This window comes from Rhinoraja longicauda, chromosome 26 (assembly GCF_053455715.1).
Source record: "Rhinoraja longicauda isolate Sanriku21f chromosome 26, sRhiLon1.1, whole genome shotgun sequence".
NCBI classification, from domain to species: domain Eukaryota; kingdom Metazoa; phylum Chordata; class Chondrichthyes; order Rajiformes; family Arhynchobatidae; genus Rhinoraja; species Rhinoraja longicauda.
Window position 1 is genome coordinate 33615848 of NC_135978.1, and position 144179 is coordinate 33760026.

Sequence of the window (144179 nt, forward strand, 5' to 3'; positions counted from 1 at the left end):
CTGGTTTAAACTGAAGATAGACACAAAAAGCTGGAGTAACACAGCGGGACAGGCAGCATCTCTGGAGAGAAGGAATGGGTGACGTTTCGGGTCGAGACCCTTCAGTCTGCAGAAGGGTCTCAACCTGAAACATCACCCATTCCTTCTCTCCAGAGATGCTGCCTGTCCTGCTGTGTTACTCCAGCTTTTAGTGTCTATCTAAGACTACACTACTTCATGGACAAGATCGAGCCACAGCTGGAAGTCCTGCTCAGCAGTTCCAGCAGTGTGATGCCATGTAGCCAATGATGCCAAAGGAGAGCAACACAACTGAAGCCACCAAGAGGAGTGGATCAGAGGTCACCAACATCATACAGCTTCACAATGAACTCAAAGATAAGTCAAAGATCTCACAATCGAGTGCAAGATAACCACAAGCCATTTATGGTCAGGGAGGAACACTCTCTCAAGGAACACTCATTCACATGAAACAGTTTTGAGGATGTCGTAGTTTAGGAAATGCAAGGCAAGATAATGTAAATTAAATTCCACATGCCACAATGGCAAAGGGAATGAAAGGGCCTGTCCTTAATTCACACTGTTTTTATATTTAAAGGCAATATTTGTACAAAATAGGACAGAGTGCAACATAATTGGACCCTCTCCCAGACCCTGAAGAGATCTTTATTGATTTATTTGGGAGGGAGCCTCTCAAAGGCCTTGGGATGCAGAGTTTGGAGGGGTACGTATCACATTACTTAAATACTTCATGATATCTTACATCAACATGTCCATATGCACTGTGTTGAGTGCATAAAACTGCATGAAGTCACAGTAGCCTAACTGCATAGCTGTGCTTATATACCATACCACGTCATCTGCTATCTTCATAGAGCCTGGAGATCAAGGTGGATTCATGCTTCTAATCATCTACACCTCCATTGAATGACAGCACAGACACTGGCCCACCCAAACAAGAGGCTGGTCAGAGGGGCACAGAATTGGAGGCAAACCATTGACTTGGATCGGGAATTAGTTGCTGATAGGCGGAGAGAACTGGGTATGTTCCATGCAGATGTACTAGTGGGAAGAATGGATCTTCCTGGAATCTCAGTCGGAGACAGAGCTTTTCATGGGAATTATCAAAAATTTAGATGAAGAAATCAAGAACTATCCCTCTGTGTTTGTGTCACTATCCTTGGCTGGCATTATACAATAGTTACATTTCATTACATTATGCAAGGAGGATATTTGGTCCATTGAATCCTGGCCAACTCCTGGGATTTGCATTGTCCCATTCTCTCTCATTTCATAGAGGCAGAGAGAGGGCAATGCAGCATCGAAACAAACACTAGGTGCTGACCATCAATCCCAATTTACACTAAACACACACTAATCCTGTTTTATTCTCCCTCGTTCTCATCCACTCCCCCAGAGCCTGCCACTCACCTACACACTACAGGCAACTTACAGCTGTTGATTAACCTACCAACTCGTACACCTTTTCAGATGTAGGAGGAAACTGGAGCACCCATGGACACCCATGCGGTCACAGGGAGAACGTGCAAACCCCACACAGACAGTACCGGAACTCAGGATCATACCCGGGTCCCCGGAGCACGCAGGCAGTGGCTTAGACTGCTCTATGACTGTGTTAACATATATAACATATAACATATAACAACTACAGCATGGAAACAGGCCTGTCCGGCCCTACCAGTCCACGCCGACCATTCTCCCTGACCTAGTCTCATCTACCTGCACTCAGACCATAACCCTCCAATCCCCTCCTATCCATATACCTATCCAATTTACTCTTAAATAATAAAATCGAGCCAGCCTCCACCACTTCCACCGGAAGCCCATTCCATACAGCCACAACCCTCTGAGTAAAGAAGTTCCCCCTCATGTTACCCCTAAACCTTTGTCCCTCAATTCTGAAGCTATGTCCCCTTGTTGGAATCTTCCCCACTCTCAAAGGGAAAAGCCTACCCACGTCAACTCTGTCCGTCCCTCTCAAAATTTTAAAAACCTCTATCAAGTCCCCCCTCAACCTTCTACGCTCCAAAGAATAAAGACCCAACCTATTCAACCTCTCTCTGTAGCCTAAGTGCTGAAACCCAGGCAACATTCTAGTAAATCTCCTCTGTACCCTCTCCATTTTGTCGACATCCTTCCTATAATTTGGCGACCAGAACTGCATACCATACTCCAGATTCGGCCTCACCAATGCCCTGTACAATTTCAACATGTTACTGATGGTTGAAAGTGTAAAACTGCGGTTAATGGAATTTGGAGGAAAATTGTCGTCCATTCTGAGGGCAAGAAAGACCAGAATATTTTTAAATGGTGCAGGAGCATAGTGATAGAAGGCAGAGGGTGATGGTAGAAGGTGGCTTCTGTGACTGGAGGCCGGTGTCCAGTGGGATGCCGCAGGGATCGGTGTTGGGTCCCTTACTGTTTGTAATCTACATTAATAATCTGGATGTCAACGTACAGGGCATGATCAGCAAGTTTGCAGATGACACAAAGTTAGGGGGGGTGGTGAATAGCGAGGAAGGGATCTGCAAGCTGCAGGAAGATATAGATAAAATGGTCAGATGGGCGGAGCAGTGGCAGATGGAATTTAATCCTGAAAAGTGCGAGGTGATGCACTTTGGCAGGAATAACTTGGAGAGGGAGTACACCATGAATGGAAGGACCCTAGGGAAGACAGGGGTACAGAGGGACCTTGGAGTACAGGTACACAAGTCCTTGAAGGCAGCAGGACAGGTCGACAGGGTGGTCAAAAAGGCATATGGGGTACTGGCCTTCATTAGCCGGGGCATCGAATATAAAAGTAGGGGGGTAATGATGGAATTGTACAGAACACTGGTGAGGCCACAGCTGGAGTATTGTGTACAGTTCTGGTCACCACATTATAGAAAGGATGTGATAGCTTTGGAGAGGGTGCAGAGGAGATTCACCAGGATGCTGCCAGGGATGAGGAGAGACTGAGCATACTGGGGTTGTTTTCCCTGGAGCAGAGAAGGCTGAGAGGGGACATGATCGAGGTGTACAAGATCATGAGGGGCATAGATAAGGTAGATGGCGGGGAACTTCTTCCACTGGTGGAAGGTTCAACAACGAGGGGACATAGATACAGGGTAAGGGGAGGGAGGTTTTGGGGGGATGTGAGAAAGAACTTTTTCACCCAGAGGGTGGTTGGAGTCTGGAACTCACTGCCTGGGGTGGTGGTGGAGGCGGGAACACTCACAACGTTTAAGAGGCATTTGGATGGGCACTTGAAATGCTACAACATTCAGGGCTACGGTCCAAATGCGGGAAAATGGGATTAAAATTAGACTGTGTTTGGTAACGGGCGGCACGGACACGATGGGCCGAATGGCCTTTTTCTGTGCTGTAGGACTCTATGACTCTATGACTAGGAGCAACAAGATTTAGAGGTTAAATACAACATCCATTAAAAACAGGTAGACAGTGGGTCAGGCAATATGTCAGAGTCAGAGATTCATTCTGTGGAAGGAAATGGACAGATGATGTTTTGAGTTGGGACCCTTCTTCAGACTGTTGAGTATAACCACTTTTAAAATGCAGATACAATGCTGGCCTTGCCCCCAGGCCAGTGTTGAACAAATAGGTGACAGAAGTCTTGAAGCACACACACTTGGTACAACAGCCCGTGAATGTAGATCGATACAAAATGCTGGAGTAACTCAGCGGAACGCAGCATCTCTGGAGAGAAGGAATGGGTGATGTTTTGGGTCGAGACCCATCTTCAGAAAGCTGTGGTGGTTTTGAAGGGGTGCAGAACAAGGTCTAGCTGAATAATAGTGCAGCCAAGCAAGCAGTGCTTCCACCACATATTCTGTGTGCATGTTCACCTTCACTGAATAACTTCAAAGATGTGTGCAAGTTCCTGAGCACCTGCTTAACTAGGGCTGCCTCACAGCGCAAGAGACCCAGGTTCAATCCTGATTACGGGTGCTGTCTGTACAGAGTTTGTACGTTCTCCCCGTGACTGTGTGGGATTCACTTGGGTGCTCCGGTTTCCTGCCACACTCCAAAGACGTACAGGTTTGTAGGTTAATTGGCTTCAGTAACAATTATAAATTGTCCTTCGTGTAGGATAATGCTGTGGGATTGTTGTTCGGAGCTGACTCGGTGGGCCGAAGGGCCTGTTTCCGCGCTGTGTCTCTAAACTAAACTGGTCATCCTGGCACCTCGTCACCTCCACACCTCCACAAAAGCCACTGATTTAAAGAAATGGAAGTATGTGGTACAGTACATGCCAACATGAGAGAGAGTAGAACTGGTCAGGATCATTGCTGATCTTCCTCAGTAATTTTGTATAGCGGTACAGCATAGAAACAGGCCCTTCAGCCCACCAAGTCCACACCGACTACGATCACCTGTACACTTGTTCTATTCAACACATTTGGGACGTTAAAGAAGCTTTAATTCAGATGCAGATAGATTGTTAGCTATTGAGGGAATCAACAGATATGTGGATTGTGCAGGTAAAGGATTGTGAGATAGAAGGTCAGCCAAGATGTTATTGAAAGATGGAGTGGGCAAGATGGTGTGACCGGTGGCCTCCTGCTTCTATTGCTAGTGCGCGCTGCAAGCTCTGGATATTACAAAGGCTTAGCAATAGAAGCAGAAACATTGATGTCCATGGCGTGGCACAGAGTCATACAGCGTGGAAACAGACCATTCAGCTCAATTTTCCCACAACGACCAACATGTCCCATCTACACTAGTCCCATTTGCCTGCATTTGGCCCATATATCCCAAAATCTGTCCTTCCATGTACCTGCCTAATTGTTTCTTAAACATTGCGATAGTTCCTGCCTCAACCACCTCCTCTGGCAGCTTGTTCCATACACCCACCACCCATTGTGTGAAAAAGTTACCCAGATTCTTTTTAAATATTTTCCCCTTCACCTTAAACCTATGTCCTCTGGTTCTCGATTTCCTTACTCTGGGCAAGAGACTGTGCATCTGCCCGATCTATTCCTCATACTATTTAATACACCTCTATAAGATCACCCCTTATCCTCCTGCGCTCCAAGGAATAAAGTCCTAGCCTGCTCAACCTCTCCCTATATCTCAGACCCTCGAGTCCTGGCAATATCCTTGTAAATTTCCTCTGTGCCCTTTCCAACTTAACAACATGTTTCCTATAACATGGTGCTCAGAATGGAACACAATACTCTAAATGCGGCCTCACCAATGTCATATATAACTGTAACATGACCTCCCAACTTCTTTCGTCAATACTCTGACTGATGAAGGCCAACGAGCCAAATGCTATTTTAACTACCCTATCTACTTGTGACCCACCTTGAAGGAACTATGTACCCTGCACTTCTGGATCCCTCTGCTCCACAACAATCCCAAGACCCCTACCATTCGTTGTGTAAGTCCTGTGCATGTTAGGTCCTGCGTAGGTCCTGGCCATGTTAGACTTTGCAAAATGCAACAACTTACATTTCTCTTTATTAAATTCCATCAACCATTCCTCAGCCCACCTGGCCAACCGATCAAGATCCTGTGCAGCTGCAGATGTTATCATGGCCTTTTATTCCAATTACACCAATGATTACAGGTCACAGTGGTCATTGGCAGAGACGGATAAAATAAGAGCAGAGATTGCCATCAGCAATCATTTCTTCAGAGTGATCAGCATCTGTGGTGATTTTCCAGGCTGGGATATCAGAGGGAGGAATGAGCTCAGCAGCATTTTGGAATAATTATAGATCATGGCAGAGTGGCACAGCAGTAGAGCTGCTGCCTTACAGTGCCAAAGACCCTGGTTCGATGCTGACTGGGTGCTGTCTGTATGGAGGTTGGATGTTCTCCCTGTGACTGCATGGGTTTTCTCCGGAGTGCTCCGGTTTCCTCCCACACTACACAGATGTGCGGGTATGTAGGTTAATTGGCTTTTGTAAATTGTCCGCTATATGTTGAATAGAACTAGTGTAGTGGGTCGCTGGTCGTCACGGGCTCAGTGGGCTGAAGGGCCTGTTTCCACAATGTATCTCTAAAAATAAAACTAAACAGGTATGTGGTTCCCTCATCCTTCCTTGCCTTCTTTGCAAAGAGATTGGACTGCAACATCACCACATTGACAAAAACATGAAGCATTTGGGGACCCAGAGAGCATCTGCAACCTTTCATTCTATTGTTATCTTTATTTTGAAAACCCCAGTACTCTTTATACAAGAAATGTGTCATCCATGTTTTTATCCTTTACAGAAATGAGTGCACCTTCACCCAGTGCCCCGACACAAGCCAACTCCAGGAGTGACGTCCTTCAGTCCCAACACTACTTTACCAGCGCGGTAGGTGGGAACCTTCAAGCCGTTGCCCAGGCTGAAGACCCATCAATGGCGCACAGGCTGGAGGCTGCGGTCACTGCCCACAACTCGGAGCGGCTACTGCAACCTCCGGCTGCAATCTCGCAGGACTACCATGATAGTGATGTGACAAGGAACCGAATACGAGCTGTGGAGAATCAGTATTCTTTTTACTAACACAAGGAATGCAATAAGGCAAACCTGGGAACAAACACGGGGACAGGTTCCCCTGCTTAGCAAGGTGGTGACATGTTGACGATCAGTCTCCCTCTTTGACTACTGGTATTGAAAGTAAACATTCTGCCCAGATCAAGTGTTTAATGTGAATTTCAAGGTGATTGATGCCATTTCTGGTTCAGGCCCAGGCGGCAAAGATTAACTTGATTAAATCCGTTCTTTCTATATATTGGTTTCAACATTTACTGTAAAGAAGCAGCTTTGATGGACTGTGTACACAATGGATAGGGTTGAAATGTTTTATATCATAATTTGTGTCTGATGTTGATCTTTCCTGTGAACCGATAAATTATTGCTAGTGCTGCAACTGGTGAAATCCTCCGTTTGCATATTGTTCCCTTTGTTTAACTTTAGTGGTGCTGCTGATGGTTTCTGAAGCCAGTGGTAATTCACAAATCGAGCAGTAATTTCAGCTTTTCGACCATGCCATTTGAGATTGAAAATTACTTGTTACGTATGAATAACTATTTTAATATTGATGTGCCTTGATACACTGAATTGCATGGTTATCTCTGTACTTGGATTTCTGGACTTCCTGCAGTCAGCCATGGATGGAAGCTGTGCAGCCCATCGCTCTGTAACACTGCGGCAGGCAGAGCAGGATGTTGGCTGGTTGGTATCACTCCCTGTGGAGGAGGCGATCGAAACATCGAGCTCAACGATCAGGGTGCAGTGACGAGAAAATGGCATTGAGAGAAGTGGTTACAAATCTGCACAGTCCAGCTTGGGATATGAGCTGCTTGTGGCATTGATTGAAAGAGAAACTAGAATCGAAAAGAGAAGTCAAACAGCAGGGGATGATTGATTGCGAGATGCATCATTAAATATTTCAAATATATTCATGTTACATAGAAACATAGAAAAATAGGTGCAAGAGTCGGCCATTCAGCCTATGATCATGGCTGATCATCTAAAATCAGTACCCCAATCCTGCTTTTAACCCATATCCCTGATTCCTTTAGCCCTAAGAGCTAAATCTAACTCTCTTGAAAATATCCAGTGAATCGGCCTCCACTGCCTTCTGTGGCAGAGAATTCCACTGATTCACAACTCTCTGGGTGGAGAAGTGTTTCCTCATCTCAGTCCGAAATGGCCTACCCCTTATTCTAAAACTGTGACCCCTGGTTCTGGACTCCCCCAACATCAGGAACATTTTTCCTGCATCTAACCTGTCCAATCCCTGAAGAATTCTATATGTTTCTATAAGATCCTTTCTCATCCTTCTAAATTCCAGAAAAATATAGAAACACAGAAAATAGATGCAGGTGTAGGCCATTCGGCTCTTCACGCCAGCACCGCCATTCAATATGATCATGGCTGATCATCCAAAATCAGTTCCCCATTCCTGCTTTTTCCCCATATCCCTTGATTCCGATATGTCGATCCCAGTTGATCCATTCTTTCATCATTTGTCAGTCCTGCCATCCCGGGAATTAACGTGGTGAACCTACGCTGCACTCCCTCAATATCAATAATGTCTTTCCTCGAATTAGGAGACCAAATTTGCACACAATACTCCTGGTGCAGTCTCACCAGGGCCCTGTACAACTGCAGTAGGACCTCCTTGCTCCTAAAATCGAATCCTCTCACAATGAAGGCCAACATGCCATTAACGTTCTTCACTGCCTGCTGTACATGCACGCTTACTTTCAGTGACTGATGTACAAACACACATAGGTCACGTTGCACCTTCCCTTTTCCTGATCCGACACCATTCAGATAATGGTAGTCACAAAATCCTGGAGGAACTCAGTGGGTCAGGCAGCATCTCTGGAGAGAAGGAAGGGTGATGTTTCAGGTCGAGACCCTTCTTCAGACTGATGTCAGAGGAGGGGGCGAAACAAAGATAGAATGTAGCCGGAGACAGACTAGTGGGAGAACTGGGAAGAGGAGGGGATGGAGAGAGGGAAAGCAAGGGCTATCTGAAGTTGGAGAAGTCAATGTTCATACAGCTGGAGTGTAAACTACCCAAGCAAAATATGAGGTGCTGTTCCTCCAATTTGTTGGGCCTCACTCTGACAATGGAGGAGGCCCAGGACAGAAAGGTCAGATTGGGAATGGGAGGGGGAGTTGAAGTGCTGAGGCACTGGGAGATCAGGTAGGTTAAGGATGACTGAGCGGAGGTGTTCAGCAAAACGATCGCTGAGCCTGCGCTTGGTCTCGCTGATGTAGAGAAGTTGACACCTGGAACAGCGGATACATAAAATGAGATTGGAGGAGGTGCAGGTGAGCCTCTGCCTCACCTGGAAAGACTTTGTGTCCTTGGATGGAGTCGAAGGGGGAGATAAAGGGACAGGTGTTGCATCTCCTGAGGTTGCAGGGGAAAGCACCTGGGGAGGGGGTGGTTTAGGTGGGAAGGGACGAGTTGACCAGAGAGTTGCAGAGGGAACGGTCTCTGCAGAAACCAGAAAGGGATGGAGATGGGAAGATGTGACCAGTAGTGGGATCCCGTTGGAGGTGGCGAAAATGTTGGAGGATTATATGCTGTATGCGATGGCTGATGGGGTGGAAGGTGAGAACAAGGGGAACTCTGTCCTTGTTGCGAATGGGGGAAGGGGGAACAAGTTCCAGGTGTCAACTTCTTCTCTACATCGGCGAGACCAAGTGCAGGCTCGGCGATCGGCTTGCTGAACACCTCCGCTCAGTCCATCTTAACATACCTGATCTCCCAGTGGCTCAGCACTTCAACTCCCCCTCCCATTCCTAATCTGACCTTTCTGTCCTGGGCTTCCTCCATTGTCAGAGTGAGGTCCAGCACAAATTGGAGGAACAGCACCTCGCATTTTGCTTGGGTAGTTTACACCCCAATGGTATGAACATTGACTTCTCTAACTTCAGATAGCCCCTTGCTTTCCCTCTCTATCCCCTCCCCCTTCCCAGTTCTCCCACTAGTCTTACTGTCTCCGACTACATTCTATCTTTGTCCCGCCTCCTCCCCTGACATCAGTCAGAAGAAGGGTCTCGACCTGAAACGTCACCCATTCCTTCTCTCCAGAGATGCTGCCTGACTCGCTGAGTTACAACAGCATTTTGTGTCTACCTTCTCTCCAGAGATGCTGCCTGACTCGCTGAGTTACTCCAGCATTTTGTGTCTACCTTCTCTCCAGAGATGCTGCCTGACTCGCTGAGTTACTCCAGCATTTTGTGTCTACCTTCTCTCCAGAGATGCTGCCTGACTCGCTGAGTTACTCCAGCATTTTGTGTCGACCTTCGATTTAAACCAGTATCTGCAGTTTTTTCCTAACCATTCAGATAATAATCTGCCTTCCAGTTCTCGCCTCCAAAGTGAATCACCTCACATTTATCCACATTATACTGCATCTGCCCATTCACCCAACCTATCCAAGTCACCCTGCAGCCTCATAGCATCTTCATCGCAGCTCACACTGCCACCCAGCTTGGTGTCATCCACAAACTTGGATTTGTCACATTAACTCCCTTGTCTAAATTGTTAATATATATTGTAAATAACAGGGGTCCCAGCACAAAGCCTTGCAGCACCCCATGAGTCACTGCCGACGGGCACAACACACAAGGTACACAAAAACTTAAAATTAAAAGTGAAAACAAAAAGAAATAGACAAGCGACTGTTGGCTGGCTGCCGTGTGCACAGCGCCTTCACCGAGCATAGAAACATACAGAGAAACATAGAAAATAGGTGCAGGAGGAGGCCATTCGGCCCTTCGAGCCAGCACCGCCATTCATTGTGATCATGGCTGATCGTCCACAATCAATAACCCGTGCCTGCCTTCTCCCCATATCCCTTGATTCCACTAGCCCCTAGAGCTCTATCCATCCAGTGATTTGGCCTCCACTGCCCTCTGTGGCAGGGAATTCCACAAATTCACAACTCTGGGTGAAAAAGTTTCTTCTCACCTCAGTTTTAAATAGCCTCCCCTTTATTCTAAGACAGTGGCCTCTGGTTCTGGACTCCCCCAACATTGGGAACATTTTTCCTGCATCTAGCTTGTCCAGTCCTTTTATAATAATATATGTTTCTATAAGATCCCCTCTCATCCTTCTAAACTCCAGCGAATACAAGCCTAGTCTTTTCAATCTTTCCTTATATGACAGTCCCGCCATCCCAGGGATCTCGTGAACCTACGCTGCACTGCCTCAATTACAAGGATGTCCGTCCTCAAATTAGGAGACCAAAATTGTACACAATACTCCAGATGTGGTCTTACCAGGGCACTATACAACTGCAGAAGAACCTCTTTACTCCTATACTGAAATCCTCTTGTTATGAAGGCCAACATGCTATTAGCTTTCTTCACTGCCTGCTGTACCTGCACGCCAACTTTCAGTGACTGGTGTACAAGGACACCCAGGCCTCCCCCTTACCTAACCTAACTCCATTGAGATAATAATCAGCCTCCTTGTTTCTGCCGCCAAAGTGGATAACCTCCCATTTATCTATATTATACTGCATCTGCCACGCACGTGCCCACTCACTCAACCTGTCCAGGTCACCCTGCAACCTCCTAACATCCTCTTCACAGTTCACACTGCCACCCAGCTTTGTGTCATCTGCAAACTTGCTAGTGTTGCTTCTAATTCCTTCCTCCAAATCATTAATATATATGGTAAACAGTTGCAGCCCCAACACCGAGCCTTGCGGCACTCCATTCGCCACTGCCTGCCATTCTGAAAAGGACCCGTTTACTCCTACTCTTTGCTTCCTGTCTGCCAATCAATTCCCTATCCATGTCAACACCCTACCCCCAATACCATGTGCTCTAAATTTACTCACCAATCTCCCGTGTGGGACCTTATCAAAGGCTTTCTGAAAGTCTAGATACACTACATCCATTGGCTCCCTTTCTTCCATTTTACTTGTCACATCCTCATATAATTCCAGAAGATTAGTCAAGCAGGATTTCCCTTTCATAAATCCATGCTGACAAACGAACAAACAGAGACTTATCCCCTGGGCAGAGGATTGTAAACTAGAGTGCCCCCCCTCCCCCACACAGGGTCTCTTTTTTCTCCCACCGTCCCTCACAGCCGTCCCCCCCACGCCGGGACCTCCATTGTTCTTCACGGCGGTCCCCACACGCCATTGTCTTCCCCTCCCCCTTCATGCTCATCGCCACCGAGCCTCCCGCTGCTGCCGTTGAGGCTACCATCACCATCACCGCTACTTCGTACCTGACAGGGCTCGCCGCCCGGCAGTCCCCCTGGAAGTGCGGTCCTGCCTTCGGTCGTCATTCTGGTCGGCGGATGGTTGTTCGGCGGGTGGATCGGTCCCGCGTGGCTCCCCAGGACACCATGTCAATACCCTACCCTCAATATCATGTGCTCTAATTTTGCACACTAATCTCCTGTGTGGGATCTTGTCAAAGGCGTTTTGATAGTCCAGATACACCACATCCACTGGCTCTCCCTTATCCATTCTATTTGCTATATCCTCAAAAAATTCCAGTAGATGAGTCCAGCATGATTTCCCCTGCTGACTTAAATCCATGCTGACTTTGACCGATCCTGTCACTGCTTTCCAAATGCGCTGCAATAACATCTTGAGACAATAGGTGCAGGAGTAGGCCATTCGGCTCTTCAAGCCAGCACCACCATTCATAGAAACATAGAAAGCAGGTGCAGGAGGAGGGCATTCGGCCCTTCGAGCTTGCACCGCCATTCAATATGATCATGGCTGATCATCCAACTCAGTATCCTGTACCTGCCTTCTCTCCATATCCCCTGATCCCTTTAGCCACAAGGGCCACATCTAAATCCCTCTTAAATATAGCCAATGAACTGGCCTCAACTACCTTCTGCGGCAGAGAATTCCACAGATTCAACACACTCTGTGTGAAAAAAAACTTTCTCATCTCGGTCCTAAAATATTTCCCCCTTATCCTTAAACTGTGACCCCTTGTTCTGGACTCCCCCAACATCGGGAACTATCTTCCAGCATCTAGCCTGTCCAAACCCTTAAGAATTTTGTAAGTTTCTATAAGATCCCCCCTCAATCTTCTAAATTCCAACGAGTACAAGCCAAATCTATCCAGTCTTTCTTATGAAAGTCCTGCCATCCCAGGAATCAATCTGGTGAACCTTCTCTGTACTCCCTCTATGGCAAGAATGTCTTTCCTCAGATTAGGAGACCAAAACTGTACGCAATACTCCAGGTGTGGTCTCACCAATGCCCAGTACAACTGCAGTAGAACCTCCCTGCTCCTATACTCAAATCCTGTACGTCTTTTGAGTGTGGGGGGAAACTAGAGCACCGGAGAAAATCCACGCAGGTCACGGGGAGAACATAGAAACTCCATACAGACAGCACCCATAGTCAGGGTGGAACCCGACTCTGGTGCTGTAAGGCAGCAGCTCTACTGCCTCTCAGTTTTAGATTGGTTTATTATTGTCACGAGCACCAAGGTACAGCAAAGCTTTTTGTTGCATGTGCTCCAATCAAAGAAGACTAAGCATGATTATCATCAGGCCGTCCAGAGTCCGCAGATCTGCTGTAGAAATATAGATTTATAAGAGTGGAGCAACTGTAATGTATGGAAGCAGATCCTCTTCTGGGACCAGCACGCAGTCACCTGACGCCATCTTGCTCACTGAGAGAAAGATCTAAATGGGGCCGGAGGGGCAACCTTTTCACATAAAAGGTGGTGGATTTATGGAACGGGCTGCCAGAGAAAATAGTTGAGGCAGGCCACCATTTAAAAAACATTGGGTCATGTACATGGATGAGATGGAGCTTTGGAGGGAATGAACCAGGTGAGGGTGTGGGACTGGTTTAGATGGATCAAGTTGAGTGGTGTGGCTGAGTTGGACTGAAGAGACTGTTTCGTGCAGAATATCTCTGTGGTACAGGTTTAAGATTAAAGGGGGAATGATTAAAGGAGTCTATCCCCTAAAGTCCTCCATCTACGACGCATCTGCGCCCAAGATGAGGTGTTCCATACCAGGACATCCGAGATGTCCTCATTCTTTAGGGAACGGGGGTTCCCCTCCCCCTTCATAGATGAGGCCCTCACTCGTGTTTCCTTGGTACCCCACAGCTCTGCCCTTGCTCCCCCTCCCCCTAGTCGCATCAGGGACACAGTTCCCCTAGTACTTACCTTTCAACCCATCAGCCGTCGCACACAACACCTAATCCTCCAAAGTTTTCACCACCTCCAACGGGATCCCAACATTAGTCACATCTATAATCATCTTCACTCCTGTAGACATGAAGTGCTTTGAAAGGCTGGTTCACACATCAAATCCAGCATCCCTGACTCACTGGACCCACATCAATTTGCATACAGGGCAAATAGATCCACAGAGGACGCCATCTCTCTGGCTCTTTACACTGTCCTGACTCACCTGGAGAGACAGGGCACGTACGTGAGGATGCTATTCATTGACTATAGCTCTGCCTTCAACACGGTCATCCCCACCAAGCTCAGGTGTGGTGCCGCGGAGCTCTGTTTCAATCACTCGAACAAGTGAGTTCTAAACATTTTTTGGAATTCGGAGGAGGTACAGCGGTACTCTAAACATCTTTGGGTATCGCTGCGATGCTACAGAAATCTTTTTAAAAGGTTTCTGTGTGTTTTGGGGCTGCAAGCGGTGTTATCAACTGACTGCTCAGCTCCCACTACTGAGGCTGGCAATCTGCCAGGAAACTGTGGCGCACAAAAAGGGGGAGAAAAACCTGTCTGGACTGTTACACCTGTGTCCAGAACAACCCCCCCCCCCCCCCCCCACTGCCTCGTCGCTACTGACCGGACCGGTCTGGTTTTCGTGCGGTGTGGGAGTTTTCTACACCCTCGACCTTCTTCTGCGGCCTTGAGACCTGGAGCTGAAGGAGCCTCCTCTCTATCAGAGATAGGCTTCCAACAATAACAGACTGCAGGTGAATCCCTTTCGTTGCTGCAGGAGCAGCGAAGACCAGCGGGGATTGCTTGAGAAAGTCTGCAGCTCGCCAGGGAACGCAGGAGAGCCGAGATACCCGGGCCAAGAGGCCGTGACGCAGCAGTTTCTAGTGGGAGCCGCCATTATTGAGGCAACACCACTCGCCTCCCTTCCTTGAACTGTTCTACACTTGTTTTCGTGTTTGGACTTGGCCCCGTGCCTTTTGGATTGTCTTTGTCTTTTTGTATCAGTGTTTTGTTTCACTGTAGTGCCTGATATCATGCAGGGTCAGCGTTCTGGGGGATCGGGGCCTTCGGGGAGTTATGCTAAGGCGGCTGCTTCAGCTGCTTCGGCTGCTCCTCTGGGGGCCCGGTTCCCCATGAGGAACCTACCCTTTGAACATGGGGTCAGGTGCTACATGCCCCCCCAAATGAACCTGGAGGACTGCGCGGCTGCTGTGGCAGTGGCAGCCAAGCCTGTAGGCATTGTGTATGTGGGTAAAATGTTCGGGAAGGGCGTGTTCTTTCTGGAGTCCGTTGAAGGGGTGAACGCGACTGTAAGTAAAGGGGTCACAGTGGGTGGACTTTTCTTACAGGTCGAGCCCCTGGGGTCCACCGCACAGCGGGTGGTCCTATCCAACGTCCCGCCCTGCATCAAGAACGAGGCCCTCCTTCCCCACCTTCATACCCTGGGGAAGATCCTCACCGACATCACCCCAATACCCATGGGGTTCCGCAGGAAGGACTTGCAGCACGTTCTCTCCCTCCGGCGCCAACTGACAATGTTGCTGGACCGGGAGGAGGTGGTCGACGGGCGCTTCTGTGTCCAGCAGGATGGGCGAGACTTCACCATCTTCTGGACATCGGAGCGCCCGAGGTGCCACGCCTGCAAGGAAGTGGGGCATATTCGGAGGAATTGCCCCAAATCCCGGGCGGAGGGCTCCGCCTCCGGTGCCACTAACCCCCCTCCCCCCTCCACTCCCACTCCCCCTGTAGTTGAGTCAGAGAACCCTGGGGATGGGGAGGGTCAAAAGAGGGTTGCCAAGGTGGCGAAGAAGATAAAGCACCTGGGGAACAAACCCCCCGGGGATAAGACTTTGCCACCTATCCCGTCACCTCCCGTTAGGGGGTCCGCAAGCCCCATAATCCAGCCAGGGGCGGAGGGGATCGGGCAGGAGGAGGGGGAGTGGCAGACTAGGGTTCCTCAGGTGACCCCAGAGTCTGTGAGCTCCCCTTCGAAAAAAAGAAGGAGGAATCTCTCCAGGGAGGAGCAGAAGGGGGACATAGGGGAATCTTCCAGTGGGGCGGGGAGTGCTGTGGTGGAGGATGACTCCTGCCCTCTGGTTCAGGCCCCGGTTCCATGCTCTGAAGGGGTTTCTGGGGAGGGTGGTGATGGGGACCACTCGGGTGTAATGGAGCAGGGAGAGATTCCTGTTGGGGAGGGAATCCCGATTCATGCACCCGAGGAAGCCCAGGAGCAACCCACCCAGGACGAGGTGCAGAACACACCTGTGGAGTTAGGGACAGTAGGCGGGGAGGGGGAAGGGGAAACCAGCCCTTCTATCCCGCAGGACCTGGCTCCAGAGGGACTCCCTGAGTCTGGGGTACCAGAGTCCACTCTGGGCCCAACTGGTGGAGGGATAGACCCCACTGTCAATGGTCTTGACTCCCCAGGTACACCCGAGGAAGGCCCCTCTGCCACTGGCCCCGCGGTGGGGACTGAGGTGGAGGTGAGACCAGAGGGTGGGGAAGAGGCAACCGCTGCGCAGGGTGGGGCGGGAGTCTCAAGCACAGAAGGTGTGTCCAAGGATGGGAATGGTGACTCCATCCGCAGTGGGCGGGTGGAAGGGGACTCCTCGGACAATGAGTCAATGGATGTTCTCACTCCCCCCGACGCCACTCCTCTCATTCCAGTGGAGGAGATCCGCGAGTTCATCGCGGCCACCGAAGGAGCCCAACATCGACCCAAACTGGCCTCCCTCCGGTGGCCGAACTTACAAGGGGTCACCAGCTCCTTGAACCTCATCCTCAGAAGGAGGGGGAGGGGAAAGGGAGGGACGGGGGTGAAGGGGATTGACCGGCGTCAGCTCAGGTCCTTCTTGGACGACCTGGAAAAGGACTCCGAGGCCCAGAGCAGCGTCGTTCCTGCTGAGGGTCGAGGGATCAGTAGAGCACTGCCAATCCATCTAGGGTCCGTAGCGGCAAAGGCGACTCTGCTGTCAGTGACCAGGGGACTGGTGAGGGGATCTAGTGTACTCCTGACATGGCCATCACCATAGCCAGTTATAACATAAATGGCAGCAGGGGGCCTCTCCGCAGGTTTAACCATCTCTCAACCCTGAGGGATGGGAAATATGCGGTGAGCTTCCTGCAGGAAACCCACACCATCCCAGAAGACGAGTCCACCTGGCTCCTGGAGTGGGGTGGTGATGTCTTCATGAGCCACCTCAGCTCCATTTCCAGTGGGGTGGCCATTTTGTAGGCCCCGAATTTCCGGCCAGAAATCCTAAAGGGGGCACGCGGCCCTCCATCAGATTTTATGGGGCAAATCCCCTGGTCTGGACGGCCTGACAGCATAGTTCCTCCGCACTTTCTGGGGGACCCTGGGGGAGGACTACACCATGGTCCTGAGGGAGAGCCTGGCGACCGGGGAGATGCCCCTGTCTTGGCAGAGGGCTGTCGTGGTCCTTCTGCCCAAGAAGGGTGATCTCCGCCTACTAAAGAACTGGCACCCGGTCTCCCTCCTCTGTACCAACTACAAGGTCTTTGCTAAGGCAATGGCCAACCGTCTGGGCCCAGTGCTGGCCCAAGTGATCCACCCTGACCAGTCTTACACGGTCCCGGGCCGGTCCATCCAGGACAACATCCATCTGGACCGGGACCTGGTCTACCTGGCTCAGGAGACCGGTGTACCCACTGCCTTTCTCTCCCTTGACCAGGAGAAGGCTTTCGACAGGGTGGACCACGAGTATCTGCTGAGGACTCTGCGGGCGTTTGGGTTCGGACCGCACTTTCTGGCCCGGATCCGACTTCTATACGGCACTGCGGAGTACCTCGTCAAGGTCACCGGATCCTTGCCGGCCCCCATTCCCTTCCGCAGAGGAGTACGTCAGGGCTGCCCCATGTCAGGCCAACTGTGCGCCATCTGCGTGGAGCCATTCCTTAGTCTGCTTCGGAGGAGGTTGACGGGCTTGGTTCTACGCGAGCCAGATATGGATGTGGTCTATGCTGATGATGTGCTCCTCGTGGTCACTGACCCCGCCGATCTGCAGAGGATGCGCGAGTGCCAACGAGTCTACTCGGCCGTCTCCTCTGCAAGGATCAATTGGGGGAAATGTTCTGGACTCTTGGTGGGTCCCTGGCAGGTGGACTAGGAGATGTGGTTTTACTTGGGAGTCTACCTGAGTCCTGTCGCGGAGACCTGGCTGGCCAACTGGCAGGAGCTGGAGTTGAAAGTCGTCGCCCGGCTGGGGCGCTGGTCGGGTCTCCTCAGCGTGCTTTCCTACCGGGGCAGGGTGTTGGTCATTAACCAACTCGTGGCCTCCCTGCTCTGGTACAGATTGACCACATTGGTCCCATTGGCCACCTTTGCTGGGATCATCCAGAAGAAGTTGGTGGACTTCTTCTGGGGCAACGGAAAGCACTGGGTGTCTGCAGCGGTCCTGAGTCTCCCGATTGAGGAGGGCGGGCAGTCGCTGGTGTGCATCTGCACCCAGTTGGCGGCTCTCCGCCTCAGGACTCTGCAGAGATACCTGTACTCGGAGCGTCCTCCCAGGTGGCACGTGCTGGTGACGCACTTTTTCCAACGGGGCCGCTGCCTTCATGCAGGTACGCGGATCCCGATGGTGGGCGTCAGCCGTGCTGTCCTGCTGGGGATGCCCGGCTTCTACCGGGACTTGCTGAGAGTCTGGAACCTGGTTGCTGTCGACCGGGCCCCCCCTCCGCTGACGGAGGGCGACGGCCCAGGCGTGAGAGCAGCCGGCCCTTGCCCCGCCCCGCCGGGTGTCGGAGGGGCTCAAACGTGTGGAGTACTTGCAGCTGAGCAAACCCCCGCTCAACCGGAAGTACTCGTAATCCTTCCCGGGAGCTGGTCCCACATAACATGAGCCGCATTTCCTCAACACCCTTCATCTCCCTCCGAGACGCAGGGAGGCGTGTCCTGTACGGGCTCCTCCTCCACCCCACCTGTGGTGGGGGTCCCTCTATGCAGGGATTCTGCCCCTCTCCATCGGGGACCTGGGGTGGAAGATATTGCACCGAGGAGTCCCCTGCAACCTGTTCCTCGCGCGGTTCACAGACTCACCAGCCGCCTGCCACTGCTGCGGGCTGGAAGAGTCTGTGTACCACGTGCACATGGAGTGTGTGAGGTTGCAGCCCCTGTTCCAATATCTAAAGGGGCTGCTCCTTGCTTTTTGGCTGCATTTTTCACCCACCATCCTCATCTTTGGACACCCTGTGCGTAGGGGAGAGGGTAGGGTCGAAGATGTCCTTGTTGGGTTGCTCCTGGGCCTGGCCAAGCTGGCCATCTGCGACTCACGGTGCCAGGCAGAAGAAGGCTCTGCCGAGCCAGCTGCCTACCCCTTTTCCGGGGTTACATCCGCGCCCGGGTGGTGTTGGAGAGGGACTACGCGCTGTCCACGGGCACCCTGGAGGATTTCCGGGACCGCTGGGCACCGCGGAGGATTGGATGTATCCTGGATGGGGATTGTAATATAATTGTATAATAGTTTCAATTGGTATATTTGTTTGTATAGTATTCTGGTGGTGGGTTCTGTTTTGGTTTTATTGTATTGTATACATTATTTTAATATTTGAATAAATATTTTTGATTAAAAAAAAAAGAAAAGCTCATCACCAAACTCCATGAGCTAGGCCTCAGCTCGTCGTTATGCGACTGGATCCTGGACTTCCTGCTGGAACGACTGCAGGCAGTGAGAATGGGCCCGCACCTGTCCTCCACTATCACCCTGAGTACCGGCACACCACAGGGCTGTGTTCTGAGCCCCATGCTCTACTCCCTTTTCACACACGACTGTGTTCCTGCATTCGACACCAACACCATTGTCAAGTTTGCAGACGACACAACGGTGATTGGGCTGATCACCAACGGTGATGAAACAAAATACAGAGCGGAGGTGCAGAACCTGGCGGACTGGTGCTCTGATAACAACCTGTCCCTAAATACCACCAAGACCAAGAAGCTGATCATCAACCTCCGTAGGTCACACAACGGGGAATACGTCCCGGTCTTTATCAATGGGGACAGTGTGGAGAGAGTGTCCAGCTTCAAGTTTCTGGGCACTCACATTTCGGAGGACCTAATGTGGTCCAATAACACTGCTGCGCTGGTCAAGAAGGCACAGCAATGACCATTCTACCTAAGAACACTGAAGAAGTCTGGTCTACCCCAACAGCTGCTGACGACATTCTACCTCTGCACCATAGAGAGCATTCTAACACATGGCATCCCTGTGTGGTATCTCAGCTGCACGGAGGCAGAGAGGAAAGCTCTTCAGCAGGTAGTCCATAGAGCTCAGAGGACCATCGGAACACAGCTACCAGCCTTGGAGGGCATCTACAACACACGATGCCTCAGAAAAGCCACCAGCATCCACAAAGACTCTTCATACCCCTGCAACAGTCTGTTCGAACTTCTACCATCGGGCAGACGATACAAGGCCTTCTACGCCCGCACCTCCAGACTCAGGAACAGCTTCATCCCCAGGGCCATAGCGGCTGAGCCGGATGGTCACATCGCACAGTGAACCGGCACAGATCTACTTGCACTTTATTCTGTTTTAAAACTGTTCCAATTTGTTTCATTGGGTTGTTTAAATTAATACTGACTAGCTAATTAATTTATTGCATCGTATGGGAGGCGCATTCCCAATCTCGTTGTACCCCTGTACAATGACAATAAAGATATATTGTATTGTATTGTATTGTATCTTGGAAATTTGGGTAGAGTGTTGGCAGATACAATTAATCCTGACAAGTGCAAGATGATGCATTTTGCGAAGTTATTTCGGGGTAGGACATTCAATGGTTGTTTATTATCATGTGTACCAAGATAAAGTGAAATTCTTTTTTTGCATACAGATCAATAGGATTAATGGCAGACATAAGTACACTCCCCGATTGAATACACAATGCACAGAAACAGCCCACTGAGTTCATGTGCGTTGCTAGTTTTGGCACCAGTTTCAAAGTCCCAACTACAGCTGGCCATAAAGGCCTGTTCCAGCCATCGCCTCCATCCGGATCATCCCGTAAACTGCCTTCAGCCTTTATGCCCTGGGGCCACCTCCTACAACAGACCTTGAGGGCATGGAAGGTAAGACCCCCAGTTCTCCTTACCGGCCCTTTGTCCAGCGTTTGCTGCCGTTGTTGACTCCTCCACACTTCTCTCTGGTTCATGGGCATGGGCTCAAGCAAGGGAAGAGCCTCGGACAAGTCTCCCACTCCAGGCAGGTTCCTGGTTCCACGGCGGACAAGCCAGGCCTGATGCCGAGGTATGGCAGCGGCCTTCGGGAGATTCTGCCGAAGTGTGAAGAAAGTGACCCGAAACGTCACCTCTCCAAGTTCTCCACGGATGCTGCCTGACCTGCTGCATTAGTCCAGCACTTTGTGTCTTTCATACATGTCCAGTAAATGTAGGGTACGAAGAAATGTTAATAATCGAAGAGACCTTGTCACTGTCACTGAAAGTGATAACAACTGGGTGAAGACGGCAAATGACATGCTTGCCTTAATAAGTCAGGTTATCAAATGAATGAGGAGGGATCTCATGAAAACGGAACGTTCGTTGGTGGGAGCTGCTCCAGTACAATGAGCACATGGGCCCACCGGACATTGGAAATGGCGCCAAAACATGGCAGCGCCTTCATGTGTTGTATTTGCAAAAAGAATTTCACAGTGCCGTCTCCAACTGCCGGCGTGACATTAACCGCCTCAAATTCTCCACTTCCCTGACTAACTCTAATCTCTCCCCTCCTGAACGTGCAGCCCTCCACTCACTCTGCAACAACCCGGACTTAATAATCAAACCCGCTGACAAGGGAGGTGCTGTGGTTGTCTGGCGTGCTGACCTCTACCGGACCGAGGCCAGGCGACAACTCTCAGACACCTCTTCCTACTTATCCCTGGACCATGACCCCACCGACAAACACCAGACCTTTATCATCACGGACCTCACCATTTCTGGCGATCTACCCTCCAATGCCTCCAAACTTATAGTTCCCCAGCCCCGCACGGCCCGATTCTACCTCCTACCTAAAATCCATAAACAGAACTGTCCCGGCAGACCCATTGTCTCTGCCTGCTCATGTCCCACTGAACTTATTTCCACCTACCTCGACTCCATCCTATCCCCCCGGTTAAATCCCTCCCCACCAATGTCCAAGACACCTCACACGCTCTCCATCTATTCAACAAACTTCCGGTTCCCAGGCCCCCACTCCCTCATCTTCACCATGGGTGTCCAGTCACTTTACACTTCCATCCCCCACAAGGATGGTCTCGAAGCCCTCCGTTTCTTCCTCGACCGTAGAACCAGCCAATCCCCATCGACCAACACTCTCCTCCGCCTAGCAGAGCTGGTTCTTAGCCTCAACAACTTCTCTCTTTGACTCCTCCCACTTCCTCCAAACCAGAGGCGTAGCTATGGGCACTCACATGGGCCCTAGCTACGCCTGCCTCTTTGTCGGGTATGTCGAACAATCCCTGTCCCGGGGCGTACATCGGCCCCATCCCCGAACTCTGTCTCCGCTATATCAATGACTGCATTGGTGCTACCTCTTGTACCCATGCAGAACTCACTGACTTCATACACTTCACTTCCAATTTCCATCCTGCCCTTAAATATACCTGGACTATCTCAGACATCTCCCTCCCGTTTCTGGACCTCACCATCTCCATCACAAGAGACAGACTAGTGACTGACATCTACTATAAACCCATTGACTCGCACAGCTATCTGGACTACACTTCTCGCCACCCGGTCTCCTGCAAAAAGTCTATCCCCTACTCCCAATTCCTTCGTCTACGCCGCATCTGCGCCCGGGATGAGGTGTTTCACACTAGGGCATCAGAGATGTCCTCATTCTTCAGGAAACGGGGCTTCCCCTCTTCCATTATAGATGAGGCTCTCACTAGGGTATCTTCTACATCCCGCAGCTCCGCTCTTGCTCCCCCTCCCCCCACTCGTAACAAGGACAGAATTCCCCTTGTTCTCACCTTCCACCCCACCAGCCACCGTATCCAACAAATCATCCGCCAACATTTCCGTCACCTACAACGGGACCCCACCACTGGCCATATCTTCCCATCCCCTCTCCTTTCTGAGTTCCGCAGAGACCGTTCCCTCCGTAATTCCCTGGTCCACTCGTCCCTTCCTACCCAAACCACCCCATCCCCGGGCACTTTCCCCTGCAACCGCACGAGATGCAACACCTGTCCCTTTACCTCCCCCCTCAACTCCATCCAAGGACCCAAACAGTCTTTCCAACCTCATCTAACCGCACCTCCTCCAACCTCATCTATTGCATCCGCTGCTCCAGATGTCAGCTACATCGGCGAGACCAAACGCAAGCTCGGCGATCGCTTCGCTCAACACCTGCGCTCGGTCCGCATTTTATTATTTTTTAATATCAAAAAATACTTTATTCAAGTAATAAATAATTGCTTACAAAACATCTTCTTTTTTAACAAACCCATCCGACATTTCCGGAGGTTACACATTCGATACAGGCATTCACTTCCAAATTTACAGACATTTACTTACATTTACAGACATTAACCCAGTATCCCTTATTTGGAGGGGCGTCTCTCTCCACCACACCCTGCCCCCCATGTCCAGCAGCGGAAGAACCCTAGACTGTGGTCGTCCCCCACAGGGCCTTGGCGTTGGCTGCACCAAGCTTCAGTGCGTCCCTCAGCACGTACTCCTGAAGTCTGCAGCCGCCCAGTCGGCAACATTCCCCGACGGACATGTCGCTCCGCTGGGAGGCCAACAAGGCTCGGGCAGACCAAAGAGCGTCTTCTTTTTTTAATTTTTTTTATATCAAAAAATACTTTATTCAAGTAATAAATATCATTTACAAAACATCTTTTTTAAACAAGCCCATCCGACATTTCCGGAGGTTACACATTCAATACAGGCATTTACTTCCAAATTTACATACATTTACTTACATTTACAGACATTAACCCAGTATCCCTTATTTGGAGGGGCGTCTCTCTCCACCACACCCTGCCCCCCATGTCCAGCAGCGGAAGGACCCTAGACTGTGGTCCTCCCCCACAGAGCCTTGGCGTTGGCTGCACCAAGCTTCAGTGCGTCCTTCAGCACGTAGTCCTGCAGTCTGCAGCGGGCCAGTCGGCAACATTCCTTGATGGACATCTCGCTCTGCCGGGAGGCCAACAAGGCTCGGGCAGACCAAAGAGCGTCTTTCACCGAGTTGATGACCTTCCAGCAGCACTCGATATCAGTCTCCGAATGCGTCCCTGGGAACAGTCCGTAGATCACAGAGTCCTCTGTGACGGAGCTGCTCGGAATGAATCGTGACAGGGACCCCTGCAGACCTCTCCAGACTCTCTCACCAAAGAGCGTCTTCGCACTTCAACACCCCCTCCCACTCCCAGTCTGACCTTTCTGTCATGGGCCTCCTCCAGTGCCATAGTGAGGCCCACCGGAAATTGGAGGAACAGCACCTCATATTTCGCCTGGGCAGTTTGCAGCCCAGTGGTATGAACATTGACTTCTCCAACTTTAGATAGTTCCTCTGTCCCTCCCTTCCCCTCCCCCTTCCCAGATCTCCCTCTATCTTCCTGTCTCCACCTATACCCTTCCTTTGTCCCTCCCCCCCCCCCCCCCCCCCCGACATCAGTCTGAAGAAGGGTCTCGATCTGAAACGTCACCCATTCCTTCTGTCCCGAGATGCTGCCTGACCTGCTGAGTTACTCCAGCATTTTGTGAATAAAACACCATTGAACCATTTGTGTGGGAAGGAACTGCAGATGCTGGTTTACACCGAAGGTAGACACAATATGCTGGAGTAACTCAGCGGGACAGGCAGCATCTCTGGGGAAAAGGAATAGGTGACGTTTTGGGTCGAGACCCTTCATTAGACTGAGGATCAGTGGAGAGGGAAACGAGAAATGTAGAAGGTACAGAGAACAAATGAATGAAAGATATGCAAAAGGCAACGAAGAAGGCGACATGACATTGCTCCCCTAATGCTCCCTGGTCAGGACGCATTTGGAGTGTTGTGGGCGGCCCCCGGAGAGGCTGGGCCCAGGGTGGGCGGCCCCCGGAGAGGCTGGGCCCAGGGTGGGCGGCCCCCGGAGAGGCTGGGCCCAGGGTGGGCGGCCCCCGGAGAGGCTGGGCCCAGGGTGGGCGGCCCCCGGAGAGGCTGGGCCCAGGGTGGGCGGTGACGGACAGGGAGCGAGGCCGCGGGGATGCGCGTACCTGAGGGCCGCCTCCGTCCAGCCTCCACCGCCGTGCACGCTCCCGCCTCCGTCCAGCCTCCACCGCCGTGCGCGCTCCCCCGCAGCGCCACGACGTCACCCTGTGACGCAGCCGTAGCCGACCCCTGACGTCACTGTCCGGGCAGCAAGATGGCGGAGCGGGGCTCGCGGTCCGGCCGCGGGGCGCAGCCGCTCGTCATCCCCCGCAACGCGGCCGAGGAGCAGCGGCTGAAGCTGGAGCGCCTGATGAGGAACCCGGTGAGGGCCCGCTCCCCGCGGGGCAGGAAAGGGAACTGCCTTCCCCGAGACAACCGTGCTTCACAACCCCTTCCCCGGAAAAGCGGGGGTCGATCCTCGCCCCCTCCCCGTCTGAGGGAGAGAGGATCAACACTCCCCTCACCTCCATGTCTGAGGGAGAGGGAGTCTGCACCCCTCACCTCCATGTCTGAGGGAGAGGGAGTCTGCACCCCTCACCTCCATGTCTGAGGGAGAGGGAGTCTGCACCCCTCACCTCCATGTCTGGGAGAGGGAGTCTGCACCCCTCACCTCCATGTCTGAGGGAGAGGGAGTCTGCACCCCTCACCTCCATGTCTGGGAGAGGGAGTCTGCACCCCTCACCTCCATGTCTGAGGGAGAGGGAGTCTGCACCCCTCACCTCCATGTCTGAGGGAGAGGGAGTCTGCACCCCTCACCTCCATGTCTGAGGGAGAGGGAGTCTGCACCCCTCACCTCCATGTCTGAGGGAGAGGGAGTCTGCACCCCTCACCTCCATGTCTGAGGGAGAGGGAGTCTGCACCCCTCACCTCCATGTCTGAGGGAGAGGGAGTCGGCACCCCTCACCCTCATGTCTGAGGGAGAGAGGGTCCACACTCCCCTCACCTCCATGTCTGAGGGAGAGAGGGTCCACACTCCCCTCACCTCCATGTCTGAGGGAGAGGGAGTCTGCACCCCTCATGTCTGAGGGAGAGAGTCCACACTCCCCTCACCATGTCTGAGGGAGAGAGGGTCCATACTCCCCTCACCATGTCTGAGGGAGGGGGGTTCAACTCTTCCTGCGGCCAGTGTCACAGAGAGTTGGTGGACCCACTACCTCCTGCCCCCCATGTTAGTGAGGTCAACCCACCTCTGGGGGAAGGGGGGAGGAGGAAACCATCACCCCAAGCCAAGGGGTGAGACTGGGTTTGGGGAGGAGGGGGTGGGGGGGCCTTACTAGTGTTAAGGCCAGACCTAGCTGGTGCTAGGCAGACGCAGGCCAGCTGTGAGGTTACTATGGGTTAAGATATATTCAGCTTAAGTTTTGCTTATTTGTTGTAGGAAAAACAAGTATCCATCGCTGAAAAACCCAAGGAGTGGGCTCCACGGCCACCCCCAGAATTTGTTCGAGATGTTATGGGTAGGTAGTGTTTTTACTTTAAAAACTCTGCTTTGGTATTGGGTAATGAAGAATGGTCCTGCTGTTAACTGTATACTTTTTCTGTTGCATTTGACAAACCCAAGCAACACTTCACACTTGTCTGGGTTAAACTCCATTTGCCATATCCAACTGGGCCAAGTCCTGCTGAATCCATTGACAATCACTTCCTCAATCTAAAAGTTATATTTTAGTTTAGTTTTAGTCTAGAGATACAACGCGGAAACAGGCTCTTCGGCCCACTGAGTCCGCACCCGCACATTAGTAATATCCAAGGTATCACAAAATGCTGGAGTAACTCAGCAGGTCAGGCAGCATCTAGGAGAGAGGGAATGGGTGACGTTTCGGGTCGAGACCCTTCTTCAGTCTGAAGAAGGGTCTCGACCCGAAACGTCACCCATTCCCTCTCTCCTAGATGCTGTCTGACCTGCTAAGTTACTCCAGCATTTTGTGATACCATCCATTTGTACCAACATCTGCAGTTATTTTCTGACACTTCTTAGCAATATCCTACACACACGAGGGACAATTTACACAGAAACCAATTTTAACCTACATTGCTGTATGTCTTGGAGTATGGGAGGAAACTGAGGAAAGAAAACCTCGGCAAACACCCACACAGTCACTTGGGGAACGTACAAACTCTGTGAGCTATGAACTTGGACTCCAAGATCCCCCTGCGCAAGCTGTTCAGGGTCTTGGCAATAGCTGTATACCAGACAACAGCACCCGTAGTCGGGATCAAACCCGCGTCTCTGGCACTGTAAGGCAGCAACTCTACCCAAGTGCCACTGATAGTTTGATAGTTCCGGTTAATGCACCCCACAAAAAGCCAGCTGGACTTTTTATTTTTACTTTTAACTTTTCTTTTACTTTTTCTATAGTCTGAAGAAGGGTCTCGAACCGAAATGTCACCCTTTCCTTCTCTCCAGAGATGCTCCCGCTGAATTTCTCCAGCTTTTTGTGTCTATCTTTGGACTTTTTCATTTTTTGTGCTTGGGAACAATGATTCCTAAACTGTTAGTTTCCCACTGTTAGTCTTCCCACCCCCAATGATTCCCGCCTGTGGTTCTGTGTAGCTCACTTCCGCAACTTCCCATTGGGAGGATTGTCTGAGGTAAGTTTGTACTTATTTGAGAAAGCAATGACAAATTCTGTCCTTTCTTTCCCATTGGGTGCAAATGATGACAGACTTCCTTCATGGTGCAGGAAGCCTGACAGCAGAACTTCTGCAGTTTACAAATGAGCAGATAGAACAGTACAGTACAGCTTCAGGCCCCAGTGCTTGTGCCGCTCATGATGCCAAGTTAAACTGATTTCACGTGGCTGCTGATCTCATCTGCCTGTACATGATCCATATCCTTCTTTTCCCGCACTTCCATGTGTCTATCCAAAGTCTCTTAAAACACCTTTATTGTATCTGTGTCCACCACCACCCTTGGCAGTGCATTCCAGGCCCCACCACCCTCTGTAAAAAATCTTGCCACACACATTTAAATGTTCCCCCTCTCATCTTATTGCAATGTCCTCTAGTGTTGGACATTTCCACCCTGGGGAAAAAAGGTTCTGCCAGTCTACCCTATCCATGCCTCTCATAATTTTATATACTTCTATCAAGTCTCCCCTCAACCTCTGATGTTCCGGAGAAAACAATCTAAGTCTATCTAACGTCTCCCTGTAGCTGAAATCCTCTAATCTAGTCAGCATTCTGGTAAACCTCTTCTGCACCCAAGCCTCCACCTTATTTTCTGGGGCAACCAGAACAGAACATAGTTCTTCAAATGCGGCCTAACCAAAGTCCTGTAGAGCTTCTTGACTCTTATATTCGATGCCACTAGCACACCGTACGTTTTCTTTACCACCTTATCTATTTTTGCTGCCACCTTTAGTGAGCTATGGACTTGGAGAAGTGCTGCCTTTTCTCATATGCTGAGTACTATCTGTTCTTCTCTTGACTGTACAAACCCCATGTCCTGCCAAATTGTGTGTGACATTTGTGCCATGGTTGCAGGATCAAGTGCCGGTGCAGGGAGTGGAGAGTTCCATGTCTACAGACACCTACGCCGCAGGGAGTACATGAGGGAGGAGTTCATGGAGAAGCAAGCAATCCAGGTAAAGGAAAAATGAGAAACAGGCGTGGGTCACCTGGCATTTAGTTGGAAAAGTGGGACCCAGTGATTGTGGTGTATTTCAGAAGTCAGGTTAGTTAACATGCCAAAATATAGCATTTGGGATTGGGGGCAATATACTGGCAATGACTGAGAATTGGTTGTGAGACAGGAAACAGCAGGAAGAGGGGGATTGCACAGCAGGCGAGGTAATAACCCCTGACCCGTACTGTTGCCAAGCAACCCCTACTGGGGGGTATGCCGTGTACTGCAGGCAATCACAGTGCAGCCTTAGTCTTTTTCTTGTTTGGAACGACTTCTGTTGTGGAACAATTCGCCAATCCTAATGAGAGGGTGTTGCAGTTGAATGTTGCGGCTGTACTTTGCTGCAGCTCGGCTTTCCCCGTCTTTTCCCATCGGCGCGTCTTCGGCTCCTTCCCGGCGCTCCGAGTGTCCCGACACCTCTCCCCGGTCCTGTGCTCCTCACTCCTCCAGGCTCGGCCCCCCTGCTCCACGCATCGCTTCCTGTGGCTCTTCGGCCCCTCGCTGTTCCTGTTGGCCCTTCAGCCCCTTCTCCCCACTCGCTATCTCCATCAGCCAGGGTCCGCTTCCACTTGACCTGCACTCAGCACCTCGAGGCTGGGGCCGCCGAGCAGAGCCGTGGCCTGGTCCAGCTCTCGCTGGTGCTTGGCCTCCGCTGCCGATTGGCCTCTCCCCGGTCCGCTTCCTCCTCCTCTTCGGGCTCGACACTCCGCTCCTCTTCCTCCGCCTCCAATACATCGAGCCCTTCCTCTTTGGGCCCTTCGCCCTCAGGCTGGTCGCCGACCTCCAGCGCCTGCTGCTTCTGCCCCTGCAGGCCTCCAGGCCCCACAGCTCGGGTTCTTCCCGCTGCTCCTCTCCCAGCTCGCTCAACCCCGTCCTTTCCTTCTCCTTCTCCCCCCGGTCGGCGGCCCTCTGCTTCTCGGCCTTGCTCTCCTGCCTCCCTTCCCAGCCGCGTTTCCCCTTCCACAGCCGGCTGGCCAGACGTCTTCCCAGCTGCTTCTTGCGTCCGTGGGCTTGGCAGCGCTTCTCCTGGTTCCTCTTCCTCCGCTGGATCCTCCAGCTTCTCATTTTTCACAGCACAAAAATTGACCATTTTGGCGGTTTTTTTCAAGGTAAGAATGTACCTGTTGCATATATTGGTAGTATATGCCAGAAGCTGTGATGTCCTCCAGGCGGCTTGAGCGACTTCGTGCATCACGCACTTTGACCGTACGACCTTACGTGCAATCCCCTTATAGACAGGTTATTTTTTTTTAGTAATAGTCAGAGTGGCATTGATAGGGTAAACAGTCAGACTCTTTTCCCAGTGCGGAAGTGTCCAACACTAGAGGGCATAGCTATAAGGTGAGTGAGGAAAGTTTAATGGAGATGTGTGGGACAAGTTTTTAAACAGGCAGTGACTCCTGTGCGGGGCAAGTATTTTACAGGCAATGACTCCTGTGATACTGCAGGGAGGCAACAGGGCCCAGCCTGCCACTGTTCGCTAGATTTGGATGACAGGAACTAAATGTAACAACTGCAGGTTTGCAGATGATGCAAATTTTAGGGTATTGTCAAGAGGATGCAAAGAGGTTCCCACGTGATTTAGACAAGTTGGTTGTGTTGGCAAATGCATGGCAGATGTCATTTAATGTGGACAACGTGAGGTATGGTTCTAAATTCAGAAAGAGATTATATTTGGAATGGTGATTTGAGAAAATGGGACATTGAACAAGAGCTGGATGTGCTTTACACTCTTTGTTAAAAGCAAGCTTTAGTTGCAGCAAACATTTAGACGTTCAGGCAATGGTCAGGTGGCCTTCATTGCAAGAGGCTTTGAGTACAGGTGCATGCGCACCTTGCTGTAGCTGTACGAGGGTTTTGGGAGATCTTGCCTCGAGAGTTGTGTGCAGTTTTGGAGGTGTTGCAGACAGTGAGGAAGGCTGTCAGAAGATACAGCAGGATATACATCAGCTGTGGGAATGGGCGGAGAAATGGCAGATGGAGTTTAACCATGTGGTTAAATGGTGTGAAGTGTTGCACTTTGGGAGGTTAACTGTGAAGGGAAACTATACAGTTAATGCCAAGACCCTTAACACCATTGATGTGCAGAGGGATCTTGGAGTCTGAGTTCATAGCTCACTGAAGGTGGTAGCACAAATCGATAGTGTGGTAGAGAAGGTGTATGGTATGCTTGCCTTCATTGCTTGGGCCATTGAGTATTAGGACGTTTCTATAGGATTTTGGTTAGGCCGCATTTGGAGTATTGCGTGCAGTTCTTGTCGCCCGATTACAGGAAAAATATGGAGGCTTTAGAGAGGGTGCAGAGGAGGTTTACCAGAATGCTGTCTGGATTAGAGAGTTTCAACTACATAGAAAGGTTGGATAGATTTGGGATTGTTTTCTCCACAGCATCGGAGGTTGAGGAGAGACGTGATAGGTATATATATTATGAGAGGCGTAGATAAGGTACAAGTCAGAACCTTTCTCCCAGGGTGGCAGTGTCCAGCACTAGAGGGCATAACTATGATGTGAAAAGGAGAAAGTTCAATGGAGATGTGTGGGGCAGGTGTGGTCTGGAACGCATTGCCAAGGCTGGTGTGGAAGCAAATATGAAAGTGGTGAAGAGGCTTTTGGATCAGCACATTGGAGTGCGGGGAATAGAGGACTATGGTCCATGTACAGACAGGTGAGATCAGTTTAATGGCATCATGTTCAGCATAAACAATGTGGGCCAAACAGTGTTCCTGTGCTGTACTATTCTATATTATATGTAAATAAATGCAGAGTAATTTCCCTTGGGCATATTGCTGTACATTTTGTTGAGTAAAAATCTAGTCATCTTTGTTTGCAGCAAGCATTGATATTTTGAAGTTTACACAATAAGATTTAATAGTAAACTGAGGAACAATGTTCACACAGAAGGTGGTGTGTACATGGAAAGAGCTGCCAGGGCAGATATTTAGAGTGGGTAGCATGATGGCATTTAAAAGACATTTGTACAGATTCATGGTTAGGAAAGGTTTAGAGGGCAAATGGTACTAGCATAGATGGGCCATTTTTGTGGGTATGAACAAATTGGGCCAAAGAGTATGTTTCCGTGCTGTCTGACTATGGAACGAGCTGCGAGAGGAGGTAGTTGAGGCAGGTACTGTAACAGCATTTAAAAGACACTTGGGTAGGATGCATGGGTAGGAAAAATTTGGAGCGATATGGGCCAAAAGTAGAGGAATGGGACTAACTTAGATGAGATGTGTTGGTTAGCATGAATGAGTTGGGCTGAAAGGTCTTTTTCCATGGAATAGACAATAGGTGCAGGAGTAGGCCATTCGGCCCTTCGAGCCAGCACCGCCATTCAATGTGATCATGGCTGATCATTCTCAATCAGTACCCTGTTCCTGCTTTCTCCCCATACCCCTTGACTCCGCTATCCTTAAGAGCTCTATCTAGCTCTCTCTTGAATGTATTCAGAGAATTGGCCTCCACTGCCCTCTGAGACAGAGAATTCCACAGATTCACAACTCTCTGACTAAAAAAGTTTTTCCTCATCTCTGTTCTAAATGGCCTACACCTTATTCTTAAACTGTGGCCCCTGGTTCTGGACTCCCCCAACATTGGGAACATGTTTCCTGCCTCTAACATGTCCAACCCCTTAATAATCTTATACGTTTCGATAAGATCCCCTCTCATCCTTCTAAATTCCAGTGTATACAAACCTAGTCGCTCCAGTCTTTCAACATATGACAGTCCCGCCATTCCAGGAATTAACCTAGTAAACCTACGCTGTACGCCCTCAATAGCAAAAATATCCTTCCTCAAATCTGTCTATGAAGTGACTGCTGGTTTAATTCTGATTCAGTGATAACCCTCTGCTGGAAGGGCTGCCGGGGAGGGTGAGCAGTGCAGCGGGAAAGTTGCTGCCTTACAATACAATACAATATATCTTTATTGTCATTGTACCCAGGGGTACAACGAGATTGGGGATGCGCCTCCCATACGATGCAGTACCAAAGCCCCAGGTCCGATCCTAACTACGGGTGCTGTCTGTACGGAGTTCGTACATTCTTCCTGTGACCGGATGTGTTTTCTCCGGGTGCTCCGGTTTCCTCCCACACTCCAAAGACGTGCAGGTTTGTAGGTTAATTGGCTTTGGTAAAATTGTAAATTGTTCCTCATGTGTCGAATGGTGTTGGTGTACAGGGTGATCACTATTCGGCGCAAACTCAGTGGGCCGAAGGGCCTGTTTCTGCGCTGTATCTGTAAAGCCCAAAGCCTGGTACCCAGAATCAGAAAGATGGTAAATACTGGCACTGCGTGATTCTGGTGATTGTATAGGTGCCTTGAGCATGGTACTGTCCACTGTGGGGCCATCTGTAATGCACTGCTATGGTAATGGACAGTTGCTAACCATTGTTACCTGCTGTAAATCTGCCTATTATTCAGTGTGTATTTGATGTTGTCCCGTGTCATTTCACTTCATGGTCAGATCTTTTACTTCGTAGCATCGTCTGGACGAAGAATTCCGGAGGAAAATAGACCAGAACAAGAGAGCGGCTGAAGAGAGGACAGATAAACGCAGGAAGAAACGGTAAGTTCAAGGAGACATTGCTAGTGATTAGACATGACAGTTAGTGACATGTTGTCATTTTTTCCCCACAATAAAAGGACACCACAAATTACTGCACACCGATATCCCTTAAATTATGAACATTTAGAGTACAGATTTTTGTGAAAATGCAATTTTAGGCACCTGTAATCCATTTTAAATGCTGTTGATCTGCCAAATGTAAGTAACTATTTGCAATGGAAATCCCAGGCATTACATGTATATCACATAGTCTTTTCCACCTAATGACAGCAACTGTGCAACATAATGATTTTACACAGACACTGAAATGATATGCTGATGGAATTAAAGCTAGTAGTTGTAATAGAATGTGGCCTCTGGAGAGGATATCACGTATTACATGGAGCAATTGAGATAATGGAAAATGGTTAACCATGTGGTTAGTCAGAGAGGAATCAACAGTGAAACATGTCCTTCGGACCACTGAGTCTGTGCCAGTCATCAAGCAGCCATTTTAACACTATTCCTGCCCTAGCTCATTGTATTTCCAATCATCTATAACTCCAGTACTCAAGGGGCAACTTATGATGCCCTGTTAACTCACCATTCCTCGCATTTTTGGGATGTGGGGGATGAAAGGGAACACTCACAGAAAATCGCGTGTGTGCAGGCAGCAGCTGAAGTCAGGATTGAACCTAGGTTGCTGATGTGAGGCAGCAGTCCTGTCAACTGAGCCACCCTGTTGGAAGATCAGGATCAACAACTCGCCTGATTTTGATGATCCAGGAAAAATTAAAATCATTACATTAAGGAATGTGGTGAGGACAATGGGTCTTCTGACAGTGCCGAGGCATTCAAGACCATTTTGGGCCACTGCGACCTAACTTGCATTTTTTCCAGCATTTTCTGAAGTTTCAGAGCATTTGTATTTATTTTTATTTTTCACTTTAATGTGGCTGTTATGGAAGAGAATACTCTCACTTCTTAATGAATGAGGAAACTGCCCCAAGTAATAAGTCATCCAAAGATTGTGCTTCTTAGAGGTCATGCCGAGGGTGATTGTGACCCAAAGTTTCTCTTGGTCTCTCACTCAGAACCTGAGGGTGGAAGCCTTGATCTTTCATTCATACCTGTGGTTGTGAATCACAGGAGATGGCTAGTCATACATCATGGAAACGAGTCCTTCAGCCCAACTTGCCCACACCGACCTTGACAACATGTCCCATCTACACTAGTCCCACCTGCCTGCATTTGGCCCATATCCCTCTAAACCTGTCCGATCCATGTACCTGTCTAATTGTTTCTTAAACTTTGCAATAGTACCTGCCTCAACTACCTCCTCTGGCAGCTTGTTCCATAAACCCACCACCCTTTGTGTGAAAAGGTTACCTCTCAGATTCTTATTGAATCTACCATCACCTTAAACGTATGTCTTCTGGTTCTCAATCCTCTGAGCAAGAGAAAGAAAAATGTCTGAAGAAGAATCCCGTCCCTAAACATTGTCAGTCCATTCCCTCTGTGAAAATGGTCTGACACACTGAGTTCTATGTGTATGTCTGGAGACGAAGAAGGGTGAGTTAGGTACAATTACATCATTCATAAAACATTTGAACAGGTTCATGGATGGGAAAGGTTTAGAGGAATATGGGCACTTTATCCAGCCTGGATAAGTTGGCCTGTTATTGTGCAGCATATCTTCATGACTCTATCATTCCTTCGATTTAAGTTTATTGTAGTCATGTGTACCAAGGTACCGTGAAAAGCTTTGTTTTGCATGTTATCCAATTATATCAGATTATACTGTACATAAATACAATCAAATCAAACTGATTTCCACTGATAGGTGGAACAAAGGGGAAGATAGAGAGTGCAGAATATGGTTCTCAACATTGTAGCACGCCAGTTCCATACAAAAAGTATAATGCTTGCAATGGGATTGATACATTGAATCAAAATGAATTCCTTTCTGGGGGTTAATTAACAGTGAAAGGAGTTTTGGAAAGGCTCAAGATTTGTTCATCTTATGAAGTGCAGTTCTTTTGGATCGCAATGGCTGGGATTCGCTAGCCACCTAGGGAAGGTTCAAGAGTGTAACATCTGATTACACATTACTTTGTGTTAAAACTACAGATATTTCTGTTGGTACAGATTTACAACAGATCATATTCAGCAAAATGTTTCAGTAAGCAGACATTCTATCAATAAAAAATAAAAAATCCCATTAGTTGCAACATTAAAGTTTTTGTGGAGTTCCAGTGCTCAAGAATGTTAGTCATAAACATCAAACAGGCAAAAATCCATCAAGACAATCTGAGTAAAATGATTGCTTTATTAACAATTGAATCCAATACCAGGATCCAGAGGGATTGGCTGGGTAGGGACATACTATTCGGAAACTTATGACATAATTTTACACAGAGAATTTAGAATAAGCGGTCACTGTCTCAGGAATAGGATTCACTTATCTTTCAGACATCTGAGGGGAATTCTTTTTCTTGACATGTGTTTCTTCCTCAAAGTGCACAGGAAACAAAATGTAAAGGCAAATCTATGTGCCAGGCTCAGGCAAATGGGACTAGCTTTGATGGACATCTTGGTTGGCATGGACGAGTTGGGCCAAAGGGCCTATTTTATGCTGCATGACTATTACCCTAAATTGTAGATAAGCCAGCTAGTGAAATGTTATCATGAGAAACGGGAACATGAACAGGCAATGGGCAGGGGTCTGTTTAGTTTTGTTTACTGTCACGTGTACAGAGGTACAATGAAAAGCAGTCAATGGAAAGGCTATACATAATTATAATTGAGCCTTCCACAGTGTATAGATTAAAGGAAATGACGTTTAGTGCAAGATATTTGTCATTGACGTGGTGGAAGAAGAGGTGGGACATGAGAGTGGTATCTATTACCAGAAGGGTCAGTAAGATGAATGGTCAGAGGTTGAGAGAGTATTTAAGGACATTTTTTACCCAGGGGACGGATTAAATCTTGAAAGCGCTGTCTGCTGGGAAAAGGCCTCCTTACAATATTAGTAAGCGTTTAGATGAGCTTTGAATTACCTGGCATAAAAAGTTACAGCTGAGTTCTGAAATAGGAAGTCTAGATTTAGATATTTTAGCATGGAAACAGGCCCATCAAGTCCGCACTGACCAGCGATCCCTGTACACTAGCACTATCCTACACACTATAGTATAGACTATTTACAAATCTATTACCAAAAACAATTAACTTGCAAACCTATACGTCTTTGGAGTGTGGGAGGAAACCGGAGCACCCAGAGAAAACCCGCGTTGTCACAGGGAGAACATACAATCTCCGCAAAGACAACACCCCTAGTAAGGATCGAACCAGGGTCTCTGGCGCTGTAAGGCAGCAGCTCTACTGCTACGCCACCGTGCCGCCCATAAATAGGTAGTTGATGGTTAATGTGGACATGGTTCTAAGCCAACATGTAGAGGAACCAAAGTTTTCTAAGCCAACATATAGAGGAACCAACGAGAGAGCAGGCTATTCTAGACTGGGTATTGAATAATGAGGAAGGGTTAGTTAGCAGTCTTGATGTGCGTGACCCCTTGGGCAAGAGTGACCATAATATGGTTGAGTTCTTCATTAGGATGGAGAGTGACTTAGAAACAATGGTTCTGAACTTAAGGAAAGGTAACTTTGAGGGCATGAGACGTGAATTGGCCAAGATAGACTGGCAATTGATTCTTAAAGGGTTGACGGTGGATATGCAATGGAAGGCATTTAAAGACCGCATGGATGAACTACAACAATTGTTCATCCCAGTTTGGCAAAAGAATAAATCAGGGAAGGTAGTGCATCCGTGGCTAACAAGGGAGATTAGGGATAGTATCAAAACAAAAGATGAAGCGTTCAAATTAGCAAGAAAAAGCAGCCTACCAGAGGACTGGGAGAAATTCAGAGTCCAGCAGAGGAGGACAAAGGGCTTAATTAGGAAAGGGAAAATAGATTATGAAAGAAAACTGGCAGGGAACATAAAAACTGACTGCAAAAGCTTTTATAGATATGTGAAGAGAAAAAGATTAGTTAAAACAAATGTAGGTCCCTTGCAGTCAGAAACAGGTGAATTGATCATGGGGAACAAGGACATGGCAGACCAATTGAATAACTACTTTGGTTCTGTCTTCACTAAGGAAGACATAAATAATCTGCCGGAAATAGCAGGGGACCGGGGGTCAAATGAGAGGGAGGAACTGAGTGAAATCCAGGTTAGTCGGAGAGTGGTGTTAGGTAAATTGAATGGATTAAAGGCCGATAAATCCCCAGGGCCAGATAGGCTGCATCCCAGAGTGCTTAAGGAGGTAGCCCCAGAAATAGTGGATGCATTAGTGATAATTTTTCAAAATTCTTTAGATTCTGGAGTAGTTCCTGAGGATTGGAGGGTAGCTAATGTAACCCCACTTTTCAAAAAGGGAGGGAGAGAGAAAACGGGGAATTACAGACCAGTTAGTCTAACATCGGTAATGGGGAAAATGCTAGAGTCAGTTATTAAAGATGGGATAGCAGCACATTTGGAAAGTGGTGAAATCATTGGACAAAGTCAGCATGGATTTATTAAAGGTAAATCATGTCTGACGAATCTTATAGAGTTTTTCGAGGATGTAACTAGTAGAATGGATAAGGGAGAACCAGTGGATGTGTTATATCTGGACTTCCTGAAGGCTTTCGACAAGGTCCCACATAAGAGATCAGTATGCAAACTTAAAGCACACAGTATTGTGGGTTCAGTATTGATGTGGATAGAGAACTGGCTGGCAGACAGGAAGCAAAGAGTAGGAATAAACGGGTCCTTTTCAGAATGGCAGGCAATGACTAGTGGGGTACCGCAAGGCTCAGTGCTGGGACCCCAGCTATTTACAATATATATTAATGATTTGGACGAGGGAATTGAATGCAACATCTCCAAGTTTGCGGATGACACGAAGCTGGGGGGCAGTGTTAGCTGTGAGGAGGATGCTAGGAGGCTGCAACGTGACTTGGATAGGTTAGGTGAGTGGGCAAAGACATGGCAGATGCAGTATAATGTGGATAAATGTGAGGTTATCCACTTTGGTGGCAAGAACAGGAAAGCAGACTATTACCTGAATGGTGGCCGATTAGGAGAAGGGGAGATGCAACGAGACCTGGGTGTCGTGGTACATCAGTCATTGAAAGTAGGCATGCAGGTGCAGCAGGCAGTGAAGAAAGCGAATGGTATGTTAGCATTCATGGCGAGGGGATTTGAGTATAGGAGCAGGGAGGTTCTGCTGCAGTTGTACAGGGCATTGGTGAGACCACACCTGGAGTATTGTGTACAGTTTTGGTCTCCTAATCTGAGGAAAGACATTCTTGCCATAGAGGAAGCACAGAGAAGGTTCACCAGATTGATTCCTGGGATGGCAGGACTTTCATATGACGAAAGACTGGATAGACTCGGTTTGTACTCGCTGGAATTTAGAAGATTGAGGGGGGATCTTATAGAAACTTACAAAATTCTTAAGGGGTTGGACAGGCTAGAGGCAGGAAGATAGTTCCCGATGTTGGGGAAGTCCAGAACAAGGGGTCACAGTTTAAGGATAAGGGGGAAGTCTTTTAGGACCGAGATGAGAAAGTTTTTTTTCATACAGAGAGTGGTGAATCTGTGGAATTCTCTGCCACAGAAGGTAGTTGAGGCCAGTTCATTGGCTATATTTAAGAGGGAGTTAGATGTGGCTCTTGTGGCTAAAGGGATCAGGGGGTATGGAGAGAAGGCAGGTACGGGATACCGAGTTGGATGATCAGCCTTGATCATATTGAATGGCGGTGCAGGCTCGAAAGGCCGAATGGCCTACTCCTGCACCTATTTTCTATGTTTCTATGTCTATGTTTCTATGGTGAACCTGTTTCTCTGCTGTATAACACTGGCTAGGCAGACCGGATACAGGGAAGGTGTTTCCAATCGCAGGAGAGTCCAGGGCCAGCTTTATGTTACTGTATCATGCCTCAGAATACAGGGTGAGCCATTCACAATTGAGATCAGGAGGAATTTCTGCATCCAGAGGATAGTGCTCCTGTGGAATTCTCCACCACAGAAGTCAATGGGGTTGCGGGCCACTAAATAGGTTTTACGATATATATATATTGCATAATGCGATACTGAATATGGTTGTGGGGGAAAATGGAAATTGGGTATCTCAATCTGTCTCTCCTTGTTGCTAAAACTCTTCACCCCAGACAACATTCTGATGAATATTCTCTGCAACCTCACCAGGATAATCACACCCTTGTGAGAGTGTAGCAACCAGTGTTCCAACTGTGGCCCCTCTAATGTTTTATAAAGCTCTACCATGATCTCCCTGCCCTTATATTTTAAGCCCTCTTGAGCCTTAGGATACAAGCATTTCGAGTGACTTCTTAACCACATTATCCACCTGCCCGATAGCCTTGAGAGACCTTGGACACTTAAACCAAGGTCCATCATTTCCTCAGTACTTCCAAGGGTCCAACCATTGTTTGTGTAAATCCTGGTCTTTCAGACTGCAACCGCTCACCATTTTTTCTGTCATTGCTCCAGCAGTCCAGAAGACGGGTCACGACCGAACACATCTACTGTCCGTTTCCCTCTGCAGATGCTGCCTGACACGCTGAGTTTCTCCATCAATTTATTTATTGCCCCAGATTCCAGCATCTGCAGTCTCTTGCATCACCATCCTCAAATGTTACTTGGAGGTTCGGTGAATTGTTGATAATGACCAAGACTGTTATCCAAGTAATTTCTCACACAACACTTTGCGACAGAAGAGAGAAATGAAATGATAAAAACTAGGAAGATTGGTCTGCAACCAATATTTTTCTTTCTCTTGCCCAGAGTAATTGAGAACCAGAAGACATACGTTTAAGGTGACGGTAGATTCAATAAGAATCTGAGAGGTAACCTTTTCACACAAAGGGTGGTGGGTTTATGGAACGAGCTGCCATAGGAGGTAGTTGAGGCAGATACTATTGCAAAGTTTAAGAAACAGGTACATGGATCGGACAGGTTTAGAGGGATAACGGCCAAACGCAGGCAGGTGGGACTAGTGACAATCTAATTTAATAATTTAATAATATGTAACAATCTAATTTAATTTGCCCCTTGGTCTCCTTCCTGATTGCAGTGATTACCTGATGTGTTTGAGTCAACTGTGAGTGGTTGAATTTCAGGATGTTTTTTCTCATTGCAGTCAGAAGTTAAAAGAAAAGAAAATATTGGCAAAGAAAGCTAAGGAGGAGCAAATGAAAGAAATTGATGGTGAGCTATGAATTCGTATCAACCTTGCCACTGCTTTAACAATGTCAAACTGACACCCAATCCTGCGTGAGTAGAAATTTCCTTCCATTCAGTATTGGGAAGATGGAGTCTTTAGTTTCCATCACAGATTTGGTTTCTTAGTGCTGAATTCACCTTTGTCATTGTTTGAAACGGGATCAAACAGTTTGTAATCTAGGCTTTATTTGAACTTGTGATGAACTTGGACCACATATCAACACCACCACTAATTTGAGAGAAAAAAAATAAATGCTAGAGGCACTTGGAAAGGTCAGGCAGCATGTGTGGGAAGTTTGGAATACTTCAGCTCTTTGGACCATATTAGGACCAAGACTGAAGATGAGAACTGAACTGATAAAGATGGCACAGGGCGCAGCGGTGCAGTTGTTGCCTCACTGCGCCAGATACTCTGGTTCGATCCTGACTATGGGTGCTGTCTGTACGGAGTTTGTACGTTCTCCCTGTGACCACGTGGATTTTGTTCCGGGTGCTCCAGCTTCCTCTCACACTCCAATGGCCTACAGGCTTGTAGGTTAATTGACTTCCGTAAAATTGTAAATTGTCCCTAGTGTAGGGTAGTACTTGTGTATGGGCTGATCGCTGGTCGGTGCGGACTTGGTGGGCTGAAGGATCGAATCTGGGTCTGCAAGGCAGCAACTCTACTGCTGCACCATTGTGCTGTAAATATGTGATATTTAACTGTATATTTCAATGTGCCATGGTGCTAATATTTATTGGTGGATAAGGAAAACGGACTTATTTTGCATGAAAGAAAATGCAAAATTATTCAAGGAACTTTGTACTTTAATTGCAAGTAAGAAAATAATTGAAGGCAGGATCAGAGTGAAATATTTTCCAATCTGTGCATTAGGGTCTGAAACCTCAAGCAGTTGTGAAGAGGTGGAGGTGGAAGCTCCAGAGGAGAAGGCAGATGATTCTGAAGCACCGAGTTTTATTATGGGTGGTCGGTAACCTGATTCCTGATGGACGTTGGGGTCTGTGTGCTGGAACTCCATTGTCAATTGATGAGTGATAATGGTGATTGCTCATCAGGGGCTTTGCACGAAGGTGCCTTTTCTATGCACAGGACAAGCAAACCCTCTGACGTTCACTTCATCATGTAATTATTTGCTACATTTGATATTCAAATACGAGATGCTTTGCTATGCTCTGACTGTTGTACAATTTATTGAACATAGAAAGTTAGTAAACATTTTATACAACGTTTTTTTGTTTTAAGTGTGTATATTGAGCTTGGTAAAATAACTCAAACTCAACATTGCTGTAGTAAATTGGATGTCTGAGATTTAAAAAAACAGAAGGAAAGTTTTGTTTGTACTGCTCCCTCTCCTATTAGACCATAAGACAGAGGAACAGAATTAGACCATTCAGCCCATCGAGTCTGCTCCGCCATTTGATCACCGCTGAACTATTTTTCCCTCTCAACTCCATTCCCCTGTCTTCTCCCCCTAACCTTGATGCACCTTTCTTGCCATTCTCCCTCTTTAAGTATTGCCATTTTGCATCAATCGATCTGGATCCGGCTCCTGTTCCACTTCGTGTTGGAAAGAACTGCAGATGCTGGTTTAAATCGAAGGAAGACACAAAATGCTGGAGTAATTCAGCAGGTCAGGCAGCATCTCTGGAGAGAAGGAATGGGTGACATTTCGGGTCGAGACCCTTCTGAGGACCACTTCCCTGGTTATGGAGGGGAGGGAAGGGCAGGTCCCAAGCGAAGAGTAGGTCATAAGGTCATAAGTGATTGGAGCAGAATTAGGCAATTTGACCCATCAAGTCTAGAGGATAGAAAGGTCAGTATGGGAAGGGGAATTAAAGTGTTTAGCAACTAGGAGATCAGGTAGGCCCAGGCGGACTGAGCGAAGATGTTCAGCGAAACGATCGTCCAGTCTACGTTTGGTCTTGTCAATGTATAATTGTCTAGGCTTGTGGATTTCGTACCTGAAGAGAATTAAGGTGGATTTACTCTCATTTTAAGATATTACTCATTGACCTTGTTATTCCCTTTGTTACCTTATATTGTCTTGTTCGCTAGGAAAGTTACTCTTAATGCAAGGGTGTGAAGAGGTGGAATGAGAGAGGAAATAAAGGATCCGAGGCTTTGTACATTGAGAGAGAAAGAAGGGGAAATACTTTTATGTTGTGTTCTTTAGGATGTTGCAAGGATATACTTTTGAGTTGTGCTCGCTGCTGTAATGTAGGAAGCAATTTCTAATCATCAGGAAAAGTGTAGTAAATGTTTATGGTTTCATTATCTCACTAGGTGTCAGTCTGGCGAATGGTACTGGGCCTGTTCCAATGGCAACACATCCTTTCTGAGAAGAATAACCCACGTCCGAATTCTGCATTCAATTGTCTTTGATCGGCTTCCTGTAACCACAGTCATGTTTTTGACTTTCATTTTCAACCATTAACCAATGTCCAATTCCAAGTTACCCTATTTTAAATTGCATTTTGGCAACCATGAGCTATCTTTAAATGACCTACAGTTGAATTGTTAATTCATCATCCCTTCAGCCTCGTTCCTCCATTTACATTGTGTTCCCATTCCCGTGCTCATCATATATCACATTCAGCATATGTTTTATCTATGTATTACCCAGGTTCACTTATCAAAGTTCCAGGCCTAATCTGAATTTTCTGCAGCTTCTGGAGATTGGATATCCAGCCTGGATAATGACCACTGCCCGTTGATGCACAAACGATCCTTTCTCTCATTTTTGACTCTTGTCTCCCACCCAACTGTTCTCCTGAATGTTGACCGGATGAAGCAGTTTTAGCAATGGGCTTGGTTCTCTTTATTAAGCAAAATTAGTTGAAGGTCGGGCAGGCTAAGACGTTACTCCTTGGAATCCAAAAGGCTGTGAGGTGATTTTATAGATGTATACAAAATCATGTGGGGAATAGATGTGGGCGAGGAGAGGAAGGTGGATTCGCGGGTCGATCCGGTCGAGGGCGTGGAGGAAGGCCCTGCAGGAGCCTGGGGCTTACCCAGATCAGGAACTGCTCCAGTAGATCCAGTGTGCGGGTAAACTGGACTTTGGGAATGGCATCAAAACATCGCATGCCTACTTGTGTAAATTTGCAAAAATGATTGCACTGCAGTTGCACGTGTGATAAATAAAGAGCCATTGATAGAGTAAATGCAGAGTGGTTTTCCCAGGACAGGGGAATCAAAACCAGAGGGCTGCATTTTAGATGAGTGGGGAATGGCTTAATAAGAAACTGAGGGGCAACTTTTTCATAGAGAGGATGTGCTGGGTGTATGGAACGAGCTGCCAGAGGAAGTAGTTGAGACAGGAACAATAACATTTATCATATCATATCATATCATATATATACAGCCGGAAACAGGCCTTTTCGACCCTCCAAGTCCGTGCCGCCCAGTGATCCCCGTACATTAACACTATCCTACACCCACTAGGGACAATTTTTTTTACATTTACCCAGCCAATTAACCTACATACCTGTACGTCTTTGGAGTGTGGGAGGAAACCGAAGATCTCGGAGAAAACCCACGCAGGTCACGGGGAGAACGTACAAACTCCTTACAGTGCAGCACCCGTAGTCAGGATCGAACCTGAGTCTCCGGCGCTGCATTCGCTGTAAAGCAGCAACTCTACCGCTGCGCTACCGTTTAAAAGTCATTTGGACAGGTACATGGATAGGAAAGGTTTAGAGGAATATATATTGGCCAAATGGAGCAGATGGGACTGACTCGGTTAAACATCTGGCTGGCATGGACAAATTGGACTGAAGGGCCTATTTGTGTGTTGTATGAACCACCTGGCAGACCCTGGGAAAGTGGGGCATAGAGTAACTTGACACAACGTGCATCCAGTTTGCGTGGGGAAGCAGCTGTGATCTCTTACCCTTGTCTATGAGCAAACTCATATTTTGTTTGGGTAGCTTATAACCCAACAGTACATATATTGACCTCCAATTTCAAGTAATAATGCTTCTCTACCCTTGCCTCACTTTCCCATGCCTCCCTGCCCAACCCCAGTGCGGATACATAAACTAAACGGAAACTAAACATCTCCTGTCCCCTGTTTTACTTCTGTATGAAACCCTTACAAAAACTTATCTTCCTCATTTCATTTCACTCCTCTTCTTACCTGACACCCTTTTGTTATAGACAATAGGTGCAGGAGTAGGCCATTTGGCCATTCGAGCCAGCACCGCCATTCAATGTGATCATGGCTGATCATTCACAATCAGTACCCCATTCCTGCCTTCTCCCCATACCCCCTGACATCGCTATCTTTAGGAGCTCTATCTAGCTCTCTCTTGAAAGCATTCAGAGAATTGTCCTCCACTGCCTTCTGAGGCAGAGAATACCAGATTTACAACTCTGACTGAAAATGTTTTTCCTCATCTCCGTTCTAAATGGCCCACCCCTTATTCCTAAACTGTGGCCCCTGGTTCTGGACTCCCCCAACATTGGGAACATGTCTCCTGCCTCTAATGTGTCCAATCTCTTAATAATCTTTTATGTTTCAATAAGTTTCCCTCTCTTCTTCACTTCTAGCCTTTGTCACTTCATCAACCTCCCCCACCCCCTCCCTCCTGCTTCTATCCACCTATCATTTGCCAGGCTTTGTCCTCCAGCTTTCTCCCCATGCCAGACTGAAGAAGGGTCCCAACCCAAACGTCTGTCTATTCTCTCCACATATGGTACCTGACCCGCTGTGTTCCAGCACGTTGTGCCTTGTTTGCACATAGGAAAAAGGATACAGTTAGAGTCGTGGAATCTTACAGTATGGGTACAGGCCCTTCGGCCCAACTAGTCCACACTGGCCATCTGGCTGTTTGATGTTAATCATCTCAGTCCCAAGAAATAACTGCAGGAGATCTTTTGAAAGTATTCAAGGCACAATCAGCTAATGCAGTTTCATCAGTAACCTTCGTGTCATAGGTGCACGATTGTTATTCAGTGTCTGCTGATTGTTATTCAGTGTTCAATTCCTTTTGAAACTCGGCAAATGAAGCAGCACCTGGGACCGGTAGCCTTAAGTTGTACGGAGAGACTGGGTATGTTGGCTATGCCAATGAATTTCTGTCTACCCAGATTGATTAAGAGGTGTCATTGGTTTGCATGGGGCGTCATCCTGGCAGGAGGAAGCCGAGGACTGACTGGAATGGGGAGGGATTGGCATGGTAAGCAGCTGGGAGCTCCAGATGGCCATGGCGGATAGAGGGCAGGTCCTTGGCAAAGCAGCTGCATAGGCTGTGCTGATGTAGACAAGGCCACATCGAGGGTACATAATACTATAGCAGAGATAGACGTTGCACGTGAATCTTTAGTGGATCCTTGACTTCCTCATCAACAATCCACAATCTGCACACTGGCAACAACACTTCCTCCTTGATAACTATCAGCATGGGAGCACCTCAAGGCTGCATGCTCAGTCCCCTGCTCTACTCACTTTGTACTCACATCTGTGTAGCTGGACACAGTTCCAACTCCATTATCAAGTTTGCCGATGACATGACTGTTGTTAGACGAACTACACTTGATAATGAGTCAGAGTATAGGAGGGAGATCGATCGGCTAAACAAATGGTGTCACAACAAGAACCTTGCTCTCAATGTTAGTAAGACCAAGGAAATGATTGTGGATTTTGCAAAGAGGAAGGACGATGATCGACAAACCTGCCTTCATCGACAAGACGATGATGGAGAGAGTCAAAAGCTTCAAATTCTTCGGCATGCATATCTCTGAAGCTGCTGGACCTAGCACAATGATGTAATCATAAAGAATGCCCATTAATGCCTCTATTTCTTTAGAAGATTGAGGAGATTTGGTATGTCATTGAATACTCTCAAACTTTGACGGGTGTACAGTAGAGAGCATATTAACTGGTTGCATCATGGTCTGATTCGGCAATTCGAATGCCCAGGAGCAAAGATGATTGCAAAAAGTGGTGAACATTGCCCAGTCCATCATGTATACAGACCTTCCCACCATCGAAGGGATCAACAAGTGTAATTGCCTCAAAAAGGCAGCCAACATCATCAGAGACCCACACCACTCTGACTGCACTAATTTTACTCCTGCCATTGTGAAAAAAGGTATAGCAGCCTGATAACTAACGTCCAGGTTCAGGAATAGCTTATTTCCTACAACCACCAGGCTATTAAACACTACCCCTCCAAATATGATCCGAACTAAATAGACTGGGGGGCATTTTTTTAAAACTTTGCACTATCATTGTTTAAGAAGGAACTGCAGAAGCTGGTTTACACTGGTTAGACACAAAATGCTGGAGTAACTCAGCGGGATAGGCAGCATCTCTGGAGAAGGAATAGGTGACGTTTCGGGTGGAGACCCGAGACAATAGACAATAGGTGCAGTAGGCCATTTGGCCCTTCAAGCCAGCACCACCATTCAATGTGGTCATGACTGATCATTCACAATCAGTACCCTGTTCCTCCCTTCTCCCCATACCCCCTGACTCCGCTTTCTTTAAGAGCTCTATCTAGCTCTCTCTTGAAAGCATCCAGAGAATTGGCCTCCACTGCCCTCTGAGGTAGAGAATTCCACAGATTTACAACTCTCTGACTGAAAACGTTTTTCCTCATCTCCATTCGAAATGACCTACCCCTTATTCTTGGGGTAGAATAAGGTTAGCCCCTTGTTCTGGACAAAGTGGTCCCTGGTTCACCACAGCACAGAGTCTGCCTTATTGAAGGTACACAACGACCTGCTTCTCGCCATCGACACCGGCGACTGTGCAATCCTGCTCCTTCTCGACCTCAGCGCAGCGTTCGATACAGTGGACCACACCATCCTTATTGACCGTCTCCGGTACGCGGTTGGCATTGATGGCACTGCCCTGAGCTGGTTCGTTTCCTACCTCAAAGATAATAGTTTCGTCATCAACATAGGCAGTTATTCCTCTTCTCCAGCTAGCCTCTCTGCGGACTTCCACAAGGCTCCATCATAGGCCCCATTCTCTTCTCTCTATACATGCTCCCCCTTGGCCAAATCATTCAAAGGCACGACATTTCTTTCCACAGCTATGCCGATGACACACAGCTTTACCTCCCCCTGAAACCCAACAACCGGTCAAATTTAAACAGCCTCTTACACTGCCTTGAGGACATAAAATGTTGGATGGCACAGAACTTCCTCCAATTAAACGAGAGCATGTCTGAGGTCATCCTATTCGGCCCCCCCGACTCCATCAAATCGATAACAGGCAGTCTTGGAAGCCTATCCTGCCTAGTCAAACCGCATGTCAAAAACCTCGGCGTGATATTTGACTGCATTAAAGTTTGACAAGCAAGTCAACGCTGTGGTAAAAGCCAGCTTCTTCCAACTTCGTACCATAGCTAAAATCAAACCTTTCCTCCAATTCGACGACACTGAAAAAATCATTCACGCTTTCATTTCCTCCCGCCTAGACTACTGCAACTCCCTATACACTGGGATCAGCCAATCATCCCTGTCCCGCCTGCAAGTGGTCCAAAACGCCGCAGCGAGACTCCTGACGGGTACCCGTAAAAGGGACCACATCACGCCGATTCTGGCCTCTCTCCACTGGCTCCCTGTACGGTACAGAATCAACTTCAAGCTCCTCCTATTCACATATAAAGCCCTAAATGGACATTCCCCCCCCACATCAAAAATCTTCTAACCACCTCTCTAACTCCAGGTCCCTCAGGTCGGCCGATTTGGGGCTACTCACTATCCCGCGGTCTAGGCTTATTCTCATGGGTGACCGCACTTTTGCGGTTGCAGCTCCTAGACTGTGGAACAGCATCCCTCTCCGCATCAGAACTGCCCCCTCCATCGACTCCTTTAAGTCCAGGCTCAAAACCTATTGCTACTCCCTAGCGTTTGATGCCCATTGAGGAGGCGCTGTGAACTGTTTTGTATGTGCTGTTATGTTTGTGTGCTACTGTATGTTTCATTTTTTCCTTAGTACCTAAACAGATGTACAGCACTTTGGTCAACGTGGGTTGTTTTTAAATGTGCTATACAAATAAAATTGACTTGACTTGGTTCTGGACTCCCCCAACATTGGGAACATGTTTCCTGCCTCGAACGTGTCCTATCCCTTAATCAGGGGAAGTCAGGGCAAAGGAAAAAGAGAGAAATGAAAAGGTACATAGAACCAAAGAATGAAAGGTGCATGAATCAATGCGAAGAGGAGTTTGAGTGCTTGTCACACCGGGGGCTGGCACCTTTTCTGAATCCGCTCAGGTGCTGCCGCTCTTACCTCCTGGCAGCAGGCGACGCTGTGGATGCAGGAGGCGGAACAACGACCCCTTTACTGATTGGCTGCGACCACAGACTCCGCCCCGCATGACACGTTGTGTCAATCACTGGGGGGGGGGGGGCGGGGAGAGCCGGTGCTGAGTGGTTGCGCGTCCCGTCGGTCATGTGGGGGCGGGATAACGGCGGGGCGGCGACGCATATGCTGAGTGGCTGCGGGACCCGTCAGTCATGTGGGGCGGGATAACGGCGGGGTGGCGACGCGGATGCTGAGTGGCTGCGGGCCGTGTCGGTCAGCGGCGGGGCGGGGCGGGGCGGTGCCGGCCGGCCGGTGTGAGAGCGGCTCCGGGGCCCCGCCAGAGCGGAGTGGACGATGCAGTCGGTGCTGGCCTACGGCCGCCTGCTCGCCCGCGCCTTGCTGGGCAGCAGCCTCCGGCGCTCCGAACGCCGCGAGTACCGGCTCATCACCGCGGGCTGCGGCTTCGGCAAGGACCGCGGCAAGGGACCGGGCTACGGCGACGACGCCTGCTTCGTGGCCGCTCACAGGCTGGCCGACGTGATCGGTAAGGACCGGGCTTCGATGAGGGGCCGGGGTCTGGTGTACGTCCCCCAGATGTCACCCCTCACCCCCCCTCTTCACTCCTCACCCCCCCTCTTCACGCCTCACCCCCCTTCACTCCTCACTCCCCTCACTCCTCACCCCCCTTCACTCCTCACCCCCCCTTCACTCCTCACCCCCCCTTCACTCCTCACCCCCCCTTCACTCCTCACCCCCTTCACTCCTCACCCCTCTTCACTCCTCACCCCCCCCCTCTTCACTCCTCACCCCTCCTTCACTCCTCACCCCCACTCAATCCTCACCTCCCTTCACTCCTCACCCCTCTTCACTCCTCATCCCCCCTTCACTCCTCACCCCTCCTTCACTCCTCACCCCCCTTCACTCCTCACCCCTTCACTCCTCACCCCTCTTCACTCCTCATCCCCCTCTTCACTCCTCACCCCCCTTCACTCCTCACCCCCCCTTCAATCCTCACCCCCCTTCACTCCTCACCCCTCTTCACTCCTCACCCCCCATCACTCCTCACCCCCCCTTCACTCCTCACCCCCCCTTCAATCCTCACCCCCCCCTCACTCCTCACCCTTCTTCACTCCTCACCCCACCCCCTTCGTCCCTCACCACCAGTCAGCACCCTAACCCCACTGTGTCCTGGCGTCAGTCCCTCATCACACTCACCAGTCCATTAACCACTTGTCACCCACCCCCTCCCTGAGTGATGGTCTGTACCCTACCCCTCACCCGACACCTAACGTCCCTTCACGCCCCCTGCCCTTGAGTCCATCCCACACCTGTCAACCACCTGCCCAGTCACCCAACCCCTCCACGATGGTGTGTTCCCCACCCGGCACCCCACCCCCCAGACCCATGTCACTCCCCACCCGAGTCACTGCTGCATGTCTGACCCCCACCCCCCCTCAGGTCCGTCCCTCCCCGGTCCGTCTCCCACATGTCAGCTTTCCCCCCCCCCCAAACCTCACCAGTCGCACCCCTCCCCCCCCCCAACCTCACCAGTCGCACCCCTCCCCCCCCCGACCCTCACCAGTCGCACCCCTCCCCCCCCCCCCGACCCTCACCAGTCGCACCCCTCCCCCCCGACCCTCATCAGTCGCACCCCTCCCCCCCACCCTCATCAGTCGCACCCCTCCCCCCCTCATCAGTCACACCCCTCTGTCCTCCACCTTTCGCTCACCCCCGCCTGCCCCCAGCTTTCGCCCCTGGTCCGTCCATCTGGCGCCCTGTCTCCCCAGTATCCAAGCCCCACTGGTCACCCCCTCTTTGCCTGGAAATTACCCTGCTCTCCACTTCCCCTCCCCATTATCTCTCACTCCCGTGATCAAAACCAAAACATTCTGACTGTTGCCTGTGACCTTCAGTCAGTCACCTTGAGTGAAGCCAAGGGGAAAGAGGAAGCTCAGGGGTAATTAAGAACTGACAATTTAAGCACTTTTCTACTTTTCACTTTTATGAAATAAATTATAATACTCTTTCTTTTATTCTGTAAATCTAATAAACGACTGTAAAGGAGAATCAGGAAATGATAGTGGGAGAACTTATTTGTTTCTTAATTCATTGTAAAAGGCAAAAACAAAACCCAGAGTGTTGAATGAGAAAATAAAAGAAATTAGTATTTGTTTTTGAACAGTACTCGAAAGGCCGATAAATCTTAAGAATTCGAGGTCCTTGAAAGAAATTGCTGTGAAAATAGTGGATGATTTAGCTTTTTTCCCAAAGCAGAGTAGATCCTGGGAGTTAGAGAGTTGCAAACATGACCCCACTATTTAAGAAAAGAGGGAGTGACAAAATTGAACTACTGACCTGTGAGCCTGTGCCAATGGCAGGGAAAATGCTGGAATCTATAATAAAGGATGTAATGTTAAACTCAGAAAATGATAATGTGATTGAGGAAAGTCACTATGGATTATGAATGTAATATCATGTTTGACTAATCACTGCGGATCTTCAGAAATCTTATTATAACTAGAATCCTATGCTCCCACCTGTGTTTTAATCTTTCAAAGACTGCTTCCATCTCCTTTGCAGTCAGGAGTTCTAAAAAACAATCAATCCTCAGAGAACATCCTCAGACTTAATTGGATAACCCCTTGTCGACTGTCCCCAGGTTAAAGCAGGGTTCTGTTGATGAGAAATGTTCATAACCCAAACTGTTTGCAAGTCGACAATGAACAGAATCATTGTGAGGGAGAGGATCACAGATGCAGCAGTGGCGGGGGAGCGAGCAGGGGCGGGGAGACTGGCTGCCAGTCAGCCTCACTGACAATAAGTTAGTCTGCTCAGCTATCCCAGCTCTGCTTAACGCTACTTGCAACCTTGCAACAGACGGATAAGCTGGTAGAGAAGTTGTGTGGCATTAGGGGGCAGAAGAGTGGTGCCCGGAGACCCAGGCTCGATCCTGACTACGGGTAATGTCGGTACAGAGTTTGTACGTTCTCCCTGTGACTCCGTGGGTTTTCACTGGGTACTTCGGTTTCCTCCCACATTCCAAAGATGTGCAGGTTTGTAGGTTAATTCGCTTGCTGAAATCACACATAGAAACATAGAAAATAGGTGCAGGAGAAGGCCAATTGGCCCTTCGAGCCAGCACTGCCATTCATTGTGATCATGGCTGATCATCTGTAATCAGTAACCTGTGCCTGCCGTCTCCCCATATCCCCTGATTCCACTAGCCCCTAGAGCTCTATCTAACTCTTTTAAATTCATCCAGTGAATTGGCCTCCACTGCCTTCTATGGCAGAGAATTCCACAAATTCACAACTCACTGGGTAAAAAAGTTTCTTCTCATAGTCTTAAATGGCCTCCCCTTTATTCTTAGACTGTGTTCCCTGGTTCTGGACTCCCCCAACGTTGGGACCATTTATCCTGCATCTAGCTTATCCAGTCCTTTTATAATTTTATACGTCTCTATAAGATAATAATAATAATGCATTACATTTATATAGCGCTTTTCTAACACTCAAAGACGCTTTACAGGGTTTACTAAAACATAAAAGAAAATAAATAGATAAATGAGTAAACGAAGAGAAAAGGAAAAAGAAGGTGAGGTAACGGTCAGTGATTGAAGGCAGTGCTGAACAGATGAGACTTCAGTGATGTTTTGAATGTGGTGAGTGAGGAGGAGTCTCTGACGGTCTGGGGTAGTGAGTTCCAGAGTGTGGGAGCAGCGATGGAGAAAGCCCTGTCCCCCCAGGATCTGAGTTTGGTCCGGATGGGGGGGACAGGAGGTTAGCAGCAGCAGAGCGGAGGGTACGGGTGGGAGTGTGTCTGTGGAGGAGGTCAGTCAGGTAGGATGGGGCCACGTTATGGAGGGCTTTGTATGTCATGAGGAGGATTTTGTACTGGATTTTTGTACTGGATCCCCTCTCATCCCTCTAAACTCCAGTAAAATCAAGCCTAGTCTTTCAAATCTTTTCTCATATGACAGTCTACACATGGCAGATTGTGTAGAGCTTTGGTGTCCATAAGTCATAGAGCATTATCGCTTGGAATTTTCGTCATTTTGTCCATGCGGACTAAGATGGCATTCTGGGCTAGTACAGGTGCACGACCGATTTTCCGGCACCCTTGGTTCCTGAGTCTTTCTGGATTATCTGTTTTGCTGGAATAACAGATTACGGCCTTGGAGAGGAGTCCAATGGAACCGGAATGGTCCGCCTCGACAGCAGAGGGGCCGAGATACCCGTAAAGTCGACATTGGAAGTCGCCTATGGGAACTTAGGAGTTCCAGAGCCTCGGACGTAGGGAGCAAATTCGTAAACCGTCCTTGTACTTGTCCATAATGTTTCCTTCCCTCTGCAGATAGCGAGATGGAATCCCTTGGTATTGATTCTCACCGCATCCTTTCATGGGATGTGGAGTGGTTTCAGACCAGCACCCCACCTCCAAAAAATGGTCACCACAGAGAAACGTCTGCAAGGATTTCCCTACATAAAAGGTTAATATTGAATAACTCTTTCCTATTAGTACCATTACTCCCTTTTTGAATAACATCTGATTCTTTCATATCCTTTTAACGAACAATACTTCCTTAACTGTTTGTGATTGTGGATGATCAGCCATGATCATGGTGAATGGCGGTGCTGGCTCGTAGGGCCGAATGGCCTACTCCTGCACCTATTATCTATAACACCAATATGCTAATTCCTGTAATGTAGAGTCATATAGTGCAGATATAGGCCTTCAGCCCACACTGACCAACGTGTCCCATTTACACTACTGCCACCTGCCTGCATTTGGCTTACATCCCTCTAAACCTATCCTATCCATGTATCTAAATGATTTTTAAATGTTGCAGTAGTACCTGCCTCAACTACCTCATCTGGCAGCTCGTTCCAGACACCCTTTGAGTAAAAAATGTTATTTCTCAAGTTCATATTAAATTTGCATGGGGTGTTTGTTTTAAGCATTTATTATAAAACCATTTCAGAAGGGCTGGAAACCTGCTTGCATTTATCATGTTGGTGTCCTCTATGTTTTGCCAAATAATCAGAATCTATAAGATCAATCATGCTAGTAATGTGTAGGAAGGAACTGCAGATGCTGGTTTAAATGGAAGATAGACACAAAAAGCTGGAGTAACTCAGCGGGACAGGCAGCATCTCTGGAGAGAAGGAATGGGTGACGTTTCGGGTCGAGACTTTCTTCAGGGTAAATGGTTAAACTCTCTTGATGGAGATGGTTGTTGCTTGTCATTTTTATGTTGCAACCTACCTTTTTACCTTGTTATCTACCTACCTTTCTGCTCATGCCTCCGTGTTGTCTAGGTCTTGCTGCATGTAGGCATGAGCTGCTTTGTTTTCTGAGATATTGCAAATGGCATTTATTGTTGCAATCATCAGCAAAGATCCTCATTTGTAACCTCACAATTGAAAGAGAGGTCTTTGATGAAGCAGTTCAAAATGGCAGTGACAAGGTCTGTTAGGATAGGAAAGGGTGAGAAAGATATGGGCAAATGCTGGCAAGTGGGACTAGTGTAAGTTCATAGGTTCTATGAGCAGAATTAGGCCATTTAGCCAATCAAGTCTGCACCGCTATTCAATAATGGCTGGTCTATCTTTCTTTTTCAACCCCATTCTCCTGCCTTTGACAATAACCCCTGACAATCTTCCTAATCAAGAATGTCCATCTCCGCCTTAAAAATATCCATTGACTTGGCATCCACAGCCCTCCCTGGCAACGAAGTGCACAGTTTCACAACCCTCTGACCAAAGAAATTCCTCCTCATCTCCTTTCTAAAGGTACACCCTTTTATTCTGAGGCTATAGCCTCTGGCCTGAGATTCTCCCACTTGTGGAAACATCATCTCCACATTCATTCTGCGGCACGGTGGCGCAGCGGTAGAGTTGCTGCCTTACAGCGAATGCAGCGCCTGAGACTCAGGTTCGATCCTGACTACCGGCGCCATCTGTACAGAGTTTGTACGTTCTCCCCGTGACCTGCGTGGGTTTTCTCCGAGATCTTCGGTTTCCTCCCACACTCCAAAGACGTACAGGTATGTAGGTTAATTGGCTGGGCAAATGTAAAAATTGTCCCTAGTGTGTGTAGGATAGTGTTAATGTGCGAGGATCGCTGGGCGGCGCGGACCCGGTGGGCCAAAAGGCCTGTTTCCGCACTGTATCTCTAAATCTAAATCTATCCAGGCCTTTCACTATTCGGTAAGTTTCAATGACGTCCCCTTCTAAACTCCAGCGAATACTATGGTTGCCAACTGTCCCGTATTAGCTGGGACATCCTGTATTTTGGGTTATTTGCTTTGTCCGATAAGGGACCGCCATTGTCCCGTATTAGGCCCGGACGTAGCTGTATGCCCGGAGGGCCGGGCACTGCCTAACAGAGGTTACGTAGCAACCCACCTCCCGGCCCGGGCGGCCGCCATTGGTGGAGCGGGAGCACGTGGCCGCTGGCTGGGTGAGGTCACGTGGGTGAAGTCGCCCCTTGTCCCTTATTTGGGAGTGAGGAAGTTGGCAGCCCTAGTGAGTACAGGCCCAGTGCCGTGTAGATGAGACATCTTGGGTAAGTTGGGCCGAAGGGTCTGCGTCCATTCTGTATGACTCAATGATTCTAACTCCTGTGGAAATATCGTGTGGGAGGGGTGATTGAAGTCCACCAATCGCATTTCTTGATTCCAAAAAGGGTGCTTTCAATGGTTCAATGGTGCTTTATGTACAATGAAATTATGTTTGCATATCTACACATGCAGGCACCGGCCATGTTTTGGCACCATTTCCAAAGTCTGGTCTGCTTGCACGCTCGTTCTACTGGAGCGATTCCCTATCCAAGTAAGCCCCAGTCTCCTGCAGGGAGCATATCTGTGTCCTGGGGGGCACCTTCTGCAGCTGACTTTGAAAAAGCTGGAGGCATTACCCCAGTTCACCCTCCGACCGGCCCTTGCTCCTTGCATCCAGTGGATTCTTTCTCATCGATGTTAAGGGCAGTCATTCACTTCTCGCCTCTGGTTCATATTTAAACGAAGGTTGTGATGAGGTCTGGATCCATTTGGTTCTGGTTCAACACAAACTGCGCATTGGTGTGTAGTTTACTGGTGAGTAAGTGTCACTTGATAGCCCTGTCTCCGACACCAGCTCTTTGTTGATGTTTGAGAATAGACTGGCTGGTAATTAAGCCACATTTTATTTGTCTGGCTTTCATGAATCGGGTACATCTTGGCAACTTTCCTTCTTGGATGTATGCCAATGCTCTCAATGTAGTAGTGCAGTGTTCTAGATGCACATCAGGCCTGTCTCACAGGTTTTCAATACTATAGCAAGAAAGTTGTTTATTCCCATTGACTTTGCTGTATTTAGTTGTGTCAGCTATTTCTTGATTCCTCATGGAGTGAATGGAATTGGCTGCAGTCTGTTTTATGATTAAGTGGATGTCAGGAGGCAGACAGATGAATGCACTTACTGAGCAACTTGTCTTTAGCACTCGCCATGTTGTGCAAGATGGAAATGGTGTTGAGAGTCACAGTCATACAGCATGGAAACACGCCTAACCTGCCCACGCCGACCAACATGCCCATCTTCACCAGTCCCACATCCCCGCGTTTGGCCCATAACCTTCTAAACCTATCCTATCCATGTAACTATCCAAATGTCTCTTAAACGTTATGACAGTACCTTCCTCAACTACCTCCTTCGGCAGCTCGTTCCATATACCCACCACTCTTTGTGTGAAAAAATCGTTACCCCTCAGGTTCTTATTAAATCTTTCTCCCCTCACCTGATATCTATGTCCTCTTCTTCTCAATTCACCTAAATAAGGACAAAGGGCTGCAATTTACCTGATATATTCTTCTCATTAGAGATACAGCGTGGAAACAGTCCCTTTGGACTACAAGTCCACGCTACCCATCAATCATCCATTCATATACTAGTTTTACTCACTCCTTGCTCACTAGTTATTGATTGTTCACCACAAATCACGGCTAGATGTGTCAGGGCAGCAAAGCTTTGATTTAATCCATCGGCTGTGAAATCATTCAGCTCTGTCTGGTGCTGTGGTGCTGCTGGAACTTCACCAGATTGACCCTGCCTTTTGTACTGACTGAACAAAAGCTTGATAATTATAAGGGATATGCTGATCATTGATGTCACAAATGTGGCTGTGTACATTTGTGCTGTTGCTGATGGTCCACAGCACATCGTGTTGCCATGTTTAGAGTTGCTAATTTTGTTCTGAATCAATACGATTCAGTCCATTTTAGAGGATAGGAGTAATTCAGCGGGTCAGGCAGCATTTCTGGAGGAAAAGGATCGGTGATGTGGGGGGTGGAACCGGAAGCAAGAAATTTGGCAGTTGGGATGGGATAAAAGAAGTTGGATAATGTTTGACTTTTGATTTGTCTCCAGTTTCTAAAATGTTGATGAATGATAAGCCATATTTGTAAAAGTACATTTCCAGTGCCAACAGGATATTTGGCAGCCTATCATACTATTAAGTATCCACTTAATTGATACACAGATGGTTTTAGATGTGTTTACTGGTTAATTAGTAAATGTAGCAAGATTCTGCTAAGATAAAAGCTGTCAAAGAGCAGAGAAGTTGGACACCGGATTGCTAATTTGTGAATGTAACCCAGTGCAGCAGATGCTGCAGTTGCTGTACAATTTGCTCCATCATAATGAACTCCAAGGGTCTCCATTATATTTAACACAATCTGAGCGTATGTTATAACATATAACATATAACATATAACAACTACAGCATGGAAACAGGCCTGTCCGGCCCTACCAGTCCACGCCGACCATTCTCCCTGACCTAGTCTCATCTACCTGCACTCAGACCATAACCCTCCAATCCCCTCCTATCCATATACCTATCCAATTTACTCTTAAATAATAAAATCGAGCCAGCCTCCACCACTTCCACCGGAAGCCCATTCCATACAGCCACAACCCTCTGAGTAAATAAGTTCCCCCTCATGTTACCCCTAAACCTTTGTCCCTCAATTCTGAAGCTATGTCCCCTTGTTGGAATCTTCCCCACTCTCAAAGGGAAAAGCCTACCCACGTCAACTCTGTCCGTCCCTCTCAAAATTTTAAAAACCTCTATCAAGTCCCCCCTCAACCTTCTACGCTCCAAAGAATAAAGACCCAACCTATTCAACCTCTCTCTGTAGCCTAAGTGCTGAAACCCAGGCAACATTCTAGTAAATCTCCTCTGTACCCTCTCCATTTTGTCGACATCCTTCCTATAATTTGGCGACCAGAACTGCACACCATACTCCAGATTCGGCCTCACCAATGCCCTGTACAATTTCAACATTACATCCCAACTTCTATACTCGATGCTCTGATTTATAAAGGCAAGCATACCAAACGCCTTCTTCACCACCCTATCCACATGAGATTCCACCTTCAGGGAACAATGCACAGTTATTCCCAGATCCCTCTGTTCCACTGCATTCCTCAATTCCCTACCATTTACCCTGTACGTCCTATTTTGATTTGTCCTACCAAAATGCAGCACCTCACACTTATCAGCATTAAACTCCATCTGCCATCTTTCAGCCCACCCTTCCAAAAGGCCCAAGTCTCTCTGTAGACTTTGAAAATCTACCTCACTATCAACTACTCCACCTATCTTAGTATCATCTGCATATTTACTAATCCAATTTGCCACACCATCATCCAGATCATTAATGTAAATGACAAACAACAGTGGACCCAGCACAGATCCTTGGGGCACTCCACTAGACACTGGCCTCCAACCTGACATACAATTGTCAACCATTACCCTCTGGTATCTCCCATTCAGCCATTGTTGAATCCATCTTGCAACCTCACTATTAATACCCAACGATTTAACCTTCTTAATCAACCTTCCATGTGGAACCTTGTCAAATGCCTTACTGAAGTCCATATAGACAACATCCACAGCCTTGCCCTTATCAATTTCCCTGGTAACCTCTTCAAAAAATTCAAGAAGATTAGTCAAACATGACCTTCCAGGCACAAATCCATGTTGACTGTTTCTAATCAGGCCTTGATTATCCAAATAATTATATATATTGTCCCTAAGTATCTTTTCCATTAATTTTCCCACCACAGACGTCAAACTAATAGGTCTATAATTGCTAGGTTTACTTTTAGAACCTTTTTTAAACAAAGGCACAACATGCGCAATGCGCCAATCTTCCGGCACCATCCCTGTTTTTAATGACGTTTGAAATATTTCCGTCATAGCCCCTGCTATTTCTGCACTAACTTCCCTCAATGTCCTAGGGAATATCCTATCAGGACCTGGAGACTTATCCACTTTTATATTCTTCAAAAGTGTCCGTACCTCCTCTTCTTTAATCCTCCTAATTTCCATCACTACTCTACTTGTTTCGCTTACCTCACATAATTCAATATCCTTCTCCTCGGTAAATACCGAAGAAAAGAAATTGTTTAATATCTCCCCCATTTCTTCCGGCTCAGCACATAGCTGTCCACTCTGACTCTCTAATGGACCAATTTTATCCCTCACTATCCTTTTGCTATTGACATATCTGTAGAACCCCTTGGGGTTTACTTTTACATTATAACAAGCTTTGGGAAAACTGAAGAGTGTTAAAGCACTATCTGAATGCAAATCTACCTTTCCACAAAGTATCTGTTTTTGTGCAGTTCTATTTGTTCATATTTTTGTTCCTGATATGCTATTACTGGTTTTGTTGAAGTTTTGGAGCTGAGGTCCTATTAACTATAGTCAGAGTCAGACAGCGTTGAAACATGCCCTTCGGCCCAACTTGCCCACACTGACCAACATGTTCCATCTACACTAGTCCCACCTGCCTACATTTGGCCCAGATCCCTCTAAACCTGTCTTATCCATGTACCTGTCTAAATGTTTCTTAAACGTTGCGATAGTCCTTGCCTGAACTACCTCCTCTGGCAGTTTATTCTGTACACCCACCACCCTTTGTCTGGAAAAGGTTATCTCTCGGATTCTTATTGAATCTTCCCCCCTTCACCTTAAACCTATGTTCTTTATTCCTTTACTTTGGGCAAGAAAAAATATATATTTGTAGCAGACCAATCTTCCCGGTTTTTAATCATATAATTTCTCTCTTTCATAAAGTGTTTTGTGAGAAATCACTTGGATTGCAATGAACCTGCCTGCCAGGATATTGGGTAGGAAGGAACTGCAGATGCTGGTTTAAATCGAAGATAGACACAAAATGCTGGAGTAACTCAGAAGGCCAGGCAGCATCTCTGGAGAGAAGGAATGGGTAATGTTTCGGGCCGAGACTCTCTTCAGAGTGATTGATGTAGGTCTTCAGGTCCTGAGGTCATCCAGCTGCTGCTCCACTTCCCTAACATGGTCTTTAAGGAGCTGCACCTGGATATAATTCCTCCAGGTGAATTCATCAGGGGCACCAGCAGTATAAGAAAATAACTGCAGATGCTGGTACAAATCGATTTATTCACAAAATGCTGGAATAACTCAGCAGGTCAGGCAGCATCTCGTGAGAGAAGGAATGGGTGACTTTTCAGGTCGAGACCCTTCTTCACCAGCAGTTTCCCTGACTTCCCACATCCTGCATGAGGAGCATTGTACCAATTTACCTGCCATCACCACTTGCAACTAAAGCAATTATTAAATAACAAGACTCGTATGAAAGAGCTGATTGAACTTTATCCTCCAATCTGACTCTGATAGCCTCCTTGCCTCTGTCTACTTGCCGAAGACTTGAGCCAAAGACTCACACCTGACTTCTCCACAGTATTTCACCTCAACACAGTCGCTCCACAGCACCTTGCCTTATTTTAATTTACTACTCAATTAACCATTTTGATATTGCCACCTGTCTAATGGTTTCCTTTAAATTACTTTTGTTACCTTAAAGTACCGTTAAATTATCTTGCCTTTTATCTTCAATGCCTTCTGCTTATTTGGCCAATTGCACGCTCTTCAAAATTCTCCCGCTCTTTTCAAACTGAAAGGAGAAAGACTCATACTTCTTCCCTTTGAAGCACTTCTGTTTAAATGTGGCTTTGTACCTTCATTGGCTTCTGCTGACTGGGCCAATTGCCTGTAGCTATCTGCAGGTACTTACTGTGTGCTAAACATTCTAAAAATATATTTTGTTGAGTTTAATCTTGTCGCTGCAAATTGTTGCTGAAAAAGACATTTGCATGGTTATATTAAATTCTGCATGCAATAATGTAGAACAATGAGTGTCACAACAGTATAATGCCAAATATTTCATGCTTTCCGACCCATCCATGATGGTTGGCGTGGACTCGGTAGGCCGACGGGCCTGTTTCCATAGATAGACACTAAAAGCTGGAATAACAGTGGGATAGGCAGCATCTCAGGAGAGAAGGAATTGGTGACGTTTCGGGTCAAGACCCTTCTTCATGGGTTGCGCCCATGCAGTATTTCCAAAACTAAAAGTCAGAATAGGCAATAAGCACTAAATGATAGGTGTTAGAGCACATTGTGGCACATATGCTATTACCAGCGAGTAGAGAAAGGGTAACGGTGGTAACTTGCAGGAAGAACTGGCACAATTCGCAGCATGAAAGGGAATGTTGTTTTCAGATAAATTACCTTTCTTCATGTAACCTTCAATTTCTGCATCAAGATGGTCATTTATGTTGTCTCTATTATAGAAGATTTCTAAGTTCAGTTTTAGCACAAATTTGTTCCTGAGTCAGGGAACAGAACAAGTCCCATTTGGCTCATCCAAAAGTGAATGCAATGAGAGTGGGGTGAGGGGTAGGGGTGGAGAACGCTGATTCTGTGCTGTGATGTAACTGCCTATTTGTGCCTGAGTGATATAGTTTCCCAGGGTAAGTACAGGAGATCTGTAATTGAAATATAGTAATTCTGCAGGAATTATTACTGTTATTAGAAGCAGCCAATGTACCTTTAGTCACCTGTTCTCACAAGATATTCCTCCAAGGAGGGGAGAACTGTGACGGTAAATTGTGAATTCCTGAGAATGAAATATAAAAATTGCTAAAGCAGTCAGGCAGCATCTATGGAGAGACATTCTTTCTCTGTTACAGAAGAGGTTTTCACCTGGGTGCTGTGGTTTCTCCCTCATGCAGCACAGAAACAGGGCCATCAGCCCAATTTGTTCATGCTGACCAAGATGCCCCATCTAGGCTAGTCCTATTTCACTTTTGTTGGAGTTACATCATGGAAACGGGTTCTTCTGTCCACTGGGTCCACGCTGCCTATTGATCACCCATTCACACTAGTTCTACGATATCCAAATTTCTCATCCACTCCTAGGAGCAATTTAGACCCTAGCATGGGCAATTAACACAAACCCGCTGTCTGGGTTATGGAGAGATATGGCGGCACTTGGAGGAAATCCACATGGTCTCAGGGAGAACGTGAAAACTCCATACAGATAGCAACCAAGGTCAGGATCAAACTCGGGCCTTTGATACCGAGAGGCAGCAGCCAAGTTGGTTGGCATTCACAAGTTAGGCCTGTCTTTATGCTGAATGACTCCAAGACAGGTTGGGAGGGACATGGACCAAGCGCAGGCAAGTGGGAATAGTGTAGCTGGGACATTGTTGGCTGGTGTGGGCAAGTTGGGCAGAAGGGCCTGTTTCCACATTGTATCACTCTATGACTCTCACAGTTCCAGCAACCATGATCTCCAGAGCATTCTGTGTGAAGTTTGCACAATTTCACAGTCTCCCACGCTCACGCAATTTTCTCCCACATCCCAAAGAGATGGAATGGGAGGTTGCAGAAAACTAATTGCTGGAGGAACTCAATGGATCGAGCAGCGTCCATGGATGGGAAAGGGGTTGTCAATGTTTTGGGTTGGCATCTTGCATCAGGACTTGCCATCTCTTGTTGGTGAGTTTCTCCAACGGTTTGTACCGGATTCCATGCCATATGAATGCCCTTAGGGAGGCGCAGCGGTAGAGCTGCTGCCTTACAGCGCCAGAGACCCTGGTTCGATCCTGACTACGGGTGCTGTCTGTATGGAGTTTATATGTTCTCCCTGTGACCACGTGGGTTTTCTCCGGGTACTCCGGATTCCCCCCACATTCCAAACACATATAGGTCCACAGTACGTGTAGGATAGTGCTAGTGTAAGAGTGATCGCCGGTTGGCGCAGATTCGGTGGGCTAAAGGACCTGTTTCTAAGCTGTATCTTTAAAGTCTAAAAGTCTAAAGAATCTATGGCAGTTTGTGACAATGCCTTAAAGGGGAATCCATTATGTTGACATTTTCCAATGAAGCAAAGCAGACTGCTGCAAAAGGTTGAGACTTATAGACAGTTAAATTACAAGGAGATCAAAAAATATTGCAGAGAAATGAAGCATAAAAGTGCTGTTGAGGCAATAGACAATAGACAATAGGTGCAGGAGTAGGCCATTCGGCCCTTCGAGCCAGCACCGCCATTCAATGTGATCATGGCTGATCATTCTCAATCAGTACCCCGTTCCTGCTTTCTCCCCATACCCCCTGACTCCGCTATCCTTAAGAGCTCTATCTAGCTCTCTCTTGAATGTATTCAGAGAATTGGCCTCCACTGCCCTCGGAGGCAGAGAATTCCACAGATTCACAACTCTCTGACTAAAAAAGTTTTTCCTCATCACTGTTCTAAATGGCCTACCCCTTATTCTTAAATCTCATCTCCCTGTTCGCTACTCCCGCGACATAAATTCATTGACTGCCAGTAAATTCTCCGAGGCTCTCACAGCTGCCCCCAACATCTGCACTATTGAGGCCTCTCCCCCCCATCTCAGCACTGAGGATCTCGCCTCTTTATTTAATATCACTTGCTCTTCCATCCTGGATTCTATCGCTCCCCTTAAAATGAAAAAGCCTAAGCCCAAAGGTCGGCCGTGGCTCAATGACACCACCAAAGCCCTAAGAAGGGAGTGCAGAAAATCAGAAAGGAGAGATGGAAATGTGACAAGCTTCAAATTTCCTTCGAAATTCTGAGAAACAATCTTCTCAAATACCAGGAAGCAGTAAAGTCTGCTAGAGCACAATACTTCTCCGACCTTATTTCGAAAAACTCTCATAACTCCAAGGTCCTATTTAGAACAATTACCTCTGTCATATGTCCCGCCCCCAGTACCAGCTTAGTTGGGTCCCCTGCTAAGTGCGAAGAATTCGCTAAATTTTTCACCAACAAAGTTGAGAATATTAGAATGAACATTTCCCCTCCCACCCGTGACCTAGCTGTCTCACTAGTCTGTTCATCTAAATTGGACTGCTTCCAACCCGTCACTCTATCCTCCCTTGCAAAGCTTGTCTCCACTATGAAACCTGCAACCTGCCCCCTTGATCCTGCCCCCACTGCCCTTCTGAAGGATGTCATTGCAATAGCTGGTCCCAGCATCCTCTCTATTATCAACAGTTCTCTGGCCACTGGCACTGTTCCAACCAGTTTCAAGCACGCGGTGGTCCAGCCCCTACTGAAAAAACCTAACCTAGACCCCACCTTGCCTAGCAACTACAGACCCATTTCCAAACTGCCATTCCTGTCAAAAGTCCTTGAAAAGGCAATCCTTAACCAATTAGTGCCCTACCTGCACCAAAACACCATCCTGGAAAGTTTCCAGTCAGGTTTCAGAGCCCACCACAGCACAGAGTCTGCCTTGTTGAAGGTACACAACGACCTGCTTCTCGCCATCGACACCGGCGACTGTGCAATCCTGCTCCTTCTCGACCTCAGCGCAGCATTCGATACAGTGGACCACACCATCCTTATTGACCGTCTCCGGTACGCGGTTGGCATTGATGGCACTGCCCTGAGCTGGTTCGCTTCGTACCTCAAAGATAGGAGTTTCGCCATCAACATAGGCAGTTATTCCTCTGCTCCAGCTAGCCTCTCCTGCGGAGTTCCACAAGGCTCCATCCTAGGCCCCATTCTCTTCTCTCTATACATGCTCCCCCTTGGCCAAATCATTCAAAGGCACGGCATTTCTTTCCACTGCTATGCCGATGACACTCAGCTTTACCTCCCCCTGAAACCCAACAACCAGTCAAATTTAAACAGCCTCTCACACTGCCTTGAGGACATAAAATGTTGGATGGCACAGAACTTCCTCCAATTAAATGAGAGCAAGTCTGAGGTCATCCTATTCGGCCCCCCCGACTCCATCAAATTGATAACAGGCAGTCTTGGAAGCCTATCCTGCCTAGTCAAACCGCATGTCAAAAACCTCGGCATGATATTTGACTCTGCATTAAAATTTGATAAGCAAGTCAACGCTGTGGTAAAAGCCAGCTTCTTCCAACTTCGAACCATAGCTAAAATCAAACCTTTCCTCAAATTCGACGACACAGAAAAAATCATTCACGCTTTCATTTCCTCCCGCCTAGACTACTGCAACTCCCTATACACTGGGATCAGCCAATCTTCCCTGTCCCGCCTGCAACTGGTCCAAAACGCCGCAGCGAGACTCCTGACGGGTACCCGTAAAAGGGACCACATCACCCCGATTCTGGCCTCTCTCCACTGGCTCCCTGTACGGTACAGAATCAACTTCAAGCTCCTCCTATTCACGTATAAAGCCCTAAATGGACACTCCCCCCCCTACATCAAAAATCTTCTAACCCCCCCTCTCTAACTCCAGGTCCCTCAGATCGGCCGACTTGGGGCTATTCACTATCCCGCGGTCTAGGCTTAAACTCAGGGGTGACCGCGCTTTTGCGGTTGCAGCTCCTAGACTGTGGAACAGCATCCCTCTCCCGATCAGAACTGCCCCCTCCATCGACTCCTTTAAGTCCAGGCTCAAAACATATTTCTACTCCCTAGCGTTTGAGGCTCATTGAGGAGGCGCTGTGAACTGTTTGCGTGCTACTGTATGTTTTCATTTTTTTTTCTATTGGAACCTAATCAAATGTACAGCACTTTGGTCAACGTGGGTTGTTTTTAAATGTGCTATACAAATAAAATTGACTTGACTTGACTTGACTTGACTTAAACTGTGGCCCCTGGTTCTGGACTCCCCCAACATTGGGAACATGTTTCCTGCCTCTAACATGTCCAACCCCTTAATAATCTTATACGTTTCGATAAGATCCCCTCTCATCCTTCTAAATTCCAGTATATACAAACTTAGTCGCTCCAGTCTTTCAACATAGGACAGTCCCGCCATTCCGGGAATTAACCTAGTAAACCTACGCTGCACGCCCTCAATAGCAAGAATATCCTTCCTCAAATTTGGAGACCAAAACTGCACACAGTACTCCAGGTGCGGTCTCACTAGGGCCCTGTACAACTGCAGAAGGACCTCTTTGCTCCTATACTCAACTCCTCTTGTTATGAATGCCAACATTCCATTGGCTTTCTTCACTGCCTGCTGTGCCTGCATGCTTCCTTTCAGTGACTGATGCACTAAGACACCCAGATCATGTTGTACGTCCCCTTTTCCTAACTTGACACCATTCAAATAATAATCTGCCTTCCTATTCTTACCACCAAAGTGGATAACCTCACACTTATCCACATTAAACTGCATCTGCCCACTCACACAACCTGTCCAAGTCACCCTGCAACCTCATAGCATCTTCCTCACAGTTCACACTGCCACCTAGCTTTGTATCATCAGCAAATTTGCTAATGGTACTTTTAATCCCTTCATCCAAGTCATTGATGTATATTGTAAATAGCTGCGGTCCCAACACCGAGCCTTGCGGTACCCCACTAGTCACTGCCTGCCATTCTGAAAGGGACCCATTTATCCCCACTCTTTGCTTTCTGTCTGTAAACCAACTTTCTATCCATGTCAGTACCCTACCTCCAATACCATGTGCTCTAATTTTGCCCACCAATCTCCTATGTGGGACCTTGTCGAAGGCTTTCTGAAAGTCGAGGTACACCACATCCACCGGCTCTCCCCTGTCAATTTTCCTAGTTACATCCTCAAAAAGTTGGATTCACCCTTATTGGCCAGCAGGCTCAAAAGGTCAACTGGCCTGTTCTCCTGAAGTTAGACACAAAGTGCTGGAGTCAGGCAGCATCTCTGGAGAAAATGATAGGTGATGTTTTGGGTGAGGACCCTTCTTCAGACTGCTGATCTGTCTGTTCTGTTCTGGTCTGTTCTCCATCCTGCCTATGCTTCTGGCATGACAAAACAAAATCATTATTGTCAGGCCTCAACATGGGGACCCCTAGGTTTCCCACTTAATTGTAGGGCCTGTGCTATTCTGTGCACACTTGTAATGTCCCGATTAAGGTTTACTTACTCTAAACAGGATCTACAGAAGTTTTTACACCTGCACACTGAAGAGAATATTATTCCTGAAATATTTATACTCCAGTTTGCATTTGACTTTTTCCTACCTTCTGTTTTCTTTCTCGCTTTTCCTATCATGCTGGTGGTGTATTCGGATGTTTAGAAGGAGGTTGTTGAGCGAGATTAAAGCACGTGGAATTGCTGATAAGAACATTGAACATGCACAGTACAGGAACGGGGTCCTTTGGCCCTCAATGTTTGTGCCAAACACAAAGCCAAGTTAAACCGATCTCATCTGCCTGTATATGATCTATATCCCGCTGTTTCCTGCACATCCATGTGCCTCTAAAAGACTCTTAAACGCCACTATCGTAACTGCTTCCACCACCATCCCTGGCAATGAGTTCCAGGCTCCCACCACTCACTGTGTAAAAATAACTTGCCCTGCACATCTCCATTAAATGTTCCCTCTCTCACCTTATCACTATGCCCTCTAGTTTCAGAGGCCATGCTGCAAGTTTCTTGACTTGACTTGACTTGACTTTTGGACTGTCTACCTCTCATACTGTATGTTACGACAGAATGCCTCATAATGTTATATACTTTAATCAAGTCTCCCCTCGACCTCTGTTCCAGAGAAAACAATCCAAGTCTATCCAACCTCTCCCTATAACTGAAACCCTCTAATCCAGGCAGCATCTGGTAAACCTCCTCTGCACCCTCTCCAAAGCCACCACATCTCTTCTGTAATAGGGTGACAAGAACAATACTCCAAATTCAGTCTGACCGAAGTCCTATAGAGATGCAGAAACTAGGTGAACAGGTTGAACGTTATGTTTAGTTTAGAGATTCAGCACGAAACAGGCCCTTCACTCTAGTTCTACGTTATCCCACTTTTGCATCTACTCCCTTCACCCAAAGGGCCAATTAGTTTAGTTTATTGTCACATGTACCAAGGTACAGTGAAAAGCATTGTTCCTGAACTACAGCCAAAACGGTACATGACTCATCATCGTCCCTTTGGTGCTAATGGAAGAAGTTTCATTGAAATCGGTGTTATATATTTTAAGTTATTTACATTTTAAAGTTTAAATCTATCTCCTAAGGGGAGGGGGGGGGGAGGAAATAGGAGGGAGGGGCGTGGAGGAGTGAATGGGATGGGGAGGGAGGGGGAGGGGGGAGTGGGGGAGGAGAGGGTGCTGCACCAATGCAGGAGAGGTTTAGGCCCAACGGGTCCACTTGGTCTAGTACTTTCTAATTCTGGCAGCATTCTAGTGAGCCTCTTCTGCACCTCTGCATGGCCTTGACTTCCTTCCTTTAATGGACCCCTACATCCATCTGCACATCAATACGTTAAGGATCTTGCCATTAACTGTACACTTTCCCCTTTGACCTCTGAAAATACAACTTACACTGACTTGGATCAAACTCCATCTACCATTTCAAGATGTGTGGGTTGCTAGGATAATTGACCATTCTAATAATCATCCCTAGTTTGTCAGTGAAATGGTAGAATCTGGGGGGAGTAGTTGAGAATGTGGAGTAGTAAAAAAATGATGAATGCAGGATTTGTGTGATTGATGTTCCATGCAGCCTTGTTGGGCTACAGGGCCTGTTTCCATGCTGTATCTGTCCATGACATCTGTGCATTTTGATGCCTTTACTCAATATTAAAAATACTCTGCCCCTTCCTCCACCTCAAGTCTTTCTTCCCATTATCCTTTCGAAACCTCCTTGTAGCTGATATATTTGGCCAAGCTTTTGGTCTACCTGATTTCATATCTTTTGTGGCCAATCTTCTGATAGCGTAATTCTATGTAAGTCCAATAGAGATTTCCAGTTTTATTTGCACGCCCTTCCTCTGTTTGAGTTGCATTTAGTTTTGTAGAATACCAGAGAGTTATGAATTTGTGGAATTCTCTGCCACAGAGGGCAGTGGAGGCCAAATCACTTGATGAATTTAAGAGAGAATTAGATAGAGCTCTGGGTGCTAGTGGAATCAAGGGATGTGGGGAGAAGTTGGGCACAGGTTACTGATTGTGGATGATCAGCCATGATCACAATGAATGGCGGTGCTGGCCCGAAGGGCCAAGTGGCCTCCTCCTGCACCTATTTTCCACCTACCTAGTTTCTATGTAATAAAGGCTTATGAAAGGCCTATAGTTTGACCAGTAATTGATTTTGAAGCTATTGCATTGTCCTGAGTGGATTCCAATCCATCAGATTGCAGTTCTGTGTACAATGTGTTCTTTCCCAAAGACATTGATCATGTCACACTACTAAGTGAATCAGAATTTGACAACGTTCCACTGTTTGTTTTGTTGCAGGGGTTGCAGATGGCGTTGGAGGATGGTGGGATTATGGCGTGGATCCATCTCAATTTTCCACGACTTTGATGCAAACTTGTGAACGGCTGGTTCACGAAGGACTGTTTGTTCCCAGTAACCCAGTGGGCATCCTGATGGCCAGTTACAAAGAGATGCTTCAGAATAAGGTTCCTTTGTTGGGTTAGTGGAAGATTTGTTTCTTGTTAGAGTGAAGGAAACCTCGCAGACTAAATTCCCAAATTACTACATGAATTTGCACAATAACAACAGGAGGGTTTAACTTGGACACATTTAGTCGTACAAATCAGCTCCACTGTGTTCTGCTTCTACAATATATGAAAATTAGGATATAGTTTAGTTTTGAGATACAATGTGAAAACAGGCCCTTTGGCCCACCGAGTCCGCACAGACCAGCGATCCCCGCACACTAACACTATCCACACATTAGGGAAAAATTTACATTAATACCAAGCCAATAAACCTGTACGTCTTTGGAATGTGGGAGGAAACCGAAGATCAAAAACCCTCGCAGGTCACGGCGTGAATGTACAATCTCTGTACAGATAAGACAATAGACAATAAGCACCCATAGTCAGGATCAAACCCGGGTCTCTGGCGCTGTAAGGCAGCAGTTCTACCGCTGCACCACTGTGCTGCCCGTTGTTGAGTTTTTGGCAGTTTTGCTGAGTTTTGGCAGTTGATCTTTTTTTAGAATTGAAAGTTTGGTAATTATTATTTACTTCATATAGTTTATTTAACATCATTAAACATTTAAGAAGGCTCCTTGTATATTGATGTTACACAGTTGGCTGGTGAACTAGAATTGTTTACCAGGTAAATACAATTAGCAGTAGCTCACTTGGGTCATTGGTATGAACACAGTAGGGTTTTACAAATGCTTGAATCCAGTAAGTTCTACAACTTCAGCTGTGTGCTAAACTTGGGATCTTTGTTGTGTACATTTGCAGCATTAAGGAGCGTTGGTATGGCAGACAACATTGTACGCAGGATGGCCCTTTGGCCCACCATTTCTGTGTCCACCAGGATGCCAATTTAAACTAATCCAGGTCTAATATGGTTCACCTCAGTGCTGCAAATGTGTTACTCCTGTATATCTGCTCATTTATGACAAGTGTAAAAGCATAAAGACACTGAAGGTGATAGATATAATTTGCCCAAATAATAACTAAATAATAGCCAGAATAAAAGATGCAGAAAGCACAAAATTCATAAACTTCATTCAGGAAACGTTTTCAACAAGTCAGTGATTCTGTATTTAGCGCCAGGGAATGAACCTGGGCAGTTTGAAGACACATTTTGGTGACACATGGAGCTGTAACTGTTGAAATCATGAGCAAAGCATAAGGTGCTGGAGTAACTCAGCGGGTCATGCAGCATCTGTGGAGGAACTGGATATGGAACGTTTCTGGTACGCATCCTGCTTCAGACTGATTTGAGCAGGGAGCACAAAGCTGGAAATGAGTGGGGGTGGGACAAAGCCTGACAAGTGATAGGTGGATACAGGCGAGGGGGGGATTAATTGGCAGATGGGTGAAGTAAGTCTAGAGATGAAAAGGAGTCAAAATGAAAGACACAAATGCTGGAGTAATAAAGCTTTGTCTTTGCTCCCACCCCTGCCATCTGTCTGAAGACGGGCCCAGACCCGAAACATCACCTATCCATGTTCTCCAGGGACGCTGCCTGACCTATCGAATTACTCCTGCATTTTGTGTCTTTCCTTGGTAAACTAGTATCTGCAATTCTTTGTTTCAACAGGAGACTAAAAGGTGTCAAATAAGGAGAGTAGAGGTGTGAAATGTAAAGCTAGAGGGAAGGATATAGGTGGAAAGGGATGGTGAGGTGGGGTGGGATAGTAGGAGAGATGGGTGCACACTGGGGTGGAGGTGGGGTTGGCACAGGAAAGAAAGGAGAAGGGAGGTGTTGCTTAAAATTGGAGAATTCAGTGTTTGTACCCTTGGGTTGTAAACTAGCCAAGTGCTAATCCTCCGGTTTGCACATGGCCTCACTATGGAAATGGTCTTCTTTTCAATAGAGCATTTTGGTGTAATGATCGTAACTCAGTTATGTTTGAGATAGCTAAAGTTTCTAAGTTTACATGTCAGTAAATCACTAGATTGAAAAGCGATTTTGGAAAAATGGGCAAGAAGCTGCAACATGAAGGTAAATCAGTCAGAATAATGGGAGGTTTTTCTGGGGATTGAAGAGATTCAAGATGGGGCTGCACAGTGGCGCAGCGTTAGAGTTGCTGTCTCAGCTCCAGAGACCTGGGTTTGATCTTGAATCTTGTGACTGCGTGGGTTTCCTCCCACATTCCAAGGATGTGCAGGTTTGTAGGTTAATTGGCTTCTGTAAATGACCTCTCGTGTGTCGGATAGAACTAGTTACAGGTAATCATTGGTCAGCGCAGACTCAGTGGGCCGAAGGACCTGCTTCCACACTGTATCTCCAGACTAAACTAAACCAAATAAACATTATTCCATGAAGTGCTAAATCTGCCCCTACCCCTTCCCTGAAAAATAACCTGAATAGACATAAAAGCAAAATGTAAGTGCCATTGAAAGACTAAAAGTATAGAAAACAATGGAGTAAAAGGAAAATAAGAAAGCATAGAGAAAATATGAAAAATCCTGTCAAGTAGAATCAAAGAAAATCCCAGTACAGTTCATTAATTCTAAAGATGTAGCTATTCAGGACCACACAATAAAACACGTATATCCACAGAGAATGTGGGCAAACCTTAATTTTCAACTGAAAGAATAAGGGGTGTTGATCTTGTAGTAAAGAAGAATGAAATGTTGGATAAGATAAACACAGTGAAGAAAAGTCCAAAAGAGTTCAGATTTATTAAAAGTGGTTACATTTCTAAGGCAAAGATTCGCAGGTTCTTGGTTAGTAAGGGTGTCAAAGGTTATGGGGAGAAGGCAGGAGAATGGGGTTGAGAGGGATAGATAGATTAGCCATAATTGAATGATGGAGTAGACTCAATGGGCCGAATGGCCTAATTCTGCTCCTTTGACTTATGAATGTGAAATTGCCAGCCATGTATGTAGGTTAATTGGCTGGGTAAATGTTTTTTTTTTAAATTGTCCCTAGTGGGTGTAGGATAGTGTTAATGTATGGGGATTACTGGGCGGCATGGACTTGGAGGGCCGAAAAGGCCTATTTCCGGCTGTATATATATGATATGATATGATATGATGAGCTGTTTCCAGGACTGTTTCAATCTTCCGTTGGAAAAGGAGTAGCACGATGATAGAAGAGAACCGCATGCAAAACTCCAAACGTGGCCTAGCCATCATCCTATAAAGCTGCATTGTGACTTAATGACCCATACACTCAGTGCCTCAACCAATGAAGACAGGCATATGGTTTAGTTTAGTTTATTTTTGTCACGTTTACCAAGGTAGCGTGAAAAGCTTTTTTTGTGTGCTATCCAGTCAAAGTAAAGATTATACATGATTACAATCAAGCCATCCACAGTGTGCAGATAAAGAACAAAGGGCGGCACGGTAGCGCAGTGGTAGAGTTGCTGCTTTACAGCGAATGCAGCGCCGGAGACTCAGGTTCGATCCTGACTACGGGTGCTGCACTGTAAGGAGTTTGTACGTTCTCCCCGTGACCTGCGTGGGTTTTCTCCGAGATCTTCGGTTTCCTCCCACACTCCAAAGACGTGCAGGTATGTAGGTTAATTGGCTGGGTAAATGTAAAAATTGTCCCTAGTGGGTGTAGGATAGTGTTAGTGTACGGGGATCGCTGGGTGGCACGGACTTGGTGGGCCGAAAAGGCCTGTTTCCGGCTGTATATATATGATAACAAAGGGTATAACATTTAGTGTGAGGTGAAGTCCAATTTAAGATAGTTCAAAGGTCTCTTGTGAGGTAGATGGGAGGTCAGGCCAGTGAAAGGACTGTTTAGTTGCCTGGTAACAGTTGGGAAGAAACTGTCCCTGAATCTGGAGGTATGCATTTTCAAACTTCTGTACTTTTTGCCTGATGGGAGAGGGGAGAAGAGGGGGTGACACTCATCCTTGATTAAGCTGGTGGCCTTGCTGAGGCAGCTTGAAGTGCAGATGGAGTCAATGGAAGAGAGGTTGGTTTTGTGAGATGGTCTGGGCCAGGTCCACAACTCTGCAATTTCTTGCAGTCTTGATTGGAGTTGGTCAAACCTTATGCTTCCCAAAATGAACAGTTTGCAACATCATTAAGAAGAAAAAGAGCACTGGTGAGCTTACTAATCGCAAAGGGACTGGCAGGCCAAGGAAGACCTCCTCAGCTGATGACAGAAGAATTCTCTCTATAATAAAGCAAAATCCCCAAATACCTGTCCGACAGATCAGAAACACTCTTCAGGAGTCAGGTGTGGATTTGTCAATGACCACTGTCCGCAGAAATACAGAGGCTACACTGCAAGATGCAAACCACTGGTTAGCTGCAAAAATAAGATGGCCAGGTTACAGTTTGCCAAGAAGTACTTAAAAGAGAAACCACAGTTCTGGAAAAAGGTCTTGTGGACAGATGAGACGAAGATTAACTTATATCAGTGTGATGGCAAGAGCAAAGTATGGAGGAGAGAAGGAACTGCCCAAGATCCAAAGCATACCACCTCATCTGTGAAACACAGTGTTGGGGGTGTTATGGCCTGGGCATGTATGGCTGCTGAAGGTACTGGCTCACTTATCTTCATTGATGATACAACTGCTGATGGTAGCAGCATAATAAATTCTGAAGTCTATAGACACAGGATATATCTGCTCAAGTTCAAATGCCTCAAACCTCATTGGCCGGCAGTTCATTCTACAGCAAGAAAATAATCCCAAACATACTGCTAAAGCAACAAAGGAGTTTTTCAAAGCTAAAAAAATGGTCAATTCTTGACTGGCCAAGTCAATCACCCGATCTGCACCCAATTGAGCATGCCTTTTATATGCTGAAGAGAAAACTGAAGGGGGCTAGCCCCCAAAACAAGCATATGCTAAAGATGGCTGCAATACAGGCCTGGCAGAGCATCATCAGAGAGGACACCCAGCAACTAGTGATGTCCATGAATCTGCAAGGATATGCAACAAAATACTAAACATGACTACTTTCATTTACATGACCCAATGTCTGTGTCCCAAACATTATGGTGCCCTGAAATGGGGGGACTATGTATGAACACTGTTGTAATTTCTAAATTGTGAAACCAAAATGTAAAAAATGGCCTTTATTAAAATCTAACAATGTGTACTTTAACCACATGTGATTTTTTTCTATTACAAATCTCAAATTGTGGAGTACAGAGGCAAATAAATAAATGATGGGTCTTTGTCCCAAACATTATGGAGGGCACTGCACGTTCTCCCTGTGACCTGCGTGGGTTTTCTCCAGGTGCTTCTGTTTCCTCCCACACTCCAAAGACATAGGAGTAAAGAAGTTCTTCTGCAGTTGTATAGGGCCCTGGTAAGACCACATCTGGATTATTGTGTACAGTTTTGGTCTCCTAATTTGAGGAAGAACATCCTTGTAATTGAGGCAGTGCAGCGTAGGTTCACGAGATTGATCCTTGGGATGGCGGGACTGTCATATGAGGAAAGATTGAAAAGACTAGGCTTGTATTCACTGGAGTTTAGAAGGATGAGAGGGGATCGTATACAGACATATAAAATTATAAAAGGACTGGACAAGCTAGATGCAGGAAAAATGTTCCCAATGTTGGGGGAGTCCAGAACCAGGGGCCACAGTCTTAGAATAAAGGGGAGGCCATTTAAAACTGAGGTGAGAAGGAACATTTTCACCCTGAGAGTTTTAATTTTTTTGGAATTCTCTGCCACAGAGGGCAGTGGAGGTCAAATCACTGGATGAATTTAAAAGAGAGTTAGATAGAGCTCTGGGGGCTAGTGGAATCAAGGGATATGGGGAGAAGTTAGGCACAGGTTACTGATTGTGGATGATTAGCCATGATCACAATGAATAGCTGGCTCGAAGGGTTGATAGGCCTCCTGAACCTATTTTCTATGTTTCTATACAGGTTTGTAGGCTACTTGGCTTGGTATAATTGTAAATTATCCCCAGTGTGCGTAGGATAATGTTAGTGTGCAGAAATCGCTGGTTGGTGTGGATTTGGTGGGCCGAATGTATTTCCGCACAGTATAACTAAACTAATACTTCTTATTGTATAAAGCATTTTCCATTGTTGATTTGTAACGTTAATTTTTTCAAACATGGATTTCATGTCGGTCTGGTTTATTTTAACATCGAATTAGATGTGATGTGCCTAATAGCTGAGATTGCCTTGTGCCAAGCTCACAAAATTCCTCTTAATTTTTACACAGGAAGCAGTACTGCTTGCCTTGTAATTCTGGACAGAGAGAAGCATTGTTTATACACAGCTAACTTGGGAGACTCAGGCTTTCTCATCGTACGCGATGGGAGGATCATTCATCGATCGGATGAGCAGCAGCATTACTTCAACACTCCTTTCCAGCTGGCAATCGCACCCCCCGAAGCTCAAGGTTCTGTTCTCAATGACAGGTATGAAGCACAAGTCTGTGAGCAGCGCAGGACTCGTAGAATGTTTCATCATTGGTATTGTGTGATCAGGTGCTCAGATTGATTAAGCATGCTGCGTTTCCCTAGATGATATCTGTTCCCAGTTTTGGACACATCCTTAATTACCTGTACCACTGCTACTTGATATGGCTCACATGGTTATTTATAGTAAGGTGGCACTTGGCATGAAGAGAAATATTGTCTTCATCCTCTAATCCAGAAGGGGGGGTTGGGGGTGGTTGTGGCTCTTGTCTCACAGTACAGTTTCTTAGCAAAAGCATGTTATTTGTAAAATGTCTTTGCATAAAGCTGCATATTTCCCCAGCTGTATTTGTCATGCATTTACAAAAACAAGCCCTTCGGCATAACTTGTCTATGCTGACCAGATAATACAGTCCCATTTGCCTGCACTTAACAGAGTTCCAGTTCCAAACTATTATAAACCCTTGCATATACTGAATACTCAACATCAGGTCATTACATTTAATTTCCATTACTCAGCTCAGATATTACCTGCACAACTGAGGGGTTTTCCTGAAACAGTACCACGAGAATTACACTTGCTTGGTCATGGGTCTTCTGATTGGTCAATTTTAGAAGTGCATGTCAGGAGCAGTAGGCCATTTGGCCCATTGAGTTTTCTCTGGCATTTAATCATTGGGGTTTCAATTTTTCCCCTCTCAACCCATTCTCCTGCGTTCTCCCCATAACCCTTAACACCCTTACTAATCAAGAATTTGTCAATGACCACCTTAAAAATAGCCAATGACAGATTTACCACCCTCTGGCTAGAGAAATTCCTCCTCATCTCCTTTCTAAAGGTACATCCTTTTATTCTCAGGATGCGCCCTCATGTTCTAGACTCTCCCACTAGTGGAAACATATTCCAATCTATCCAGGCCTTTCACTATTCGGTAAGTTTCGATGAGGTCCCCCCTCATCCTTCTAAACTCCAGCGAGTACAGGCCCAGAGCCATCAAATGCTCATCATATATAGAATAGAATAGAATAGAATAGCCTTTATTGTCATCCAAAACATGTTTTTGGACGAAATTCCGTTACCCACAGTCAACAATAAGAAGCAATAAAAATAAAGCAATAAAACACACAATCACAAAACCAACCTAAAACAAAAAAACATCCATCACAGTGAGTCTCCTCCAGTCACCTCCCCACTGTGATGGAAGGCCAGAATGTCTTTCTCTTCCCTGCCGTCTTCTCCCGCGGTCAGGCTGTTGAAATTGCCACGTCGGGGCGGTTGGGGCTCCCGACATTGAAGCTCCCGCCAGGCGGAGAAAACCACGCGGCCTATTCCAGGCCGTGCTGGACGGTGAAGGCCCGCAGCGGGCTGACCCAAGCTCCGCGATTCGGAGCGGGCAAAGACGCTGCCGCTGCCAGAGCTCCCGAGATTGGCTCCCACCCAGGGACCTGCGAGCTTCCGACGTCCACGCTGCCGAGGCCTCCGAAGGCGAGTCACAGCCGCGCTCGCAACGCCACCACAGTCTCCGAAAGCAGCCAGCTCCGCAGATGGTGAGTACAGTCCGGTCCGCGGGCTCTGCGAACCAGAACCCCAGGTGGTCCCAGCTGGAGGCCACCAGCTCCAGGTATTAAGCCGATGGTAGGCCGCAGCGTGAACCCAGAAAAAAGGTCTTGTCTCCGTTCGGAAGAGACTCCGTACGGAATTTTTAATAGATACCCCCCCCCCACATAGCACACAACCACAAAAAACACTACAATTAAGACAAAAACCCCAAAAAAACACAAAAGACAAACGGACTGCAGGTGAGCCACAGCTGCTGCGCAGCGCCACCACTTCCTGAGGACATTTCCAAAGGACATTTACTGACCTTTGATTTCTTTGATCTTTCGTTCAACCAGTTCCATAAATTATTTTCTTCTGTCTAGCCCTGTTACTGAAGTTCTTCAATGATTTTACATTTCTTCTTCTGGCACCAGTCCACTGATAATGCTATTGATCAGACAGACACTATCTCCTTTACATGGAAAACTACAGGAGAAATGCTTGAGATTCCTGAGGGTTTAGTTTACTGTATTGTCACATGTACCGAGGTACAGCAAAAAGTTTTTGTGTTGCGTGCTATGTAGTCAGTGGAAAGACTATACATGAGTACAATCAAGCAGTCCACCATATATGGATACAGAATAAAGGGAATATGTGGATTACGGAAATGACCGAGACCTTGCATTTGGAAAAAGTAAGGTTTGCCTTAATTGACAAACCAGATCTATTTTTTAAAAAAGTAAATGGGTTTGTCACAAAACTAAAATTTAAAACTAAAGTTAAAACTTGAGTTTAGGGTTGGATGTACAACTATACTCACTAACTCCCGGATCTATCCCCATAATCTTTATGTTTGTAATTCTCTTTTTTCTTTGCTTTCTCTCTATTAGTTTATAGTCTTTTTTTTCAGTCTTTTTTCATCTTTATTTTAATTTTTTTAATTTAAAATTTAAGCTATGTAAGAACTCTATAAACCAGTTTGTCGTTTATTATTATTTGTACATATGCTTTAAATTTAAAATAAATAAATAAATAAATAAATAAAGGGAATAACGTATAGTGCAAGGAAAAATCCGATTGAAGAAAGTCTGAGGGTCTCCAATGAGATAGATGGTGGGCCATGACTGCTCTCTAGTTGGTGATAGGATGGTTGTTGTCTGATAACAGTTGGGGAGAAACTGTCCCTGAATCTGGAGGTGTACATTTTCACACTTCTGTACCTCATGCCTGATGGGAGAGGGGAAAAGAGAAGAGGAAGTGACTGGGTGAGTCTGGTCCTTGATTGTGCTGGTGGCCTTGCCGAGGCAGTGTGAGGTGTAGATGGAATGATTTAATGATTGCATATTCTCTCCATTTTCCAAGTCCTTGATCCTAAGCCAGAACATCTAATCAGCCAGCTCTTTGGGGGAAAAAAAAGCTCTGTTCCCGAGCCTGATGGAATACTTGACCTCTCGTCTTTGGCCACATTATCAGGTCACTCCTCAACTTCCATGGTTGAAGGGAAGCAAGGTCAGCCTAGCAATTTGCTCCCTGTAACATCAGCACTCCAATTCAGGCAACACCCTTGTCAATCTCCCCTGCACCCTCTGAGGAGAAATTTCTTTAGCCAGAGGGTGGTGAATCTGTGGAATTAATTACAACAGACGGCTGTGAAGGACAATTCATTGGGTATTTTTAAAGTGGAGATTTATAGGTTCTTGATTAGGAAGGATGCCAAAGGTTAGGGAGAGATGGCAGGAAAATGGGGTTGAGAAAAAAAAAAAGATCAGCCATGATCGAATGGCGGAGTAGACTCAATGGACCCGATTGGCCTAATTCTGCTCCTTTGTCATCGTTTTATGGTCTCCTTTAGTAGATCATTACATATATCCACCAATATCAGTGTGAAAAAGGTGCCTCTTGGGATTTCCGAAGAAATATTTCCCCTCTCACCTTAAACCTATGTCCTCTGGTTCTTGAATGAGGTGAGAGGGAAAAAGAGATCAGCCATGATCGAATGACAGACCAGACTCAATGGGTTGAATGGCCTAATTCTGCTCTTGTCTCTTATGGTCTCTAGCACAGCCGCACCATCCGGGAGTGTGGTGACTGGAACTGTACATGCTCCACATGCAGTGTAACCGATGTTTTGTGGACCTGCAACGTAATGTCCCAACTCTTGTGTTCTATGCGCTGACCTATGAATTCAAGCATGCTCTTTGCATTCTTCAGCACTCTGCACTTGAACGCTTTGGTTCCTCCGATTATCAACATTCCTCTTGCCCTATCAGTTACTGTCTATGTCCTCCCTGATTTGACTTCCGTAAGTACATCACCATCTGGAATCAAAGAAAGTCACTGAGTTAATCAGCCACAAGTGAGCTCTTGAGAATAAAGTAAAATGAAAGTTCAGAGAAAGAGCATATAGTATTTTGATGGATTAACTGCTTTTCATCTGAGGGAAGAAGTGGCCCTGAGACTGTATTCCAATCTGTTCTTTCACTTTTATTTAATGTGACAATCTTTCTGCTTCAACTCTGGTATTAAATAACGTGAAAGAGACACTTTCAACTAAATAACTACTGTAATGCATCAACATGGAGCCAGCTGGTTTCTGCTGACTGTGTCCTGAGGCCTGGCTGTGTGAATTATAATGGCCGTTCTGGAGAGATGCTCATGGCCAGCAACAACTCTGTGCCTTCATTCTCAGTCTGTGACACCCTGGATCATATCTAACCTTTCACCCACTTGGCTCACTGCTAGTAGTGAGCGCCACTACTAGGAAAGATAATCCATGTGCAGTGTGTTTTCAGTTTTGAACTGTAAATTCTGGAGTTCAATGTGAATCCCATTAATCATTAATAGAATGACTGGCTAGATCTGCTAAGAGGTCCCTCAACAAATAAACATGGTCGTGATGTTGAATCTCAGTGGTAATAGTCAATTTTAGAAAAATAAAATTACCTTGCATCTGGTGGCCTAACAAAAATCATAGTGAATACTCTTGTATTCATTGTAGAATAAGCAGGCAGTGCTCAGTGGTTTATTTATTTTTTAATAATTATGGAATTATGCATCACAAGAGTATTGTATAGAAAGGAACTGAAAAGAAAGGAATACCAATGAAGACAAAGTGTTAGAGTAATAGTGGGTCAGGCAGCATCTCTGGAGAAAAAGGATGGGGGACGTGACGAATCGGGATCCTTCTTCAGAAGGACTATTGTTCATTTGTACCATATCTCTGATAAGTTTGCCTAATGAAAATGTACATTCACCTTTTCATCTTTCTTCATGCTTTCTCTTAAGTGGCCTGGTCCAATTTTACTTTCCATACATTTATAATCCTCCCATGGATTCCATTTTTAAATGTTTGGTAACTATATTTGGATAACTCAAGGATGTTGTCCATCATTAGTTTTCGAATAAGACCACACCATCTAATCTTTCGAGCTGTAATATGTGGCAAGGTGGCCGATTAGACCAATCTGAGTTTGAAAGTTCCTTCCCCATAGGTGATTGAGGTGTAGAGGTGCTGTAGAATTAGTCATTCTTGATTTTTGAGATTCTTTTTTTCCTTGTTTCCTCCATTTAAGTTTCCTCATATGAACAAGCACCAAACATGGCTGCGCAGTCGTGGGTGTACAAGGAGTGAAGAAAGGGGTTGAAAACGCATCCTTGCAAAGCACCTGTGTTGAGGATTATCATAGAGGATGATTTGTCCTTGGGACAAATGTGAATCCCACTGATCATTAATAGAATGGCTGGCTGGATCTGCTTAGAGGTCCCTCAACAAATAAACATGGTTGTGGTGTTGAATGTTTTCTCAGTGTTAGGGAGTGCAGAGTGCAGGGATACTCTGTTAAACAATATAGCATATGGCATTCAGTATTTTTAGCTTACAGTAACAAAAATAAAAATATTTATGAAAATCCTGCCGCAAGGAAAAGTGACTTTTATTGGTCTGAAACACTTTAGTCCCTTTCCCCCATTCCCCCGTTATCTTGAAAACCCTGCTGCAGGGAAATCCTGCTCAGCTGTCGGGATTTCCATGCCTGAATGGGAGCAAGTTAAAAAGGCTAGCTTCATGGTTGGTGTCGGGATTTTGCTGCAATTGAAAAAGGCAATAATGGCTAATAACAGCTGCAAATAAAAGGAAGGTAAGATCAGGTGAAGCGGCCATAGTGGAGTGGACATAGTACGAGTGGGACATTGAGGCTTAGGCTCGAGGCTTCAGTGAGAGGATGCTCAGGTGAGGGTAATTTCAGGGTATGGTTTAGTCTGTGACTTTCTGTTTGTTTCGGAGTGCAACTTAGTCTTGGTACAGTTGCGATGGAAGGAGAATGAACCTGGCCTACTGCGCCCTCAAGGTCGTCTGCGGGAAGCGCCCCCAGGGCACCAAGGTAGATGGGTGAGGAGAAGGACATCGGTTCGCTGGTCGATCCGCACATCCAAGGAAGGTTTAGTTTAGTTTAGTTTAGAGATACAACTCAGAACCAGGCCCACTGAATCCGCACTGACCAGCAGCACACTGGAGACAATTTACACTTACACCAAGCAAATTAACCTGCAAAACTGTACGTCTTTGGAATGTGTGAAGATCTTGGAGAAAACCCACGCGGTCACGGGGAGAACGTACAAACTGCATACAGGCAGTACCCATAGTCGGGATCGAACGCGAGTGTCCGGCGCAGCAAGTGCTGTAAAGCAGCAACTCTACCGTTGCACCACCCTACCACCCCCAAATCCACCAAGGTGATGGCTGGCGGACCGCAGCAGTCGAGGGCTTGCCTGGACCGGGAACATTCATTACACCTACAGCGCAGACTGAACTTTGAAAATGGCACCAAATCCTGGCGCCTCTTGCTTGCGACTCAGTAGACTATTTCTGTACACTTTGCTAATTAGGGATGTGCTTAAGCACAACAATACTGGACTGTATGTAAGAAAATAATTTTACTGTGCATTTGCACGTAACAATAAATGCTCCTTTGAACTGTTGAAATTATGAGAGGCATAGATAGGGTAGACAGTTAGAACCGTTTTCCCAGAGTGCAAATTTCCAAGACCAGAGGACATAGCTATGTGAGAAGGGGAAATTTCAATGGCGATATGCAGAGTAAGTTTTATTTTACACAGTGGTGGGTGCCTGGAACGTATTGCCGGGAGTGGTGGTGGAGGCAGATAGGATCGCCTGTTCAGGAAGCTTTTAGATAGTCAGATGGAAGTGCAGGGAATAGATGGATATGGATCATATAAGGCAGATGGGATCATTTTAATTAGGCATCTTATTTGGTACAAACATTCTGAGCCGAATGGCCCATTCCTGTGCTGCACTGTTACTCGATCTATGTTCTATTTTTTTATACCATGATTTTTATAACAGTTATATAAGGAATGTAACTGTTGTGTTATAGAACTGCCTCTAATGAGCCTGTGATCTCTCAAGTACTCAGCACCACACGTGGCCTTGATCCAAAAAATGTTGGTACGATTTGGTTGACGAACGATAGTATTGACTTTGATCAGGTCATGCCTGTTGCAACAGGCCTTTACTGCTGTCCCTTTCATCACAGTTTTTGCCAACTCTTGAATTGAAGTTTCCAAGAATGATAACCATATAACCATATAACAATTACAGCACGGAAACAGGCCCGTTCGGCCCTACCAGTCCACGCCGACCACTTTCTCTGACCTAGTCTCATCTACCTGCTCTCAGACCATAACCCTCCAAATCCCCTCCTATCCATATACCTATCCAATTTACTCTTAAATAATAAAATCGAGCCTGCCTCCACCACTTCCACCGGAAGCTCATTCCACACAGCCACCACCCTCTGAGTAAAGAAGTTACCCCTCATGTTACCCCTAAACTTTTGTCCCTTAATTCTGAAGTTATGTCCCCTTGTTGGAATCTTCCCCACTCTCAAAGGGAAAAGCCTACCCACGTCAACTCTGTCCGTCCCTCTTAAAATTTTAAAAACCTCTAGCAAGTCCCCCCTTAACCTTCTACGCTCCAAAGAATAAAGACCCAACCTGTTCAACCTCTCTCTGTAGCTTAAGTGCTGAAACCCAGGCAACATTCTAGTAAATCTCCTCTGTACCCTCTCCATTTTGTCGACATCCTTCCTATAATTTGGCGACCAGAACTGCACACCATACTCCAGATTCGGCCTCACCAATGCCCTGTACAATTTCAACATTACATCCCAACTTCTATATTCGATGCTCTGATTTATAAAGGCAAGCATACCAAACGCCTTCTTCACCACCCTATCCACATGAGATTCCACCTTCAGGGAACAATGCACAGTTATTCCCAGATCCCTCTGTTCCAATGCATTCCTCAATTCCCTACCATTTAACCTGTATGTCCTATTTTGATTTGTCCTACCAAAATGCAGCACCTCACACTTATCAGCATTAAACTCCATCTGCCATCTTTCAGCCCACCCTTCCAAAAGGCCCAAGTCTCTCTGTAGACTTTGAAAATCTACTTCATTATTAACTACACCACCTATCTTAGTATCATCTGCATACTTACTAATCTAATTTGCCACACCATCATCCAAATCATTAATGTAAATGACAAACAACAGTGGACCCAACACAGATCTTTAGGGTACTCCACTAGACACTGGCCTCCAACCTTACAGTTATCAACCATTACCCTCTGGTATCTCCCATTCAGCCATTGTTGAATCCATCTTGCAACGTCACTGTTAATACCTAACGATTTAACCTTAATCAACCTTCCATGTGGAATCTTGTCAAATGCCTTACTGAAGTCCATATAGACAACATCCACAGCCTTGCCCTTATCAATTTCCCTGGTAACCTCTTCAAAAAATTCAAGAAGATTAGTCAAACATGACCTTCCAGGCACAAATCCATGTTGACTGTTTCTAATCAGGCCTTGTTTATCCATGTGATTATATATATTGTCCCTAAGTATCTTTTCCATTAATTTTCCCACCACAGACGTCAAACTAACAGGTCTATAATTGCTAGGTTTACTTTTAGAACCTTTTTTAAACAAAGGCACAACATGCTAAATGCGCCAATCTTCTGGCACCATCCCCGTTTCTAATGACGTTTGAAATATTTCCGTCATAGCCCCTGCTATTTCTGCACTAACTTCCCTCAATGCCCTAGGGAATATCCTATCAGGACCTGGAGACTTATCCACTTTTATATTTTTCAAAAGTGTCCGTACCTCCTCTTCTTTGATCCTCATAATTTCCATCACTACTCTACTTGTTTCGCTTACCTCACATAATTCAATATCCTTCTCCTCGGTGAATACCGAAGAAAATAAATTGTTTAATATCTCCCCCATTTCTTTCGGCTCAGCACATAGCTGTCCACTCTGACTCTCTAATGGACCAATTTTATCCCTCGCTATCCTTTTGCTATTGACATATCTGTAGAACCCCTTGGGGTTTACTTTTACATTACTTGCCAAAGCAACCTCATATCTCTTTTTCGCTTTTCTAATTTCCTTCTTAAGATTCCTTTTACATTCTTTATATTCCTCAAGAACCTCATTTACTCCCTGCCACTTATATTTATTGTATATCTCCCTCTTTTTCTGAACCCAGTGTCCAATTTTCCTGGAAAACCACGGCTCTTTCAAATTATTATTCTTTCCTTTCCACCGAACAGGGACATAAAGACCATGTACTCTCAAAATTTCACCTTTAAATATCCTCCATTTCTCTATTATATCCTTTTCATAAAACAAAATGTCCCATTTCACTCCTTTTAAATCCTTTCTCATCTCCTCAAAATTAGCCTTTCTCCAATCCAAAATCTCAACCCTTGGTCCAGATTTGACCTTCTCCATAATTATATTGAAACTAATGGCATTGTGATCACTAGACCCAAAGTGCTCCTCAACACATACCTCCGTCACCTAACAGGAGGTCCAACACTGCCCCTTCTCTGGTAGGTACCTCTACGTATTGCTGCTAAAAACTATCCTGCACACATTTTACAAACTCCAAACCATCCAGCCCTTTAACAGAATGTGATTCCCAGTCTATGTACGGAAAATTGAAATCACCCACAATCACTACTCTGTGCTTACTACTAATATCTGCTATCTCCTTACATATTTGCTCTTCCAATTATCGTTCCCTATTTGGCGGTCTATAATACACCCCTATAAGTGTTGCTAAGCCTTTCTCATTTCTGAGTTCCACCCAAACAGCCTCCCTAATCGAGCCTTCTAGTCTGTCCTGCCAAAGCACTGCTGTGATATCCTCCCTAACAAGCAATGCAACACCCCCTCCTCTTGCCCCTCCGATTCTATCACATCTAAAACAATGAAATCCTGGAATATTTAATTGCCAATCGCAACCCTCCTGCAACCATGTTTCACTGATCGCCACAACATCATACTTCCAGATGTCAATCCAGGCTCTAAGCTCATCCACCTTTCTTACAATGCTCCTAGCATTAAAATATACACATTTAAGGGACCCATCATTTCTTATTCTCAGTTTATTTCTTTTCCCTTCTTTCTCTCCTACATATTGGGTCTGAGTGTTTCTCTTTTCTGCCTCCTGCCTCACACACTGCCTATTAGCTATCTGTGTTTGAGTCCCTACCCCCAACCGTACTGATGAGTTTGTTTTAGTTTAATATATTGTCATGTGTACCATGATAACGTGTAAACTAGCGAGATGTTTAGTCTTGGCGACAAAGCCAATATTTGCCTCTCCGCGCTCTTCATCACCAGGACCACTCCAGAAGCATGTCCACCCATAACCATTCTGTTGCCCCTCGTTTGCCAGGCAAGTGTCACTCAGTGCAGTATTGTCGGTGTTATATCAAGCTAGCTCCCTTCCGACCAAACCTCTTTACTTTATACTTCAGAGATACAGTGCGGAAACAGGCCCTTCAGCGTACCGAGTCCACGCCGACCGACCTGTGATTATCCCATACACTAGCACTATCCTACACAGTAGGGACAATTTACAATTATCCCATACACTAGCACTATCCTACACAGTAGGGACAATTTACAATTATTTTTTACCGATGCCAATTAACCTACATACCTGTACGTCTTTGGAATCTGGAAGAAACCGGAGCACTCGGAGAAAACCCACATGGTTCACAGGGAGAACATACAAAGGTACAGATAACACCCACAGTCGGCGTTGAACCTGGGTTTCTGGCGCTATAAGGCAGCCACTCTACCACTGCACCACTGTGCTGCCCTTCTCTCTGGTTTATCAGCATCAGAGTTGCCCGTCGAGGTACGCACATTTCATGCGCCAACAGTAAGAAGTCACTCGCTTTTTCTTTGCTCTGTCCAAGCATTGGTATGGGGAACCCCCAGGTGCAGTAAGCTGGGCAGATTTTGGGGTTATCTTTTCTCGCTCCCCCCTCCTCATTCCATGGAAGTGAGCAGTCAGAGAGGGCTGCCAAATTTCTCAAATGCTGCTGCCGGGTATTTTCATTAGAGAAGAGGGAGGGGTCGAGAGAACCGAGGCAATGTCTGGGCTAGGGTGGAAACTGAGGGACCGAATGACACAAAAGTTGGTAGTACAGGCTAAGAGTGCGGTGAAGAGTTTGCCGTTGTTGAGAGTTGATGCACCGGTGAACTCTGTAATTAGATGTACGGCTGGAGGTATTTACGATCGTGGGGAAACATTTCCTCCAGTACTGTAATGGTGAAAATAATTGCTGAATGAGCTTCATAATTTTTGTACTTGTCCAGTTTAAAAAAATTAATTATTGCATCTCTCTGCTCCTTGACAATTAATTTGGGGTTATGTTTTGTATTCTCCAGCCCTGAAACAGCAGAAGGCTTCACATTCAATATGGAGGTGGGCGATATAATTCTTACAGCAACCGATGGGCTCTTTGACAACATGACTGACTACATGATCTTGCAACAGTTAAGGCAGCTGAAGGTATTGCTTGTGACTGAGTATGCGTCAAGTCAATGGTTTGTGTGTCAATCTGTTCTGCTTAAGATGGCAGATTAGGTGCCCTGGATATCTTAAACTTTATTACATTAGGAATAAGGTTCTCAAGATGAATCTTAGTGAACTAGTTAAATTATTGGATTATAATGTGGAACCATATTCAAATCTCACAATGATACTGTGAATGGTTCAATGGTACTTTATTGTACTCGAAGGGCTGAATGGCCTACTCCTGCACCTATTGTCTATTGTCTATTGTCACATGTACAATTAATTTGGGGTTATGTTTTATATTCTCCAGCCCTGAAACAGCAGAAGGCTTTACAGTGATTTTGTTTTGTTCAGTGTCAATCCAAATTTACATTAGGCACAATCATTATACTTAGTATAAGAGTGTAAGATAGTGGACCACACTCGGTCAGTTTGCAAGAGTTGCCACATTCTAGATGCCAACTTGTACCTTCAAAGTATGATTTTTTTTTTTAAGTGCGAGTCTTAACTTGGCCACGATGGCCTGTTGACCTGGTAGCAGCACTGGGTTGGAGTTGCAGGGGTCGGCCTGGCCAGATGATGTGTCAATGTCACCGCTGATCTAAGGCTTAGTGCTGCTGCAGGACATGCCCGTTCCACTCGCCCAGCCACTTGGAACAGCGATCAATCTAATCAAGCCCCCGGCTGATTCAGGGCCTGTAGAGACCCATTCCGCTGACTCGCCAACTCGACCGCTCTGAAGCCTCTTCAACATCGGCCTTTTGCCTTCAATGGCCTTCACTCAGCCTGCGTGTCCTGGGGACCCTCCTGCAACCGGCCTAGAGCATCTTCAAGTGCCTCTGCATAGAAGCTGGCAAGAGCTGTTGGGGACATGCTGAATTTCCTTAGTTTTCTGAGAAAATAGAGGTGCTGGTTCAGAGGAAGGAATCTTAAGCTCATAAGCATTTCCACTTCGGCACCATTGGCGCTGATTGGGGCATGTACTCCATCGTCCTTTCTGCAGTCGATAACTATCTCTTGAGTCTTGTTGATATTGAGGGAGAAGTTATTGTCCTGACACAATGTTGCTAAGCCCTCTATTTTCTTCCTGTCTTCCATTGTTGAAGTTCTGGCTCACTATAGTGGTGTCATCTGCAAACTGGTAGATGGAATTTGAGCAGAATATGCCGCAGAGGCTGAGACACATCCTTGCAAACCATTGATGTAGAGAGTTATTGTGGGGGATGTTTTGCGGGGGATGTTGTGGTCAGAGGATCCAATGACAGGAGGTGTTGACTCCAGGAGTTTGGAGAATGGGGTAATGCGGTGGAAAGTGGAGCTATAAATACGAGTATGACTTTGATGTTCCAGAGATGAGTGGAGGTTTAGGTTTATTATTATTGTGACGTATACTGAAGTACATTGAAAAGCTTTGTTTGCATGCAATCAATCAGACAATACTATGCATGAATACAATCAAGCTAATTTCAACTACTAATAGGTAGAGTGATGGGAGGGATGGAGTGTAGAACATATTTCTCAGCATTATAACGTAACAGTTCCAGAGACAAAGTCCAAAGTCCGCAATGTACCTTAATCAGGCCATTCAGAAGCCTGGTAACAGAGGGGAAGATGCCATTCCAGAGCCTGGTGGAGTGCACTTTCTGTATCGTCTCCCCCACGGGAGTAGGAAAAGAGAGGAAGGAACAGATAAGGGAGTATATTTGGGGGCTGACAATACGTCCGTGCAGGGCACCGGTGTTGAGAATTATCGTGGAGGAGGTGTTGTCACCTATTGATGGGTATTGTTGGCACTTTAAGTGTGTGGGAAAGAACTGCAGATGCAGGTTTAAATCTAAGGTAGACTCAAAATGCTGGAGTACCTCAGCGGGACAGGCAGCATATCTGGAGAGAAGGAGTGGGTGATATTTCGGGTCGAGACCCTTCTTCAGACTGGTCTGGAATTCCCTATTGGTAGCCAGGATGGCTTTGTGGAAGTCGTAAATAGATTCCTCGTATGGCTTGGGATTGTTTAACTTGAACGCAACAGACTTGGAGTGGACCTCACTCTTCGTCGGTGGTTTTCAGTTGTGAAATGCGTATGTTGTTTCTTTTGTATGCATTCCCTGACACGCCTACTGATGAAATATGTGACATATTCATTCATGTTTGCCGCAGAGTCTTTGAAGACCAGTCCACCGATTCAATGGTGCTTTATTGTCACTTGTGCAAAATCACAGTGAAATTATTTTCTTACAAAAGGTCCAGTAGAGTATTGCGATACCTGAGCACATCCTGATTAGTAAAGTTTACAGAAGTAGTTTAGGGCAGCACGGTGGTGCAACGCTAGAGTTTTCACACTGTATGACTCTACGATCTGAGGATCTGCCAAGTTTGCCGCACTGTCCAAAGAAATACTCCAGGCTTAATGCCGACATAAAATAAGTCTATTAACTTGGTCTTTGGGTTAAATTAGATTCCATTTTAGTATCCAGATTGCTGGGCGAAAACCAAATCTCGAATCTCGAATCTCAAAAGTGTTTCATTGCCATCTGTCATTAAGTCATCAGGTCATAAGTGACAGGAGTAGAATTAGGCCATTTGGCCCATCAAGTTTACTTTGCCATTCGATCATGGCTGATCTATCTCTCCCTCCTAACCCCATTCTCCTGCCTTCTCATAACCCCTGACACCTGTACTAATCGAGAATCTATCTATCTATCTATGCCTTCAAAATATCCATTGACTTGCCTCCACAGCCTTCTGTGGCAAAGAATTCCACAGATTCACCAGCCTCTGACTAAAGAAAGAAGGGTCTCGACCCGAAACGTCACCCATTCCTTCTCTCCAGAGATACTGCCTGTCCTGCTGAGTTACTCCAGCATTTTGTGTCTATCTAAATAAATTCCTACTCATCTCCTTCTTAAAGGAACGTCCTTTAATTCTGAGGCTCTGACCTCTAGTCCTAGACTCTCCCACCAGTGGAAACGTGCACTATCCAAGTCTTTCACTATTTGGTAAGTAGTGGAACAATGAAATTCTTTCTTGCATCAGCATAACAGATATGTAAACATAGTTCTCAGTGGACATCATAATAAACAACAATAAGAAGTAATCAATATTTTAAAACAAACAATATAGTGCAAAGGCAAAAACACTGCCTCTGAGTCCCTTGTGCAATCAAGGCAGTTTGTGGTTTAGAGTTCAGTTGGAGTTCACAATATTCAACAGCCTGATGGTTGTTGGGTAGAAGCTGCTCCTGAACCTGGATGTTACATTTTTCGGGCTCCTGTACCACCTTCTCGATGGAGTGAACTGAGAACGTGACCAGGGTGGTGTGGGTCCCTGGTGATGCTGGCTGCCTTTTTGAGGCAGAGAATCCTGTAGGTTTCTTCTCATCCCTTTGATGCTGAGGAGAACAGTGCCCGCGATGGACTTGGCCGTGTTCACCACTTTTTGTAATCTTCTTTTCTGGGCTTTCGAGTTGCTGCGCCAGGCCGTGATGCAACCAGTCAATATGCTCTCTACCGTACACCTGTCGAAGTTCAAAAAAGTATTTGACGGCATACTGAATCTCCTCATTCTTCTATGAAAGCAGAGGTGCTGATGGGCTTTCTTTATGATTGCATCAATGTGCTGGGTCTAGGATAGATCTTCAGAGATATGCACACTCAGGAATTTTATGTTTTTGACTCTTTCCACCACCGACCCTTCGATGAAGACCGAATTGTGCATCCTCAGCTTTCCTTTTTTAAAGTCAACAATCAGTTTCTCAGTTTTGCTTACGGTAAGATGGTTGTTCTGGCACCATTCAATCGGACAACTGATCTCCCTTCTATACTCTGACTTATCATCAGTGGTAATTCGTCCAACAAAGGTGGCGTGGTCGGCAAATTTGCTGGGTTGTTATGCTGAGGCTTTATAAGACACTGGTCAGGCCGCATTTGGAGTATTGTGAGCAGCTTTGGTCCCGTATCTGAGGAGGAATGTGCCGGCTTTGTCAAAGGTCCAGAGGAGTTTTATGAGAATGATCCCGTGGATGATTGTTTTTATCTCTCCACTCTTTCCCACTCTCATGATGCCTTCCAACCATATTGCTCCCTCTGAATTTACATTTCACTTCTCTTATCCCCTTTTCTGGCACCCTTTTGTCTTAGAGTCATACAGCATGGAAACAGGCCCTTTGGCCCAACCTGCCCATCTACCCTAGTCTCATTTGCCTGTGCTTGGCCTATATCGCTCTATACCTATCCTATCCGTGTACTTATCGAAATGTTTAGGAAACATTTAGACAGTAGCTGCCTCAACTACCACCTCCAGCAGCTTATTCCATACACCCACCAGCCTTTGTGTAACAAAGTTACCCCTCAGGTTCCTATTAAATCTTTCCCCCCTCACTTTAAACCCAAATTTAAACCCAAAGTCTGTAGTCTCTTTTTGCTCTGGTTTATTTCACTCACACGTTTAAACCGTAATGTTGTATTCTTAATGTTTTAATGTTTTTAATGCCTTATTCTTAATTGTTATGTTTGTAATGTTACTTACGAGTGGAGCACCAAGGCACATTCCTTTTGTGTGTACATACTTGGCCAATAAACTTATTAATTCATTCATTCGTTCCCTGGTTCTCGATTCCCCTACTCTGGGCAAGACACTTTGTATGTTTACCTGATCCAGTCACCTCATAATTTTGTACACCTCTATAAGATCACACATCATCCTCCTGTGCTCCAACCAATAGAGTCCTAACATAGAAACATAGAACATAGAAAATAGGTGCAGGAGGAGGCCATTCGGCCCTTCGAGCCAGCACTGCCATTCAATGTGATCAGTGATGGAAATGGGTGTTAGGAACTAGGGGTACTCTAAGGTCCGTGAGGCTGAGCTTGGGAAGGAAGGGGGGAGGGGGGGATTTTTTTTATGTGCGGTCATACCCATGTAAGAGTACAAGAATGCATAACTTGTTTATTGTGTATTTATAATATAGTTTATTGTGTATCATATGTCATAGCTGCTCTCTCTCTCTCTCTCTCTCTCTCTCTCTCTCTCTCTCTCTCTCTCTCTCTCTCTCTCTCTCTCTCTCTCTCTCTCTCTCTCTCTCTCTCTCTCTCTCTCTCTCTCTCTCCCTCTTCCCCCTCTCTCTCCCTCTTCCCCCCCCTCTCTCTCCCCCCTCTCTCTCCCCCTCTCTCTCTCTCTCTCTCTCCCTCTCCCCCTCTCTCTCTCTCCCTCCCTCTCTCCCTCCCTCCCTCCTCCTCTTTCTTTCTGCATGCCGTTTCTTCATCACGCCTTCTGTCACATATTCTTCGGGGTTGAATTTTGACAGAGGAGGTCCCACCAACTTAATAAATAGAAGAATTGAGAGATGATCAGTTTGAAGTCTTGCACGTTGTGGTGACATGCAGAAATTCATGCCACTGAAGCTCCTTTCACATTCTGCTGTTGATACCAGAATTGTATTTACAGCCGTTACCAGCTGCTGAAAATCTGCAGAAACTATCTTCCCTTTAGATTCCTTGAATTCTCTGAAGGCTCTGACACAAAGCCGACCATTTAAACCAAATTGTTCTGCCATTTCTTCTACATCATTATCCCCAAAGGTAAAAAGTGAATCTTCTGGAATATTGTTAATATCTAAATATTTCGACTTGTTAATTAACTTTTTACATTTATCATTGGAAGCTGTTGTAGATTCAAGCAGCCTGGATTTCATAATATTGACCAAACTCCGCAAAAACTGTACAATTTTGGTTCTGCAGTTCAAGTGATAGTTCAGACAACTCTAGCAAACTGTCCATCAACAAGCCCAAATTATTTACGAAAGCTGATGACTCTAATACCTTTTTCAGCCCCTCGTACTTTGCTCTCTCTGCACTAGATCTTGAAGCATCACAGAGTGCTTTTCCAAAATGCTCCCAAATAGCTTTATAAAACTGCCACATTGCCTTTACAGTTCGGTAAGACGAAGCAACCCATCTCACACTGAAAACACAACCAATTTTCAACAGTTGACGGTGAAGAGCCTCAGCACATGCAGTTAACGCATCCTGATTCTTAGGAGACCTATGATATAAGGAATACAATTTATCACAAAATATTTTTAAATTATTCAAACCTGCAACTTCATTTATAGCATCACCTACACTGAGTTCAAGCCTGTGACTGGCACAGTGCCAAACAGTTGCATTAGGGAAATCAGCAAGAAATAGTTTTGCAACCCCTGCATTTCATCCTAACATTACTGATGCACCATCAGTTACAAGTGATATCACATTTTCTTTTAGGTACTGTATTGAAAAACCACCTCTTTGTTAACAACTTCGAAGCACATCATATATAGATTTTGCATTTGCACCAAGTTTCATAAGTTCTAAGTCAAAATAGAATGATATAGGTTGGAAAGAATCACCAACTGCTGCTCTCAAGCAGACTACTAGAACAGTTTTCCCATGAATAGTAGTAGATTCATCAATCATAATAGACATTTTAGATTGTTTTGAAATTATATTTTCCACCACTGTCTTTCGCATCTGGTTCCCTATGTGGTGAGAAGAATCTGCACATGACTTACGAGAGTGTAGAAAGTACCGTAAGTCGATGCCGTTTCTTTCTTGCAGTTCAATATCAGAAGACATATCTGTGTAGGGCCTGCCTTTGTGTACAATATTATATACAGTTCTAAAAACTCGACCTGTTTTTGCTTCGTCCTTTTTCAGTGACATATACACTACATTTTCGATTGCTTTTTTTTCAGCTGTTTCATTAATTTTTTGGCATCTGATATGAGCTTCACTATTTTTGTGCTTAAAAATCTTTTTTCTTAAATTCATTAACTGTTTTGCTTTGTCATCACTCACTCCTACTACATTAACACTGCACCACTCACGAGACAAATCAACATCCTACAAATGAACAAGTCCCTCCATTCCCCTCCTCCTTCCCAGATCTCCCTCTATCTTCCTGTCTCCACCTATATCCTTCCTTTGTCTCGCCCCCCTGACATCAGTTTGAAGGGTCGCGACCCGAAACGTCACCCATTCCTTCTCTCCCGAGATGCTGCCTGACCTGCTGAGTTACTCCAGCATTTTGTGAATAAATCGATTTGTACCAGCATCTGCAGTTATTTTCTTATACTTAATGAACATCCTAGTTTTCTGTTTTTAACAATTAGCCAGGGATATTCTTTCTTTTTGTTTAAATACATTTCTTGTGTCCAACAGTCTGGAAGATCACACTTTTCAATATCTTTTGAAATGTGTTCACATGCAGCATCAGGCGAAACAGCTGCATCAGTTACATTATCATTTGCACATAATTTTGCCTTCTTTTCTGGCTGAGTGGTTTCATTATCATTTATTTCTTCATCGATCTGAGGACGTTGTCTTTCAAAGTGTGCTCATTTTCACAGGGGTACACAAATCTGAAATTTATAGATATTTGATAGTGATTTGATAGTGATATATAATAAAATTTGATAGTGATATATAATAAAATATTTCCGCTTGCACTAATGTTTTGCTAAATAAAACCACCCACAATAAAATATTCACCACTCACGATTTAGGCTGGAAAAAACTATTGGTACTACTTATTTAATTTTCTCCCCATCCATTCTAATTTAACTGAAACAACTGAGGCACAGCGGCAGAGCGGCAAATAAAATAACGTGGAATAATAAAATAACGTGACTTTACCTGAGCCCGTGCTCGCGGTCCGGTAGCCCTGACAGTGAGTTTAAGAAATTCTCCCTTGAGTTTTATTCAAAGGAACGCAGTGTCATTAATACATAGTCAAAACACAATTACATTTACTGAGGAATGTGGATCGATGTATTGATGACACATTGTATAACTACTACCTGTTAACTACCTGCTGTTAACAAGTGCTAACAGTGGCAGTTAACAAATCGTTTTCGTCTGAGTTGAATAAAGTGATAAACGACTCGAATCTTTCTGCAGTACTCATTAAACTCGAGCTGGAAATTGAAAACTAGGGGAACGCCGTCCCGCTGCGTACCCCCCCATTTCCATCACTGATTGTGATCATGGCTGATCATCCACAATCAGTAACCCGTGCCTGCCTTCTCCCCATATCCCTTGATTCCACTAGCCCCTAGAGCTCTATCTAACTCTCTTAAATCCATCTAGTGATTTGGCCTCCACTGCCCTCTGTGCAGAAACATAACATAAACAGAAACATAACCCTGGGACCCCCAATCACCACTTCACACGTACTCAAAGACTGATTCCAGTTTACAAAGACTGGATCCGTCCTCACCCGCTCCTCCCCAAGCAGCAATTCACACCTTCTCAGAGACTGGCCCTTTCCCACCCCCCCATACCTACTCCCCTCTACAATCACCAATTTGCACATCCTCACAGAATGACTCCAATTTAACAATAGAAATTGCGGAGGTGGAGAGGCTATTCAGAAAACAGAAAAGTCTGAAATCTTCAGGACCGGACAATGTTTCCCCCGCTACCCTCAAGCCCTGTGCCGAACAACTGGCACCGATCTACACAGACATTTTCAACCAGTCCCTCCAAACCTGCACTGTCCCTGTCTGCTTCAAGGCCTCCACTATTGTCCCTGTACCCAAAAAGGCAAGGATCACTGGTCTTACTGACTACAGGCCTGTCACACTTACCTCTGTAGTCACGAAGACTGTTGAAAGACGTGCTGGCCCAGATCAAAACCCCCCTGCAGTTTGCATACAGGGCCAATAGATCGGGTTGATGATGCAGTCAACCTAGGCCTGCACTTCATCCTCCAGCACCTAGACCGCAAGGGGACCTATGCCAGGATTCTGTTTGTGGACTTTATAGCTCTGCTTTTAACACCATTGTGCCAGAGCTACTATACTACAAACTCTCCCAGCTGACTGTGCCCGAACCCCTCTGCCAGTGGATCATCAACTTCCTGCCAGGCAGGAAGCAGCATGTGAGGCTGGGAAAGCACATCTTGGACCCGCAGACCCTCAGCATAGGAGCACCGCAAGGCTGCGTACTCTCCCCTCCTTTACTCTCTTTACACCGACTGCACCTCCACAGACTCCTCTGTCAAGCTCCTCAAGTTTGCAGATGACACTACCCTGATTGGACTGATCCAGGATGGGGAGGAATCTGCCTACAGATGGGAAGTGACACAGCTGGCGTCCTGGTGCCATCGCAACAACCTGGAGCTCAATGCTCTTAAGACAGTGGAACTAATTGTAGATTTTCGAAGAGTTCCCCCTCCCCTCCCCCCCCCCCCCCCCACTCACCATCAACAACACCACAGTCACATCTGTGGAGTCATTTAGGTTCCTTGGAACCATCATCTCCAGGAACCTTAAATGGGGGGGCCACCATCGACTCCACAGTAAAAAAGGCCCAACAGAGGATGTACTTCCTGCGGCAGCTGAGGAAACACAATCTGCCACAGGCAATGATGGTCCAATTCTATACTGCTATCATCGTGTCCGTCCTCACCTTCTACCTCATGGTCTGGTTTGGTTCAGCCACCAAGCACGACATCCGGAGGCTGCAACAGATCGTTCACACAGCTGAGAAGGTTGTTGGCTGTAACCTTCCCCCCATTGACGAACTGTACAATGCAAGGGCCAGGAAGCGAGCGGGCAAGATCAGTCTGACCCCTCTCATTTGGCCACAAACTCTTTGAAGCACTTCCCTCTGGAAGGCGACTCCGGACTGTCAAAGCATCCACAGCCAGACATAAAAACAGCTTTTTTTCCACGAGTGATTTCCTCAATAACCAAAGTCTGTAGTCTCTTTTTTGCTCTGGTTTATTTTCACCATTTTATGTTTAGCCCGTAATGGTGTATCCTTATTGTTTTGATGTGTTTATTGTTTTGATGTGTTTATGCTTTATTCTTAATTGTTAACTATGTTTGTGTCGTCATTTATGAGCAGAGCACCAAGGCACATTCCTTGTATATGCATACTTGGCCAATAAACTTATTCATTCATTCATTCATTTTTCCTGCATCTAGCTTGTCCAGTCCTTTTATAATGTTATGTGTCTCTATAAGATCCCCTCTCATCCTTCTAAGCTCCAGTGAATACAAGCCTAGTCTTTTCAATCTTTCCTCACATGACAGTCCCACCATCCCAGGGATCAATCTCGTGAACCTATGCTGCACTGCCTCAATTACAAGAATGTCCTTCTTCAAATTAGGAGACCAAAATTGTACACAATACTCCAGATGTGGTCTTACCAGGGCCCCGTATAACTGCAGAAGAACCTCTTTACTCCTATACTGAAATCTTCCCGTTATGAAGACCAACATGCCATTAGCTTTCTTCACTGCCTGCTGTACACGCACGCCAACTTTCAGTGACTGGTGTACAAGGACACCCAGGTCTCGCTGCACTTCCCCCTTACCTAACCTGACATCATTGAGATAATAATCTGCCTCCTTGTTTTTGCCGCCAAAGTGGATAACCTCACATTTATCTACACTATACGCATCTGCCATGCATCTGCCCACTCATTCAACCTGTCCAGGTCATCCTGGAACCTCCTAACATCCTCTTCGCAGTTCACACTGCCACCCAGCTTTGTGTCATCTGCTCAAACTCTCCCTATAGCTCAGGCCTTCAAGTCCTGGCAACATCCTCGTAAACCTTCTCAGCACCCTCAACATCTGTTCCTTTGCCATCATTTTACACTGATGGAACCAAATTCCATTTAGTTTGTATGGTTGGTTGCAAGTGTATGCTCCCTTCACTCTGTCTTTTCTGTCTCTTTCTCAAGGTGTTTTGATCAGTTGTCTCTTTCTCTGCAGCTGTGCATGTCTTTATCTGATTTTCACTTGTGCCCACCTTATCTGTTTTCTACTTTGTATCTCTCACCCCACCACTCATGACTAGTTGAGCCATTGGCTCTGCTTTTGCCATTATCACCATTCAGCTGCAGAGACTTGGGCTCCAACCTTGCCTTGGGTGCTGAGAGTGGGTGGAACGGTGATGCAGTTGTAGAGTTGCTGTCTCACGGCGTCAGAGACCCGGGTTCGATCCTGACTACAGGTGCTTGTCTGTATGGAGTTTGTACGTTCTCCCCGTGACCTGTGTGGGCTTTCTCTGGGATCTCCGGTTTCCTCCCACACTCCAAAGTCGTAGGTGTAGACGTAGTCCAAAGACTAAAGTTGTTCGATAATTGGCTTGGTATAATTGTAAATTATCCCTAATGTGTGTAGGATAGTGTTAGGGTGCGGAAGTCGCAGGTCGGTGCGGACTCTGGGCTGAAGGGCCTATTTCCGCGCTGTATCTAAACTAAATTAAACTAATATACATTCAGTCCACATTGTTAGGTTTCACCCTGGTGCTTCATTTACTTTCACTTTCTAAACACATTCTAGTTGGTTAATTGACTGCTGTAAATTGCTTCCAGTAAGCTGCTTCTGGAAGTGGCCAGAAGTTTCAAACCTAGTAAGCATGTGAGTGCAAACGGGTGCTCAGGTGCATGGAAACGAAGGGGAAGTGTGATTCACGTGACTGCTTTGCTAGATGCTAGTATGGACCGAATGGGCCAAATGATCTTCTGCATCGAAATAATGAAGTCTGTTTATATTGGGAAAATGTGAAGTTATCATGACGAACAAAAGAGATGGAGCTTTACCTAGTTAATACAAGGAATCTTTTTACCTTGAAAAATGACTCATATTGAGAGAGATTATTGGGCAGCTTACCTGTGGTAAAAGAAACCCACTCCCCATATAGCTCCTGCAGAGGGAAAGTAATTATTATTAACATAGGCAGACCATTAAATTATATCAGCCCAGTCATTTTCACACAGAGGCGAAGGCACCAAAGAGTTGATGAAGATATTTTTGTTGCGGGTATGCAATAAAGGTCATTCTATTCAACTTGATCGCAATGATTTGTTACAGGATTGTAATCACGAAAGTTTGAAAGAAACAGTGAAAAACATAGCTGAACAGGCTCAGCAGCTGGCGTATGATCCAAACTACATGTCACCCTTCGCACAGCGTGCCTGTGATAATGGGTTGAATGTCCAAGGTAAATTGTGCTTCTGTAAATGAGATATAGTTGGTCTGCAGAGCTTTCTGGCTCTGAATTTTAAAACTGCAAAGTAATGCACCATCTGTATCCCAATACTTATTCCTCAGTACTAAGTTTATTGTCAAATGTTGTATAAACTAGAAATAAAATTAATCTCATGCTTTGTATGAGGGCCCTACAAAGAAGAGAACATAAGGACAAGGAAGTTAACTTCATTAACTTCACCACTAATTTCCATCCTACACTCAAATTCACTTGGACCATCTCCAACACCTCCCTCCCCTTTCTTGATCTCACCGTCTCAATCCCAATTACAACCCACTGACTCCCACAATTATCTAGACAACACTTCTTCCCACTCTGCTTCCAGCAAAGACTTTATCCCCTACAGCCAATTCCTCCTTCTGCGCCCAAGATGAGGTGTTCCATACCAGAACATCCGAGATGTCCTTATTCTTTAGGGAATGGGTGTTTCCCTCTTCCATCAGAGATGAGGCCCTCACACGTGTCTCCTCGGTACCTGCAGCTCTGCTCTTGCTTCCCCTCTCTCTAGTCTCAACAGGGACGAAATCCCCCTAGTCCTCACCTTTCACCTCATCAGCCGTCGCATACAGCACATAATCCTCTGACATTTTCACCACCTCCAACAGGATCGCACCACTAGTTACATCTTCCCATCTCCACCCCTTTCCACCTCATGCAGAGACTGTTCCATTCCGCAACTACCTGGTTAACTCATCCCTTCCCATCCAAAACTGCCCCCTCCCCAGGTACCTTCCCCTGCAACCGCAGAAGATGCAACACCTGTCCCTATGCCTCCTCCTTTGACTCTATCCAGGGACCCCAACAATCCTTTCGGGTTAGGCAGAGACTCATTTGCACCTCCTCCAACCTCATCGACTGTTGTTCAAGGTGTGGACTCTTATATATCGGCAAGGCCAAACACAGACTGGGTGATTGTTTCGCTGAACACTTTTGCTCAGACCTGGACCTACCTGATTTCCCGGTTGCCAAACATTTTAATTCCCATTCCCACACTGACCTTTCTGTCCTGGGCCTCCTTCATTGTCAGAGTGAGGCCAAATGCAAATTGGAGGAATAGCACCTCATATTTCGCTTGGGCAGCTTACAACCAGCGGTTTGATATTGATTTCTCTAACTGCAAGTAACCCTTGCATTCTCCCCTCTCTCCATCTCTCGCCCACCCAAGTTGTATTAGCTTCGTCTTGTTGAGTCTCATTGTTGTAACTTATTTACACCTGGTCCCTGGCGAACAATGGTCTGTTTCCTTTATCCATTACTTTTTTACATATCTTTCATTCATTTGTTCTATATATCACCTCTCTTTTCCCATTCCCCTGATTCTCAGTCTGAAGAAGGGTCTGGACCTGAAACGTTACCTATTACTTTTCTCCAGAGATGCTGTCTGTCCCGCTGAGTTACTCCAGCACTCTGTGAAACGTCACCTATCCATGTTCTCCAGAGATGCTGTCTGTCCCGCTGAGTTACTCCAGCACTCTGTGAAACGTCACCTATCCATGTTCTCCAGAGATGCTGTCTGTCCCGCTGAGTTACTCCAGCACTCTGTGAAACGTCACCTATCCATGTTCTCCAGAGATGCTGTCTGTCCCGCTGAGTTACTCCAGCCTTTTTGTCTATCTTCAGAATAAAACTTGATCTACTCTTAGTAAATTGATATGGGCAAGTGACTGAAGTGTCAGTGGGCGAGGTCTTTGGGATCAGCAATCACTGTTCTATTCGCTTTAAAAAAGTTATGCATATAGAAAGGGCGGTTAAACTTCTGAAATGGGACAGGTCTATTATGATGTGTGTTGTCGGGGATGACGTTGGGCTCGGCAGTGTCCACACTGACACTTACGGTGTCAAGGGTGAACTTGAGTATGTATGCTATTTACAGTGGAAAGAAAGTCCAAGATTGAATGGGGGTGCTGTCCCTCTCCATCAGGACACATGTGAGATGGTGCTGGTGATCGGCAGTTTGTCCCGGCAGCTCAGCCCTAATCTCGAAGGTGGAAGTGTAGCCATCTCAGGCTTTTCCCTGCAGTTCATCCTTGCTTCGAGCTGTGGTGCTGACAGTCTCGGGCTTATCCTGGTGACTCAGTCTTTGCCTCTGTGTGTCCATCATTTGTGGGCAGGAAAAGGCACTGGTTGCTAAGGGTTTCCCCAGCCACTTGGTCTTGCCCTAGTAGAGACGCTGGCTGTCCTGGGCTTCTTTCTGGCAGCCCAGTCATGACCACAAGGTGGCGATGGTGGTCTCGGGTTTGTCCCGGTGGCTCAGTCTTCCTCGAACCTGTGACAGCGGAACACAACGAGCAGGCAAGAGCCTACTCTCTCTCCCTCTCTCTCTCATCTTCCTTCCTCCTTCCTTATTTTCTCCCTCTTTCTCTCACTCTCTCCCTTCTTCCCTCTGGTTGGAATGAGTGGGTTTCATAGTGAGTAGGCTGAGAAGGTTTAGGTGGCTAAACCAGTATCAGCTAAACGGACGCAGCTGTTACCAATGATGCTGGGGAAGACGCATAGTCTCGATAGCGGTGGGAGTCATTAGGATATCTAGACTACACTTCTTTCCACCCTGCCTCCTGCAAAGACTATCCCCTGTTCCCAATACCTTGGGCTAGACCGCATCTGTTCCCAAAGATGTGTACCAAACCAGGATATCTGAGATGTCCCCATTCTTTAGGGAATGGGGGTTCCCCTCCTCCATCATAGATGAGGCCCTCACACGGTGTCCCACAGCTCCGGGCTTGCTCCCTCTCCACCCCCAGTTGCAACAGGGACAGGGTCCCCTAGTCCTCATCTTTCACCCCATCAACCGTTACATACAGCACATAATCCTCTGACATTTTCGCCACCTCCAACGGGATCCCACCACTAGCCACTTCTTCCCATCTCCACCCCTTTCCGCAGAGACTGTTCCCTACGCAACTCCCTGGTTAAATGATCTCTTCCCACCCAAACCACCCCTTCCCCAGGTACTTTCCCCTGCAACCACAGGAGATGCAACACCTTTCCCTATACCTCCTCCCTCGACTCGGTCCAAGGACTCAGACAATCCTTTCAGGTGAGGCAGAGGCTCACTTGCATCTCCTTCAACCTCATCTGCTGTATCTGCTGTTCCAGGTGTGGATTCCTATATATCGGCGAGACCAAGTGCAGGATTGGCAATCGTTTCACTGAACACCTCCACTTAGTCCCCCTAGATCTCCCGGTTGCTAAACACTTTAACTCCCCCTTCCATTCCCACACTGACCTTTCCGTCCTACGCCTCCTCCACTGACAGAGTGAGGCCCAACGCAAATTGGAGGAACAGCACCTCATATTTCACTTGGGCAGCATACAACCCTGTGGTATGAATATTGACCTCTAACTTCAAGTAATCCCTGCTTTCACTCTCTCTCCATCCCTCCCCCATCCTAGTTCTCCGAACAATCTGACTGATTAAATTTTATATTGTACTAGACCAAGTGGGCCCATAACAATGATCTATTCTAAATTTTCCTTGAATTTCATCCCCTTTGATCTCTCGTTTTGCACATATTATCCTTCCATATCTCTGCGTCTCTCTCTACCCTGACTCTCAGTCTGAAGAAGGGTCTTGACCCGAAACGTCACCCATTGCTTCTATCTAGAGTTGCTGCCTGTCCCGCTGAGCTACTCCAGCATTTTGTGTCTATCTTCAATGTAAACCAGCATCTGCAATTCCTTCCTACCCAGTCCATATGTCAGTGACACCATTTTCAGGGTTCAATGTACGTGCAGTCGTAGATTCCTCTGCTTCACAACACTCTCCATGGCCTTTCACTCTGAGGGTACCACCCTGTTCTGACTTCCCAAAGTGCAACACTTCGCACTTATCTGCATTAAACTCTGTAAGCCATTCCTCTGCCCATATGCCCAGCTGATCAAAATCCTGCTGCAATTTTTGACAACCAAATTTACTGTCTACCTACTTTAGTGTCATCTGCATGCATGTGCCTTGAATGTCTTGTGCATTCTCATCCAAATCGCTGACATAAACCACAAACAGCAATGGACGCAGCATCAATCTTTGAGGCATTCCACTAGTCACAGGCCTCCAGTCCGAAAAAACAACATTCCACCATCACCCTCTGCTTCCTTTGATGAAGCTAATTCTCTATCCAGTCAGCTAGCTCTCCCTGGACCCCATGCAATTTAACTTTTCAGAGTAGCCTACATGCAGAGCCTTATCAACTGCCTCCTAGTCAATATATACAATATCTACAGATTTACCTTTGACAACCTTTTTGGTTACTTCTACAAAAAACTCAATCAGATTCGTAAGACATTTCCACCTCTTCCCCCCCGTCCTCCCCCCAGGAAATGTAACACTTGTCCGTACATTTACTTCATCACTCCGAGGACCTCAGAAGCCCTTCCAGGTGAGACCGAGACTCACACTCAACTCTTTCAAACTTTGTCGACAGCATTCGGTCTCCTTTACATTAGCAAGACCAGGTGCAGAATACGAGGGACCTGAGGGTCCAAAACCATATTCACTATTCCTAATCAGCCCCTGTCTATACAAATGCATTCTTATCCCTCAGAATCCTCTCCAGTAACTTGCTGACCAAAGATGTGAGCCTCACTGGTTTTTAGTTCTTAGGCTTTGCTTTGCAATCCTTCTTAAATAGAGGTACAACATTAGCTACCCTACAGTTTTCCAGAATTTAACCCCTGATATATATACATCTCAGCCAGGGCCCCTGCAATTTCTTCTTTAGCGTCGTATGGTGTCCTCAGATTTACCTGATCAGGCCCAGGAGTTTGTGCAGGAAAATAACTGCAGATGCTGGTAGATAAAACAGGAGTTTTATCTATTTTCATACACATAAGGACGTCCAGCATCTCCTCGACTGTAATATGTACTGTCTTCAAGACTTCATCATGGAACATGTCCCAAGTTCCTCAGTTTCATATTCTTCTACATGGTAAAAACAAAGGAGCAATATCCATTGGGAACCTTGTCCATCTCCTGTTGTTCCACACAGAGGTGACCATTTTGGTTTCTGAGAGGCCTATTCTCTCTCTAGTTACCCTCTTTCCCAAATAAAATCTCTTGGGATTTTCCGTAATATTATATGCCGGAGCTATGTCTTGTCCCCTTTTAGCCATCCTGATTTCCTTCTAAAGTATAGTCCTCAGTTCCAGAAACTCCTCCAAGGATACACATTATCCCAGCTGACTACACCTGTCCCATGACTCCTTTTTCCTATTTATTTCATATTTGTTCTTCTAATTCTCTTTAACTATTCGGGGGCCTCCCAACGAGGTGATCATCCCCTTTCTCAGCTCCACCCATATAGCCTCCATCTATGTAGCCTTATTCGGTAAACCTATATATTTACCGAATAGTGAAAGTCTTGGATAGAGTGGTCTGTGGAGAGGATGTTTCCACTAATGGGAGAGTCCAGGACCAAAGGTCATAGCCTCAGAAATAAAGGACCTTCCTTTAGGAAAGAGATGAGGAGGAATTTCTTTAGACAGAGGGTGGTGAATCTATGGAATTCTTTGCCACAGAAGGCTGTGGAGGCCGTCAATGGATATTTTTAAGGCAGAGAAGATAAATTCTTGATTAGTACGGGTGTCGGGGGTTATGGGGAGAAGGCAGGAGAATGAGGTGAGGAGGGAGAGATAGAACAGCCATGATTGAATGACAAAGTAGATTTGATAGGCCAAATGGCCTAATTCTGCTCCTATCACTTATGACCATAAGTGACTTACAACCATCAGTAATGTCACCTTAGACTACTGCCATGACATTCTCCTTAATCAATAAAGCAACACCTCTTCCTCTTTTACCCCAACTCCTATCTTGCCTGTAGCACCTGTACTCTGAAACATTAAGCTGCCAGTCCTGTCCCGCATAGCCAGGGTTCCACAATGGCCACAACATCACAATCGCATGTACGTATCCACTCCCCGAGTTCATCTGTCCTGCCCATCAAGCCTCTCTCGTTAAAATCGTTAGCAAATGGCAGAAGAAGCAGGCCTCGGGGAGTGGAGTGGATCGGTCACGTAATCTGCACCTGGTCTTGCTCTGATGTAAAGGAGACTACACCAGGAGCACCAAATGCTGTAGACTCATTTTGAAGAGTTGAGTCTGTTTCACCTGGAAGTCCTCGGAGTGATGGTACGGGCAAGTGTTACATCTCCTGTGGTTGCTGGGGGGGGGGGGGGGGGGGGTGGAAAGGGATAAGTGAACCATGGAGTGTGGAGGGAGTGTGCAAAGGTTGGGAAAATTTGATTTATGATGACATCACATCGAAAGTTGTCTAAATGCCGGAGAATTATCCGTTGGATGCGAAGGCTGGTGGGGTGAAAGGTGAAGACCATGTGAACTCTATCTTTGTTGCATCTGGGAGGAGGGGAGTGAAAGCAGGACTGAGGGACCAGAGGAGAGTCAAGTGTCATGCCTATCCACTCCCACCAAAGATGTTGCCGACACTCTGGGTTACACTTGGCACTTTGTTGTTTGCACAAGATTCCACCATCGGCAGTTCCTTATGTCTCTCACTAGCCACTTACTTGTGGGCGACATGGCGGCATGACGGTAGAGCTGCTGCCTTGCAGCGCCAGAGACCCGGGTTCAATCCTGACTACGGATACTGCCTATACGGAGTTTGTATGTTCTCTCTGTGACTGCGTGGGTTTTTTCTGGGTGCACCGGTTTGCTTCCACACTCCAAAGACGTACAGGTTTGTACGCAGGACAGAATTTCCCTCTACTAACACTCTACTCCGCCTAGTGGAACTGGTCCTCACCCTGAACAATGTCTTCGACACCTCCCACCTCCTCCAAATCAATGGCGTAGCTATAGGCACCTGCATGGGCCCCAGCTATGCCTGCCTCTTTTTAGGGTACATTGAACAATCCCTGTTCCAGGTGTACACTGGCCCTATCCCCGAACTCTATTTCCGTTACATTGACGACTGTATCAGTGCTACCCACCACACGCATGCAGGACTCATGGACTTTGTTAACTTCTTCACCAATCTCCATCCTGCACTCAAATTCACTTGGACATCTCCAACAACTCCCTCCCCTTTCTTGATCTCACGGTCTCAAACCCAGGGGACAGACTATTGACTGATGTCCATTACAAACCCACTGATTCCCACAACTACCCCGACTACACTTCTTCCCACCCTGCTTCCTGCAAAGATTCCTAATTCCTTATCCCCGACTCCTAATTCCACCATCTACGCAGCATCTGCGCCAAAGATGAAATATTCCATACCAGAATATCTGAGCTGTCTTCATTCTTTAGGGAACTGGGGTTCTCCTCTTTCATCATAGACAAGGGTTTCACACGTCTCCTCAGTACCCCGCAGCTCAGCCCTTGCTCCCCATCCCCCTAGTCACAACAGAGACAGAGTCTCCCTAGTCCTTACCTTCCACCCCATCAGCCGTCGCATACAACACACATTCCTCTGACATTTTCGCCAACTCCAACGGGACCCCACATCTTCCCATCTCCACCCCTTTCCGCCTTCCGCTCGGACCGTTTGCTTCGTAACTCCCTGGTTAACTCATCCCATCCCACCCAAACCACCCCCTCCCCAGACCAAATGCAGACTGTACGATCGTTTCGTGGAACACCTTCGCTCAGCCCGGGTGAACCAACCTGACCTCCCGGTTGCTGGACACTTTAAATTCTCCTTCCCATTCCTACCTTTCTGTCCTCAGTCTCCTCCATTGCCAGAGTGAGGCTAAACGCAAATTGGAGGAACAGCATCTCATATTTCACTTGGGCAGCTTACAGCCCAGTGGTATGAACATTAATTTCTCTCACTTCAAGTAATCCCGGCATTCCCTCTCTCTCCATCCCTCCCCCACCCAAGTCGCACCAGCTTTTCTTTTTCACACAATAAACAGCCTGTTTCCTTTGTCATCGTTACTTTTTTGCATATCTTTAATTCATTGTTTTATATCTCTCTACACCATCATCTATATCTCTCGTTTACCCTTTCCTGTGACTTTCAGTCTGAAGAAGGGTCTTGACCCGAAACCCATTCCTTCTCTCCAGAAATGCTGCCTGTCCAGCTGAGTTACTCCAGGTTTTTGTGTCTATCCCAGGTTTGTAGGTTAATTGGTGTGGTATAAATGTAAAGTGTCCCTGGTGTGTGTAGGATAGTGTTAGTGTGTGGGGATCGCTCGGTGGCATGGACTAGGTGGGCCGAAGGGCCTGTAGCTCTAAACTAAACTTGCATTTTGAATATGACTTATTTTGCAGGTGGCAAACCAGATGACATCACTGTGCTATTATCAGTCGTGGCTGAGAACAAAGAATGAGGAGAGGAAACTTTTGCCTCTTTGGCCAGAAGTGCCCAGTTGACACACCTCAAGAAGTGGCATCCTCTCATCTCCACTGTGAGAATACCACTCATCTCTGCCAGGCATGCCAATGGAGGCCATTTGAAATGCCCAAGTTTAAGGATTCCCAGTGGTTGAAGTATTGGGTGAACAATCATTCTTTTCAGTTTGAAAAAAATTACATTTTGCTCTTTGCTGCTTTTTACATCCTATGAAATGTGTAAAATAGCTTATCTTTGAAGTCTGTACTCCCTGCATTTGGCCCCCTCTTTTAAACATCTCTCTCATCTTTTAAACTCAATGATAAAGCCACTCAGTGTCCATGATGACGAAAATGGTTCCTGAAAATCTAGCCTACTGAAAGATGGATGCTTTTTAAAAAAAAAGTTGTCCATCAAATACTTTGCATTCTTGAACTTAAACTTACTAGAAGCAATACCATAATAACCAAAATGTATTTACTTTTAAAATATACATTTGAATGTGTTTCAGCCATGTGTTTATGATTCCTGCGATACACATTCTATTTTGCCAAAATCCTTTGTTCTGAATATGGCGAGAGGATTGTTTTTTTGGTCTCAGATTATGGGAAAGGAGCTCTGAATTGGTTATGAACAGACCCAGTCTCAGTTTTATGTACGAAAACAAGTGGAGGCAATGTGGAGACAAATTTTAGCATGAGTTATATCAACTTGGAAACAGGCCCTTAGGCCCAACTTGCCCACACCGACCAACATGCTCCATCTACAATAATCCCACCTGCCTGTGTTTAGCCCATATCCCTTGAAATCTGTCCTATCCATGTACCTATCTAAATGTTTCTTAAAACGTTGCGATAGTACCTGCCACAACTACCTTCTCCGGCAGCCCTTTGTGTGAAAAAGATACTCTTCAGGTTTCTGTTAATTTTTTTTCCCCCCATCACCTTAAACCAATATCCTCAGGATTTTCCTATTCTGGGCTAGAGACTATTTGCGTCTACCCGATCTATTCCTCTCATGCGGCACGGTAGCGCAGCGGTAGAGTTGCTGCTTTACAGCGAATGCAGCGCCGGAGACACAGGTTCGATCCTGACTACGGGTGCTGCACTGTAAGGAGTTTGTACGTTCTCCCCGTGACCTGCGTGGGTTTTCTCCGAGATCTTCGGTTTCCTCCCACACTCCAAAGACGTACAGGTATGTAGGTTAATTGGCTGGGTAAATGTAAAAATTGTCCCTAGTGGGTGTAGGATAGTGTTAATGTACGGGGATCACTGGGCGGCACGGACTTGGAGGGCCGAAAAGGCCTGTTTCCGGCTGTAGATATATGATATGATATGATATGAGGTGGTTTTGATGCTCTGGTGTCTTCTGAAGCATGTAAATTGTTTCCAATCAGAACTCATCAAAACTTGACCTAGTAACCCAATGTACTGAGGAACCGCCAACCTTCTCAGTTTTCCTTGTGTACCAGCATGACTTCCAACCCATTATTTCTCCACTTAAACAAACGTACATACAGTGGCCACCTTGACCTCTTAATACTGGCTTTGCCAGAAACATTTATTGATCTGATCCAAAGTTGTTTTTGAGAAATGTTTGCGAGCAGTCTATACATTTTAGCGGTGAGACTTCTGCAAATTGATAATTGTTGATATTTGGTTTAAGTTGCAAAACCCTCACGCGAACAGACTGAAGAGCAAAGGATAAATTGCCACATCAAGCACATCTGGAATTTTTAATGTTGCCACGACAGGAAACCTTCACTTGAACCATCATTCTGGGCTTGCCATGATTTGTGCAGCAGGCCAAAGGCTCCATGCCAGTGTGTGCAGCTACCGATGGAAGAATGGACTCTGGAGTACAATGCTTGGTTAGTTTAACTAGAACTGAACTAGACCAGTCTTTGGTTCTAATGGTTAATTTAGTGTTTTAATTGTATTCTTAAAACTAAAAATGGTGATTCAATTTTGTTCCAGATGTTTTATTGGGAGAGTTGGTAAAAGTTATTACATTTTAAATCTCTTCCATTGCTGATTGTTTGCCTTGATAATCTTTTTTCAAAGACATAAAATGGGTAGCTACTTGATGAGACTTATAGCCAACATTTATATTCTTGATGTTGAAATAAGTTTCAATTTGTTCCGAATTCTTTCAACAGTGTGCTGAGTTTAGATGCTCTTCTGTATCAGGGTAGCAGTTAACTGAATGTGTTATGATGATGGGGTTCTGTTGATTAGACTGTTTGAGTTCAATTTTCCTTCCAAAATGGATACAGAATAATCGAATATGAATGCTTGCTGAAGACTGCTGATGGGACGTGGTCACTTCTTTGGCTGCCCTCTGTGTAGGCACCAAGATGATCTGCTTTTCATTCACGGCCTGTCCTGTCTGCAGTGCCTTCAGTCATAGGGTTTGTGTTGGTCCACCAGCAATTACTCTGGACACGAAGATTGGAGAAATTAGAGACCACAACAGAGAAGATTTTGGAATCATGAATGTTTGCAAAGACAGGATGAGGCCTTGGAAAAGCAAAAGATCAGCAGATGCTGGAAATCTGAAATAAAACCAGAAGTAGGAGAAATAGGCAAATATAGCAGCATCGGCAGAGGAGGAGAGGAGAGTGGGGATGGGACAGGGGGGGGGGGAGAGGAAAGAGTTACTGTCTCAGGATGATCTTTCAACAGAACAAGGAATAGTTGGAAATCAACATTTTAAGGTGCAGAGTATAGGAGGGGCCAGATAAAATGGTTTAGTTTTAGTCCTGCAGGTTGTGGGAGATGAGATGCTTTTCCTTGAGCTTTGTTAGAAAGTAGTCAAAGACGGATCAAGGAAGGATGGAGATTTAAAGTGGCCGGTGACTGGAATATCCTTGCAGTCTGAACTGGATGGTGCTCTATGAAGTTGTCACTTCGGCATTGATCTTTGTTCCATCTCCCTCAGTCACCACTTCAGTGAATTCTGAGCCCTAAGTGAAACTGTGTCCTTCCAATGCCGCTACACAATTTGTCGGCTAAGCATCTTCAACTTAGGCTATGGGCCCATTCTGCTGTTACTAGAATTCCGGATCCAACTGAATCTTTCCTTCTGGCCGCTAGTGATCTATTCATCACTAACTGTGACTATCTATCTTAATTTCTGCACTGTACTTACTTAGCTAACATTCCTTCCAGGCTTGCAGTGGTACATTCACGAAGGCCACCAATTCTGCTGCCGAGGGCAGTGCGGAGGCTGCAAGCCAGCTATCCTTCCCCTGTATGGGCATCACTGAACAACACACCTTTGTTTCCCAGAAAGTTACTGACCTAATTTCCTCATGTAATTTTCTCTCAACAGCATTCAGTCGCATGGTTTCCTAGCCACATATGATCCACTTCTACCTCCTTCCTAAGATCCCAATCAGGATGTTCTGATAGATCCAATATTTCAGCCAGTTCTTGTCCCACGAAACATAATTCTTCTCCCCCTTACCTCTATTCCCTGATTCCTTCAACTGAACCAGCTTTAGACCCATGTTGCTTCTCTCCCTTGGTTACCCCCTGCTCTGATTTTTTTGGACCCATGCATCATAGGGTACCTTGTTCGCCTTGCTTGGGTCCATTGACCATTGGGCTGAGTAGGTCGACTGAGTGAACAGAATGTGGATGATGGTGTTTTGGACAGAGGTGCTTATTTGTTTCAGCAGCGTAGTGCAAGATGGAGTAACCTAACCCCAGTCAAGCAAAGTGCTTCATCTTGAAATTGTACCATCGGAGTTAACATTTTGTGGCTTTTCAAGAGCACTGACATGCACATTTTAAATTGTGAAGGAGCTGCTTGCAGATTCCTGGCATTTTAAGAATCTGCATTTCGCCTGTAATCTGAAGGAAACGGAAAGATGCTGGCTGGTAGGGTCTCTGTGCTGCACCATTGGGAACGGGAAGGCTTGCTTCACATTACATGGTCTTTCACCCTTCTTGTGAAAGCAAAGTCTGTGTTTGCTGTGTTAGCTCAGTAATGTCATGTATTGTTTCTGACTGCTCCTCAGTTGAATGTATTACAAAAGTTCGGGAAGGGAAACATTGTACGTGAGGGCGAGAAAAGTACAATGAAAGTAATTTATCATTAATATTTCTATGGGTATTTAGAACTGCAGTTTTATTTAGTGGGATAAATTGCAAGATCAAAGCTTGCGGGGAAAACCAGGCAAGCTTTGTGTTACATTTGTGTTGCGACTGTTTCATACATTTCTCCATTTGAGCGAGATGCATGTTATAACAGTTTACGATTTGTTTTCTGGGAAGAAAGAGTTACTGCTGTCGAATTGAGCCATTGGTATTGCTACTGCAATATGTCTGTGATTCTTTGTATATAATATGTTTGTATATACTCGATATGTGCACTATTTCCATGGACTTGTGCTGGTGCTTTTCAGGTTTGGCTATGCTGCAGTCTTGAGTTTTTCTTTATTTAATTTATTTAATCTATCATGGCAGATCATCAGGAATTGGATATCTTATACTTTTATGAGAACATTGCACTTGAAACCGTTTGGACATGCCTTGATCTTTTTTACATAGAGTTCAAATATAGAAACTGAAGTGCATGATACTGTGCGTTTTATTGATCCCCAGTTGAACTGTAGTGTTTACAGACATTCTCAGTCAACACTACCTATCATCCTTGAAGATTGGACCATCTAGTAGTTTTGCTCTGTTTTGATGTAATATTGTAACATGCACCTTCCAAAAAAATGTCAATGCCATTCCAGGATGTGGAGAAAGGGAGTTTACTTTCTCTGAAGACAAAAGCACTTTAAGCTTTTATTTCATAGTGATTTGCAACACAGAGGTCATTTGGTCCTTAGAACTTATGTAAACGTAGTCTTGTTTCTTACCGCAAGTGTTCCCTTTTCTGATAACCAAGTACCTTTTGGAATTTTGTGTTGCTTTTTTTATTGCACGACTTTTGCAGGTAATATACTCTGGATACCGTTATCTTCCTATGTATTTCAAAAATGCTCCCCATGTCAGGGAATGCTGATTGTTAACTTCTCCACCAGTGGAACCTCACTACCCTTTTTTGCTTAAGTTTTGAGAAATGATCTGTACATTGGAGGACTAGTACATTTTCTTTTAAGACTGCATTTCATCTTTAACTTGTTTTCAGAGGGGTTATAAAGGTCGGTGAGATACCTGGCTGCTTTTAATTGTTCTGATTTTCTTCCTGCCTGCTCGTAAATGTAAAGATACAGTTCATCAAAACATCTATTCATCTCTTTGCCTGTACAATGAGATGAGAACAAACATAATTAAAAACTTACTTAATTTGTGCCTTTAGGATCTGAAATTTAAAATGGTCAGAAGCCAGGTGATGCTTCCTTTCAGATGTTTTAAAATGAGGCACTTACTTGGATTTATGAAAATCCATAATTTAATTTTGGTCAATTATGCACTTCTGACTGGCTTCTTCAAGACCACAGAGGGCTGCCAAGGCTTCATTATAACCTTATACCTTATACATCTTGATTTAATCCTTGGTTTAAATAGCAAATTCAGTTGCTCCTGGAACTCCTATTCTGGGTGCCATCTGTACATAGTTTGTCCTTTCTCTCTCTGTGACCACGTGGGGTTTGCCAGGTGTTCTGGTTTCCTCTCGCATCCCAAAGGCGTTCAGGCTTGTAATGGCTTCTGTAAATTGTCTCTAGTGTGCAGGATGCAAAACTGGGATAACTAGTGTACGGGTGATCATTGGTCAGCATGGACTCGGTGGGCTGGAGGGCCTGTTTCCACGCTGTATCTCTCAACTAAACCTGCTGATCTAATGTCAGGCAGCCTGGCCCTCAGCACTAGTTTATTGGATTCACACAGCCCTCCATCTAGTTTGTAATCAATGGCATTTTGTTCATTTGTTTAAAGTGGATATCTACTGAAGGATTTATTCGTTGCCCTGTTTAAAAAAACTTCACCACCTTCACTACAGGATTGAGGAGTTTTGTTAAATCTGTTTTAGACGAAATTGGAGAAGAAAAATATATTTGCAGTGAATAATGTTAAAATTGTAGAATTTGTTGATAGCAATTGAATTATCCAGTAAAATGATTTAAGCAATGTAAATTGAAATGGTATTTTGTGCACTAGAAAAATTCAAATTAAAGAGAGCCCCTTAGTATCCAGTATCCAGATTGGACCGTTAGGTCCGATATACTATTGATAATAACTATATCAATTTTTCTTTAGTATGGTCTGTGGTGCACCTCAAGTTGCCTTTCCATCGCTGCCCTGTTGACCTGGCTACTTGCCACTAATAAATCATCTCATGTGTCGAGGTACAAACACAAAAGCAAAATCTATCTTGTTACATGAATGAAAACAATATAAATAATAAAATCCTCGCCACATTCACAATAGTAGTATAGCACAATACTAATACATTATTGTGCCATAAAAATGTTGAATTTCAATTGTCCAAGATAAAGCTGACCTCCCAACGAGGGCAGAAAAGGTTTTTAACCTTTGCAACTCGAGAAAGCTCATTACTGAGTCATTTCCAGGGGTCATCTACCTTCTGGCTCCAACAACAAATCCAAAAGCTGCAACCTCATTGATGTGGCAGAAACCCTTAACTCCTTCTTTAAGAAGGACATTTTTTGAGCCTGCTCAATGCAAGGCTTTTCCACGATCCATCATTGTTTTAAAATCTAACAGTGACATCAATGATAGCTGGAACCACATCCCTTTAAACACGTTATCCAAAATTCAGCATCCACCATCATTGTTCCTTAAATGTAGACCATTCAAACTGTGTTCACAGAAGATCAACAATCCGATTAAGTCTCTTAATAGGGGGTAACTTATCAGCAGGATAGCAATCCCACGGCAATCCTCAATGTTTCATTAGTCAAGCTGCAACACCTGCAAGATTTAAACTGCCTTTTATTGAATGAGCGTTAGTACTTAACATTAATTAATTAATTTATTGACGTTGGCTTCCGAGAAATAACTCATGCCCTTTATTCATTTCTTAGAGCCGGAATCACACCTAAAATAAGCTATCAAACTTTTCCTTCATCCAGCTGTTCACATTTCTACTGATATTGCCGAGGTGATTAGCGGCACAACAAAATTCCCATCCATGATAATCCTTAAGACACAAGATTACAAACCTCAGGACCTTGGTCTCCATGAAGGACGTAGGGAGAAGGGTTCCTCTACCCCTTCGCAATACTCCATGAGTGTTACTAATGATCTCACTGGGGATCTGGTCACCAACTTTGGGTATCCCAGACCACCATCACAAGCCTTCAAATGCAACAAACCTTTGTTCATACAGAGAGGTAAATGTAGAACCTACCAACAATATTTTTGACAATCTTATCCATACATGTAAATACATTTTGTAATACCTCATTTAATACATTGTGTGATATCTAGTTAAATACATTGTATGATACCTCTTTTCATGGTTTGTGATACCTTGTTTAATATAAGGGTGTAGTAAAGATGAGATGCCACATAAATCTTAAACAACTCTAGCTTCTGAATAGGTCTAAGCCTAGCTTTGTCAGCAATAATTGACCACCTAGCTAATCTCTGTTTGAGGCCTTCACTAAAACTTCCAAAGGTCAACCCTTCCATGTAAATACTTTTGCAAAGAGTTTGGATCAATAAAATCCAAATCTGTTTCATTAATTTTCCATTTTGTCTTGTATCGATGATAGTTTTATTTTTAGTGGACTTATAAAAACCAGCTGACATTTTGACATTAATTTGTAAACCAGTCTTTAGCCTGAATCTCTCCACAATCCTGTGGTTGATGCTCATACCTTTAACCAAATCATTGATAATAGCTATGTGATCACTAGGTCAAGAGCAGCGCACACAACGTTAAACTCATTTGGTTAAAACCACTCCCATCTCTCTCCAAAGAACATAAAAACATTCATTGCACAAATAAACTAAGAGAGAGTGGGTCAGCCTATTTAATGCCTCTCTCAATTGGAATGAGAGCAGTTTTCCCCATCTACTCTCAATTGTAAAATAATCTGTAAAGATCCAAAGTAATTTCTATAAAATCTTAAGGAATCTTCTAAGAAACGATAGCCTGGAAAAGTAAAGAAAAGAAAAAAGGGTTCAACAAGTGATGAAGTAAAGAAATGTATTGTATAAGTCTGATCTTGTTCATGTTAACAAGAACAATCAAATATACCACATTTTTTTATTATTTGTACTTCACTTATTTTGTTCTTTGTCCTCGCATCATTATCTCATTCTATGTATTTTTTCCAACTGAGGTATTTGTACCATTGTTTTATTTTGCACAGTATTTGTCATCAGTCCCACTCCCCCGCATAAACCTCTTCCCCAGAATGCCCTCCTCCCCCCGCTCCTCCTGTATTTGATCTTCCAAAAAGCAGTTGTTTCAGAGCATGGTGGAAAGTTGTGTCTTTTAGTGCAAATGGCGGCCCATTTTCAAACCCTATGTCTGCACGTCCTAGAATGAAGTTGAACATCACAAGACTATTTCAGAGTTGTGCACTGTCCATTCATGCAAGATGTGGGTCTGTTAAACTGTCTTGCATTCTGTAGAGAGATTTTTTAATTTTGATGTTTTTAATTATGTTTTCATTTTGATGTTACCTTTTTTGAATGTTGAAAATCTGGCATTGATGTTAATATTTGAGGAAGTTTCCTCTATTTCTATATTGATGCCAGAAAAAAATCTAGTACTGCATTGATGGCTTCTGATTGTTCTACAACGAACATCATCAGATGGGTAACTGACTGTTATGTGTCTGAAGGTTGAGCTTTTAGCTCCAATACATCAATAGCTTCAGTTAGAATTCACTAATATAAGGAATAAAATGTATGTTTAATTTATTGTGCCATATTAGTTTAACTGAGTGCTGGTTGTAGATTGTTGGCATCTATAAACTACTTTGTGACCAAACCCTGGCTTTTCATTGCAATTTTCTATTCCTTACCCCAACAACCCAATGGGAAAGAACTAGATTTCAGTCATTTGTAGGAAGGAATTGCAGATGCTGGTTTACACCGAAGACAGACACAAAATGCTGGAGTAACTCAGGAGAACAGGCAGCATCTCTGGATAGAAGGAATGGGTAACGTCACCCATTCCTTCTATCCAGAGATGCTGCCTGTTCCCCTGAGTTACTCCAGCGTTTTGTGTCTATCTTCGGTGTGAACCAGCATCTGCAATTTCCTCATGCAGTGAAAAGTTTAGTGAACTCTCACATATCACTGGCTTTGCACATGTTGCTTTGATCAGATTAACTTGGACTGTTGCAGCTCTTTAGGTAAATAATTTGTGCTCAGCTGGTTGCCTGTGATGGGGGAAGGACCCAGCATGCCATGTCCAGCTCTCTGGGGACAGGGCTCTCTCTACATGCTGTGAAAACTGCAATCGTAATACTTAATATCTCTGATATTCAGATATTTAAGAACTACCAACAAAATAAACTGCTGGGTAGAAAGGAAGCATTGATGTTTTCAGGTGGAAATCCTGCAACAGGATTGGGTCTTAACCGAAATATCAACAGGTACCTCTACGCCCAGAACTGCTGCGTGGCTCTCCAGCAAATTGTTTATTGTCAGGTCTCCAGCATTTGTAGACTCTTGTGTTTCTAAAATTCATTAAAGTTCTGTTAAAATTAAATTTGGCTGCAAACAGAAAACGCTTAAAATAAAAATGTTTATGTGAACAGAAATGATTAAAAAATAAATCTGTGCCTTACAATCCTCAGTGAAATCAGTGAGTTTTGTCAGATCTGGCACTGAATTTAGGAGTAGATTTCCTCAACCTAGCAAGACTGTTCTCCATCACTGTCTGTGCTTCAGGACTCCAGAACATACTGATGGCTTTGGAAGACGATATGAAAAGGCGCTATATGAAAAGGTTTTAACATATCAATGTTAAAAGGTGCATTGTTCAAGTTCTGGATACTGTTTGATGCTAGTTAGAATGCTGTTAACAGCTTGATCTGCAACCCAACACATTTGAATGGCTGCTTTATGATACAAACATGTGAAATATTCTTTTTGAGAGCAGATTATTTAAGATTTCTTGATGGTAGAACACTGGGTCAAGGTGATTAGAAATGTAACATCCTACCTGATGCTTAAACGTACAAATGTTAATACTGAAAAAGATGATTTCAGTTTGGCTTTAGTGATAGTAGGCAGCTTTATCCTTGTCTGTAAAACCCTCAAACTGGTGTGTCAATGTGAAAAGTAACCTTCATTTTTAGATGGTGTCTTTTAATTCAAATTTGAACGTTTTCTCCCTCATTAACTCAGCACTAATATTGGGTTTAAAGAAGGGTCCCAACTCGAAACGTCACCTATCCATTTCTCCAGTGATGCTGCCTGACCCGCTGAGTTACTCCACATTTTGCGTCTATCTAATGTTGGCTTATTGTTTTTCATTTTTCGTAGCTGCTACATACCCGAACTCTGAAAAGCACCAGTGTGGGTTAAAAATAGCACTTGCTTGCTGAGGTGCAAGTATATTGGTGCGCAATGACTCATGGAAAGAGTTTATTGAATTTGAATTTTTTGTCTTTGCCTGTAATCTGAAAATCAAGCTGTTCATTTTTCTTTGTATCTGATATTCTAAAATGTAGGTTTGTTGAAATTGTTGGTTTGACATTCATAAGTTATGAACTGTAAATTTATTGAAGAAATTATAACCTTTATTTATTTAAACATGGTGTGTTTTGCTTTTATCTGAATTAATCACAATTGGACTGATGAGGACTTGCAGTATTCTGAAAGCAGGAGTGGGCCAGTTAGCCTTGGAGGTTTTTCCATTACCCATTGAGAATACACCTGATGTGAATGATGCCTTATTAAAACAGCACGGTTGCGCAGCAGTAGAGTTGCTGCTTTACAGTGCCAGAGACCCAGGTTTGATCCTGACAAAGTGTTGCCTGGACGGAGATTGTACGTTCTCCCTGTGACCTGTGTGGGTTTTCCCCAAGTGCTCCAGTTTTCTCCCTCACACCAAAGACGTACAAGTTTGTAGGTTAATTGGCTTAGGTAAAGATTGTAAATTGTCCCTAGTGTGTAGGATAGTGCTACTGTACGGGGATCGCTGGTCGGTCTGGACTCGAAGGGCCTGTATCCGTGCTGTACCTCTAAACTAAACTAATCTAAATTATCATAAGCTAATAATTGGCATGGCAAGGATTGGCAAATCTGTATTACAATGGTGTAATACAGAAATTGTTAGTGGGATCCATAGGTTCTCAGTTAACAGATGGTGCTGCACCAATGCAGGAGAGGTTTGGGCCCAACGGGTCCACGGTCTAGTATCCCTCAAAACCTTTCCTACCCATGTACTTGTTCAAATGTCTTATAAACATTATAATTGTACTTGCTTCTACCACTGCCTCTGGCCCCTTTTAAATCTTCCTCCTCTCACTTTAAATGATTCCCTCCAGTTTTAGATTCCTGTACCCTGGGATAAAGGCTGTGCCCATCCCTGCCATTCGCAGTTTGCCACATGTGGACTGGGCAAGACCCTACTCAATTGCCATCATATCAGTGGTGGGAAAATTCTTGGAAAGATGAGGATTAATTAAAGATGATTCCCATGGCTTTGTTCGTGGGAGATCCAGCTGACCAATTTGATTGATTTATTAAAAAAATTATGAATGTATTGCTTTCCCTATGACTGTGTTTGTTTACTGACCAGTCAGTAAGGTTGATATGAGAATGGAAGGGCAGTTAAAATGGCAACAGAGAGATCCAGTATGCTTAGGTAGACTGAGCACATAGTCAAAGGAAACGGTCACCTAGTGTACTCATGGTCTTGCCGATGTAAAGGAAGCCACATCAGGAACACCGGGTACAGTATATGAGGTTACTGGAGGTGCATGTGAACCTGGCTCACACGAAAGGACTGCTGGGGTCCCATGATGGAGGTACGGGAGGAGGTATATGGATAAGTGTTAAATCTGCAGTTACAGAGGAAAGTACCTGGGGAGGCGGTGGGAAGGGAAGAACCTAGGAGTTGCGGAGAGAGCGGTCTCTGCAGAAGGTGGAAGGAGTGGGGATGGAAATATGTGACTGGTGGTGGGATCCCTTTGAAAGTGTTGGCCTTGGTCACCCTGGATGTCCCAGTTGCTAACCATTTTAACACCCCTTCCCACACCAGCTTTTCTGTCTGGGTCTCCTCCATTGCCAGAGTGAGACCACACTCAAACTGGAGATCAACAACTCGTATTCCACGTGAAGCTTACAACCCAATGGTGTGAACATTGAATTTTTCAATGATAGGTAACACTACCTCCCCGTTTTTGTCCACCCCCCTCTCTCCCCTGTCATTCACCCATAGGCACCTATCACATCCAGACTTTGTTCTGCACGCACCTCTCTTTCAGCTTTCTTTCCCCCACTACAGTCAGTCTAAAGAAAGGACCCAACTTGAAACATTGCCTTTCCACGTCCTCCAGGGATGCTTCCTGACCTGCTGAGTTACTTCAGTACTTTGTGTTTGTTTTGGTAAAGCAGTATCTGCAGTTCCTTGTGTCGCCAATGTTGGCAATTATGCCAAATGTCGTCTTCACTATACTGTCCAGTAGATTCACCAGTTTTCAGGAACCATACTCCTGTTCTCCCTGATCTCTCTGCCCTGCAACACTCTATAGCGCTCAACCATTCACTGTGCAAGTCCTTCCCTAGCTGGATGTACCAAAGTGCAACACCTCACACTTTGATTGAGTCGTTAAGCACGGAAACATGCCCTCCAGCCCAACTTGCCCATGTACACGAGTCCCACATGGCGTTTGCCCCATATCCCTCTAAACCTTTCCTTTCCATGTACCTATTCAAATGCTGTTATGGTACCAGCTTCAACTACCTCTTCCCACTGCTTGTTCCAAATGCTCACCACCCTCTGTGTGAAAATGCTGCCCCTCAGGTTCCTATTAAATCCTATTAAACCTTAAGCCTTTATCCTCTGGTTCTGCATTCCCCCACTCTGGGGGGAAAGACTGTGCATTCACACTAGTTATTCCCCTCATGATCTTATACACCTCTGTAAGATCAACTCTCAGACTCCTGTGCTCCAAGGAACAAGTCCTAGCTTGCCCAACCTCTCCCTGTAGCTCAGGCCTTCCAAGTCCTGGCCCTCGTAAATTTTGATGGCACCCTTTCCAGCTTAACAACATCCTTCCTATAGCAGGGCGACCAAATTTGAGCACAATACTCCAAATGTGCCCTAATTTAGTCATAGAATCATAGAGTGATACAGTGTGGAAACAGGCCCTTCGGCCCAACTTGCCCACACCGGCCAACATGTCCCAGCTACCCTAGCTCCACCTGCCTGCTATTGATACATATCCCTCCAAATCTGTCCTATCCATGTATCTGTCTAACTGTTTCTTAAACATTGGGATAGTCCCAGCCTCAACTACCTCATCTGGCAGCTTGTTCCATACACTCACCATCCTTTGTGTGAAAAAGTTACCCCTCAGATTCCTATTAAATCTTTTCCCCTTCACCTTGATCCTATGTCCTCTGGTCCTCAATTCCCCTACTCTGGGCAAGAGACTGTGTATCTACCTGATCTATTCCTCTCATGATTTTATACACCGCTGTAAGATCACCCCTCATCTTCCTGCGCTCCAAGGAATAGAGACCCAGCCGACTCAACCTCTCCCCAAAGTTCACACCCTCTAGTCCCGGCAACATCCTCGTAATTCTTTTCTGAACCCTTTCAAGCTTGACAATATCTTTCCGACAACATTGGTACCCAGAACTGAACACTATTCTAAATGCGGACGCACCAACGCCTTATACAACTGTAACATGACCTCCCAACTTCTATACTCAATACTCGGACTGATGCTAGCCAAAGTGCCAAAAGCCTTTTTGACCACCTTATCTACCTGTGACTCGACCTTCAAGGAACCATGCATTTGTACTCCTGGATCCTGCTGCTCTGCAACACTCCCCAGAGGCTTGCCATTCACTGTGTAGGTCCTGCCCTTGTTCGACATCCCAAAATGTTCTCTGCATTACATTCCATCAACCATTCCTCTGCCCACCTGACCAATCGATCTAGATCCTGCTGCAATCTTTCACAACCATCTTCAATATCTGGAAAACCACCCACTTTTGTAGCATAACACCTAAGCTTTTGTCCACAACAGGAGTCACAGGGTAGTGCAGCAGCTCAGTTGCTCAGGCAGCATCTCAAGAGAACATGGATAGGTGACGTATCAGGTCGGAACCATTCAGACTGATTGAGGGGGAAGAAAACTAGAAGGGCGGGGGGGAGGGGGGGCAGGACAAAGCTAGGCAAGTAATAGGTCAACACGGGTGGGAGTGTTAGTTGATAGGCAAATAGTTGGACAAAGACCAGGGATAAAAAGACAGGTGTGAGACGAAAGAATTGGAGAGCTGCGATTTGTGAAGCTAGAGACTGGAATGTAGGTGGAATGGGAGTGAGAGAGGAGAAATAGGTGTGAGTCCAGGTGGAACACAGGAGAGTGGGGGGGGGGGGGGGGGGGGGGGGGAGCGTTACATGGGGGAAGAAGGACGAGAAGGGCTTTGTAATTAAAATATAATTTAATGTTCATACCTTTGGGTGGTAAGCGACCCAAGCAGATTATTAATGTTGCTCCTTCAGTTTTGTAAACCATATCTGCAGTTCCTTTTTTCTACTTGGTTTCCTGACTGATGAATGCCAATATACCAAATGCCTTCTTGACCACCTTACCTGCGACACAACTTTCAAGGAACTATACACCTGCACTCCTAGAAGGGTCTGAAGAAGGGCCTCGACCCGAAACGTCACCCATTCCTTCTCTCCAGAGATGCTGCCTGTCCCGCTGAGTTACCCCAGCATTTTGTGTCTACCTGCACTCCTCGATCTCTCAGCTCTACAATACTCCTTAAGGACCTACCATTTACTATGAACGCCTTGTAAAATGCAACATCTCTTCCTCTTTCTCTGCGCTCTTTCCAGCTTAACAACATCCTTCTTCTTGCAGGATGACCAAAACTGAACGCAATACTCCAAATGCTCCCTCATTTGTAGCACAACATCCTAACTGTACGCAGTAGGTGATGTGGAGTGCTGGAGTAGCTTAGCTGCTCGTGCAATGTCTCAGGAGAGCATGGATAGGTGACACCATTAAACTCCTGTAATCATTCCGTAGCCCAGCTGATCAAGGTCCTGCTGTAATCTTTGATAATCAACTTCACTATAGTACCACCCTCTTTAGTGTCATCAGTAAACTTACTAATCATGCATTCTCCATGCAAATTGTTGATGTAAGCCACAAACAGCAATGGGCCCAGCACCAAACACTGAGACACACTGCTAGTCACAGGCCTCCAGTCCAAAAAAAACAACCTTCAACCATCACTTTCTGCGTCCTTACATGCTTCCTTCTGCTTCCTCTATCAAATCAACTAGCTTTCCCTTGTCACATTTGTCCCCTTTGTCATTCTGTGTCCCACCTTCCCAACTGATTCAGAGAACATAAATGTACACAGTACTGCACAGCACAGGAACAGGTCCTTTGACCCACACTATTAGTTGGAGTATGGTATGTAGTTCCAGTTGCCCCATTACAGCAAAGATGTTGAGACTTTGGAGATGGTGCAGAGGAGGTTTACCGGAATAATACCTGGATGAGAGAGTTTCAGCTTCAGGGAGAGGTTGGATAGACTTGGATTGTTTTCTCTGGAATGTCATGTTCCCAATGTTGGGGGAGTCCAGAACCAGGGGCCACAGTCTTAGAATAATGGGGTGGCCATTTAAAACTGAGGTGAGAAGGGACTTTTTCACCCAGACAGTTGTGAATTTGTGGAATTCTCTGCCACAGAGGGCAGTGGAGGCCAAATCACTGGATGAATTTAAGAGAGAGTTAGCTAGAGCTCTAGGGGCTAGTGGAATCAAGGGATATGGGGAGAAGGCAGGCACGGGTTACTGATTGGGGATGATCAGCCATGATCACAATGAATGGTGGTGCTTACTCGAAGGGCCGAATGGCCTCCTCCTGCACCTTTTTTCTATGTCAGAGGTTGGGGGGAGATTTGATGGAAGGACATAAAATAATGTTTTGATAGGGTAGGTAGACAATCAGAACATTTTTCCCAGGGTAGAAATGTCCAACACTAGAGGGCATAGCTATAAGGTGAGGGATAAGGTTTAATGTCCAATATGTAATGTTATTTTACACAGAGTATTGGGGCATAGAATGGTGGTGAGGGCAGATGCGAAAGTGGTGCTGAAGAGGCTTTTAGAGGAACATGGACGTGCAGAGAATAGAGGGATGTGGAGCATGTACAGGCAGATGGGTTCAGTGTCACTTGGCATCATGCTTAGCATAAACATTGTGGGCCGTTCAAAGGCCCATGCTGAACTGTTCTATGATCTTTGTCCATGCTGTACATAATGTGAGTTAAACTATCTCCTCTGACTGCATGTGATCCATATTCTTCCATTATTTGCATATACCTCTCCAATATTGAGCTTCCATGTTCTTTAGAATCGTAGGATCATACACCACGGAAACCAGCTCTTCAGCCTATATCAATGGCCCATCTAAGCTAATTCCATTTGCCTGCATTTGGCCCAAACCTTTCTGATCCATGTACTTGCCCAAGTGTCTTTTAAATGCTGTTATAGTACCTGCTTCAACTACCTTCTCTGGCAACTCGTTCCATATCTTCACCACCCTCTGGGTGAAAATGTTGCCCCTCAGGTTCGTATTAAATCTTGCCCCTCTCACCTTAAATGTATCTCCTCTAGTCTTTGATTCCACTAAACTGAGTAAAAAATTCTGTGCATTCACAATATCTATTCCCCTCAAGATTTTATACAGCTTTATAAGATCACCCCTCTGCTTCCTGTGCTGCAAGGAGTAAAGTCATAGCCTGCCCAACCTCTCATAGAGTCATAGTGTCATGTAGCACGGATGCAGGCCATTCAACCTAACTTACCCATGCCGACCAAGTTGTCCTGTCGACACGTCCCAGCTGCCCGCGTTTGGCTCATATTTCCACTAATTCCTCTCATGATCCTGCACACCTCTACAAGATGTCCCCTCGACCTCCTGCATTCCAAGGAATAAAGCCCGAGCCTGCCTAACCACTGCCTATAGCTCAAGCTCTCAAATCTTGGCAACATCCATGTATATCCATTGTAGATTGTGATCGACTTCAGAAAGTGAAGCGGTATATTGATGGCACCAAAGTGAAGATAGAAACATAGAAACATAGAAAATAGGTGCAGTAGTAGGCCATTCGGCCCTTCGAGCCTGCACCGCCATTCGATATGATCATGGCTGATCATCCAGCTCAGTAACCTATACCTGCCTTCTCTCCATACCCCATGATCCCTTTAGCCACAAGGGTCACATCTAACTCCCTCTTAAATATAGCCAATGAACTGGCCTCAACTACCTTCTGTGGCAGAGAATTCCACAGATTCACCACTCTCCGTGTGAAGAAATGTTTTCTCATCTCGGTCCTAAAAGACTTCCCCCTTATCCTTAAGCTGTGACCCTTGGTTCTGGACTTCCCCAACATCGGGAACAATCTTCCCACATCTAGCCTTTCCAACCCCTTAAGAATTTTATATGTTTCTATAAGATCCCCCCTCAGTCGTCTAAATTCCACCGAGTATAAGCCGAGTCTATCCAGTCTTTCTTCATATGAAAGTCCTGCCATCCCAGGGATGGTTGAAAGATGGTTGAAAGCTTCAAGTTCTTAGGAGTAAATATCACCAGCAACTTGTCCTGGACCAGCCATATTGAAACAATCGGCAAGAAAGCACACTAATGCCTCTACTTCCTTTGGAGGCTTAAGAAGTTTGGCATGTCCCCAACAACTCTCACCAACTTTTGCAGATGCGCGGCAAAAAGCTTTTTATCAGGATGCATCACAGCATCGTTTGGGAACTGCTCCAAGACTGCAAGAAATTGCGAAGAATTGTGGATACAGCCCAGACCATCGTACAAACCAACCTCCCTTCCATTAACTGCATTCACATCACATGCTACCTCGGCCATTCTATCTACTTGTGTTGCCACATTCAGGGAGCTGTGGATTTGAATCCCTAGTTTCCTCAATGTTATCAAGGCCCTTGCCTTTAACTATATGCTTTCCCCGAACATTAAACCTCCAAATTGCAGCACTTCATACTTGCTCAGATTAACTTTCAATGACTATTTCTCCACCCATTTCTGTAGCTAATCTATATCTGTATTATACCACTAGACCGAGTGGGCCCGTTGGGCCCGTCCCTCGTAGGGTTTCCATTGTAACCGGGAGGGGAGGAAAGGGGGAGGGTTGGGGGAGGGAAGGGGGAGGGAGGAGGGGGGAGGGGAGGGGGGGAGGGGAGGGGGGGAGGGAGAGGGGAGGGGAGGGAGGGGGGTAGGGGGGAGGGAGGGGGGGAGAGGGGGGATGGGAGGGGGGAGGGGAGGGGGGGGAAGGGAGGAGGGAAGGGGGGGAGGGAGAGGGGGAGGGAGGTGGGTAGGGGGGAGGGAGGGAGGGGGACCTCCCCTTTTCCCAGTACCCCTCTTTCCCCGTTGGGCCGTCCTCGTAGGGTTTCCATTGTAACCGGGAGGAGGGGAGGGCGGGAAGGGGGAGGGAGGGAGGAGGGAGGTGTGGAGGGAGGAGGGGAGGGGAGGGAGGGGGGAGGGGAGGGAGGGGGGTAGGGGGGAGGGGGAGGGAGGGGGAGGGAGAGGGGAGGGGGGAGGGGAGGGGGAAGGGGGGGAGGGAGGGGGACCTCCCCTTTTCCCAGTACTCTTTCCCCGTTGGGCCCGTCCTCGTAGGGTTTTCCATTGTAACCGGGAGGGGGGAGGGAGGGAGGAGGGAGGTGTGGAGGGAGGTGTGGAGGGAGGAGGGGAGGGGGAGGGAGGGGGGGAGGGGAAGGGGGAGGGGGGGAAAGAGGGGGTGGGGGGAGGGGAGGGAGGAGGGGAGGGAGGGGAACTCCCCTTTTCCCAGTACCCCTCTTTCCCCGTTGGGCCCGTCCCCGTAGGGTTTCCATTGTAACCGGGAGGGGGGGAGGGAGGGTGGAAGGAGGGGGAGAGGGGGTGGAAGGGTGGAGGGGAGGGGGGGAGGGAGTGGGGGAGGGTCGGATGGAGGGAAGGAGGGAGGGGTGAGTTAGGGGCTGAGTGGTGATGGAGGTTGGGATTGGAGGGGGGGAGAGAGAGTGGGGATGGAGGTGGGAAGGAGGGGGAGGAAGAGGTTGAGGGGGAAGTGGGACCTCCCCTTTTCCCAGTACCCCTCTTTCTCCCACCACCAAGCCCCCACCGCAACGACCCCTGTTGTCCCCCCTCCCCAGTCCCCATTCTCAGACCCCCCCCATTCTCTTGGAATAAAAAAAAATACTTTTTTAAAAAAAGTGCTTTTTAATTGCTTGTTTTGAAAACATTCGCGGGTTAAGTGCTTTTTAAAAAACATTCGCGGTTAAGTGCTGGTTTTGAAACATTCGCGGCTACTTAGTGCTTCTGTCAGTTGCTTTTCGAGGGAGGGAGTAGGGAGGTGTGGAGGGGGGAGGGGGGAGGGGGGAGGGAGGGGGGAGGGGAGGGGGGAAGGGGGGGAGGGAGGAGAGGGGAGGGAAGGGGGTAGGGGGGAGGGGGAGGGAGGGGGGAGGGGGGAAGGGGAGGGAGGGGGGGAAGGGGAGGGGGGAGGGAGGGGGGAGGGAGAAGGGAGGGAGGGGGGAGTGAGGGGGGAGGGAGGGGAACCTCCCATTTTCCCAGTACCCCTCTTTCCCCATTGGGCCCGTCCTCGTAGGGTTTCCATTGTAACCGGGAGGAGGGGAGGGAGGGTGGAAGGAGGGGGGAGGGGGAGAGGGATGGAATGGTGGAGGGAGGGGGGAGGGAGTGGGGGGGAGGGTGGGATGGAGGGAAGGAGGGAGGGGGGGAGTTAGGGGCTGAGTGGTGAAGGAAGGTTGGGATTGAGGGGGGAGGGAGGGGGGAGGGAGTGGGGATGGAGGTGAGAAGGAGGTGGGAGGAAGGGGTTGAGGGGGGAAGTGGGGACCTCCCCTTTTCCCAGTACCCCTCTTTCCCCCACCACCAAGCCCCCTCCGCAACGACCCTGTTGTCCCCCTCCCAGTCCCCATTCTCAGACCCCCCCCCCCCCCCCCCCCCATTCTCTCTCTCCCCCAGACACACTCTCAGTGCTTTTTTCGAAACACTTGCCCCGGTGGGGCCCACGAGCATAGGGGCCCAATGCTGATCTGTGTATGTTAAGTGACTTGCAATAAAAAAAAATACTTTAAAAAAGATAAGTGCTTTTTAAGTGCTTGTTTTGAAACATTCACGGTCACATAGTGCTTCTCACTGCGATCTGTTAGTGGTGCTTTTCGAAACAATGTAGCACCCATCTCAAACAAGCATTGGGAGGATGGGAGGGAGGGAAGGGGAGGGAGGGAGGAGAGAGGTGTGGAGGGAGGGGGGAAGGGGAGGGGGAACGGGGGGGAGGGAGAGGGGAGGGAGGGGGGATGGGATGGGGGGAAGGGGGAGGGAGGGGGACCTCCCCTTTTCCCAGTACCCCTCTTTCCCCGTTGGGCCCGTCCTCGTAGGGTTTCCATTGTAACCGGGAGGAGGGGAGGGAGGGAGGAGGAGGTGTGGAGGGAGGAGGGGAGGGGGGGAGGGGAGGGGGAGGGAGAGGGTTAGGGGGGAGGGGGGAGGGGGGAGGGGAGGGGGGAAGGGGAGGGAGGGGGACCTCCCCTTTTCCCAGTACCCCTCTTTCCCCGTTGGGCCCGTCCCCGTAGGGTTTCCTTTGTAACCAGAAGGGGGGGAGGGAGGGTGGAAGGAGGGGGGAGGGGGAGAGGGATGGAAGGGTGGAGGGAGGGGGGGAGGATGGAGGGAAGGAGGGAGGGGGGGGAGTTAGGGGAGGAGGGGTGAGGGAGGTGGGGAGGGAGTTGGGGAGGAGGGGGGGAGGGAGTGGGGATGGAGGTGGGAAGGAGTGGGGAGGAAGGGGTTGAGGGGGGAAGGGGGGGGGAGGAGGGAATAGGGGCCCCATGCTGATCTGTGTATGTTAAGTGACTTGCACAACTTTAAAAAAACTGGCAGTTGCTTTTCGCAACAATGTTGCAACAATCTCACACAAGCATTGTGACGTCACAAGCTGAAGATGTAAATTTAAAACCGAGCTGATCTCTCATTGGTGCACGGGTGCCATTGTGACATCACGCACTGAAGCCCCTTCAAGAAAAGGGTTAGAAATGAAAATTTATACTTTAATATCTCTCTAGCTTTAAAAAGGTAGCTTCAATTTGAACGAAAGTACTTACAATAGTTGCCCATGTTAATGGTGAATACGGCGGTACAAAAATCGTTAGCGCTTTGGTGTACCGTCTGGGAGGAGTAGGGTTTGTAAGTTATGGACAGAAATCTTCGGAATCTTCCGTATATACATACGGAATCTTCCGTATATACATACGGAATGTTGGACCGCAGAGTTTTAGTATTATACTAGACCGAGTGGCCCGTTGGGCCCGTCCTCGTAGGGTTTCCATTGTAACCGGGAGGGGAGGAAAGGGGGAGGGTTGGGGGAGGGAAGGGGGAGGGAGGAGGGGAGGGGAGGGGGGGAGGGGAGGGGGGAGGGAGAGGGGAGGGAGGGGGTAGGGGGGAGGGAGGGGGAGAGGGGGGGGATGGGAGGGGGAGGGGAGGGGGGAAGGGAGGAGGGAAAGGGGGGAGGGAGAGGGGAGGGAGGTGGGTAGGGGGGAGGGAGGGGGACCTCCCCTTTTCCCAGTACCCCTCTTTCCCCGTTGGGCCCGTCCTCGTAGGGTTTCCATTGTAACCGGGAGGAGGGGGAGGGCGGGAAGGGGGAGGGAGGGAGGAGGGAGGTGTGGAGGGAGGAGGGAGGGGAGGGAGGGGGGAGGGGAGGGAGGGGGGTAGGGGGGAGGGGAAGGGGGGAGGGAGGGGGACCTCCCCTTTTCCCAGTACTCCTCTTTCCCCGTTGGGCCGGTCCTCGTAGGGTTTCAATTGTAACCGGGAGGGGGGGAGGGAGGGTGGAAGGAGGGGGGAGAGGGAAGGAAGGGTGGAGGGAGGGGGGGGAGGGATTGGGGAGGGAGGGAAGGAGGGAGGGGGGAGTTAGGGGGGAGGGGGGGAGGGAGTTGGGGAGGGAGGGGGAGGAGGGGGGGAGGGAGTGGGGATGGAGGTGGGAAGGAGGGGGGGATGAAGGGGTTGAGGGGGGAAGGGGGACCTCCCTTTTCCCAGTACCCCTCTTTCCCCGTTGGGCCCGTCCTCATAGGGTTTCCATTGTAACCGGGAGGGGGGAGGGAGGGAGGTGTGGAGGGAGGAGGGGAGGGGGAGGGAGGGGGGAGGGGAGGGGGGAAGGGGAGGGGGGAAGGGGGGAGGGAGTAGGGGGGAGGGGAGGGAGGGGGATCTCCCCTTTTCCCAGTACCCCTCTTCCCCGTTGGGCCCGTCCCCGTAGGGTTTCCATTGTAACCGGGAAACACTTGCCCCGGTGGCCCACGAGCATAGGGGCCCAATGCTGATCTGTGTATGTTAAGTGACTTGCAATTAAAAAAAATACTTTAAAAAAAGATAAGTGCTTTTTAAGTGCTTGTTTTGAAACATTCGCGGTCACATAGTGCTTCTCACTGCGATCTGTTAGTGGTGCTTTTCGAAACAATGTAGCACCCATCTCAAACAAGCATTGGGAAGATGGGAGGGAGGGAAGGGGAGGGAGGGAGGAGAGAGGTGTGGAGGGATGGGGGAAGGGGAGGGGGGAACGGGGGGAAGGGGGAGGGAGAGGAGAGGGAGGGGGGATGGGATGGGGGAAGGGGGGAGGGAGGGGGACCTCCCCTTTTCCCAGTACCCCTCTTTCCCCGTTGGGCCCGTCCTCGTAGGGTTTCCATTGTAACCGGGAGGAGGGGAGGGAGGGAGGAGGGAGGTGTGGAGGGAGGAGGGGAGGGGGGAAGGGGGAGGGAGAGGGTTAGGGGGGAGGGGGAGGGGGGAGGGGAGGGGAGGGAGGGGGACCTCCCCTTTTCCCAGTACCCCTCTTTCCCCGTTGGGCCCGTCCCCGTAGGGTTTCCTTTGTAACCAGAAGGGGGGAGGGAGGGTGGAAGGAGGGGGGGAGTGGGGAGAGGGATGGAAGGGTGGAGGGAGGGGGGGAGGGATGGAGGGAAGGAGGGAGGGGGGAGTTAGGGGAGGAGGGGTGAGGGAGGTGGGGAGGGAGTTGGGGAGGAGGGGGGGAGGGAGTGGGGATGGAGGTGGGAAGGAGTGGGGAGGAAGGGGTTGAGGGGGGAAGGGGGGGGAGGGAGGGAATAGGGGGCCCCATGCTGATCTGTGTATGTTAAGTGACTTGCACAACTTTAAAAAACTGGCAGTTGCCTTTCGCAACAATGTTGCAACAATCTCACACAAGCATTGTGACGTCACAAGCTGAAGATGTAAATTTAAAACCGAGCTGATCTCTCATTGGTGCACGGGTGCCATTGTGACATCACGCGCTGAAGCCCCTTCAAGAAAAGGGTTAGAAATGAAAATTAAACTTTATATCTCTCTAGCTTTAAAAAGGCAGCTTCAATTTGAACGAAAGTACTTACAATAGTTGCCCATGTTAATGGTGAATATGGCGGTGCAAAAATCGTAGCGCTTTGGTTGTACCGTCAGGGAGGAGTAGGGTTTGTAAGTTATGGACAGAAACTCTTCGGAATCTTTGCGTACATACACATATACATACGGAATGTTGGACGCAGAGTTTTAGTAGTATATAGACTAGACCGAGTGGGCCCGTTGGGCCCGTCCTCGTAGGGTTTCCATTGTAACCGGGAGGGGAGGAAAGGGGGAGGGTTGGGGGAGGGAAGGGGGAGGGAGGAGGGGAGGGGAGGGGGGGAGGGGAGGGGGGAGGGAGAGGGGAGGGAGGGGGTAGGGGGGAGGAGGGGAGAGGGGGGGATGGGAGGGGGGAGGGGAGGGGGGAAGGGAGGAGGGAAAGGGGGGAGGGAGAGGGGAGGGAGGTGGGTAGGGGGGGAGGGAGGGGGACCTCCCCTTTTCCCAGTACCCCTCTTTCCCCGTTGGGCCCGTCCTCGTAGGGTTTCCATTGTAACCGGGAGGAGGGGAGGGCGGGAAGGGGGAGGGAGGGAGAGGGAGGTGTGGAGGGAGGAGGGGAGGGGAGGGAGGGGGGAGGGGAGGGAGGGGGGTAGGGGGGAGGGAAGGGGGGAGGGAGGGGGACCTCCCCTTTTCCCAGTACTCCTCTTTCCCCGTTGGGCCGGTCCTCGTAGGGTTTCAATTGTAACCGGGAGGGGGGGGAGGGAGGGTGGAAGGAGGGGGGGAGAGGGATGGAAGGGTGGAGGGAGGGGGGGAGGGATTGGGGAGGGAGGGAAGGAGGGAGGGGGGAGTTAGGGGGGAGGGGGGAGGGAGTTGGGGAGGGAGGGGGAGGAGGGGGGGAGGAGTGGGGATGGAGGTGGGAAGGAGGGGGGGATGAAGGGGTTGAGGGGGAAGGGGGACCTCCCCTTTTCCCAGTCCCCTCTTTCCCCGTTGGGCCCGTCCTCATAGGGTTTCCATTGTAACCGGGAGGGGGGAGGAGGGAGGTGTGGAGGGAGGAGGGGAGGGGGAGGGAGGGGGGAGGGGAGGGGGGAAGGGGAGGGGGGAAGGGGGGAGGGAGTAGGGGGGAGGGGAGGGAGGGGGATCTCCCCTTTTCCCAGTACCCCTCTTTCCCCGTTGGGCCCGTCCCCGTAGGGTTTCCATTGTAACCGGGAAACACTTGCCCCGGTGGCCCACGAGCATAGGGGCCCAATGCTGATCTGTGTATGTTAAGTGACTTGCAATTAAAAAAAATACTTTAAAAAAAGATAAGTGCTTTTTAAGTGCTTGTTTTGAAACATTCGGGTCACATAGTGCTTCTCACTGCGATCTGTTAGTGGTGCTTTTCGAAACAATGTAGCACCCATCTCAAACAAGCATTGGGAGGATGGGAGGGAGGGAAGGGGAGGGAGGGAGGAGAGAGGTGTGGAGGGATGGGGGAAGGGGAGGGGGGAACGGGGGGAAGGGGGAGGGAGAGGAGAGGGAGGGGGGATGGGATGGGGGAAGGGGGGAGGGAGGGGGACCTCCCCTTTTCCCAGTACCCCTCTTTCCCCGTTGGGCCCGTCCTCGTAGGGTTTCCATTGTAACCGGGAGGAGGGGAGGGAGGGAGGAGGGAGGTGTGGAGGGAGGAGGGGAGGGGGAAGGGGGAGGGAGAGGGTTAGGGGGAGGGAGGGGGACCTCCCCTTTTCCCAGTACCCCTCTTTCCCCGTTGGGCCCGTCCCCGTAGGGTTTCCTTTGTAACCAGAAGGGAGGGAGGGAGGGTGGAAGGAGGGGGGAGGGGGAGAGGGATGGAAGGGTGGAGGGAGGGGGGGAGGGATGGAGGGAAGGAGGGAGGGGGGGGAGTTAGGGGAGGAGGGGTGAGGGAGGTGGGGAGGGAGTTGGGGAGGAGGGGGGGAGGGAGTGGGGATGGAGGTGGGAAGGAGTGGGGAGGAAGGGGTTGAGGGGGGAAGGGGGGGGAGGGAGGGAATAGGGGCCCCATGCTGATCTGTGTATGTTAAGTGACTTGCACAACTTTAAAAAACTGGCAGTTGCCTTTCGCAACAATGTTGCAACAATCTCACACAAGCATTGTGACGTCACAAGCTGAAGATGTAAATTTAAAACCGAGCTGATCTCTCATTGGTGCACGGGTGCCATTGTGACATCACGCGCTGAAGCCCCTTCAAGAAAAGGGTTAGAAATGAAAATTAAACTTTAATATCTCTCTAGCTTTAAAAAGGCAGCTTCAATTTGAACGAAAGTACTTACAATAGTTGCCCATGTTAATGGTGAATATGGCGGTACAAAAATCGTAGCGCTTTGGTGTACCGTCAGGGAGGAGTAGGGTTTGTAAGTTATGGACAGAAACTCTTCGGAATCTTTGCGTACATACACATATACATACGGAATGTTGGACCGCAGAGTTTTAGTAGTATATAGACTAGACCGAGTGGGCCCGTTGGGCCCGTCCTCGTAGGGTTTCCATTGTAACCGGGAGGATGGGAGGGAGGGAAGTGGGAGGGAGGGGGGGAGGGGAGGGTGGAGTGGAGGGGGGAGGGGAGGGGGAAGGAGGGGAGGGGGATGGGGAGGGAGAGGGGAGGGAGGGGGGTGGGGGGAGGGTCTATTTTACTTTAAAATAAACAGCGTTCTTTGTTGAAAAGGAAATAAACTTATCTATAGAGCATCAGCTTTTTTAAAATAAATAAAATCAAACTTAATGAAAATCACATTCCTCATTTTAAATAAATGTCTTTGTTATAAATGAAATCAAACAGCGGGAGAGGCGACGGCGACTACACCTCCCGGCAGTCAGCGCTGCTGGGACGGGAGGGAGGGAGGGATGAGGGAGGGAGGAGAGTGGGGAGGGAGGGGTACCTCCCCTTTTCCCAGTACTCTTCTTTCCCAAACCACCAAGCCCCCTGTTGTCCCCCTCCCCAGTCCCCATTCTCAGACCCCCCCATTCTCTCTCCCCCAGATACACTCTTACTCTCCCCCCCCCTTTCCCCAGCACACCCCTTTCCCCGTTGGGCCCGTCCTCGTAGGGTTTCCATTGTAACCGTGAGGCAGGGAGGGAGGGGGGAGGGAGGGAAGAGGGAGGTGTGGAGGGAGGAGGGGAGGGGGAGGGAGGGGGAGGGGGGAAGGGGGGGAGGTGGAGGGAGGGGGGAGGGAGAGGGGGAGGGGTGGGGGGAAGGGGTGAGGGTGGAAGGGGGAGGGAGGGGGACCTCCCCTTTTCCCAGTACCCCTCTTTCCCCGTTGTGCCCGTCCTCGTAAGGTTTCCATTGTAACCGGGAGGGGAGTGGGGGGGAGGGAAGGGAGGAGGGAGGTGTGGAGGGGGGAGGGGAGGGGGAGGGGGGAAGGGGCAAGGGGGAGGGAGAGGGGAGGGAGGGGGTAGGGAGGGGGGAAGGGGGGAGGGAGGGGGACCACCCGTTTTCCCAGTACCCCTCTTTCCCCGTTGGGCCCGTCGTCGTAGGGTTTCCATTGTAACCGGGAGGAGGGGAGGTAGGGAAGGGGGAGGGAGGGAGGAGGGAGGAGTGGAGGGAGGAGGGGAGGGGGAGGGAGGAGGGGAGGGGGAGGGAGGGGGAAGGGGGAGGAGGGAGAGGGGAGGGAGGGGGGTAGGGGGGAGGGAGGAGGGAGGTGTGGAGGGAGGAGGGGAGGGGGAGGGAGGGGGGAGGGGAGGGGGGAGGGAGAGGGGGAGGGGGAGGGAGGGAGCGTGTAAGGGGGAGGGAGGGGGACCTCCCCTTTTCCCAGTACCCCTCTTTCCCCGTTGGGCCCGTCCTCGTAGGGTTTCCATTGTAACCGGGAGGAGGGGAGGGAGGGAGGAGGGAGGTGTGGAGGGAGGAGGGGAGGGGGGAAGGGGGAGGGAGAGGGTTAGGGGGGAGGGGGAGGGGGGAGGGGAGGGGAGGGAGGGGGACCTCCCCTTTTCCCAGTACCCCTCTTTCCCCGTTGGGCCCGTCCCCGTAGGGTTTCCTTTGTAACCAGAAGGGGGGAGGGAGGGTGGAAGGAGGGGGGAGGGGGAGAGGGATGGAAGGGTGGAGGGAGGGGGGGAGGGATGGAGGGAAGGAGGGAGGGGGGGGAGTTAGGGGAGGAGGGGTGAGGGAGGTGGGGAGGGAGTTGGGGAGGAGGGGGGGAGGGAGTGGGGATGGAGGTGGGAAGGAGTGGGGAGGAAGGGGTTGAGGGGGGAAGGGGGGGGGAGGGAGGGAATAGGGGCCCCATGCTGATCTGTGTATGTTAAGTGACTTGCACAACTTTAAAAAACTGGCAGTTGCCTTTCGCAACAATGTTGCAACAATCTCACACAAGCATTGTGACGTCACAAGCTGAAGATGTAAATTTAAAACCGAGCTGATCTCTCATTGGTGCACGGGTGCCATTGTGACATCACGCGCTGAAGCCCCTTCAAGAAAAGGGTTAGAAATGAAAATTAAACTTTAATATCTCTCTAGCTTTAAAAAGGTAGCTTCAATTTGAACGAAAGTACTTACAATAGTTGCCCATGTTAATGGTTAATATGGCGGTACAAAAATCGTAGCGCTTTGGTGTACCGTCAGGGAGGAGTAGGGTTTGTAAGTTATGGACAGAAACTCTTCGGAATCTTTGCGTACATACACATATACATCCATACATACGGAATGTTGGACCGCAGAGTTTTAGTAGTATACTAGAAAAGAGGGCCCGTTGGGCCCGTCCCCACACCCCCCATTCTCACTCCCCCAGCCCCACTCTTACTCTCCAAGTGTGCCCGTTGGGCCCGGAAAAGAGGGCCCGTTGGGCCCGTCCCCACACCCCCCATTCTCTCCTCCCCCAGCCCCACTCTTACTCTCCAAGTGTGCCCGTTGGGCCCGTCCTCCTGATCTGTGTATGTCAAGTGACCACTATAGCCTTCATTCTTTTTTTTTTTCCCTAATCAGATGTTTGTTTGTTTTTTCCTAATCAGATGTGCAGTACTTTGGTCAACGTGGGTTGTTTTTAAATGTGCTATACAAATAAAACTGACTTGACTTGACTTGACTTGCAATAACAAAAAAGACTTCTTGGAAGCTTTTCGAAACAATGTAGCCGTCACAAGCTGAAAACTAAATCCTTGCTGAAAACTAAATCCTTTTCTGGAAACTTTTGGAAACAAATGTAGCCCCTTGAAGAAAAGGGTTAGAAATGAAAAATTTAAACTTTAATATCTCTCTAGCTTTAAAAAGGTAGCTTCAATTTGAACGAAAGTACTTACAATAGTTGCCCAGGTTAATGGTGAATACGGCGGTACAAAAATCGTAGCGCTTTGGTGTACCGTCTAGGAGGAGTAGGGTTTGTAAGTAATCTTCCGTACATACACATATACATACATACATACGGAATGTTGGACCGCAGAGTTTTAGTATTATACTAGAAAAGAGGGCCCGTTGGGCCCGTCCCCACACCCCCCATTCTCTCCTCCCCCAGCCCCACCCTTACTCTCCAAGTGTGCCCGTTGGGGAGGGCCCGTTGGGCCCATCCCCACACCTTGGGCCCATCCCCACACCCCCCATTCTCTCTCCTGATCTGTGTATGTCAAGTGACCATTATAGCCTTCATTCTTTTTTTTTTTCCCTAATCAGATGTTTGTTTGTTTTTTCCTAATCAGATGTGCAGTACTTTGGTCAACGTGGGTTGTTTTTAAATGTGCTATACAAATAAAACTGACTTGACTTGACTTGACTTGCAATAACAAAAAAGACTTCTTGGAAGCTTTTCGAAACAATGTAGCCGTCACAAGCTGAAAACTAAATCCTTGCTGAAAACTAAATCGTTTTCTGGAAACTTTTGGAAACAAATGTAGCCCCTTGAAGAAAAGGGTTAGAAATGAAAAATTTAAACTTTAATATCTCTCTAGCTTTAAAAAGGTAGCTTCAATTTGAACGAAAGTACTTACAATAGTTGCCCAGGTTAATGGTGAATACGGCGGTACAAAAATCGTAGCGCTTTGGTGTACCGTCTAGGAGGAGTAGGGTTTGTAAGTAATCTTCCGTACATACACATATACATACATACATACGGAATGTTGGACCGCAGAGTTTTAGTATTATATAGATAGATAGATAGATAGATGACAATCAATCTCACTATCCGCAACTCCACCAATTTTGGTTTATTCTGCAAGCTCACTAGCCAACCCATCTTGATTTACGTCCAGCTCATTTATACATTTATACAAACAGCAGAGGTTCCAATACCGATCCTTGCGGAATTCCACAGGTCACAGACCTCCAGCCAGAACAACACCCTTCCTCCCTCCTATCAGTGAGCCAGTTTTGAATCGAAACATTTAAGTCACTATAGATCCCATACATCTTAAACTTCTGGATCAGTCCATCATGAGGGACTTTATTGAATGCCTTACTAAAATCCTCGTAGCCAACATCCCCAGCCTCACCCAGATTGATCACCTTCGTCACCTCATAAAACTCAATCAATTAGATATGATGCCGCTACAAACCCACACTGACTGTCGGGGGGGGGGGGGGGGGGGGGGGGGAAGCTCATTGGGGGGGCCGTGTGGAGGTGAAGTGCTGTGTAGCAGGTAAGCGTGAGACTTTGGCTCAAGAGGCTTCAATGGGGATGCTGTGCCAAGACTGAGGTTGACAGAAGGTAACAGTACGGTCCACTGTTTGGTGTGTGTGATTATTTGCTCTTTTGCCTCTTGGTTTTAGTGCAGTAGAGAGGGCAGGTAGAATGGTGCAATCCTCCTGTAGGATGTGGGAAGTCAGGGAAACTGCCGCTGACCCTGATGACTACACCAGTGGGAATTGTGTCCAGGTGCAGCTCCTTAAAGACCATTTTAGGGACCTGGAGCTGCAGCTGGATGACCTCAGGATCATCAAGGAGAATGAGAGCTTCATAGACAGGAGTTATAGTGAGGTGGTCACGCCTAAGCTACAGGAAGAGAGCTGGAAGATGCCCACGAGGAAATGGAGTAGACAGAGTGGAGCTGACCCTTGTGGCCGTTTCCATTCAAAACCCTTTTGGAAACTGTTGGGGAGGGATGACCCATCAGGGATGAGCAGCAGCAACAGTCTGTGGCACCGAGCCTGGCTCTGAGGCACAGCGGGGAAGAATAATGTCAGGCTGAGCCATTGTGGTAGGAGAGCTGTGTAGGAAAGTACTACAGATGCTGATTTAAATTGGATTGACACAAAATGCTGGAGTAACTCAGCAGGACAAGCAGAATCTCTGGAGAGAAGGAATGGGTGACATTTCGGGTTGAGACCCTTCTTCAGACAGGAAGGGAAGTTGTAGAGTTGTTAGCTAGGGGGACAGACAGAAGATTCTGAGGAACGATCGAAACTCCAGGACGGTGTGTTGCCTCCCTGGTGCCGGGGCCCAGCGTGTCTCGGAGCGATTTCGTGGCATCCTCAAGGGGGAGCAGCCAGAAGTCGTTGTGCACTTTGGCACAAATGATGTAGGTAGGAAAAGGGATGAGGTCCTGCAAAGTGAATCTAGGTGGTTAGACAAAAGATTAAAAACCAAGATCTCCAGGCTAGTGATCTCCGGGTTACTCCTGGTGCCCCATGCTAGTGAGGGTAGGGACAGGAAGATAGGACAGATGAATGTGTGGCTGAGGAGTTGGTGCAGGGGGTAGGGATTCAGGTTTTTGCACTGTCTCTTCTGGGGCAGGGGAGATCTGGATAAAGGGGATGAGTTACACCTAAACTGGAGGGGAACCCACATCCCAGCAGGCAGGTTTGCTGCTGCTACACAGGTGGGTTTAAACTGGATTGGTAAGGAGGGCAGGATCCAATGCAGGACTGAGACAGGAAAGAGGCTGGAAGTCAGTGGAGGAGAATTCTGAAAGCAAATTCAGTGTACAGGATTGGTAGGGAGCGAGGAAGGACTGTTGAATTGAATTGGATTTATTTTAATGCAAGAGGCCTGATGGGTAAGGCAGATGAGCATGGATAAAAGCTTGGCTGAGCGAGGGACAGGTCTGGCAGCTTAATGTTCCAGGGAACAGTTGTTGCAGGTGAGATAGAAGTGGGATCAAAGACTTGCTTTATTGATTAAGAAGAAAATCATGGCAGTCGTCTGAGATGAGATTACTGATGGTTCGTCCAGTCAGGTTATATGGGTGGAGTTGAGACATTAAAAAAAGGGATGATCATTTTTTTGGAAGTGTACGATAGATCGCCAAATAAGCAATGGAAATTAGAAGAACAAACATGCAGGGAAATTGCAGGCGGCTGTAACACTAGTAAGTGTGCCACAGTAAGGGATTTTACCTTTTCCAATAGAGACTGGGATTGCAATCGTGCCAAGGGCTTAGGCAGGGTGGAATTTGTCAAATGTGTTCAGGGAAGTTTCCTCAGGCAATATGTAGAGGCAATAAGCTAGATCTATTCTCAAGAAATCAAACATCTTTTGCACCACCTCGCCCAGGATTCACAGCAACTGGGACCTCAACGCCTGTCATCTCGTCACTCTTTCTCCCGTCATGCAGCGACCCTCTGTGGCTCCGGTTTCAATATACTAGGAGCATGGCGAACCAGCTGGGAACAGACTTCGCCACCTCCTCAATTCACTGTCGCACCGAACACCACAGCCCCACCCGGCTCGGACATGCCCCGCAAAGAGTGGGTCGCCCTGAACCGGCTTTGCACAGGGGTCGGCCGGTTCAACGCCAACATGCATCGGTGGGGGTTGCATCCATCAGCAGCCTGCGTGTGTGGAGCAGACCAGCAAACAGCGCAGCACGTCATTTTCGACTGCACTGTCCTCCGTCCCCCTGGTGGAGGGGTAGACCTCACGGCCCTTGTCAACAGCACATTGAGGGAAGTTAGTGCAGAAATAGCAGGGGCTATGACGGAAATATTTCAAACGTCATTAGAAACAGGGATGGTGCCGGAAGATTGGCGCATTGCGCATGTTGTGCCGTTGTTTAAAAAAGGAATGCAGTGGAACAGAGGGATCTGGGAATAACTGTGCATTGTTCCCTGAAGGTGGAATCTCATGTGGATAGGGTGGTGAAGAAGGCGTTTGGTATGCTTGCCTTTATAAATCAGAGCATCGAGTATAGAAGTTGGGATGTAATGTTGAAATTGTACAGGGCATTGGTGAGGCCGAATCTGGAGTATGGTGTGCAGTTCTGGTCGCCAAATTATAGGAAGGACTAGACCAAGTGGGCCCGTTGGGCCCGTCCTCGTAGGGTTTCCATTGTAACCGGGAGGCGGGGAGGGAGGGGGGAGGGAGGGGGGAGGGGGACCACCTGTTTTCCCAGTACCCCTCTTTACCCGTTGTGGGATGGGAGGGGGGAGGGGAGGGGGGAGGGAGAGGGGAGGGAGGGGGTAGGGGGGAGGGAGGGGGGAGGGAGGGAGGGGAGGGGGGAAGGGGGAGGGGGGAAGGGGAGAGGGAAGGGGGGGAGGGAGGAGGACCTCCCCTTTTCCCAGTACCCCTCTTTCCCCGTTGTGCCCGTCCTTGTAGGGTTTCCATTGTAACCGGGAGGAGGGGAGGGAGGGAGGGAGGGAGGAGGGAGGAGGGGAGGGAGGGGGGGAAGGGGAGGGCGGAAAGGGGGGAGGGGGGGGAGGGGGGAGGGTTGAAAGAGCATCCCTCTCCCCATCAGAACTGCCTCCTCCATCGACTCCTTTAAGTCCAGGCTCAAAACCTATTTCTACTCCCTAGCTTTTGAGGCTAATTGAGGAGGTACTGTGAACTGTTTGGGAGGGGAGGGGAGGGGGGAAGGGGGGAAGGAGGGGGACCTCCCCTTTTCCCAGTTCCCCTCTTTCCCCGTTGGGCCTGTCCTCGTAGGGTTTCCATTGTAACCGGGAGGACGGGAGGGAGGGAAGGGGGAGGGAGGGAGGAGGGAGGTGTGGAGGGAGGAGGGAGGTGTGGAGGGAGATGGGGAAGGAGGGGGGAGGGGAGGGGGTAGGGGAGGGAGAGGGGAGGGAGGGAGGGGGGTAGGGGTAGGGAGGGGGAGGGGAGGGGGGAAGGGGGGAGGAGGGGGACCTCCCCTTTACCCAGTACCCCTCTTTCCCCGTTGGGCCCGTCCTCGTAGGGTTTCCATTGTAACCGGGAGGAGGGGAGGGAGGGAAGGGGGAGGGAGGGAGGAGGGAGGTGTGGAGGGAGGAGGGGAGGGGGAGGGAGGGGGGGAGGGGAGGGGGGAAGGGGGGAGTGAGGGGGTAGGGGGAGGGAGGGGGGAGGGAGGGGGAGAGGGGAGGGGGGGTAGGGGGGAGGGGGAGGGAGGGGGGAGGGAGGGGGAAGGGGGGAGGGAGGGGGCTCTCCCCTTTTCCCAGTACCCCACTTTCCCCGTTGGGCCCGTCCTCGTAGGGATTCCATTGTAACCGGGAGGAGGGGAGGGAGGGAAGGGGGAGGGAGGGAGGAGGGAGGAGGGGAGGGAGGGGGGGAAGGGGAGGGCGGAAAGGGGGGGAGGGGGGAGGGGGGAGGGAGAGAGGGGGAGGGTGGAAAGAGCATCCCTCTCCCCATCAGAACTGCCCCCTCCATCGACTCCTTTAAGTCCAGGCTCAAAACCTATTTCTACTCCCTAGCGTCTGAGGCTCATTGAGGAGGCGCTGTGAACTGTTTGCGTGCTACTGTATGTTTCATTTTTTTCCTTAGTACCTAATCAGATGTACAGCACTTTGGTCAACGTGGGTTGTTTTTAAATGTGCTATACAAATAAAATGGACTTGACTTGACAGCTCTTCGCAACAATGTAGCACAGGGGCATTGTGACGTCACACGCTGAATACCGCTGGGGGGGGAAGGGGGGTCAGCTCGAGTTCATCTCACAGGGGCATTGTGACATCACAATCCGCACCGCAGCGCCCCCCTTCTGTCAAAACTTCGATAAATCAGGGGGGGCAGCACTTTTAAACCTCTGTAACTTAAAAAATATGCGTCCGAATTAAATAAAAATATCATTTTCCAGCAGCGAACCGCATGCTGATTAAGGCGGTACAAAAATCGTGGCGCTACGGTTCACCGTTTTGCCGGAATTGCCGTATTCAGCCGACATCAGTGGAATATATATATATATACACAACATCTGAGTTTTAGTAGTATACTAGACCAAGTGGGCCCGTTGGGCCCATTCCCCACTCTCCCATTCTCTCGTCCCCCATCCCCACTCTTACTCTCCCCACACTCTCCCCTTTGGCCCGTCCATTGTATCCGGGAGGGGGTGAGGGAGTTAAGGGGGGAGGGTTTGGAGAGTGAGGTTTGGGGGAGTGAGGTGTTGAGTGAATTGAGAGAGTGGTGGAGGGAGGGATGTGTTGAGGGTGGAGGGTGGAGGGATGGTGATGAGAGATGGGGTGGTATTTGTGGAGGGAGGGAGGGGGGGGGAGAGATGGGGGAGGGAGGGGGGGGGGAGAGGGGAGGGATATGGACCTCCCCTTTTCCCATCACCCCTCTTTCCCCCACCACCAAGTCCCCTCCGCACTACCCCTGTTGTCCCATTCCCCATTCTCAGCCCCCCCCCCATTTTCTCTCTCCCAGACACACTCTTAGCATCAGTTAAAGGCCCGGGGGGTGGGGGGTGCGGGTGTTCGGATCTTTGAAAAGTCCGTTGGGGGGGTTGGCTTCGGGAGATCGCATCATTCAAAGGCCCGGGGGGGGGGGGTGGGATAGCGGGGAGATGTTCTCCCGGGTGTGGGAGAGAGGAGAGAAGCAAGGGGAGTGAGGAGAGGTGAGCCGGTGATCGCGGGCTGGCGCCGCTAACGGCGTTCATTGTTTTTGTGCGAGTGAGGAGATGCCGCGCATGCGTGCTGAGTACAGAGTGATGAGATTCCGCGCATGCGTACTGAGCACTGCCGCACCGCAGCGCCCCCCTTCTGTCAAAACTTCGATAAATCAGGGGGGGCAGCACTTTTAAACCTCTGTAACTTTAAAAATATGCGTCCGAATTAAATAAAAAATATCATTTTCCAGCAGCGAACCGCATGCTGATTAAAGCGGCCCAAAAATCGTGGCGCTACATTTCACCGTTTTGCCGGAATTGCGGTATTCAGCCGACATCAGTGGAATATATATATATACATACAAGATCAGAGTTTTAATAGTATACTAGACCAAGTGGGCCCGTTGGGCCCGTCCTCGTAGGGTTTCCATTGTAACCGGGAGGGGAGTGGGGGGGAGGGAGGGAGGAGGGAGGTGTTAGTGGGGAGGGGAGGGGGTGGGGAGGGGAGGGGGAGGGGAGGGGGAGGGGGGGAGGGGGAGGGGGGGAGGGGAGTGGGGGAGGAGGGGGAGGGAGAGGGGAGGGAGGGGGGGGAGGGGGGTAGGGGGGAGGGGTGAGGGGAGGGGGATGGGAAGGGGGGAGGGAGAGGGGAGGGAGGGGGTAGGGGGGAGGGTGAGGGAGGGAGGGGGGAAGTGGGGAGGGCGGGGGACCTCCCCTTTTCCCAGTACCCCTCTTTCCCCGTTGGGCCCGTCCTCGTAGGGTTTCCATTGTAACCGGGAGGATGGGAGGGAGGGAAGGGGGAGGGAGGGAGGAGGGAGGTGTGGAGGGAGGGAGGATGGAGGTGTGGAGGGAGGAGGAGGGGGGGGAGGGGAGGGGGGAAGGGGGGGAGGGAGAGGGGAGGGAGGGGGGTAGGGTGGGGAGGGGGAGGGAGGGGGAGGGGAGGGGGGAAGGGGGAGGGAGGAAGGGGGAGGGAGTGGGACCTCCTCTTTTCCCAGTCCCCCTCTTTTCCCGTTGGGCCCGTCCTCGTAGGGTTTCCATTGTAACCGGGAGGGGAGTGGGGGGGGAGGGAAGGGGGAGGGAGGTGTGGAGGGGGAGGGGAGTGGGAGGGAGGGGGGAGGGGAGGGGGGATGGGAGGGGAAAGGGGGAGGAGGGAGGGGGGTAGGGGGGGAGGGGGAGGGAGGGGGAGGGAGGGGAGGGGGAAGGGGGGGAGGGGGAGGGGGAGGGAGGGGAGGGGGAAGGGGGGGAGGGGGAGGGAGGGGGGTAGGGGGGGGAGGGAGGGTGACCTCCCCTTTTCCCAGTACCCGTCTTTCCCCGTTGGGCCCGTCCTCGTAGGGTTTCCATTGTAACCGGGAGGGGAGTGGGGGGAGGGAAGGGGAGGGAGAGGGAGGGGGGAGGGGGGAAGGGGGGAAAAGGGGAGGGAGGGGGGTGGGGGAGGGAGGGGAAGGGAGGGGGGAAGGGGGGAGTGAGGGGGACCTCCCCTTTTCCCAGTACCCCTCTTTCCCCGTTGGGCCCATCCTCGTAGGGTTTCCATTGTAACCGGGAGGAGGGGAGGGAGGAGGGAGGTGTGGAGGGAGGAGGGGAAGGGGGTAGGGGAGGGGGGTGGAGGGGCGTGGGGGGGAGGGAGAGGGGAGGGAGGGTGGTAGGGGGGAGGGGGAGGGAGG

The 144179-nt window shown here is 47.4% G+C and overlaps 3 protein-coding genes across 11 annotated transcripts in view; all 3 read left to right on the forward strand.

Annotated features, from left to right (window-relative positions):
- Positions 1-7045, forward strand: part of sh2b2 (SH2B adaptor protein 2) — a 92733-nt gene extending 85688 nt beyond the window's left edge. For 3 of the 5 annotated variants that reach the window (XM_078422344.1, XM_078422343.1, XM_078422345.1), the window contains exon 10: positions 6241-7044. In XM_078422344.1, the coding sequence (XP_078278470.1) occupies positions 6241-6518 (278 nt within the window). In that variant the 3' untranslated portion in view covers positions 6519-7044. Of the gene's footprint in view, positions 1-595; positions 722-6240 lie in introns of all 5 variants that reach the window. The other 2 variants (XR_013548940.1, XM_078422347.1) reach the window with 2 other exon arrangements.
- Positions 7046-25001: 17956 nt separating this feature from the next.
- Positions 25002-48274, forward strand: prkrip1 (PRKR interacting protein 1). 3 transcript variants are annotated; one of them, XR_013548942.1, is made up of 6 exons: positions 25002-25154; positions 26211-26289; positions 28319-28419; positions 32939-33024; positions 40209-40342; positions 41166-42565. XR_013548942.1 is itself a non-coding variant. In XM_078422358.1 (6 exons), exons 1-6 carry the CDS (start codon positions 25047-25049, stop codon positions 42629-42631), a joined length of 498 nt encoding a protein of 165 aa, XP_078278484.1. In that variant the 5' UTR covers positions 25002-25046; the 3' UTR covers positions 42632-48274. The 3 variants fall into 3 exon arrangements, 2 of the variants coding, with proteins under 2 accessions (XP_078278484.1, XP_078278483.1); XM_078422358.1 differs by lacking the exon at positions 41166-42565 and adding an exon at positions 42576-48274 and having other exon boundaries at positions 40209-40276; XM_078422357.1 differs by having other exon boundaries at positions 40209-40276.
- Positions 48275-48847: 573 nt separating this feature from the next.
- On the forward strand, positions 48848-110024 carry LOC144606196 (protein phosphatase PTC7 homolog). Of its 3 annotated transcripts, none has more exons than XM_078422065.1 (6): positions 48848-49099; positions 69098-69277; positions 75429-75627; positions 86946-87069; positions 98942-99071; positions 107350-110024. In XM_078422065.1, exons 1-6 carry the CDS (start codon positions 48910-48912, stop codon positions 107406-107408), a joined length of 882 nt encoding a protein of 293 aa, XP_078278191.1. In that variant the 5' UTR covers positions 48848-48909; the 3' UTR covers positions 107409-110024. The 3 variants fall into 3 exon arrangements, with proteins under 3 accessions (XP_078278191.1, XP_078278190.1, XP_078278192.1); XM_078422064.1 differs by lacking the exon at positions 107350-110024 and adding an exon at positions 105085-105234; XM_078422066.1 differs by lacking the exons at positions 69098-69277; positions 107350-110024 and adding an exon at positions 105085-105234.
- The last annotated feature ends 34155 nt before the right edge of the window (positions 110025-144179 follow it).

Bases quoted from the DNA above. Each gene is read 5' to 3' on its own strand.
- prkrip1 (XM_078422357.1), top strand. From the start codon at position 25,047: ATGGCGGAGCGGGGCTCGCGGTCCGGCCGCGGGGCGCAGCCGCTCGTC. The intron at 26,290-28,318 runs GTAGGTAGTGTT...CCATGGTTGCAG, and splicing joins ATTTGTTCGAGATGTTATGG to GATCAAGTGCCGGTGCAGGG. The intron at 40,277-41,165 runs GTGAGCTATGAA...TCTGTGCATTAG, and splicing joins GCAAATGAAAGAAATTGATG to GGTCTGAAACCTCAAGCAGT.
- LOC144606196 (XM_078422064.1), top strand. From the start codon at position 48,910: ATGCAGTCGGTGCTGGCCTACGGCCGCCTGCTCGCCCGCGCCTTGCTG. The intron at 69,278-75,428 runs GTTAGTGGAAGA...ATTTTTACACAG, and splicing joins GAATAAGGTTCCTTTGTTGG to GAAGCAGTACTGCTTGCCTT. The intron at 87,070-98,941 runs GTATTGCTTGTG...GATTTGTTACAG, and splicing joins AACAGTTAAGGCAGCTGAAG to GATTGTAATCACGAAAGTTT.